This window comes from Oncorhynchus mykiss, chromosome 17 (assembly GCF_013265735.2).
Source record: "Oncorhynchus mykiss isolate Arlee chromosome 17, USDA_OmykA_1.1, whole genome shotgun sequence".
Lineage (NCBI taxonomy): Eukaryota > Metazoa > Chordata > Actinopteri > Salmoniformes > Salmonidae > Oncorhynchus > Oncorhynchus mykiss.
This window is the reverse complement of record NC_048581.1, coordinates 61,352,424-61,496,602: the sequence shown is the minus strand read 5'-3', so window position 1 is coordinate 61,496,602 and position 144,179 is coordinate 61,352,424. Positions and strand designations below refer to the sequence as shown.

At 42.8% G+C, this 144,179-nt stretch overlaps 1 protein-coding gene across 5 annotated transcripts; it reads right to left on the bottom strand.

The window, feature by feature from the left end:
* Window positions 1-38,131: 38,131 nt before the first annotated feature.
* Window positions 38,132-143,118, bottom strand: LOC110493231 (collagen alpha-1(VII) chain). Of its 5 annotated transcripts, none has more exons than XM_036950369.1 (121): window positions 142,736-143,118; window positions 124,068-124,140; window positions 123,731-123,911; window positions 123,399-123,555; window positions 123,161-123,254; window positions 122,596-122,754; window positions 122,302-122,459; window positions 111,244-111,373; window positions 110,616-110,735; window positions 107,378-107,533; window positions 105,041-105,160; window positions 103,923-104,072; window positions 101,952-102,068; window positions 101,580-101,726; window positions 101,319-101,444; window positions 101,076-101,222; window positions 100,521-100,643; window positions 100,064-100,336; window positions 97,945-98,088; window positions 97,590-97,721; window positions 96,528-96,674; window positions 96,018-96,149; window positions 95,750-95,896; window positions 95,379-95,498; window positions 95,066-95,215; window positions 94,813-94,949; window positions 94,593-94,719; window positions 93,928-94,071; window positions 93,554-93,729; window positions 93,315-93,353; window positions 93,144-93,170; window positions 92,961-93,005; window positions 92,711-92,824; window positions 92,268-92,339; window positions 91,811-91,846; window positions 91,656-91,709; window positions 91,476-91,550; window positions 91,225-91,338; window positions 88,119-88,145; window positions 87,927-87,980; window positions 87,716-87,787; window positions 87,573-87,632; window positions 86,541-86,576; window positions 86,376-86,420; window positions 86,245-86,280; window positions 85,919-85,963; window positions 85,679-85,714; window positions 85,492-85,527; window positions 85,288-85,320; window positions 85,083-85,154; window positions 84,806-84,865; window positions 83,062-83,097; window positions 82,823-82,903; window positions 77,517-77,552; window positions 76,904-76,948; window positions 75,138-75,209; window positions 74,783-74,827; window positions 74,656-74,691; window positions 74,424-74,465; window positions 74,223-74,303; window positions 72,996-73,031; window positions 72,787-72,822; window positions 72,261-72,341; window positions 72,102-72,137; window positions 67,507-67,578; window positions 67,313-67,357; window positions 66,808-66,843; window positions 66,596-66,631; window positions 65,964-66,068; window positions 65,797-65,862; window positions 65,627-65,662; window positions 65,464-65,499; window positions 65,299-65,346; window positions 65,149-65,184; window positions 64,787-64,912; window positions 64,334-64,543; window positions 64,166-64,201; window positions 64,021-64,065; window positions 63,795-63,911; window positions 63,610-63,681; window positions 63,281-63,325; window positions 62,608-62,643; window positions 60,517-60,552; window positions 60,380-60,424; window positions 60,160-60,192; window positions 59,431-59,493; window positions 59,184-59,219; window positions 58,952-59,032; window positions 58,750-58,818; window positions 57,475-57,510; window positions 53,724-53,783; window positions 53,517-53,561; window positions 53,389-53,424; window positions 53,258-53,293; window positions 53,112-53,171; window positions 52,803-52,928; window positions 52,626-52,697; window positions 52,161-52,196; window positions 52,013-52,072; window positions 51,845-51,889; window positions 49,236-49,271; window positions 49,061-49,096; window positions 48,813-48,869; window positions 48,522-48,593; window positions 48,330-48,401; window positions 48,013-48,048; window positions 47,717-47,797; window positions 46,270-46,323; window positions 45,956-46,009; window positions 45,732-45,794; window positions 45,566-45,628; window positions 44,424-44,540; window positions 44,262-44,339; window positions 43,792-43,845; window positions 43,551-43,599; window positions 43,294-43,302; window positions 42,692-42,781; window positions 42,117-42,248; window positions 41,656-41,718; window positions 39,355-39,537; window positions 38,132-38,862 (listed from the first exon to the last, which is right to left on the bottom strand). In XM_036950369.1, exons 2-121 carry the CDS (start codon window positions 124,135-124,137, stop codon window positions 38,834-38,836), a joined length of 9,441 nt encoding a protein of 3,146 aa, XP_036806264.1. In that variant the 5' UTR covers window positions 124,138-124,140; window positions 142,736-143,118; the 3' UTR covers window positions 38,132-38,833. The 5 variants fall into 5 exon arrangements, with proteins under 5 accessions (XP_036806264.1, XP_036806263.1, XP_036806265.1 ...); XM_036950368.1 differs by lacking the exon at window positions 62,608-62,643 and adding an exon at window positions 62,221-62,256; XM_036950370.1 differs by lacking the exons at window positions 41,656-41,718; window positions 62,608-62,643 and adding an exon at window positions 62,221-62,256.
* Window positions 143,119-144,179: the final 1,061 nt, after the last annotated feature.

Sequence of the window (144,179 nt, the reverse complement as noted above, 5' to 3'; positions counted from 1 at the left end):
TGAGGGATGAATAAAGTGAAGGGTAAAATAGGTGACATATAAAGGGGAGGATGCATGGGGATTAGGTTGGTATGGGAATATGTCAAGAAGACGTTGAGCGAACATATGCATTTATAGTGCATTTGAAAGTATTCAGACCCCTTGAATTTTCCACATTTTGTTAAATTACAGCCTTATTCTAAAATTGATTAAATTGTTTTTTCTCCTCATCAATCTACACACAATACCCCAGAATGACAAAGCAAAAACAGTTTGTAGACATTTTTAAACATTTATAAAAATAAAAAAACAATAACTGAAATATCACATCTACAAAAGTATTCAGACCATTTACTCAGTACTTTGTTGAAGTAACTTAGGCAGCAACTATAGCATTGAGTCCTCTTGGGTAAGACACTACAAGCTTGGCACATCTGTTTGGGGAGTTTCTCCCATTCTTCTCTGCAGATCCTCTCAAGCTCTGTCAGGTTGGATTGGGAGCGTCGCTGCACAGCTATTTTCAGGTTTCTCCAGAGATGTTCGGTCAGGTTCAAGTCCGAGCTCTGGCTGGGCCACTCAAGGACATTCAAAGACTTGTCCTGATGCCACTCCTGCGTTGTCTTGACTGTGTGCTTAGGGTCGGTGTCCTGTTGGAAGGTGAACCTTCGCCCCAGTCTGAGGTCCTGAGTGCTCTGGAGCAGCTTTTCATCAAGGATCAATCTGTACTTTGCTCTGTTCATCTTTCCCTCGATCCTGACTAGTTTCCCAGTGTCTGCTGCTGAAAAACATCCCCACAGTATGATACTGCCACCACCATGCTTCATCATAGGGATGGTGCCAGGTTTCCTCCAGACATGCCACTTGGCATTAAAGCCAAAGAGTTCAATCTTGGTTTCATTAGACCAGTGAATATTGTTTCTTATGGTCTGAGAGTCCTTTAGGTGACTTTTGACAAACTCCAAGCGGGCTATCATGTTCCTTTTACTGAGGAGTGGCTTCTGTCTGGCCTCTATATCATAAAGGCCTGATTGGTGGAATACTGCAGAGATGGTTTTCCTTCTGGTAGGTTCTCCCATCTCCACAAAGGAACTCTGGAGCTCTGTCAATTGATTGGACATGATTTGGAAAGGCACACACCTGTCTATATAAGGCCCCACAGTTGACAGTTCATGTCAGAGCAAAAACCAAGCCATGAGGTTGAAGGAATTGTCCATAGAGCTCCGAGACAGGATTGTGTCGGGGCACAGATCAGGGGAAGGGTATGAAAAAATGTCTGCAGCATTGAAGTTCCCCAAGAGCACAGTAGCCGCCATCATTCTTAAATGGAAGAAGTTTGAAACCACCAAGACTCTTCCTAGAGCTGGCTGCCCAGCCAAATTGAGCCATCGGGGGAGAAATGGCTTGGACTTGGCAGGGAGGTGACCAAGAACCTGATGGTGAATGACAGAGCTGTAGAGTTCCTCTGTGGAGATGAGAGAAGCTTCCAGAAGGACAACCATCTCTGCAGCACTCAGTGGCCAGACGGAAGCCACCCCTCCGTAAAAGGCACATGACAGCTCACTTGGAGTTTGCCAAAAGGCACCTAAAGACTCTCACCATGAGAAACAAGATTCTCTTGTCTGATGAAACCAAGATTGAACTCTTTGGCCTGAATGCCAAGCATCGCGTCTGGAGGAAACCTGGCACCATCCCTAAGGTGAAGCATGGTGGCAGCATCATGCTGTGGGGATGTTTTTCAGCGGCAGGGACTGGGAGACTAGACAGGATTCAGGCAAAGATGAACGGAGCAGTACAGCGAAATCCTTGATGAAAAGCTGCTCCAGAGTGCTCAGGACCTCAGATTGGGTGAAGGTTCACCTTCCAACAGGGCAATGACCTTAAGCACACAGCAAAGACAATGCAGGAGTGGCTTCGGGACAAGTCTCTGAATGTCTTGAGTGGCCCAACCAGATCAAACATCTCTGGAGAGACCTGAAAATAGCTGTGCAGCAACATTCCCCATCCAACCTGAGTGCGCTTGTGAGGCTCTGCAGAGAGGAATGGTTGTCATCAGACTTACACCAATGCAGGATGAAAGGGGCCCACAAAATTGTGAACCGCAATAAAAAATAAAATATAGAAAAGTATTTTGCATTTTGAAAATACAAATCTACAGCTCTCAAAAGTATCTTGTTACAAAATACATTGGAGTATAGTTCAACGCAGTGTAATACAAATGACAAAATACTCAGAAGTAATTGAAATACATATTTCAAATACATGTAGCAGAAGTACTTCCCATCGCTGCGGCTGACCCCACTTTCAGAACCCCTTCTCTAGTCTGTATCCTGCACTCTTATAAGTAAAGGAGTCTGGAAGAACCTTTCGGGGTTCTAAAAATGGCCATACATAGGGAACCTTTTCCAGTTCAAAAAGTTCCTTGAACCCCTCTGAACACAGCTGCGGGAAGTAGTTGGGTGTTGGTGCGACTTTTTTTTGCAGAGGGGGGAGGTGGATGCAGAAGTTTTTTGTTGTTGCCTGCACTGAAGATATCTTTATCAGCCCACTAAAACAGGACTAGTAAAGGCCCAGTGCACTACTTTTGTGATTTAAAAAAAAACTAAATGTATTTGAGGGTTTACTAGCATTTGTAACTTGAGTCTCATCTGTACAAAAAAGTTAATCTGATAATATCTGTGGAATATAAAATACTTGCTTGATATATGTTTTCCAGTTTCTTGAAATACTTTGCAAATGCAACTTATTTAAGTGTGAAAACTGAAATGATCTTTTAATACATTTTCATATTGGTCCTCCGTGGGCATCGAACCTACAACCCTAGCATTGCAAACACCATGCTCTAGCAACTGAGCCACAACATCATAAACCACTTGATGTCTCAATCTACCAATTACTGTATTGTGTGTTGTTTTTCTTCATGGTGATGGAAAGTCTACAGGTATAAACCTAGATGACCAGCCTATGTACAATACAGTAATGTACATTTACATGAAGTGGTTTGTAAGGATGAAGCAGAGAAAATTAATACTGCACAAAAAGTGATTGTTTTCCATGTTATTTGATCAAGAAAAATATGTAATTTGATGTGGATGTTTTGTGTCTTTGCCCATAACTCTGCACCTTTTGATGTAAATGTTTGAGGACAGGGTTTTGCTCTTTCTGAATACTGTACATGAGAATGACAATCACGGAGAAAGGGAGAGGGCAACAACTCTTACAATTCCAACTATTGAATCTTGCAAGATACTGCTGTTAATAATACAACTACCTTTTTGCCAAAGCTGAGATGCCACAAAAAAAATGTGTGCATGCTACTGAAGTCTACCCCTTGGGTCGTGCCGTGGCGGAGATCTTTGTGGGCTATACTCGGCCTTGTCTCAGGATGGTAAGTTGGTGGTTGAAGATATCCCTCTAGTGGTGTGGGGGCTGTGGCAAAGTGGGTGGGGTTATATCCTGCCTGTTTGGCCCTGTCCGCCTGTATCATCGGATGGGGCCACAGTGTCTCCTGACCCCTCCTGTCTCAGCCTCCAGTATTTATGCTGCAGTAGTTTATGTGTCGGGGGGCTAGGGTCAGTCTGTTATATCTGGAGTATTTCTCCTGTCTTATCCGGTGTCCTGTGTGAATTTAAGTATGCTCTCTCTAATGTTCTCTTTCTCTCTTTCTTTCTTTCTCTCTCTCGGAGGACCTGAGCCCTAGGACCATGCCACAGGACTACCTGGCATGATGACTCCTTGCTGTCCCCAGTCCACCTGGCCGTGCTGCTGCTCCAGTTTCAGTTGTTCTGCCTGCGGCTATGGAACCCTGACCTGTTCACTGTGATTACTATTATTTGACCATGCTGGTCATTTATGAACATTTGAACATCTTGGCCATGTTCTGTTATAATCTGCACCCGGTACAGCCAGAAGAGGACTGGCCACACCTCATAGCCTGGTTCCTCTCTAGGTTTCTTCCTAGGTTTTGGACTTTGTAGGGAGTTTTTCCAAGCCACCGTGCTTCTACACCTGCATTGCTTGCTTTTTGGGGTTTTAGGCTGGGTTTCTGTACAAAACTTTGGTATATCAGCTGATGTAAGAAGGCCTATAGAAATACATTTGATTTGATTTACATTGATTCACTAATACAAGTAAAAGCCCAGTGCACTACCTTTGTGATTTTATTTATTTATTAATATTCCGATTTTTCAGGGGTGCAGCACCCCTACTTCTTGCACCTATGCTTCTGAAAAGGCTATTTGAGGAACCCATGTGTAATGAATCCTACTCATTACTCCTTGTGCTTAATTACGTCACATTTGTTTTGAGCCAAGTTCTCTATGGGCTTTGAACGGGGCACCTGGCTCACACCCGGGAAGCAGCCCAGTTCCAAAAGGAATGCAATGAACTTTCACCCTATGCAAAACACACCTACCCTGGCACCTGGGCCAGATTAATCAAATCCACTCACTGGAAATAAAAAGATGAAGGCAGGCGGGAGGAGAATAGATCAGGTGGGACCATTCTAGCCAATGCGAGGGCAGATATGCATGTGAACAACAGGCCATAGAGTTTACTTGTCTTTGTATCTGTGCCATTATCGCGCCTGTGACAGCATGGGCAGTGCCATTGAGTCTATCTCCATTTTAAAGTAGTCAATTTTCTTATTCTTCCCCACTGATTGCTCCCAACTATTAGGAATATCCACCCAGTTGACTACTTTAAACTGGTGGAAGCCTTCAATGGCAATGCCCATGCTAAAACTGGTTATATCCAAGATGAGTCCTCTATCTCTATTTTATTTTTTTAATTTTTTATTTAACCTTTATTTAACTAGGCAAGTCAGTTAAGAACAAATTCTTATTTACAATGACGGCCTACACCGGCCAAATCCTATGACAACAGCCACAACTCCGATATAAAGTTGTTTTTTCAAAGTTGCAGAAATTCCACGTGCGTCCACCTCTATCCGTGCATTCGTAACAACCTAACCATTACAAAACTTCTAATTTGATCAAATAAGCCACACGTAGCAACTGAGCAATTAAATTTTTTGTTGACCAAATTAGACATTTTCTCATTGAGTTCCATACAAAACTTCCTAACTTTGTGGCCTTTCTTTTTGTGTACAGATTTTGGGTGGTGTAAAACCTCTTGCTTCGCGTCTTCCTCTGGCTACATTGAACCATTAAAGGTGTCTCCAAGAACCCATCATCCAATCGAAGGTGCAAATTCAAACCATTGACTAGCAATGGTTCCTTGACGAACTCCAGGGTTTCCTTAAGGCTCTCCAGGGTTTCCTTAAGGCTCTCCAGGGTTTCCTTAAGGCTCTCCAGGGTTTCCTTAAGGCTCTCCAGGGTTTCCTTAAGGCTCTCCAGGGTTTCCTTAAGGCTCTCCAGGGTTTCTGCACTAGCCACTACTTATTCTAAGAGTGTATCGTGCTCTCTCTCTTTGTCACACACACACGTAGTACTCAAATACACGAGTAATCAAAGACGTTCTCTAGCGTCTACCTGTCTGACTATCAAACCCTCGCCATACGTGCACTAAACTTCACAAAGCAAGGAATGATGGGAAAACACAGTAGTGTATTCAGAAAAAAGCGAGAAGTACATACTAAGGGAAAATGAGGGGAGAGAAACAGAGAGCGAATGCAAATCTGCAGAAGCCGGAGGGTGCTGCTGGGGGAAATTATGGTGAGGTCGGAGACTCTGAGTCATTTAATTGGATTTTAGATTAGAACACAGTGGTTTGACTGACATCTCTCTGCAGCTCTCTCGCTCTCTCTCTCGCCCTGTACATGCCTAGATCTTTGTCGCTACGGAAGGTTTTTCAAGGCCATTTCCCGGTGTGCCACACACGTGACTTGACAAATAAAAGGAGCTTGAAAAATAAATGGATAATTGGACATTTTATCAAAGTCTAATGGGGGACAATTTGTTCTTAAATAAGGCAAAATCATTTATAACGGAATGTTCCAGTACAATATACAGTAGGTTCCACCAATCCCTTTATTGTTTGAGATACTTTTAAATGTACCTTCAGAGGTCATTCAATTCAATATTCATCAGTAAAGAAAAAACTGTTTCTGTCTAAAGAGACAAGACTAACAAGTGAAATACAGGAACTAACAGTACAGGTAGATGGCAATAAAACAGAGGTACAAAACAAGTTAGAGGAAAAACAAAAAGAACTGGAGGAATTTATTCAAGAACAATCTAACGTATTTGGACAATTTCACGCCATATGTATTGAATCAAAATAAAATAAATCGTAAACATGAAAAATTAAGTTGAGAATGTAGAGGAGGCACAGGATGAACCAGGCTGGGGAGACCTACTGGAGGCCTGGTCCTTGGAGGAGGCACTGGATGGACCGAGCTGTGGGGGAGCACTGGAGATCTGGTGCTGGCACCACTCTTCCCTGAATGCTCACTTCAGCCCGGCAGGGGCGGAGCGCAGGCATAGGACGAACCGGGCTGTCACAGCGCACTGGAGACAATGCGCAGAGCCGGCGCAGGATAACCTGGGCCGAAACGGTGCACTGGAGACCAAGCCTGCTGAGCTGCCACAATCTGCCCTGGCTGGATGCCCACTCTAGCGTGGCACTTGCGGAGAGCTGGCATATAGCGCACCGGGCTATGAGAGCGAACTGGAGACACCGTGCCATAACATGGTGCCCCACCAGTACCACACTCCTTACGGTAAGCATGGGGAGTTGGATCAGGTCTATACCCTGAGTCAGCCACTCTTTCCGTTTGGGGAGGCTGCCTCTCGTGCTTACTCCGCTGTTCCAACTCCTCGTAGCATCGCCACTCTGCTTTAGCTGCCTCCAGTTCCTCCTTAGGACGGCGATATTCACCAGCCTGTGCCCAGGGTCCATTGCCTCCCAATATCTCCTCCCATGTCCATTCCTCCAGATAGTGCTGCTCCTCCCGGCCACGATGCTTGGTATGTTTGTGGTGGGTAGTTCTGTAACGCTCGTCTGAAGAAGAGGACAAAGGTGCAGCGTGGTACGTGTTCATTATATATTTTTTTTAAAGCAGAACACTAGAACAGAAAATAACAAAGAGAAAACCAAACAGTTCTGTAAGGTAACTAAAACTATACAGAAAACAACTACCCACAAACACAGGTGGGAAAAGGCTGCCTAAATATGATTCCCAATCAGAGCCAACGATAGACAGCTGCCTCTGATTGAGAACCACACCCTGCCAAACACAAAGAAATAGAAAACATAGAAATACAGAAACTAGAATGCCCACCCTAGTCACACCCTGGCCTAACCAAAATAGAGAATAAAAGCCTCTCTATGGCCAGGGCGGGACTACGCTCTTGCCTGCATGTACTACCGTTTGGTTATGCTACTCGTATCTTTGCGCTCGATGTCTGTTTCTTTGCGATTTTTGGCATTATCTTTCCATGAAGGGCAGGGTTTAGAGGGAGGCGTAGACTTAGAGTCTCCATTGATCTGCTAGTTTTGGAGTAACGGTTCGTCTTAACCCAATCAATGAACATGATAGACAGCCTTTTTTTTCTATTGCCTACTTAAGGAGACGGTCTGACATACCACTACGCATCAAATCTTCCCTCTGTGCCCGCATGTTCTGAACATGGAGAATCAGTTAACACCTGCATTGAATGTTGTGCAACAGGTAATTCATATGTTTACCTAGGTAGTTAGAAGGGTTAGAGGCAGTGACACATCAAATCATTGATTGGGTTAAGCCGAACTTTCACTCCAAAACTAGCGGACCAATGGAGACTCAATGTCTATGCTTCCCTCTAAACCCCGCCCTTCACGGAAAAATAATGCCTAAACTCACAATGGAAAAGAATGGCAGTGAAAGCAAAGAAACAGACATCGAAAGCAAAGATACGAGTAGCGTAACCAAAAGGTTGTACATGCAGGCAAGAGCGTAGGCAAAATCTATTCAATAGGATTGGTTGCTGGGAAAGTTTAACCAAAAAGGATTTTTGCATTCCTTTTCAAATATTATTTTTAATAATTTGTCATAGAGCTTTGCTCTCGCTTTAAAATAATTTTCTTATACGTTTTTGGGTTTTGCTTTTGATGTCTTATTTTTGTTTACAATTCTATGCATTTTGCTTTCAATTGTTTGGGTTTTGATTTCAACATTCATTATTTCACCTGTCCTCAAAAATATCATGTTTACTTTCTCAACGTTATTTTTCATGTTGACGATTTATTTTATTTTGAATTCAATATGGCGTGAAATTGACCCCATACTAATGTGATATATTACCAAAATAAAGCAAACTGGATGGAATATGGAGAAAAATTCACCAAATTCTTTCTGAATCCTCCACACAGGAACGCTACCAAAAATAATTTGCAGAAACTCCTTACTAAAGACGGTGTCATCCATGATTCTCAAATTATATTTTAAAAGAAGGAAGCTAAATATTTTAAGCAGATGTTTTCTTTTCATTTTTTATTTTTCTTTTCTTTTTTTATTAACAACACATCAATACAGGAAGTACATGTAGGAACACAGGTATATATAAAAAATATACAAAGGACAATTGGGCTAGGGGGTACAATATCACATTACACAAGGACCATACATCAGGGACATACATAAGGGACATACATACACTTATTACTCTAATCAGCATTTCTTTTAGTTAGTAGAGTATTTCATTGTCTTAAAATACAGTTCAATTTCTTTTTGTAAGGTAAGAAAATGTGGTGTTTAGTCTGTAAATTTACATTTGTGAATATGACATTTGGCCAAAAGAATAATGAAATTAATGTTTCAGCTTATTTCTATCATAGGTAAATAATCAAAGCAGTACATTGCTCCAAAGTAGTGTAAGATCTTCATAAATCTGTTCAATTATACATCTACTTGCCACAGTTTTCTTACATGAATACAATGCCAAAAAAGATGCAACACTGTTTCTGGGTGGTCATTACAAAAGGAACAATTTGAGTTGATGTTTTCCTTAAACTTCTTTATATAGTGGTTGGCAGGATAATATTTATGAATCATTTTAAAGGAAACTTCCTTAATTTTGTTAACAAGTAGGTATGTATGTGATCCAATAAGGCATGACATACAACATCCTGCTGAAACAAGGTTCGTATCGCTCTGTTGTTGAATGGACCAAAAGAGAAACAAATCTTTCCTACTGATGAGTCAACAGGGTCAACAGAAGGTAGGCTCTGAGGGTCAGGTCTTGACAGGTTCCTGAATAACATAGCAACACCTGAGGGAATGGCATCTAAAACCATTGCAAAATCTTTAGGTGTTACAGGGACCTTGTAAAGTGATAATAATTCCTTATTACTAAGTAAAAGGCCCTCTGTTTTTACCAGTTGGCTCCAGATGTTTTCTTTTCTGTCTCCTCTTCACCCTTTGAATGACGCCGATTACTGTAAGGAAGTCTTTCCAAATTATACAAAATATGAAACATTTACAAATGCACAACAAGATCAGTGCGAAGGCCGAATGACATAGGAAGCACTCTTTGAGGTTATTAAATCCTTTCAGACGGGAAAAACCCCAGGGCTTGATTGCATACCAGTAGAGGGACAGTATATCAAGCCTTTTTTACATACTCAAAGCTCCATTGTTTTACCGACTCCTAAAACCGTAGTCTGTCAGGTACTCAGCAGGAAGGTCTGATTTCACTACTATTAAAACAAGCTCAAATGGCAAATATAAAGATCCAGTATGCCTCTTCCACTTCAATGTTGTGATGTAAAAATACTAGCGAAATGCATAGCACTCAGAATGAAAAAGGTTTTTACCAGGAATAGTTCATCCTGATCAGATACATGGATGATACATTAGAGAAGATATACGACAACCACTAGAAATAATAGAACAGCATGAAACATCTAAGAAGCCAGGCCTGGTATTCACAGCGGACTTTATATATACAGTACCAGTGAAAGTTTGGACACACCTACTCATTCAAGGGATTTTCTGTATTTTTATTATTTTCTACATTGTAGAATAATATTGAAGAAATCAAAACTATGAAATAACACATACGGAAACATGCAGTAACCAAAAAAGTGTTAAACAAATCAAAATATATTATATGTTTCAGATTCTTCAAAGTAGCCACCCTTTGCCTTGATGACAGCTTTGCATACTCTTGGATTTTCTTCTCGCTTTATCTGGGATGCTAAACCAGACAAGATAAAGCGGGACTGTCTATATAAGGAATATGAATATGAAAGCAACAAACTTCTTTCTAAAAGCTTCACTTACTTGAACCCCAAATGGTTCTCAAGTACAGTTGAAGTGGGAAGTTTACATACACTTAGGTTGGAGTCATTAAAACTTGTTTCAACCACTCCACAAATTTCTTGTTAACAAACTATAGTTTTGGCAAGTCGGTTAGGACATCTACTTTGTGCATGATACAAGTAATTTTTTCAATAATTGTTTGCAGACAGATTATTTCACTTATTATTCACTGTATCATAATTCCAGTGGGTCAGAAGTTTACATACACTAAGTTGACTGTGCCTTTAAACAGCTTGGAAAATTCCAGAAAATGATGTCATGGCTTTAGAAGCTTCTGATAGGCTAATTGACATAATTTGAGTCAATTGGCGGTGTACCTGTGGATGTATTTCAAGGCCTACCTTCAAACTCGGTGCCTCTTTGCTTGACATCATGGGAAAATCAAAAGAAATCAGCCAATACCTCAGAAAAAAAAATTGGAGACCTCCACAAGTCTGGTTCATCCTTGGGAGCAATTTCCAAATGCCTGAAGGTACCATGTTCATCTGTATAAACAATAGTACGCAAGTATAAACACCATGGTACCACGCAGCCGTCATACCGCTCAGGAAGGAGACGTGTTCTGTCTCCTAAAGATTAACGTACTTTGGTGCGAAAAGTGCACATCAATCCCAGAACAACAGCAAAGGACCTTGTGAAAATGGTGGAAGAAACAGGTACAAAAGTATCTATATCCACAGTAAAATGAGTCCTATAATGACATAACCTGAAAGGCCACTCAGCAAGGAAGAAGCCACTGCTCCAAAACCGCCATAAAACCGCCAGACTACAGTTTGCATCTGCACATGGGGACAAAGATCGTACTTTTTGGAGAAATGTCCTCTGGTCTGAAACAATGAAACAAAAATAGAAATGTTTGGCCATAATGAGCATCGTTATGTTTGGAGGATAAAGGGTGAGGCTTGCTAGCTGAAGAAAACCATCCCAACCTTGAAGCACGGGGGTGGCAGCATCATGTTGTGGGGGTGCTTTGCCGCAGTAGGGACTGGTGCACGTCACAAAATAGATGGCATCATGAGGTAGGAAAATTATGTGGAATATTGAAGCAACATCTCAAGACCAAGTTAAAGCTTGGTCACAAATGGGTCTTCTAAATGGACAATGACCCCAAGTATACTTCCAAAGTTGTGGCAAAATGGCTTAAGGACAACAAAGTCAAGGTTCTGGAGTGGCCATCACAAAGCCCTGTCCTCAATCCTATAGAAAATGTGTTGGCAGAACTGAAAAGTGTGTGCGAGCAAGGAGGCCTACAAACCTGCTTCAGTTACACCAGCTCTGTCAGGAGGAATGGGTCAAAATTCACCCAACTTTTTGTGGGAAACTTGTGAAAGGCTACCTGAAATGTTTGACCCAAGCTAAACAATTTAAAGGCAATGCTACCAAATACTAATTGAGTGTATGTAAACTTCTGACCCACTGGGAATGTGATGAATGAAATAAATGCAGAAATAAATCATTCTCTCTACTATTATTCTGAAATTTCACATTCTTAAAATAAGTGGTGATCCTAACTGACCTAAAACAGGGAATTGTTACCAGGATTAAATGTCAGGAATTGTGAAAAACTGAGTTTAAATATATTTGGCTAAGTATGTAAACTTCCGACTTCAACTGTAGAATACTAAGAAAAGCTCACCCTTTGTTTAAAAATGCCCATTTTGCAACCCTTTCTCATTTTCGATTAATTGAAAAAGAAACGTTGTTCTAAGTACTCATCGTTTTCAAACAAGCAATGCGTAGCTGTTTACAATTTCAATTTCACCCCCTGAAAAGAGAACAAATATTGTGGTTGAACTCAAATGTGCTGCTTAATAAAATACCTGTATTTATGGAAAATATGTTTGAGAAGGGTATTCTGTTTTGAAATTATATTGGAATGGTAGAATTCTGTCTTTAATGGAGCTAGTATGGGAAGGTCTGCTCAATCTAAGATTACAACCAATAGATTACAGCACTACATCAAAAATGGAGAGGGGGGAAGAAGGGAACTGGTCTGTCTGCCCAATATAAAGGATCAAAACTGTCGGAGGAACAATAATAGCATGAACAGAAAAATATACCAGTTACATTTGAGGACCAGAATGTTGACAGCTGTGCCATACAGATTTTTGATGTTCCTATTCCATGGCACAGGTTGTATGAGATACAGTAAAAAAAATGACGCACGATTCATAATTTCATGCTTTTCAGCTAAAATTATTGTAGAGAATTCTTGCCACCAACAACATTTTGAATATTTGGGGCACACAACCATCGCAACTCTGCAGAGTTTGGTGTGAAGGTGAAGGTACAGAATCGATAGACCATTTGTTCTGGTATTGCCCTCAGGTAGCCTGATTCTGGTCTCCCCCAAAAGCATAACATTAATCTAAAATTGACCCTAGAAATAACATTTTGGGGGGGCGGGGACTTGTGTGGGGGTCTTGGATGGTTGTGGGGCAGCTTTCGAGGGGAACTGTGGGGGAGATCATGGATGGTTAGTGGCCTGGCGGTTGGGAGCTTGGGCCGATGGCCTAGAGCTTGCTGGTGTGCATCCCAGATTCGACTGGATGGGGAATCTGTCCTTGTGTCCTTTGGCAGGACGCTTGACCCTGGTTGATCCTGTCATGACGTTGTATTAGTTAATATGACGACTGTTGCTCATAGAATGATTAAACGTTTCTAATTGCGTGATTAACTGAATCAAGCAATTATTAACTCATTAACGTGGGGCACCATGGGAAAATACGTTTTTATTGAGTTTCTATTTCCCAAATTAACTCAAAGAATATCAGAATATCGATTTTACAACAGCCGCTGATTAATCAGTTACCTCTACAATCTCGTTCTGAACGTCGTATAACGTCTGCACGGACCCGAGTCTCACCAATGAGTTCGTACCACATCAATCTTAGTTGCATATTTATTTACTAGAAAGCTAAAATTATGATAAAATTAACATATATAGTACAAGAAGAGAGATTCCACAGAGACCTACCCCACGTAATTACATCATTATATTCTGACCCATAAGAGCGGCAGTTTGGGGCAAGGCTAGGGTTAGACTAAGCATAGCTGACAGATTCACCCAAATGTACATTTCTCTCGTGTAATTTCTCTTTTTCTCTCTCTTTTAAATCCCCATTTTGGGTAACACGCGCCCGTTATACTAAGTTCTAATCAATAGCCTAGAATGTGTTTTTTTGTATATGTGTATCTTTTATCATAATTTTAGCTTTCTAGTAAATAAATATTCAACTAAGATTGGTGTGGTACATACTCATTGGTGAGACCCGGGTCCGTGCAGATTCACAGATTATACGACGTTCAGAACGAGATTGTAGAGGTAACTGATTAATCAGCGGCTGTTGTAAAATCGATATTCTGATATTCTTTTAGTTAATTTGGGAAATAGAAACTCAATAAAAACATATTTTCCCATGGTGCCCCAGGTTAATGAGTTAATAATTGCTTGATTCAGTTAATCACGCAATTAGAAACGTTTAATCATTCGATGAGCAACAGTCGTCATATTAACTAATACAACATCACAACAATCCTGTTGGGCGCTCTGTATGGGAGTTTCTGCTAGTTGACTGAATGTAATGTAAATGTTGAGCGGCTTCACTGCAGGTAGATTGTATGTTTTCAAATAAAATGAAAAAAAAATGATAAATAAAATGAGCTAGATGAATTATCCCACAAAGACAATAGAAAATTATTATTGAATTGATACTAATAAAACAGTCTACTCAAAGAAATGACATTCAGGAGGAGTGGATGAGTTTTTCTGAAGATGACTGATCTTTTTCCCCCGAGGTTTAATTTACTTTTTCACAAACGACTAAAATATGAATCCCAGGCACCTAGTCAATAAAGCCATTGAGAATTAAATGAGGATGTGCTTAAGCTCTGATTTACCGTACATTCTCTGATTTACCGTACAGCCCCAGCTTGCATCGCCCTTGAAGACTGAAATGCAGCGTGAGTCTGACCTTATTAGTGCAGCAGAAAGATCAGCTGGAGTGGACATCAAAACTGAGATTCTGACATTTAAAATGCAACAACACTGCTACATGTCACCCAGTGACTCAGACACACAGTACCAGTCAAAACTGAGACTCTGACATTTAAAATGCAACAACACTGCTACATGTCACCCAGTGACTCAGACACACAGTACCAGTCAAAACTGAGATTCTGTCATTTAAAATGCAACAACACTGCTACATGTCACCCAGCGACTCAGACACACAGTACCAGTCAAAACTGAGATTCTGACATTTAAAATGCAACAACACTGCTACATGTCACCCAGTGACTCAGACACACAGTACCAGTCAAAACTGAGATTCTGACATTTAAAATGCAACAACACTGCTACATGTCACCCAGTGACTCAGACACACAGTACCAGTCAAAACTGAGATTCTGACATTTAAAATGCAACAACACTGCTACATGTCACCCAGTGACTCAGACACACAGTACCAGTCAAAACTGAGATTCTGCCATTTAAAATGCAACAACACTGCTACATGTCACCCAGCGACTCAGACACACAGTACCAGTCAAAACTGAGATTCTGCCATTTAAAATGCAACAACACTGCTACATGTCACCCAGCGACTCAGACACACAGTACCAGTCAAAACTGAGACTCTGACATTTAAAATACAACAACACTGCTACATGTCACCCAGCGACTCAGACACACAGTACCAGTCAAAACTGAGATTCTGCCATTTAAAATGCAACAACACTGCTACATGTCACCCAGCGACTCAGACACACAGTACCAGTCAAAACTGAGACTCTGACATTTAAAATACAACAACACTGCTACATGTCACCCAGCGACTCAGACACACAGTACCAGTCAAAACTGAGATTCTGCCATTTAAAATGCAACAACACTGCTACATGTCACCCAGCGACTCAGACACACAGTACCAGTCAAAACTGAGACTCTGACATTTAAAATACAACAACACTGCTACATGTCACCCAGTGACTCAGACACACAGTACCAGTCAAAACTGAGATTCTGCCATTTAAAATGCAACAACACTGCTACATGTCACCCAGCGACTCAGACACACAGTACCAGTCAAAACTGAGACTCTGACATTTAAAATGCAACAACACTGCTACATGTCACCCAGCGACTCAGACACACAGTACCAGTCAAACGTTTGGACACACCAACTCATTCAATGGTTTTTCATTATTTTCTACTATTTTCTACATTGTAGAATAATAGTGAAGACATCAAAACCATGAAATAACACATATGGAATCATGTAGTAACCAAAACAGTGTTAAACAAATCTAAACATATTATGTATTTTAGATTATTCAAAGTAGCCACCCTTTGCCTTGATAACAGCTTTGCATACTCTTAACTGGCTTCACCTGGAATGCGTTTCCAACAGTCTTGAAGGAGTTTCCACATATGCTGCGCACTTGTTGGCTGCATTTCCTTCACTCTGCGCTCCAACTCATCCCAAACCATCTCAATTGAGTTGAGGTCGGGTCATTGTGGAGGCCAGGTCATCTGATGCAACACTCATCACGCTCCTTCTTGATCAAATAGCCCTTACACAGCCTGGAGGTGTGTTGGGTCATTGTCCTGTTAAAAAACAAATGATAGTCCTACTAAGCGCAAACCAGATGGGATGGTGTATCGCTGCAGAATGCTGTGGTAGCCATGCTGGTTAAGTGTGCCTTGAATTCTAAATAAATCCCGATAGTGTCACCAGCAAAGCACCCCCACATCATCACACCTCCTCCATGTTTCACAGTGGGAAAAACACATGCAGAGATCATCCGTTCACCTACTCTGTGTCCTCACAAAGACACGGCAGTTGGAACCAAAAATATCAAATTTGAACTCATCAGACCAAAAGGACAGATTTCCACCAGTCTAATGTCCATTGCTCGTTTCTTGGCTTAAGCAAGTCTCTTCTTCTTATTGGTGTCCTTTGTAATGGTTTCTTTGCAGTAATTCAACCATGAAGGCCTGATTCATGCAGTCTCCTCTGAACAGTTGATGTTGAGATGTGTCTGTTACTTGAACTCTGTGAAGCATTTATTTGGGCTGCAATCTGATGCTGGCAACTCTAATGAACTTATCCTCTGCAGCAAAGTTAACTCTGGGCCTTTCCTGTGGTGGTCCTCATGAGAGCCAGTTTCATCATAGCGCTTGATGGTTTTTGCGACTTCACTTGAAGTAACTTTCCGGATTGACTGACCTTCATGTCTTAAAGCAATGATGGACTGTCATTTATCTTTGCTTATTTGAGCTGTTCTTGCCATAATATGGACTTGGTATTTTATCAAACATGGATATCTTCTGTATACCACCCCTACCTTGTCACAACACAACTGCATTAATAATAATAACTCAAATGCATTAATAAGGAATGAACGTCCACAAATTAACTTTTAACAAGGCACACCTGTCAATTGAAAGGTGACTACCTCATGAAGCTGGTTGAGAGAATGCCAAGAGTGTGCAAAGCTGTCATCAAGGTGAAGGGTGGCACTTTGAAGAATCTAAAATCAAAAATATATTTAGATTTTTTAACACTTTCTTTGGTTACTACACGATTCCATGTGTTACTTCATAGTTTTGATGTCTTCACTATTATTCTACATTGTAGAAAATAGTAAAAAGAAATACAGAAAATCCCTTGAATGAGTTGGTGTGTCCAAATGTTTGACTGGTACTGTACATACTCCCTAAATAAAATGCACTAACACGGAAGGAGTGGGGACAAAATTGAAAAAATGACAGAGAGGGAGATAGTACGGAGAGTAAGAAGAAACAGAGAAGGAGCGAGGGATATATTTCCATGGGTAGGCCCCATTAGCTTCAACAAACACACTTCAGGGGTGGCATTTAAAGAGCTTCCTCTCTTCCTCTCTGTCCCTAATTTCCTCTCCTTTAAATGTGCAAAAGGTCCATTTAGATCTCCTCATCAATGATTCTATGTCAGAGATCGTAGTGCTCCATGGCATCAGAGATAGACACTGACCTCAAACTGTCCTTTTATTCAACAGTGGGTTGAGTGAAAAAGCACATAAATCGCCCCATCAAACTTTGTGACCCTGAAGAGCGATAGAGAGAAAGTAAGAGAAAAGACAGACATTTGTGTGAAAGGGGCAAAGAGTACAGAAGAGGAGAATGAAACACATGTCAGTGAGCCCTTTGACCCATTGTGTACCTTGAGTTACAGTCTGGGCTAGTCAAGAGAGGGACACGACAGACAGAGAGGATTATAGGACAAGTAGATTAGTGGAGTGGATAAGACAGACAATAAAAGAGAGGGAGAAAGAGAGAGAAAAAGAGAGAGAAACATTTGTGATGTGAGTGATGGAAGGTAAGGGAAGACAAGACAAGATGCTGTTTGATCAGTGCTAGAGCCAATTAGGACATAGAATCATTGATGAGAAGATCTAAATTGACCTTTGCACATTTAAAGGAGAGAAAATTAGGGACAGAGAGGAAGAGAGGAAGCTCTTTAAATGCCACCCCTGAAGTGTGTTTGTAGAAGCTAATGGGGCCTCTGGCACAGAGGGGGATAGTGACAGCCTACTTCATATTATCTCATTACCCCACTGTACACCAGTAATACATGAAGATTTGGGCTGGAATTTAATCAAACATGCAATTGCATATTTACATAGTGGCTTTGTCTGAGAACTTACTATTGGCAATGCACACAGAGTTGTTATTCTGAAAACTGGAAGCATCTACAGGTATCAAATCAAGTGTTACTAGTCACATGCGCCGAGTACAACAGGTGTAGACCTTACAGTCAAATGCTGACTTACAAGCCCTTAACCAACAATGCATTTAAAAAATATATGAATAAGAAATAAAAGTAACAAGTAATTAAAGAGCAGCCGTAAAATAACAATAGCAAGACTATATACATGGGGGGTACCAGTACAGAGTCAATGTGCGGGGGCTTCCGTTAGTTGAGGTAATATGTACATGTAGGTAGAATTATTAAAGAGACTATGCATAGATGAAAATAACAGAGAGTAGCAGCGGTGTAAAGGGGGGGGGGGGGGGGGGGGGGGGTTAGCAATGCAAATAGTCTGGGTAGCCATTTGATTAGATGTTCAGGAGTCTTATGGCTTGGGGGTATCTGTTTAGAAGCCTCTTGGACCTAGACTTGGCACTCCGGTATCACTTACCGTGTGGTAGCACAAAGAACAGTCTATGACTGGGGTGGCTGGACTCTTTGACAATTTTTAGGGCCTTCCTCTGACACCGCCTGGTATAGAGGTCCTGGATGGCAGGGAGCTTGGCCCCAGTGATGTACTGGGCCGTACGCACTACCCTCTGTTGTGCCTTGCGGTCGGAGGATGAGCAGTTGCCATACAAGGCAGTGATGCCCCTCTGTGAGGGGAGTCTGTCTGGCAGTAGGGGAGTTTGTCTGGCAATAGTAGGTGTTTAGTAGACCTAAAAAGCATTCTATAATTGTATTTAACCATAAGAAAAATAGATACTGTGTAGGAAATACTGCCCAAATCGAGATCTCAACCTATACACTTGAGGAAACAAGGTCCATCTCACAAAGTTTGAGCATACGGGTTTATAAATCAGTGTTTTGTTGGTTATCATGCACCAGGCAGCTATTCTCTCTGTTTGTTTACTTGCCATTGTGGTTTTCACATGTCTAATGGGCTGTGAAATGAGTTTCTTCTGTGAACACAATGAAGCTTAGAGACCAACTCTGGCCCTAAGGCAGCTCTCAATATAACATTTAGGAGGGGCATCATGTCAAATGATGGAAGCATCAACTGAAAGATATAACCACTGGCCAAGCCATTTCACAGAGGGCCGATAGTCCATCCTGTTATGTTGGCCTAAATACATAATCAGTTCAAATGTGTGTGTCAGTGTATGTAAGTGTGTGTGTGTCAGTGTATGTAAGCGTGTGTGTGCATGATCTATACCAGTGTTCCCCAACTGTAGTCCTTGAGTACTCCCATTGTTGTTGTGGATCCGGACAAGCAGGGGAGTTTGTCTGGGGCTCCAACAAAAAGGTGTGCTGTCTGAGGTACTGGAGGACGGGAGTTGGGAAACGCTGGTCTATACAATGGTTCCTACATGTACACTTGTGTACATGTGGCTGTGTGTGTACATGTGGCTGTGTGTGTACATGTGGCTGTGTGTGTACATGTGGCTGTGTGTGTACATGTGGCTGTGTGTGTACATGTGGCTGTGTGTGTACATGTGGCTGTGTGTGTACATGCCTGTGTGAGGCAGGCTATCTGTGCAGTTTAGACACCTTTTCCTCCGCTCCCTCATCCCCTGCCCTCTGTTCTCTCTCACCGCCTCATCCCCTTCCTGTCAACCCCTCCCACCTTTTCCTCCCCTCCCTCATCCCCTGCCCTCTGTTCTCTCTCACCGCCTCATCCCATTTTTTATAAATCTCCACCATATTCGACCTGAATGACTGATGGCGTCACAACGGTTCACGATGGTATAAACCTCCACTCTAGAGATATGACCAATGGTGACTGGCTCCGAAAATGGCGTAGCACATTTTCTCTGGACCCCCCAGTAAAGGCAGAGCTTGCCAATAAACATTCAGTCGAGGAGATGTGGGATGCCACCAAAGGTTTTATAAAAAATTATGCAACTTCATTTGCATCTGGGTTGAATAAATCACAATTAAAGAAGATGTAAGAATTGTAAATGTTAACTGCCTTCTCAACCAACACTATTTTCAGACTAGGTAGCTATTACTCTTTCCAAAGTCAAGACAGAACCTAAAGGAAAGTTTCACCCATTTTGAATGTTATATTGTTTTTGTTCATCTCTGAGTGATATTCTATCGATTCCCAGGGTCATTTCATGTTTTCATGCATATCAAGCAGGCAGAAATCTGGCACAGCAGAGCTTTGTATGACCCCCCTTTCTCCCATGCTGGCTGAAGACCTAGATAACACCAGACACAGATAAAAGGGGAAGTGCTGGTTAAGTGTTATTTTATTATTATCATTGTTTTATTTTATTTTGGGAGGGAGGGTCGAGGTGAGTAAAATTTATGCGAGTAAAATCATACCGTATATTTAAAAAATCACAATGAAGTTTCGGTACAATTTTCTAAATGCAGACAGATGATTTGTTTGTTCGACATGGTGGGATCATTCTGTGTCGGTAAAATGTTCGACATGGTGGGATCATTCTGTGTCGGTAAAATGTTCGACATGGTGGGATCATTCTGTGTCTGTAAAATGTTCAACATGGTGGGATCATTCTGTGTCGGTAAAATGTTCGACATGGTGGGATCATTCTGTGTCCGTAAAATGTTCGACATGGTGGGATCATTCTGTGTCGGTAAAATGTTCGACATGGTGGGATCATTCTGTGTCGGTAAAATGTTCGACATGGTGGGATCATTCTGTGTCGGTAAAATGTTCGACATGGTGGGATCATTCTGTGTCCGTAAAATGTTCGACATGGTGGGATCATTCTGTGTCGGTAAAATGTTCGACATGGTGGGATCATTCTGTGTCCGTAAAATGTTCGACATGGTGGGATCATTCTGTGTCGGTAAAATGTTCGACATGGTGGGATCATTCTATGTCGGTAAAATGTTCGACATGGTGGGATCATTCTGTGTCTGTAAAATGTTCGACATGGTGGGATCATTCTGTGTCGGTAAAATGTTCGACATGGTGGGATCATTCTGTGTCCGTAAAATGTTCGACATGGTGGGATCATTCTGTGTCGGTAAAATGTTCGACATGGTGGGATCATTCTATGTCGGTAAAATGTTCGACATGGTGGGATCATTCTGTGTCTGTAAAATGTTCGACATGGTGGGATCATTCTGTGTCGGTAAAATGTTCGACATGGTGGGATCATTCTGTGTCTGTAAAATGTTCGACATGGTGGGATCATTCTGTGTCGGTAAAATGTTCAACATGGTGGGATCATTCTGTGTCTGTAAAATGTTCGACATGGTGGGATCATTCTGTGTCGGTAAGATGTTAGACATGGTGGGATCATTCTGTGTCGGTAAAATGTTAGACATGGTGGGATCATTCTGTGTCGGTAAAATGTTAGACATGGTGGGATCATTCTGTGTCGGTAAAATGTTCGACATGGTGGGATCATTCTATGTCGGTAAAATGTTCGACATGGTGGGATCATTCTGTGTCTGTAAAATGTTCGACATGGTGGGATCATTCTGTGTCGGTAAAATGTTCGACATGGTGGGATCATTCTGTGTCTGTAAAATGTTCGACATGGTGGGATCATTCTGTGTCGGTAAAATGTTCAACATGGTGGGATCATTCTGTGTCTGTAAAATGTTCGACATGGTGGGATCATTCTGTGTCGGTAAGATGTTAGACATGGTGGGATCATTCTGTGTCGGTAAAATGTTAGACATGGTGGGATCATTCTGTGTCGGTAAAATGTTAGACATGGTGGGATCATTCTGTGTCTGTAAAATGTTCGACATGGTGGGATCATTCTGTGTCGGTAAAATGTTCGACATGGTGGGATCATTCTATGTCGGTAAAATGTTCGACATGGTGGGATCATTCTATGTCGGTAAAATGTTCGACATGGTGGGATCATTCTATGTCGGTAAAATGTATAATGCAACAAATGGAGGTGGAAATGCCTTTATGCGCAAATGTTGATATTTTAACCATCAAATCGAAGTGAACTTGGAGTCACGCAATGATATGGTGTGTGCTCCTCCCACTACAACTTGGAAAACCATGCAGTTTATTAGGGAACAGATTAAATAAGTTAAGATGAACTTCACAGGGGTGTGGAAGTGCACAGTATGATCTTGACGCTCCTTTCCAATAAATGTTGAGGGTCTTATTCTGGTGACATGATGATCGATGCTTGACTGACGTTTGACAACAAAAAAAGATTATTGCCCTTATCCATAATAATCTCATCATGTTCAGGTGGTTAAAAGGAGCATCACCTGATTCAACTACTCAAGTGCTTGATGATTTGTTGAATCAGGTGTGTTAATGTTGACTTGGAAGAAAAGCAATGTGCCATCTGAGAGGGACCGAGGACTGGAATAGAACCACCTGGATTAAATCCTATAGAGCTCAAGATGGTCAATTGACTTGATAGAGAAGGCAGTGTGACATTGTCCCAGGGTTGGGGCGGAGGTAATAGCAGGGTAGGGTTGAGGGACTCAACTTACCTCAAGCGTCCAAATAGCCCCTCAGTCCTCTCAATTAAATTCAATTCAATTTAAGGGCTTTATTGGCATGGGAAACATATGTTAACATTGAAATAAACAATGAAAATGAACAGTAAACATTACACTCACAGAATTTCCAAAACAATAAAGACATTTCAAATGTCATATTATGTATATATACAGTGTTGTAAAGATGTGCAAATACTAAAAGTACAATAGGGAAAATAAAAAACATAAATATGGGTTGTATTTACAATGGTGTTTGTTCTTCACTGGTTGCCCTTTTTTTGTGGCAACAGGTCACAAATCTTGCTGCTGTGATGTCACACTGGTATTTCACCCAGTAGATATGGGAGTCTCTTTTTCTTCCCCCCCCCCTTCTTTCTCTCCCTAAATGACAGCTCCACTTCCTGCTCAGCTGCAAAATTATCCTCCATTTAGCTGAGAGAGGGAAGAAGATAGGAGGAGAGAGGAGAGAGGGAGGATGGAGAGAGACAGAGGGAGAGATGCTCTATCCTCTCATATTGTCATTTTGTCTTGTGGTACATGTTAGTCATCATCTCTTTGTGTGGTGTCCCATATAAGACAATTCCTTGACATCTTTGAAGAATATACAGGATCTCCCCTTACCATTCAATTCAATAACAACAAAAGATGATGAAAAGTAATAGATGTGTCTTGCATGGTTTTAATGCTGCGTGCAAGGTCTCTCCCGGTTCAGACATCAGTATCAACCTGTCTTTTAGTCAGAATTAGAGCAAACCCGGTTACAGAGATTTACCGGCATTTACCGCCCAAAAATGCTCCCCTTTCCCGGGATAAATAGCTGCAAAAAATAAATAAATCATTTATATGAATAGCATGGCGTGAAATGGAACTGTTAAATTATATGCAGTGTCTAAATCTGGCTTCTCTAGGGCCTCTGCATGATGAATCAACGCTCAGGGTGAGGACAGACAGCACATCTCGGTACGGAGAGCAGTTCACAATGCATGTAGACCTATCATCTCATTATGGTAAAAGTTTTTCTTGTAGGCCTACATTTGCTGCAGCACAGCCTGTGCTACAGTAATATAAAGACCGAATGCGTGTCCAATTTACCTTGTGTCCAAAATAATACCCTCATTCCTCTCTCTCTTTCCCACCCTCTCTCTAAATGACGGCTCTTTCCACCACTCTCCACTTCCTGTTCAGCAGCAAAACGATCCTTCTGTTAGCCTAGAGAGGGTAGAAGATAGGAGAGAGAGAGAGAGAGGGTAGAAGATAGGAGAGAGAGAGTGTTAGAAGATAAGAGAGAGAGAGGGTAGAATATAATATAGGAGAGAGAGGGTAAAAGATAGGAGAGAGAGAGGATGGAGAGAGGATAGAATATAGGAGAGAGGATGGAGAGAGACAAAGAGGGAGAGATGCTCTATCCTCTTGTGTTGGTAAAGCCAAAGAACAGTTGAGAGCAGTCCAGCAAAGCACTAGCCTGGGGAGAAAGGTAAGATGAGCCACCTCTCAAAGTCAATGGCAGTTGTCTGTCCAGAGAGAGAGAGAGTGTGTGTGTGTGTGTGTGTGTGTGTGTGTGTGTGTGTGTGTGTGTGTGTGTGTGTGTGTGTGTGTGTGTGTGTGTAAGTGCACTGTGTAAGTGTGCTTTGTATGTGCCTTTTGTGTTACATGCACACTTCATGTAAGGGGAGAGCAGTGCAACAAAAACAACCTAATAAAACTGGGGCTGTTAATAGTTTTAACATAAATTGGAATGGAGAATAAAACAGTGAATGACAGCTGTCGGGGATGAGGAATTGAGCATGTTAGTGTAGGCTTATGAGCTGGAGACGGTCCCCAGAGAGACTTTGAATAACGCTCAGCCATTCTGGCACAGGCATTCAGGTGGCCCATAATCTGGGGGCCGTCTTAATTAAGAGAATATGCTGATAAAATAAAACAACTTTTTGTGCATGTTCGTGTGTGAGAGAGAAAAAGAGAGAGTTCACAAACAGAAACAGACTCCACAGAGCCCCAGGACAAGCAACACAATTTGACCCAACCAAATTATGAGAAAACAAAAGGATAATTATATGACACAGTGGAAAAAATTAACAAAAAAACTGAGCAAACTAGAATGCTGTTTGGTTCTAAACAGAGAGTACACAGTGGCAGAAAAACTGACCAATGTGACTGACCCAAAATGAAGGAAAGCTTTGTACCGACTCAGTGAACATAGCCTTGCTATTGAGAAAGGCTGAAGTAGGCAGATATTGACTGCATTAACATTTTACTGGCAGGGACAAATAATGAATTCAGTTCAAGGATTTTGGTGGGAGTTCATAGAATGCAGTCATATATACATTTTCTAACGGTATCAGGTATTTTTTTAGATGTTGTGTAAAATGAATAATAATGTGCCGTATTTGCATAAATACACGGGGAGAATTTGCATATACAAAAACATTAACATAAATAGTGGGCCGGGGCTGGAACCACCAAAAAGTGGCACTGTCTAGGCCTACCTGCACTCACCTGCTCTGTCTAGACTGCCTCATTAAAGGTGAACTGCACTCACTGATTCCGCATGAATCAGAGGGGTGCGGGGGGCTGCCAAAATTGACATCCACGTCTTCGGCGCCCGGGGAACAACTGCCTTTGCTCAGGGGCAGAACAACAGATTTTTACCTTGTCAGCTCAGGGATTCCATCCAGCAACCTTTCGGTTATTGGCCCAACGCTCTAATGCCCAGTCTTCAGTCAGCTCAGCTGTCAACACAATATTCTACAACTGGCAAGTTTTGTCTCGTCTCCCCTTCTGTCTGCTGTTCTAGCTTTAGATCTCAAATCCCAGAACTAGTATCCCTACAGGTGTAGGCTACATGTGGACATTGCACAAACATGGCCAGCTTGAATGTAGATAAGTTTATCAACAAAAACATTGATGGGAGTGTTTGTGTTTCGAAGGCAAAACATTTTCTGCTGTAAGTAGGCTCTCATATTGATTTGCTTATGAAGACAGAAGCCTAAACTTGAACTAGCAAATGAAAATAAGTTGTGTGTAGAGTACAACCACAGATAGAACAAGGAGCATAAAGATATTTGGTACAACTTCAGCTGTCCCAGAACTAACACGTCATTCTGTTCTATTTCTATGGTCTATTCTAAGGATGTGTCTGTCTAACCACACTGACATGTACAGCTCTCTGTCTTCAAGTCTCCAGTGGGTGGATAAGTCCCTTCCATCTATGTCATATATGACAGGTTATGGACAGGTGCATTCAGGCGACAGGGGGGGGCGGGGTGAAGTGCATGGTACTCCATCCTGGATATGACAGAGTTTACCTCAACCCATGGGTCCAGCAGGCAGAGATCAATAAATACAGGCAGTTGTGAGATGCAGGAAGATGGCACTCTTCTCATACCACTCTACTGACCAAGAGGAAGCTTTGAATCGGTCAGTAGCCTAGAGAGTAATATCAGAAGAGAGCAATTGCTGAACTTATGTACATATTCTTATCAAAGTGTTTCGATAACTTTCAAGTGTAACACTTCCATGTACACCGAACAAAATTATAAACGCAACATGTAACAATTTCAAAGATTTTTACTGAGTTACAGTTAATTTAAGAAAATCAGTCAATTGAAATAAATTAATTAGGCCCTCACGTTGGTCACAGATACAGTACCTTACAAAAAAAGGTACTGGCGTGGATCAGAAAACCAGTCAGTATTTGGTGTGACCACCATTTGCCTCATGCAGCGCGACACATCTCCTTCGCATAGACTTGATGAGGCTGTTGATTGTTGCCTGTAGAATGTTGTCCTACTCCTCTTCAATGGCTGTGAGTAGTGGCTAGATATTGGCTGGAACTGGAACACCCTGTTGTACATGTCGATCCAGACAATTCCAGACATGCTCAATGGGTGACATGTCTGGTGAGTTGGCAGGCCATGGAAGAACTGGGACATTTTCAACTTCCAGGAATTGTGTACAGATCCTTGCAATATGGGGCTGTGCATTATCATGCTGAAACATGAGGTGATGGTGGCGGATGAATGACTCGACAATGGATCTCGCCACGGCATCTCTGTGCATTGAAATTGCCATTGATAAAATGCAATTGTGTTTGTTGTCCGTAGCTTAGCCTGGTTCACCAACTACCTCGCAGATAGAGTTCAGTGTGTCAAATCGGAGGGACTGTTGTCCGGACCTCTGGTAGTCTCTATGGGGGTGCAACAGGGATCAATTCTCAGCCGACTCTTTTCTCTGTATACATCAATGATGTCGCTCTTGCGGCTCTTCAACCGATCGCTGCTCGCACATACCCGCCCGTCCAGCATCACTACTCTGGATGGTTCTGATTTAGAATATGTGGACAACTACAAATACCTAGGTGTCTGGTTAGACTGTAAACTCTCCTTCCAGACTCACATTAAGCATCTCCAATCCAAAATTAAATCTAGAATCGGATTCCTATTTCGCAACAAAGCATCCTTCACTCATGCTGCCAAACATACCCTTGTAAAACTGACTATCCTACCAATCCTTGACTTCGGCGATGTCATTTACAAAATAGCCTACAACACTCTACTCAGCAAATTGGATGCAGTATATCACAGTGCCATCCGTTTTGTCACCAAAGCCTCATATACTACCCACCACTGCGACCTGTATGCTCTCATTGGCTGCCCCTAACCACATATTCATAGCCAAACCCATTGGCTCAAAGTCATCTATAAGTCTTTGTTAGGTAAAGCCCCGCCTTATCTCAGCTCACTGGTCATGGTAGCAGCACCCACCCACAGCACGTGCTCCAGCAGGTATATTTCACTGGTCACCCACAAAACCAATTAATCTTTGGCTGCCTTTCCTTCCAGTTCTCTGCTGCCAATGACTGGAACAAATTGCAAAAATCACTGAAGATGGAAACCCAACTACCTCATCCCCATATTGTTATTTTTTTGTTCTTGCTCCTTTGCACCCAAGTATCTCTACTTGCACATTCATCTCCTGCACATCTACCACTCCAGTGTTTTGATTGCTAAATTGTAGTTATTTCGCCACTATGGCCTATTTATTTCCGTACCTCCCTAATCTTACCTCATTTGCACACACTTTTCTATTGTGTTATTGACTGTACGTTTGTTTATCCCATGTGTAACTCTGTGTTGTTGTTTGTGTCGCACTGCTTTGCTTTATCTTGGCTGCAGTTGTAAATGAGAACTTGTTCTCAACTAGCCTACCTGGTTAAATAAAGGCGGAAAATGCCTGCCCATACCTTAAACCATAACCCCACCGCCACCATGGGGCACTCTGTTCACAACGTTGACATCAGCAAACCACTCACCCACACGATGCAATACACGCCATGCATGCCCAGTAGAGTTGAAACCAGTATTCATATGTGAAGAGCACACTTCCACAGCCTGCCAGTGGCCATCGAAGGTGAGCATTTGCCCACTCAAGTTGGTTACAACCCCGAACTGCAGTCAGGTCAAGACCCTGGTGAGGACAACGAGCACGCGCAGATGAGCTTCCCTGAGACGGTTTCTGACAGTTTGCACAGAAATTCTTTGGTTGTACAAACCTATAGTTTCATCAGCTGTCAGGGTGGCTGGTTTCAGATGATTCTGAAGAAGCAGCAGGTGAATGGGCTGGCATTGTTACACGTGGTCTGCGGTTGGGAGGCCGGTTGGACGTACTGCCATATCCTCTAAATTTTAAAAAATATATATTTTATTTATTTAACTAGGCAAGTCAGTTAAGAACAAATTCTTTTTTTCAATGACAGCCTAGGAACAGTGGGTTAACTGCCTTGTTCATGGGCAGAATGACAGATTTGTACCTTGTCAGCTCGGGGATTTGATCTTGCAACCTTTCAGTTACTAGTCCAAAGCTCTAATCACTAGGCTACGCTGCCGCCCCCAAATGACATTGAAGGTGGCTTATGGTAAAGAAATGAACATTAAATTCTCTGGAAACACCTCTGGTGGACATTTCTGCAGTCAGCATGCCAACCGCACGCTTCCTCAAAACTTGAGGCATCTGTGGTATTGTGTGACAAAACTACTCATTTTAGAGCGTTTGATAGTTCATTACAAATATTTCCATGGTCATAACGTCAATGGGAAAAAACAACAGGCACAAGCAAGAGTATGAAAGAGTTGTATGAGTGAAATGAAAGCAATCAATTCAGCGATATTTAAGTGACAAGTGGATTTTGCACCCCTTATACACAGGAAATATAGATGGCTGAAAAAGACAGATCCTCAGGTAGGTGGGGCACCCACATTGCTACTAATGGTAATTGAGAAAGGCAGATAGGGTATGTATAAAGAGGCAGAGAGTAAGGTGTGTAATATCCATTTCTAATTCTAATAAGTTTGTAGTGAAACTGCTTACTGGCAGGGGAGAGACAGCCAAAAGCACAGCAGGGCGCAACTAAGGTTCGGATCAATAGGCCAAATAAATGCTTACAGTGGCACTACTCTGAGTTAAATTCTTAGAGGACAGAGGGAACTTTGAATACCCGCACTCACACACTCCTGCAGACACGCACAGGCACGCGCACGCACATGCACACACACACACACACACACACACACACACACACACACGATAGATAAAGGGAAAGGGGGATACCTAGTCAGTTGTACAACTGAATGCATTCAACTGAAATGTGTCTTCCGTATTTAACCCAACCTTTCTGAATCAGATAAGACATGAGTTCGAAGCCTGAAAGGAGCTGACGGGTAAAATAGGACACATGACATGTGCTCTCACACATGACATGTGCTCTCACACATTCACACCAAACACACACACACATACACACACACGGTTATCTGAGGATTAAACAAAAGTATCATAGTTACATATATCACATGACAGAGGAGGGTAAAAAGCAATGGAAGCAAAAAATACATGCCAGTAAATGTTCATTGCCATGGCAATAGCCCTTGGGGTACTTGGATAGGGAAGTTGGCAGGAGAAGGAGTGAGCGGAGGAGAGAAGGAGGGAGGGAGAAAGAGTGACTTCTTGGCATGCGCTGTCCTCCTGTTGGCTTGTTCCTACCACTCTAGCGCTCTGCCAACCACAGATCCTGCGGCTTTAAGCAGACAAGGTCACTCAAGAGGAAAAATGAACAGCTTCAGAATGTGCCTCTGCTTCATGCTGATAGGTGTTAGGGTGCAGTACTGGCACATGGAGACAGGGGGAGCCACCTCTGTCTAATACAGTGCTAATTTTGGCAGCTATTTTAGATGTAGTCTTTATGATTAAAATACTTTTTAGTCTTAGCCTTATTTTAGTAATTTCATCCTTCTTTAGTTGCTATTAGTAGACTAAAACTTTTTTACAATTTTAGTCTAGTTTTAGTCACAGTTGTTTAGTCACATGTAGTCAGTGTATTGTTTTCCATTAAATCATTAATATTTACCTTTAACTTCGATCATGTGCACATTAATATAGCCATGTCCAATTAGGCCCACTATCCCCTCATATACAGGTAACTAACAAAGTAAAGGAAACACGTGTGTAAATGACAGATATAAAGTATGTTGAAAGTAGGTGCTTCCACACAGGTATGGTTCCTGAGTTAATTAAGCAATTAAAATCCCATCATGCTTATTGTCATGTATACAAATGCCCAGTTTCATATTATTTTGTCTACCATGGCTAGAAGAAGAGATCATATCCTGGTTACGCATTTGGACTAACAGCAGACATATCTATGAACGTGTCCTGTCTTGTTACCTGAAGGTATAAAGAAGAGATCTCAGTGACTTGAAAAAGAGGGGTCACAAAGGAGCATAGGGGGTTTAAAGTCTGTCTGTCTGTCTGTCTGTCTGTCTGTCTGTCTGTCTGTCTGTCTGTCTCTGTTTCTGTCTCTGTGCGTGTGTGTGTGTGTGTGTGTGTGTGTGTGTGTGTGTGTGTGTGTCATTAGATCTCATCCCAAATGAACACCTATTGGAGATTCTGGAGGGGTGCCGAAGACAGAGTTTTCCACCACCATCAACAAAACACCAAATGATGGAATTTCTCATGGAAGGTTGATGTCGCATCCCTCCAATAAAGTTCCAGACACTTTTAGAATCTATGCCAAGGCACATTGAAACTGTTCTGGTGGCTTGTGTTAGCCCAACGCCCTATTAAGACACTTTATGTTGATGTTTCCTTTATTTTGGCAGTTACCTGTAGCTGGCACATTGCTATTATGGTAGATTTGAACCAAAAACACCCAGAACAAAAATACTTTTTGTATGGGTTGATACATTTTTCAAATCAAGTCTGACATTTTAAAGTGGAAATGACAAACTTTAGAAGCATTTTTAAACCACAAATACAATTCAAGCTTTAATTTCCTGCGGAGAAGGAACATTTCTCTTGCAAAGGGGTGGTCAAATTAAGATCCTGTATACTGTAGGTCTAACAACCAATTATATGTATTGACAACAACAAACAGCCCAGCAAACTGGGAACATTCCCAGAACATTAGCTAACATTCCCATTAAGTTCTAGTTAGGGTTTGAGCTAACATGAGGAGGAAAACATCCCACAAACTTTCAAACAATGTTTTTGATCACCAAATATTATTTTAAAGAAAATGTTAGAAATTAAATATAATTGGAACGTTCTTTTAACATTCACTAAAATGTTCACAACATCAGTAAAAACTACTACAGAACATTCCATTAAGGTTATCATTGTGTTGCCAGGGAATGTAATAACAGTGTTCTGATAATGTACATAGAACATACTGGCAACAAAATGTGGGAGCAATAGAAGTGGTTCTGAGGAAACATTACAGGAGCATCCTGTAATCCATAACAACAAGCAGGGGATATTCCTACAATAATCTCATCAAATTATACTGTGACATTATGACATGATGGCTATAATAAAGTTCACGGAACATTCAATACTTCAGCAATAAAATGTTGGAGATTCCTGGAACATTCAGTTAATCTTGATGGAGATATTACCACTAACACCTATAACAACAAACATTTGTGCTAGACCTTTATACAGTTATTCTATAAGGTAAGGAGTTGATGATCCAGGGGCCTCATTTATCAACTGTACATACACTTCTTACTAAATTCTGGCGTACATGGAGATTCTAGGATTTGCGTGCACACACACAGCATACAGTATTGGCATGTTTTCATTGATAAATCAGAGCCATATTATATTTGTGCACTCGTGAGCGAGCTCTTACAACCCTCTTGGAAAACACCCTCTATTCACCTTTTGGTAACACTTTACTTGACACTCAGTGCCATAACACATTAAGACACGGTCATAACCATGTCATAACATCTCACATAACCTGTTATAATATGGTCATAACACTGTCATGACACATTTAGACCTGTTGGGACATATATTGCGTTATTTTATGGCTATAATGGAAGTAGTGATGAAAACATTGCTGCAATGTTCTGCTAATATTGATGTGAAATGTAACATTAATATATCAAGTTGACAAACTTCGAATGGCATTTACATTTTCTTACAACATATTTTCTTAGATTATTGTCCAAACATATAGTTTTTTAAAAGAATGACAATGAAGTACATAGATTTTAACCTGCGATTTGCCATCGTCGAGCCTTGTAGGTTGTTTAGTCTGCTGCACCACCAGGATCATAATGTTTCTAGTGAATTTCCCTTTGCACTGAAATGGCTATATGTCTTAGTACATACAGTGTGTTGGGAAAGTATTCAGACCCCTTGACTTTTTCCCCAAAATGTTCACATTACAGCCTTATTCTAAAATTGATTCAATTGTTTTTCCCCTAATACCCCATAATGACAAAGCAAAGGCAGGTTTTTAGAAATAGTTGGTAATTTATGAGAAATTCCCCCCTGGAAATATCACATTTATATACAGTTGAAGTCGGAAGTTAACATACACTTAGGTTGGAGTCATTAAAACTCGTTTTTTAACCACTCCACAAATTTCTTCTTAACAAACTATAGTTTTGGCAAGTCGGTTAGGACATCTACTTTGTGCATGATACAAGTAATTTTTCCAACAATAGTTTTTTTCACTTATAATTCCCTGAATCACAATTCCAGTGGGTCACAGGTTTACATACAGTACGTTGCCTGTGCCTTTAAACAGCTTGGAAAATTCCAGAAAATTAAGTTATGGCTTTAGAAGCTTCTGATAGGCTAATTGACATGATTTGAGTCAATTGGTGGTGTACCTGTGGATGTATTTCAAGGCCTACCTTCAAACTCAGTGCCTCTTTGCTTGACATCATGGGAAAATCAAAAGAAATCAGCCAAGTCTGGTTCATCCTTGGAGCAATTTACAAATGCCTGAAGGTACCACGTTCATCTGAACAAACAATAGTACACAAGTATAAACACCATGGGACCACACAGCCGTCATACCGCTCAGGAAGGAGATGTGCTCAGTCTCCTAGAGATGAACGTACTTTGGTGCGAAAAGTGCAAATCATTCCCAGAACAACAGCAAAGGACCGTGTGAAGATGCTGGAGGAAACAGGTACAAAAGTATCTATATCCACAGTAAAACGAGTCCTATATTGACATTACCTGAAAGGCCGCTCAGCAAGGAAGAAGCCACTGCTCCAAAACCGCCATAAAAAAAGCCAGAATATGGTTTGCAACTGCACATGGGGACAAAGATCATACTTTTTGGAGAAATGTCCTCTGGTCTGATGAAACAAAAATAGAACTCTTTGGCCATAATGACCATTGTTATGTTTGGAGGAAAAAGGGGGAGGCTTGCTAGCTGAAGAACACCATCCCAACCGTGATGCACGTGGGTGGCAGCATCATGTTGTGGGGGTGCTTTGCTGCAGGAGGCACTGGTGCACTCCACAAAATAGATGGCATCAAATCAAATCAAATCAAATGTTATTTGTCACATACACATGGTTAGCAGATGTTAATGCGAGTGTAGCGAAATGCTTGTGCTTCTAGTTCCGACAATGCAGTAATAACCAACAAGTAATCTAACTAACAATTCCAAAACTACTGTCTTGTACACAGTGTAAGGGGATAAAGAATATGTACATAAGGATATATGAATGAGTGATGGTATAGAGCAGCATAGGCAAGATACAGTAGATGGTATCGAGTACAATATATACATATGAGATGAGTATGTAAACAAAGTGGCATAGTTAAAGTGGCTAGTGATACATGTATTACATAAGGATACAGTCGATGGTATAGAGTACAGTATATACGTATGAGATGAATAATGTAGGGTAAGTAACATTATATAAGGTAGCATTGTTTAAAGTGGCTAGTGATATATTTACATCATTTCCCATCAATTCCCATTATTAAAGTGGCTGGAGTTGAGTCAGTGTCAGTGTGTTGGCAGCAGCCACTCAATGTTAGTGGTGGCTGTTTAACAGTCTGATGGCCTTGAGATAGAAGCTGTTTTTTAGTCTCTCGGTCCCAGCTTTGATGCACCTGTACTGACCTCGCCTTCTGGATGATAGCGGGGTGAACAGGCAGTGGCTCGGGTGGTTGATGTCCTTGATGATCTTTATGGCCTTCCTGTGACATCGGGTGGTGTAGGTGTCCTGGAGGGCAGGTAGTTTGCCCCCGGTGATGCGTTGTGCAGACCTCACTACCCTCTGGAGAGCCTTACGGTTGAGGGCGGAGCAGTTTCCGTACCAGGCGGTGATACAGCCCGACAGGATGCTCTCGATTGTGCATCTGTAGAAGTTTGTGAGTGCTTTTGGTGACAAGCTGAATTTCTTCAGCCTCCTGAGGTTGAAGAGGCGCTGCTGCGCCTACTTCACAATGCTGTCTGTGTGAGTGGACCAATTCAGTTTGTCTGTGATGTGTATGCCGAGGAACTTAAAACTTGCTACCCTCTCCACTACTGTTCCATCGATGTGGATAGGGGGGTGTTCCCTCTGCTGTTTCCTGAAGTCCACAATCATCTCCTTAGTTTTGTTGACGTTGAGTGTGAGGTTATTTTCCTGACACCACACTCCGAGGGCCCTCACCTCCTCCCTGTAGGCCGTCTCGTCGTTGTTGGTAATCAAGCCTACCACTGTTGTGTCGTCCGCAAACTTGATGATTGAGTTGGAGGCGTGCGTGGCCACGTAGTCGTGGGTGAACAGGGAGTACAGGAGAGGGCTCAGAACGCACCCTTGTGGGGCCCCAGTGTTGAGGATCAGCGGGGAGGAGATGTTGTTGCCTACCCTCACCACCTGGGGGCGGCCCGTCAGGAAGTCCAGTACCCAGTTGCACAGGGCGGGGTCGAGACCCAGGGTCTCGAGCTTGATGACGAGCTTGGAGGGTACTATGGTGTTGAATGCCGAGCTGTAGTCAATGAACAGCATTCTCACATAGGTATTCCTCTTGTCCAGATGGGTTAGGGCAGTGTGCAGTGTGGTTGAGATTGCATCGTCTGTGGACCTATTTGGGCGGTAAGCAAATTGGAGTGGGTCTAGGGTGTCAGGTAGGGTGGAGGTGATATGGTCCTTGACTAGTCTCTCAAAGCACTTCATGATGACGGAAGTGAGTGCTACGGGGCGGTAGTCGTTTAGCTCAGTTACCTTAGCTTTCTTGGGAACAGGAACAATGGTGGCCATCATGAGGTAGGAAAGTGATGTAGCTATATTAAAGCAACATCTCAAGACATCAGTCAGGAAGTTAAAGCTTGATCGCAAATGGGTCTCCCAAATGGACAATGACCCCAAGCATACTTCCAAAGTTGTGGCAAAATGGCTTAAGGACAACAAAGTCAAGGTATTGGAGTCGCCATCACAAAGCCCTGACCTAAATCCTATAGAACATTTGTGGGCAGAACTGAAAAAGCACGTGCGAGCAAGGAGGCCTAGAAAACCTGACTCAGTTACACCAGCTCTGTCAGGAAGAATGGGCCAAAATTCACCCAACGTATTGTGGGAAGCTTGTGGAAAGCTACCCGAAACATTTGACCCAAGTTAAACAATTTAAAGGCAATGCTACCAAATACTAATTGAGTGTATGAAAAATTCTAACCAACTTTCAATGTGACGAAAGAAATGAAAGCTGGAAAAAAATAATTCTCTCTACTATTATTCTGACATTTCACATTCTTAAAATAAGTGGTGATCCTAACTGACCTAAGACAGGGAATTTGTACGAGGATTAAATGTCAGGAAATGCGAAAAACTGAGTTTAAATATATTTGGCTAAGGTGTATGTAAACTTCCGACTTCAACTGTAAATATTCAGACCCTTTCTTTACTCAGTACTTTGTTGAAGCACCTTTGGCAATGATTACAGCCTAGAGTTTTCTTGGGTATGATGCTACAAGCGTGGCACACCTATATTTGGTACCTCTGAGGACAGCCCTCTGTCCTCAGAGGTACCACAGCCCCCAAGCCCCCCTATCCTCAGAGGTACCACAGCCCCCAAGCCCCCCTCTCCTCAGAAGTACCACAGCCCCCCTCTCCTCAGAGGTACCACAGCCCCCAAGCCCCCCTCTCCTCAGAGGTACCACAGCCCCCAAGCCCCCCTCTCCTCAGAAGTACCACAGCCCCCCAGCCCCTCTCCTCTGAGGTACAACAGTCCCCCAGCCCCCTTCTCCTCAGAAGTACAACATCCTCCCAGCCCCGTCCTTAGAGGTACCACAGCTCCCCTCTCCTCTGAGGTACCACAGCCTCCCAGCCCCCCTCTCCTCAGAAGTACAACATCCTCCCAGCCCCGTCCTTAGAGGTACCACAGCCCCCCTCTCCTCAGAGGTACCACAATCCCCCAGCCCCTCTCTCATCAGAAGTACCACATCTCCCCTCTCCTCAGAGGTACCACAACCTCCCAGCACCCCTCTCCTCACAGGTACCCCATCCCCCCAGCCCCTCTATCATCAGAAGTACCACATCCCCCCTCTCATCAAAGGTACTACAGCCCCCAGCCACCCTATCCTCTATCAGAGATACCACAGCCACCCTCTCATTTCTCAGAGGTACCACAGCCCCCCTCTCCTCTCTAAGTTGGTACCACAGAGGAAAGCAGGAAAGAAGCCCCCCAGGCAGATGCTCATGGGAAGGGTAACCCCCTCTCCTCTCTAAGTTGGTACCACAGAGGAAAGCAGGAAAGAAGCCCCCTAGGCAGATGCTCATGGGAAGGGTAACCCCCTCTCCTCCCTTGATCAGGCAGGGTGAGAAGACGTAACTGTATGCACCACCGGCTGCTAAAATCTGTATCATTCAATGACAGTTGCTGTTGATCAGATATAAGGAGAGGAAAATATTTACTCTACCCAGCAAATTGGCAAGTGTTACCTAGTGTTCATTTTTCAGTGAAACATTTCTAGTAAAAGAACCCCAGTGTTGGTGTTAATTACCAGTGTTGAGTATGAGAGTAAAACATTTCCATCAAAACCACACACATCATTATCAGAATTCCCAGCGTGCCCTACTGCATTTTTTTGGGGCAATGTTTTAAATATTTTTTTGCATGTACATTGATTAATTAATCTTATGCTAGACAAAGATTTGGGAACATAGATTTTCCCAAACTAATCCAATCAGTCCTAACTCTGGCTGGATTCAAATAAAAATGACATATCACTTTGCAAGCCAGCATAATGTTATTTGCAGAGCCGGCCTGATGTACTTGAAGTGCCTGATGTGAGTGACCTGTAAACCAGGAGTTTAGGGTAAAACTTGTCCATCAAAGTAAGGCCTTGATATACAGTATGTAATGTATTGTCAACTAAGGAACTCACTTTTTGACGGCCACAGGACTTTAAAAGGAACAAATTTAACAACCATGTCGCTATCACTAACAAATAAAGTAATGGGTGGTAACGCTACAATTCACTTGAAAAGGCAAGGCACCCTGGGAAATATGCAAATTAGGCTTTACACCAGACAGTGTTAAAACATCAAAAAAATGAGTTACTGTAACACTATAGGTGTTACTTTCTTAGAGAAAGATTAACAGTATCAGCACTAAGCAAAGCGATAATTGTACACTGACATTTGTGAACCCATATAGACACTGGAATAGTGTTAAACTTAACACTCTTAGTGTTGATTCAACACTGGAGAATTTGCTGTGTACCATAGACAATGCACACACACACACCCACCCTGAGTAACAGTAATATACAGAGGAACTGAGCAGATTGAGGGCCAGGCTGGGTGCAGAGAAGTGTGATGAATGCTTAAACACATCCAGATCTTAAGCCCCCCCACACACAACTGTAATAGACATGATTAAACCTGTAATACCATGTAATAAAATCTATTTAAAAACTATGCAAATCAGTGACCAACTGTGTGTGTGTAGGGCTTGTCCTGAAGTGTCTCCCCAGGGGAAATCAGAGGAGAGAGAGAGAGAGCAAAAAACAGGGGAGGATGAGTCACACCCAACTGTCAGAACATCCTTAGAACATTCAACGCACAACACACAGTAAAGATGTGTGAAGGAGGGAAGTGTGAACAGATCGTAGCATCAGCCTCAACATGGTCATCATCAATATCCTCATCTTCTCTATGCTCAAGGTGGTGCCATCAATAATGCATCCTTACTCAGGTACAGGAACTGCACATGACATAGCTAAAACTAAGGCCAGGAATCTTTCCTGACCATGTGACCTGACCAGGAAAAACTATTTTGTCTTCTCAGTACATTATCATATTTTCCAGTGTGCTGACCCAGGGCCCAAACAAACTACCACTTCAAAAAGTCTCTTTCATTAAAAAACATTGTACAAATACTCTTCTTCAAATTCTCTGGTTAATTTATATATTTAATAAAACAATGATATATGTAGTCAAGCCAACATGAGTGTGTTCCTTTGCAATTTGAACATTAAACTTGATGAAAAAAAACGAACTTTAGTTTTTCTTTGAAAACAACAAATGAAAAGTGCAATACAAATATACATTTTAAAATAGCACCTTACCTCTGTCAGGTAAAAACATGCAGAGTTTAACATGAATCATTAGGACACACAAAACACTTTTTCCCAGGTAATACAAATATACATTTATATGTACATCACATTGGCAAAATATTATAACATACTGTATAACGTATTGTGCGTGCCTCTTCATACATACAGAACAGCTCTGTTCTTTAGTGGACAGATTTGGAACTCATGAGCTGTACATCCACCAAAGGCAGATCCTGCTTTCTGTGGTAAGGTTGCGTCAATGTTTGGACAACATTGTCTTCCAGTAATACAGTACTGCTGTAATCGCTAGATGTCATTCTGAGAGGGATTTAAACGTTTGGCTGCAGTTAATGTAATATAAATGTACTTGAAATAAATAAGCAAATCAACAATGTGACCTGTGGCAATGAGACAAGATCCATCAAAGCTTTATATATATATATATTCAAAACCTTGCCAATGTTTATAGTTTTAAATATGAAACAACCATTTGTTGACATTCTTTAGGGTGGAGAGGTGGTCATGACATGCCGTTCATCATCGCCCCTTCTTCAAAGGAATAGCACCTGCAACAAAAGAAAATGTGCCGTTTTTTAACATATATTTGCTTGTGTGTACGTGTGTATGTGCAGCATGAATGTATCTGTATTCAGCATAATGTACAGGTAACTGCCTAAATATAGGAAACACTTGAGTAAATGAGGAATACAAAGTATATGGAAAGCAGGCACTTCCACACAGGTGTGGTCCTTGAGTTAATTAAGCAATCAACATCCCATCATGCTTAGGGTCATGTATAAAAATGGCCAGTTTAAGCATAGGGGAGTGTATCTGTGGGTGTGCGCGCGTGTGTGTGTGTGTGTGCCTGTGTGTCACCAGCTCTCAACCCAATTGAACACTTATGGGAGATTCTGTAGAGATTCGTGGTGGCCCAACAACCTATTAAGACACTGCGTTGGTGTTTCCTTTATTTTGCCAGTTAATTGTATGCACGTGTGTGTGTGTGTGTGTGTGTGCACAGTAGGTTACTATGTATGCTTGCTTGTGTGTGTGTGTACCTCTGTCCTCCCCGAGGCAGCGCTCCTCACAGGTCTCCTGCTGGAGGAACCGGTTGGCATTGCCCTCACAGCCGCTGTAGATGAAGGGTCGGCAGGCCTGGACCTGGCTGTTAAAGTACCAGCGCAGAGTAAATCTCCCACAGTTGCCCTCCTCTATGGGCAACACACAAGGATCCACTGGAGCTGGAATACATCACACACACAATGAGGCAGATGGAGAGAGAGAGAGGGAGAGAGAGAGAGAGGCAGAGAGAGAGAGAGAGAGAGAGGCAGAGAGAGAGAGAGAGAGAGAGAGAGAGAGAGAGAGAGAGAGAGAGAGAGGCAGAGAGAGAGAGAGAGAGAGAGGCAGAGAGAGAGAGAGAGGCAGAGAGAGAGGCAGAGAGAGAGAGAGAGAGAGGCAGAGAGAGAGAGAGAGAGGCAGAGAGAGAGAGAGGCAGAGAGAGAGAGAGGCAGAGAGAGAGAGAGAGAGGCAGAGAGAGAGAGAGAGGCAGAGAGAGAGGCAGAGAGAGAGAGAGAGGCAGAGAGAGAGAGAGAGAGAGAGAGGCAGAGAGAGAGAGAGAGAGAGGCAGAGAGAGAGGGGCAGAGAGAGGCAGAGAGAGAGAGAGAAAGAGGGAGAGAGAGAGAGACAAGCGAGGGAAAAATCAAGCTTCAAAAGCTATAGAAAGCTATAGGTGAATGTTAGATGAATGTGATATTAGTATTAATGTTACTGTACAGTTGCTTAACATTCCATCATTATCATGAAATAAGTGATCATACAATTTAAGAGTTTATTTACAAAATGCTATGTCCACAAATGTTTCACATGTATGTTTTTTCATCAGAAATGAATGCTTATGGGTACCTTTATGTGTTCGTAAAATACTTCTGTCCTCAGATTTTGAATTCATTTTTTAAAAATGTGTATTGCAATAGATTTAGTTGCAAAACACTATATATCCAATGTTTAGCTTGAATGGAATGCTTGTTTCCCACATAACAAGGTTATTATATTTTTGCGTATTTATATTTGGTTTTATTTATATTAATTTTTATATTTTTATTTCAAATTTAGTTTAGGTTCAGTTAGTTTTCAGACCTGATATGCTAGTTTTTATTTAGTTTTGATTGTATAGTTGATTGTATAGTATTCAATTTTTATATTATTTAGTTTCAGTTTTAGTGACTAAAAGCATGAGTATGAGGCTAGGGGGAGGGGGGGGGGCGTAGTACACAGGGGATGGGTCAGGTCATAGGTTTAAAAGTCCTGAACAGTCATTCTGATAAGTACTTTTTCGCTCATGGCTAACTACCTGGAAGTTTGAAAAGACAGGCTCAGTGGGCGGTGTGCTTAGATTCATGAGCTCACCTTGACTGACAGTTCTTTGAAACACTTATGTCACGCAAATTGGATGTCAAATCATCTCAAGCAAATTTGGTGACACACAAAGCAACTCAAACAACATTCAAATTGCATCAATGATGTAATTTCTTTTTATACATTTTCCGCTTGGCATGTCTCTTGTGATGCAGTTCACAGCGGAACTGACGGATGTGTTGACATGACAACTGCGTCAGAGTTTTGAGTTTCCCCCCTTTTGTTCCATGCTGGCTGGAGACCTAGCTAGCCAGTAACAAGCTAACACCAAACACAGATGAAAAGGGAAACATATCTTTGCGATAGATGAATAGATGAACAGGGTAAAAATATTAAGTTTGTGTGTCTGTCCTATATCTGAGAGATATAAGAAAGACTAATATATATTTTTTTACCCATATTTAACACCTTTTTTTGGCACTAAACTACTTCCATATATACTGTACTTCCATAAAATATTTGAACTTGTACCGGGCTACCGTCACACGAGTCTTATGGGTGTTATAGCGCAAAACAATGTACATGTTCATGAGAGTGTTCACATTAGTTTTGATGCCAAACCACTCAGACACTACAGTCGTTTTTCTGAGAAGATTTTCTGGATGCCTCCTGGTCTGACAAACATCGCTGTAGCTCGGTCACCTTCTACCGCAGACGCAGAAGGCCGACATTGGTGGATGCAGTGGATTGAGACGCAGCCCACACAAAATAAACTGCTCTCTCTTTGGTGTTTTGATTTGTTATCGACAGCAATCAAAGAAAAAAATATATTCTCAATTGGTTATTTGGGATATTTTTTCTGCGAGTGTGTATGTGTGTGTTTGCGTGTTCTTCAGAACATCAATAACCATCATGCTGGAGAGGCCCATAACATACAAAGATGGCTGGTGGAGTAAGCCCTTGAAACACCCCAGTAGTGGAGAGGAGGAAGTGGGCGGGTTTACCTTCCCCTTTGACCTCTCTCCTGGGCCTCTTTGTTTTCAGAGGGTCAACAGTGACTCTCTCACCTGCCGACACGTAATCATACAACCAACATCAACATTTATCAACAGACATACTGTAATAAGCACCCTAACAACACAAAACAGAAACACTTCAGACACATTAACACAAACAAATACAATCCTAACTTGAGAAACATGCACATAATTGAACAATTCATGTAAATCCCCCATTGTTGGAAATGAGAGATTTGCAGACACCCAGGAACCTGCATGTTGACGGCAAGAGTGTGAAGGGGAAACAGGGTTGGTCTTAGTGTGGGACTGGGTTTAGTACTTGAAGGTTAGTTAAGTGGAGGGTTGGGCTGGGTATGTGAGAGGGATACAAGGTTGAGTTTGTGTGTTAGACTGACCTCAGTGTGTGAGGTTGGATCCAAGGTTAAGGGTGTGCGTGTGTGACGTACCATGGCTCTGATTGGCAGTGGGAGTCAGGTGGATGCTCTGCTCCATGGCCATGGGTTCGTCGTAACTCTCTATAGAGTAGAAGTGTTCGTAGTCGGGGTCGTTGGTGTTCACCACTACACGCAGCTCACGCCCTACAACATATCACAGGGCAGGGGCCGCCACAACGGTCACAAACCTAACCCCCGACCCCTCATTGACCATCGCAACTCCTACAGCACAACGCTGGACTTTCACCAAGGGCTCAGTCCACCAAGGAACGGCGATGGCCTTTATTCAGCTGGAATACCCTCACTTACAAACCCCCTAACTTTAAAAATCTGACAAAACACAGAGTTAAAAAATTTGCAAAACTGTCATAGACAGACATATTATTCCTAATGTTCAGAGACTATTGATGAGAAAACAGTGTTCACAGCATCCCCCTGGGCTGTTTGTTAAGACAGACCAACAGATACAGACAGAGACAGACGGACAGACCAACAGACACAGACAGACATACAAACAAACAGGCAGACAGACAAGAGGAGTGATGAGGGATAGAAGGACAGTTGGACGGATGGATGGACACACTCACCGTCCTTGCCCTGCTTGCCCTTCCGGGCCAGCTGTTGCTCTGGAGCAGGACGTACCCTGGGGCTGGGCAGGGTTTCTGTCACAACAATACCTGAGAGCCGGGCCGGAACAGGGGACAGGGGGGGAGGAAGAGGGTCCAGGAACATAAAAACAACAGGACATCCAGGTTGGTCAGTAAAACACAAACATAACAACCAGACACCACCGAAACCCACAGGCAGCCACACACTAACATATGCACACACATGAGAACATACACTACAGCCAGTGCTTGAAGTGGACTGAAATAGGTACCGGTACTCATTTTGGGTGCCGGTACTATTTATATTTAGTTGCCGATACTCATCATATTTTAGAGCCAATATTCTGTACAGGTCAGTTCTGTACTGGCCCACTTCAAGCACTGAGTAGAACACCTACATGGACCACACCACATGACAACAGAACCAAGACTACATATAATACGAACACGTCAGAACCAAAAACACACTGAGTACATACAACTAATAATAAAGCGAATCTAATTGAATAGTTAATGTCAAAGCGAACTACTGCTACTGCACTTAAACCACCTAGTCCACGTGTCAGACTGAGCCCACTCACCTCCACAAGCTGAAAGACAAAGAGAGAAGGGAAGAGAAAATAGAATGTTACTCTCTCTTTCAGTCAACAGCACTGAGAGGTTCTAGATGGACAGAGGATCTGCATAACACTCTGTGGCGCATTACGTTCAATAGACGTGTTAGCACCATTACTTGTTTCACTTGATGATGATGATGATGATGAACTGAAGTTCAACTGAGAACACCAGCATGTTAGATTGGGACATTGTGTTTTTGGCAGGTGACTTTAAGACTTACCACAGTGTTGGCTCATCTCTGTGCGGACGTATGCACGAATCTCATCCTCCTGCCACAGAGAGCCAGAGGGGAAGAGGAGGAGAGTAAAGGACAGGCAGAGAGACATGACTACATTATAATGTGTGTGTGTGTGTGTTTGTGCATGTGTGTGTGTGGTTGTGTGTGCGTGTGCATGTGTGTGTGGGCAGGTTGGTGGTAGAACCTGCAGATTTGCGCCCTGAGGCCAAGGTGAAGCACTGACCGTCAAGCCTGGCTCTCCTCTGTCTCCCTTGGCTCCATCTAGACCCAACTCCCCCTGCAGCAGAGACATGTATTAGAACACAGCACACAACTGACATAAAGACACTGTTCTCAGAGCAGTTGGGAAAACTAATAGCTATACAACCCCAAGGTCAGATGTACTACACACTGGGTACCTATCTGGCTCAAACGACCAGAAATAAGCACTGGAAAGGAACAACAGCTGTTTTCTTCAGGGGTTAAATGTATAATTTCTTTACAAAACCTTTTCACAAAAACTTGTATTTGACCCTTTTCTACATTTTATGTTGAAGTCCCCAAATGTTCCATATAGTGCATAATGTTTAGTGATAGGCCCCCAGTGTCAGAGCTGTGTCTGTGCTGTGGCCAGTTTGAGGGAGTTATTGGGGGACAGTTGCAGTCTGATACTCTATGAGCAGAAATACCACACAGTAAAGTGGTGACACTCACCTGCCCGCCTCTTTCTCCTGGTATACCTGGGATACCACGTGGACCAATCTTGGCAGGACCAATAGGCCCCCTCTCCCCCTGAAAACAACAACAATCACATTGACCATGTTAAATTTACAACATCATAACTAGGTGGCATCAACAAACAAAGCAAGTGAGTACCTTCTGTCCTTGGAGCCCTTCTGGGCCCTTAGCTCCAGCGGGCCCCTGAGGCCCTGTCAGTCCAGAGGCCCCATCCACTCCTGTGGGGCCCGGAGGGCCAGGGATACCCGAGGGGCCCTGTAGAGAGGAAGAGGGAGAGGAAGGGAGCCACAGTCAGATACCATTTACAACCAGTTGTTTTCATCAGACTTTATATACAGCAGGGGAGAGTGGGGTAAGTTGAGACTAGTTTTTATATTCAGCATCACTCCGTCAAGGATAATATAGTATTCTTTCTAACAAAGATATCCACATATATTTCAAGATGTTGTGTATCCCTGGAAATAATCAGAATTAATGTAAACATTACAGTTTTGAAAACATTGCTAGCACTTGGCACAACTTGTCTCGAGTAAGGTTTTAGTTGATCCGCGGAACAGTTAAGCAGCCCACAAATTTCTGTACTAAATTAAATATGACCACTACCTTTTTAAAACCATGTCTGTCTTTATTTCCCAAACACAATTGAAAACAATCACAATCACTTTTTTGTCTTTTAATCATTTTAAGCATATTTTAACACAGGCTTAACACCTAAGAAAAACTTTGTACTTTAATTAATTTTTTTAACATAGGCCAGGCCCTGTTGTTACCTCATATCCCAGTGATAATGCCTTGCATTACACCTATGAAGAACTTGCCATTGACTCAACTTACCCCAAGGCAAAAAAAATTACGATATTCGCCCACACAGCCACAAATATACACTTTCATGCTAGGTTTAGAACCTCATATAGAAGCTTATAGAGACCCTAACTGATTTTACTGAATTTACTTTGGTTTACATGCAAGCATCATGAAACCTCTAACACAATTAATTCATTTGACTTGGTCAAATCTGTTTACCACTTTTTCCATGTGGTTTATTCCTTCACAGACCCCATGAAATTATGACCTCTTCCTAAATATTTGGTCAAATTAATCATTTTGTGTATGGTTTCCTAGAAACAAGGGTGGCTCAACTTACCCCATTGGCTCAACTTACCCAACTCTCCCCTACATCTACAGTCAGTGGTCAGCTTGCGGTTTGGCTGTGGTCACATTCAGAGTATTTGTGCCGATCTGCACTTCATGAGTGGATTCAATTGTGGTTAAAGACTCACCCTTTCGCCCTTCTCTCCCTGCGTTCCTTTGGGTCCTAGTACTCCATCAATGCCTCGGTCACCCTACAAACACACAGAGATTAAGTAACACATCAACACACAGTTCTCTTGATACACACACAATTAAGTACACACGCACACACAGACACCATACAAAGACAAATACCTTGGGGCCGATCAGTCCCTCCTTGCCAGGAGTTCCAATGGCCCCTGGAGGCCCCAAGTCTCCCTGAAACACACAGGTACAACACCTGGTAACATGTCTATCCTTTGATGATAAGGCTGAAAATACAGTTGTAATACCAAATTCCATATATCAGACTCAATGGTGTACTGTTCAGAGCATCTTTAAACATTATGTTATAGTGTACTTCATGGGATAATTCTTACCTGTTCGCCTTTCCTTCCAGGCAACCCTGACCTCCCATGGATCCCCGAATCTCCCTGAACACACACAGAGCCAGGTCATTAGAAAGACACAGCATGGTGCATCCCCTACTGTTAATCTTATATAATGTCCTCATTAACAACTAAAGTGAGAGAGGTCATAGTTACAGTGGTTATGAAAGACTTTCATTATAAAACTTACCATGCAACTACAATAATGGCTCCTCTGGATAAATAAAGTTGATTCAATTTAACGTCCTGTCACACATTTCTTCCCCTCTAACCTCCTCATCCCTCCTCTTTCTCTCCCACTGTACCTTTTCTCCTTTCGGTCCGTCTGATCCACAAGCCCCCTTTGATCCTCGGTCGCCCTGGAAACAATCAGTTAGTTAGTTAGTCAGAGAGCAAGATGAGGGACCCTGTCAGTCAAAGTGGCACAAACTGCTCCAAACTGCCAATTCAGAATGAAAGAAAACTTATAGATAGATTTTACAATCTTTTCAGCTGCCAAGAAAACCCAGCCTAATGCACACAACCCCTCATTCACCAAGTGACTCATCAATAACAACTTTCAATCAGATGGTTGCCAATAACAACCAGCTGGTCAGAACCGGTCTGTGTTGGGTGGGGGTCAACATGGGCTTGTCACAGTGACCAGCAGAACTGAGTTGGACCATGTTTGATCATGAACAGACCACTGTTTCAGTCTTAAAAGACTTAAAGCAGTCCATCCAGGATTTCACAGAATTTTTTTGTGATATTTGCAGGAAAAAATACTTGACAATGTTTGCAGGAAAAAAATATAACAATGTTATGATTTTGACAAATGTATTGCAAAAATGAGCTGACGAGGGAAATAGTTTGTTGAAGTGTGGCTTGATTGAACCATATCATGCAGTAAATGTGTGTGATTGGTTGAAAACACAAGCCCTGTTTTTGCACTGTGGTGATGGGTCATTTTTTTGCAAAAATATTGCAATGATTTGACTGCTTTATGCACAAATAGTGCAATGACTGGTCAAATTCGCAAGCCTTCGCATAATATGCAGGATATTGTTGATTTTGCAAAAAAAATTGTGATCGCTGAATCCAGGATGGATTAAAGGATGAATAACTGGGTGATTTGTGGAGAATAATAGCAAGTGACAGATAAGAGGAAATTGTGGGGGTTTGATAGCATGGTGAGACTGAGTGGGCTGGCAGATATTGTGCTGTCTGGATTAGTCATTTCTAAACCTAGATTATCATGCTGTGATTATATTGCCGTTAGTGTGGCAAGGTCATGTGAAGAAAACACACAAACACATCTCAAAGTTTTCCTCAGACACACTTTGCCTTTAGGACAGTGATTCACACAGTAGGAAGGTTAGAGGGTTCTGCAATAAGTCTGTCAGAATGCCACAGAAACACACAAATTATATTTCCAACAGTCATTTAAGGTATTTATAGAATATATGAGGATGAAAATCAATTTACAGCTGAATTTCAACTAATCCTCTACAACGTGACGTCAATTTGGAACCATTGAAGCGTTATGGCCCGGTGGCATCATCTGTGAGGCTGGCAGTCGCTTAGAGGACATCTCAAGGTTGGCACTAAACTTCTTCAAGTGGGGATGCACTCAAAGACAGTTGAAATATGATGACAGGCTGTACACACACACAAACACACGCATGCACACACGCACCAACACAAGCACCAGACACATACACACACAGATACATTGTGCTGCATACACACACACAAACACACGTGCGTACAAACCTTAATTCCACGCATTCCAGTTATTCCCACGTCTCCCTTATCCCCTCTAAAGCCTGGCATTCCATCCTTTCCTGGGGTACCCTGGAAGAACACACACAATCAACCAGAGGCTTTAATCCACCAACAGGAGAGTAAATGGGGAGTTAGTCATTGGGACAGGAGTTTTTCCTGACCATGTGACCAGACCAGGAAGAACTTTGGATCCTAGTTATAGGCTATAATAGAGTTTTTCAGATCATGTGGTCAGGAAAAAATACACATTGTTTTCATAACTGAAGGTGAAATGGGAGACTCACTGATTCTCCAGGTACACCAGGCTGTCCCGCCTCTCCCTTCAGACACAAAGACAAACCCATTAAAGCACTGCATTTTTAATGGGTCACCTACAGTATCCAGTCTGAGAAATACACTGCTCATTTTCACAGGGTACACTGTTGTGTGATGATATATTCTCATACGATGGGTGGGAAAACTGTGTGCAAAGTAATCCATAATACACAGAGGACTTTATGACATTGATGAATATTGATTGACTATTGATGCTATTGGTTCTGACATAGATGACACAGCAGTTTTGATGAAAGCATTGACACAGATCAGGTCATGAATTCACCTTCTGTCCTCCTGGACCTCTGGCTCCCTGGAACCCTGTAGAGCCCCTGTCTCCTGGCTCACCCCTCAGACCCTGTGGAGACACACATATGCACACACACACACAGTTATTCACCTGTTATTAATAGCCTGCTCCCAGATCTGTTTATGCTCTTGAAAACTCCAATGGTGTCATTGTCAAGGCCAACCTCACCTGCTCCCCAGCTGGGCCGTCATTGCCTTTCAAGCCTTTCTCCCCCTGCACCCCTTTGGGCCCTCGGTCACCCTGATAAAGAAGAGAACAACAGTTGTAAATGACCATTCTGCACACGCACGCACACACACAGACACACACACACATACATAGACGCAGACACACACACAGACGCACAGAGAGATTAGTAGTGTCATAGTCAATACTTGGTGCTCTGCGGTATTTTTGTGATCAATTGTTTATTAGATGAGTCAATAATAAGTGTTGTGGGGTATATCGAGGGTCATTCACCGTCTCTCCTTTATTTCCTTTCTCTCCTGGAGGTCCTCCCACCAGGAGTGTATCACCCTGAAAGGGGACAACATCACTGTTAGGCAGAGCAGTATATGTCGTTTTTTGTAATTATTTTCACAGCTTTTTGATTTTAATGTTTTTTTTTCTCATTGTCTCTCCTTAGCTCTTTTTCTGCGCTTCTCCACATTATTCTACCACGCACGCGCACACAAACAATATTACTCATCACACATTAAAATTCATACCTTTTCTCCTTTGCCACCTTGCAGCCCCAATTCACCCTGAAATATATTGAGAGTAGGACTCACTAGTCAGGCATGTCAATTTGATTCACTATTTTACATGAGCAGAATGCTCAGTGGACAGAGAGATAGAGAGAGAGCATGATGCAAAATACAATAATCTAATAATAATATTCACCTTATCTCCCCTGCCTCCTTTGCCACCTGGAGAGCCCTGGTGAACACACACAGACACACGCGAGCGCAACACACACACACCACACACACAGAGGAATACATTTATCAAGTACAGAACACACACACCACACACACAGAGGAATACATTTATCAAGTACAGAACACACACACCACACACACACAGAGGAATAACTTTATCAAGTACAGAACACACACACCACACACACACACAGAGGAATACATTTATCAAGTACAGAACACACACACCACACACACAGAGGAATACATTTATCAAGTACAGAACACACACACCACACACACAGAGGAATACATTTATCAAGTACAGAACACACACACCACACACACACAGAGGAATACATTTATCAAGTACAGAACACAGAAATCCCAACATTTGTACTCCAACATGCACATCCTCACCAGCAATCATCACCATTATGGTTTTAATCATCCAGAACTGCAATAAACAGCTCTCTATATCCACACTGACTAGCACTCTCCTGTATGAGGAAGGACTGTACTTTAATAGAAGAGTTGCTGTCTGTTTCTCACCTGAGTTTTAAATGGCACTCTACAATATCCAACCCCCTTTCTAGAGGTTACCAGGCAACTAATGTGAGAGAGGCTGAGTATGTTCTAGATGAGAGCTAGAACATACTCAGCATCTGCCTTTTAGCAGATGCTTTTATACAAAGTGACTTACAATCATAAATGTATACATTTTTTCGTATGGGTGGTCCCGGGAATCGAACCCTCTACGCTGGCGTTAGCGCCATGCTCTACCAACTGATCTACAAAGGACCAGGTTTAGTTGTCTCAGCCTAGAACAAAAGCCTTACTCTCAGTAGGACTAATGTACCGGAAGTGAAGAGGGTCAGAGCCTGGCTGACAGCTTTTAAAAGAGCTATGTAGTACAAGGTCAATATCACTAAATGAAAGTGGAGGATAAAACATATCGTAAGGACAGATGAACTGCATTACTAGTGATATGTTCAGAAAAACAGGATATACCTATGTTCTATGTTTGGAGCGGTAATGGGCATGACAATAATGGATTGCATTGATTCCTACAATCAAGATATACAAGGGATGGAGAGTGAAACGATTGAACTGTATACGCATGATGCTGACGATGATGTTGACGTCTTTTGCTTTCATTAGTTTTCCTTTCGTTTGAGTTATTTGTGCACTGCTTAAGCCACATCGTTTTTACAGTTCTTTTGAGCTCTATCTATGTCCACTTCAGCCTTCGCACATCCTTTCTCTCATTTTCACTCTCTCTATTAAGTCGGATCAATATTGAGGAATGGGCCAATGACCTCTAATAATAAACAAACACAAACAAATAAACACCATGTAGGCGGTAGAATCAAAATTGGTCAGGATGAATTGCCATTTGTGACCCGATTCAGGAAACTAGGCGTGTCGTAAGTCACGACTTCACAGGAGAGCGGTTTGAAAGTAAAAATATTTCTTTATCAAAATGCGTTTTTTGCCAGAAATGCCTTCTCGAACATGTGAACGTTCCTGTGCCTTAATAACAAACTTGTATGCCATCTGTAAATATGAATAAAATTGTTCAATTACGAGCCTTGTTGGTTAAGCCACAGAAAAAGTGAGCAAACCTTCCCACTAGCCATAATTGGCTGAGAAAATGAGCGGGCTGGACATACCGAGAGAGGAGTTCGGATTGGTCTGCCATATACAAGGCTTCTGTCTATTTGAGCCGGCCAGTCTGTGTTGGTGATCCTGTTGAACACAGCTTTTTTTTTTTTATGTATCGTGTAGTGGAGCTGCATAGCTAACTGTTGCTTTCCACTCTCTGGAGGATCAAGTTTTGAAATCAGTGGAATTAGAGTATGATAGCTAAAGAGATGGAGAAAACATCTGTACCCGGATTACATCCTCAAACTAAGAGCAAATGTGGCATGGCATCCATGACAGGGAGACGCATCCATCATGCATCATTATGTATACAGGTAAGATAATCTAGAGTTAGCTAGCTACATTTTCATATATTACACATTTCTAATTTTGACAGAAAGTGGTTTCATTTCAAGCTGGTTGGCTCCCTAGCTGACGTTATTATTCATATCCCAGGGCTGTTTGCTTTGCTAGTTAAAGCCTAATGTTAGCTAGTGACATTGAACCTGGTTGGTTAGCTCTCAGGATATTCATTGTATTCTTTACACATTGTTTCCCTAGCTAGGTTCATTGTTTACCTAGCTAGCTACGTGTCTTAAGCTAAAGTGTACATCACACATTGAATATGGCCGGTGTCAGTAAACGTCTGCAAAGAAGCGTAATGAAATTGTTGCCAGCAGATCTGGTTAGGCTGTTTTCATGTTATCCATAGGTAAACAAATCATCGGCCAGAGCGCCAAGTGCTCTGATCGCTCTGAGGGCGAAACAAGATGGGTGGGGCTAAAGCTTAAGATGCTGAATGTGTGAAGACAAAGAAGAGCTCCACTAGATACCAACACATTCAAAGGCCAATTTCTCAAAAGTGAGTTTACAAGCTGATCAACTTTCATAGCAGAATTACTTTCCCAGTAAAAAGACAGTGATGTTAACAGTAGGTAAGAGATTTACCGCTAGTCCTCTCTCCCCGTTCTGACCACCTCGACCCTCCTCCCCCTGCAAACATAAGACATATAGATCTGTAAATCCCCCAACACACACACAAATCTTCAATACAACATGTAACTGTCAAAATTAGATACAATTGAAATTAAAACTCAAATGGTGATGTGATTTTACCCTGGGTCCTGGGTCTCCTCTCTCGCCTCTCAATCCAGGTACTCCCGCTCCAATCGCTCCCTAAAGAGGGGGATTTATGAGCATCAACATCATATTTGATAATATATTATACAGTATAGAAGACGTGTTTATCTCGTTGTTAACTCACCTTATCCCCTTTGCCTCCAACAGTGCCTGGTGAACCCTGGTGAGGAAAAAAACGATATACTGATCATGAACACTTACATCACAAAAACGCAAACACACATAGTCTTTCCCACTGGGCAAAGACGTCAGTTCAATGTCTAGCTTTGATTTACATTTGGTTGAGTTGTCAACTAACGTGAATTCAACAAAACATTTCATTATGTCATTGGATTTAGTTTAAAAGTTGGGTGAACAAAAATATGAAATGCTGTTACATTAATTAATGACTTTTTGCAAATCCAATTCCCACATTGTTTCAAAGTCATCGCATTGATTTCTTTGGTGGAAATGACGTGGAAACAATTAAGATTTAACCAGTTTCTTCCTAGTGGGTTCTCTCTCCCTCTCTCTCTCTCTCTCTCTCTCTCTCTCTCTCTCACACACACACTCAATTAAGTCATCATGATGCAATCCAAAGTCCACTCACAGCTAAGCCAGGGGGTCCGGGTGGCCCAGGAGCTCCAGGAGTCCCTGTCTGACCAGTAAAGCCTTGGATACCCTGGAGATGAGACATCATAAACATTCCACACAGGGCAGGGCTAAAAAGACCACACCAGTCACCCATGTAATAACTATAGTATAGTGGCGATATAGGCCCTCTCACCCTGGGTCCTAGAGGTCCTGGGGGTCCTGGAGTTCCGTTCTCTCCTCTCAGGCCGGCCAGACCAGGGGTCCCTGCTACGCCCTGGGCTCCTGGAGGGCCTGCTGGGCCCGGGAGACCTGTGTCCCCCTAAAACACAAACATACAGGGGTTCACATTCACTGTGGCAATGGTGTAGTTATGGAGATGTTTAGCTCAGGGAAGATGAGATTGAGAAGAGTGCATATGTTAAAATGAACATAGCTACACCATTTATGTGATTTACATCTTTATGAGAACATTTAGATGTATTGTCAAGTTCATGATACTAACATTTAACCCTTGAGGTCCCAGCTGACCAGGAGGCCCTGCCAGTCCGATGCCTCTCTCTCCCTGCAACACATTTCCAGTCAGTACTGTCACATGGTTAGCAGCCAGGGAAACACAGACACAGGGAATCATCTGGTGATGTGTATTACCCTGTCTCCTTTAGGCCCTGCTGGTCCTCTGCCCCCCTGAGAGAGAGAAAGTGGATGGAGAAGTTATTAAGAGGGACATCTGTTAGATATGTGAAATATTTTATGTTACAAAATGTCAAAAGGTGACTCACATCTTCTCCAGGCTCCCCATTTTCACCAGCAGCTCCCTATTTCAACGAGACAGACACACACAATAACTTCCCTGATCACCGTGTCTGTGAATGTTGAGTAACATTGTGTGTTAAGTGACTTTACTCACCCGGTCCCCTTTGATGCCTGCAGGACCCTTGTCTCCCCTCTCACCCTAAAGGACAACCATTTTAGAAAATTTTTATTTTAAAAATGTATAATTAAGCCATCACTAAACATGTTCTTGTTATAATAATCTGTATAGTATAATGTGTGTAATAAATGCCTGAATAATAGCTGAAATATGTTGATAATTGGTTCAACCAATGAGACTCACCCGTAGCCCTGGCAGCCCGCTCTCTCCCACTGTCCCAGGTAAGGTCACACCAGGAGGTCCCTGAACCAATTTCAACCAATACACTTCAAATACATACATTAAACTCTGTTCCATCCTATTCTATTGCACCTAGTTCCTCACCTTAGTATTGCCATTCTGCTTTATTCTCTTATTATTAAAGGGATAACGCAAGATTTTGGCAATTAAGCCCCATGTTCCAGTAGACTTCACATCATTGCGCTAACAATAGTTAGCAATGGCTTGCGAAACTACCTTCAACTTTCTTCAAATTGCATGCAGGGACATAAAAATAGTATCCATGAGTTCATCTGACTCTGGCATTATGGCACTATTCCTTTAAAGCAGGAGTGGGCACACTTTTTGGTTTGAGTGCCACACCGGGATTTCGAAATTCAAAGGAGGGCCACACAGATTTCAAATCAAATTCTATTTGTCACATGCGCCGAATACAATAGGTAGACCTTACAGTGAAATGCTTACAAGCCCTTAACCAACAACGCAGTTTTAATAAATAAATAAGTGTTAAGAATGTATTTACTAAATAAACTGAAGTAAACAATAAATAAAATAAATAAATAATTAAAAGAGCAGCAATAAAATAACAGTAACGAGGATATATATATATATATATACAGGGTGTACCGGTACAGAGTCAATATGCAGAGACATAGGTTAGTCGAGGTAATATGTACAAGTAGGTAGAGGTAAAGTGACTATGCACAGATAATAAACAGAGAGTAGCAGCAGCTTAAAAATGGGGTGGTCAATGCAAATAGTCTGGGTAGCCATTTGGTTACCTATTCAGGAGTCTTATGGCTTGGGGGTAAAAACTGTTGAGAAGCCTTTTTGTCCTAGACTTGGCACTCTGGTACCGCTTGCCATGCAGTAGTAGAGAGAACAGTCTATGACTGGAGTGGCTGGGGTCTTTGACAATTTATAGGGCCTTCCTCTGACACCGCCTGGTGTAGAGGTCCTGTATGGCAGGCAGCTTAGCCCCAGTGAGGTACTGGGCTGTACGCACTACCCTCTGTAGTGCCTTGTGGTCGGAGGGCGAGCAATTTCCGTACCAGTGATGCTACCATGTTCTCGATGTTGCAGCTGTAGAACCTTTTGAGGATCTGAGGACCCATGCCAAATCTTTTTAGTTTCCTGAGGGGGAATAGGCTTTGTCGTGCCCTCTTCACGACTGTCTTGGTGTGTTAGGACCATTCTAGTTTGTTGTTGATGTGGACACCAAGGAACTTGAAGCTCTCAACCTGCTTCACTACAGCCCCGTCGATGAGAATGAGGGCGTGCTCGGTCCTCCTTTTCCTGTAGTCCACAATCATCTCCTTAGTCTTGGTTACGTTGAGGGATAGGTTGTTATTCTGGAACCACCCGGCCAGGTCTGACCTTCTCCCTATAGGCTGTCTCGTCATTGTCTGTGATCAGGCCTACCACTGTTGTGTCGTCAACAAACCTAATGTTGGTGTTGGAGTCGTGCTTGGCCATGCCGTCATGGGTGAACAGGGAGTACAGGAGGGGACTGAGCATGCACCCCTGAGGGGCTCCTGTATTGAGGATCAGCATGGCAGATGTGTTGCTACCTACCCTCACCACCTGGGGGCAGCCCATCATGAAGTCCAAGATCCAGTTGCAGAGGGAGGTGTTTAGTCCCAGGATCCTTAGCTTAGTGATGAGCTTTGATGGTACTATGGTGTTGAATGCTGAGCTGTAGTCAATGAATAGCATTCTCACGTAGGTGTTCCTTTTGTCTAGGTGGGAAAGGGCAGTGTGGAGCGCAATAGAGATTGCATCATCTGTGGATCTGTTTGGGCGGTATGCAAATTGGAGTGGGTCTTGGGTTTCAGGGATAATGGTGTTGATGTGAGCCATTACCAGCCTTTCAAAGCACTTCATGGCTACGGACGTATCTGTAGTCATTTAGGCAAGTTGCCTTCGTGTTCTTGGGCACAGGGACTATGGTGGTCTGCTTGAAACATGTTGGCATTACAGACTCAATCAGGGACATGTTGAAAATGTCAGTGAAGACACCTGCCAGTTGGTCAGCACATGCCTGGAGCCCACGTCCTGGTAATCCGTCTGGCTCCACAGCCTTGTGAATGTTGACCTGTTTAAAGATCTTATTCACGTCGGCTACGGAGAGCGTGATCACACAGCTGATGCTCTCATGCATGCCTCAGTGTTGCTTGCCTCGAAGTGAGCATAGAAGTGATTTAGCTCGTCTGGTATGCTCGTGTCACTGGGCAGCTTGCGGCTGTGCCTCCCTTTGTAGTCTGTAATAGTTTGCAAGCCCTGCCACATAGAGTCCCGTTAGAGTCCTGCACCTTGAAAGCGGCAGCTCTACCCTTTAGCTCTACCCTTTAGCTCAGTGCGAATGTTGCCTGTAATCCATGGCTTCTGGTTGGGGTATGTACGTACAGTGACTGTGGGGACGACGTCCTCGATGCACTTACTGATAAAGCCAGTGACTGATGTGGTGTACTCCTGAACGCCATCGGAAGAATCCCGGAACATGTTCCAGTCTGTGATAGCAAAACAGTCCTGTGCTTCAGCATCTGCTTCACCTGACCACTTTTTATAGACTGAGTCACTGGTGCTTCCTGCTTTAATTTTTGCTTGTAAGCAGGAATCAGGCGGATAGAATTGTGGCTAGATTTACCAAATGGAGGGTGAGGGAGAGCTTTGTGTTGCACATGTAACATGTTGATTGAAATTAGGTAGAAATAATTTAAGTTTCCCTGCATTAAAGTCTCCGGGCACTAGGAGCACCGCCTCTGGGTGAGCGGTTTCCTGTTTGCTTATTTCCTTTTACAGCTGACTGAGTGCGGTCTTAGTGCCAGCATCCGTCTGTGGTGGTAAATAAGCTGCCACGAAAAGTATAGCTGAAGGCAAATAGTGTGGTCTGCATTTTATCACAAGATACTCTACTTCAGACGAGCAAAATCTAGAGACTTCCTTAGATTTCGTGCACCCAACTGTTGTTTACAAATGTGCACAGACCACTCCCCCTCGTCTTACCGGAGTGTGCTGTTCTATCTTGCCGGTGCAGCGTATATCCCGCTAGCTGAATATCCATGTCATCCTTCAGCCACGATTCCGTGAAACATAAGATTTGACTGTTTTTGATGTCCCGTTGGTAGGATATTTGTGATCGTACCTCGTCTAATTTATTGTCCAATGATTGCAGGTTGGTGAGTAATATTGACAGTAACGGCAGCTTTCCCACTCTCCATCTGCAGATCCTCACGAGGCATCCCGCTCTGTGTCCTCTGTACCTGCATCTCTTCCTCTTGCAAATAACTGGGATGTTGGCCTTGTCGGGGGTTCGGAGAATGTCCTGTGCTTCCTGCTTGTTGAAGAAAAAATCTTTGTCTAATCCGAGGTGAGTGATTGCTGTCCTGATATCCAGAAGCTCTTTTTTGCCGTAAGATACGGTTTCAGAAACATTATGTACAAAATAAGTTGCAAATATTGCGGAAAAACCCCACACAATAGCAGAATTGGTTGGGCGCCCGTAAAACTGCTGCCATTTCTTCCAGCGCCATTTTCTCAGAAATGTTTACAATACATCTGTTTGTTGGCCTATGATGCAGTTTAATTCAGTATTGTGATTCACTGCTTCCGAGTTGTATCTATTCTGTCTCCATACACCAGTTAGACATGGTCAGGTTAGTCACGATGACTGGATGTTACCACGACTAGAAGAGTAAACATGACAATCACTCACCTGTGCTCCTTTCAAACCAGGGGGTCCTGCTACAGCCTGTGATTGGGATATGTAGGGAGAACATGACGTGAAACTCACATATCTGGATTAGGTTGTTTGCAAATGTACTGAAGATGGACAGCAATAGTAAACGATCGAGGAAACTCCTACCCACTATGTTATGCAAAGTATCACTTTTTTATTTTGCTACTGCTTTGGCCTTTTGACCCTCATTAGAGCATCAGACCATGAATGGGAGTTTTAATTTGGTTTTCACACAAACTAGAGGAAGAGTTTAACAGATGTGCTGTCTATAAGTACAGTACATCTCGTCCCTTCAAAAGCTCTTATTTCTCAAGAACCGTAGTACATCCTGCTAAAGCTTCCGGGGGAATGATGTGAATGTATGTGTGTGTGTATATATGTGTGTGTGTGTCTATATGAGTGCATCCGTGCTCATATGCTTGAGCATTGGCGTGTCCTTGTTTGTGTATTTGTACATGTGCCTCTGCCCTTCTATTCATGCCAATGATTTCCTCGTCTTTGAAATGGAGAGACGTTGGATAAAGAGGATGTGAGTCATGGCCATTTACAGTAAATACAAGAGGGAATCATGTGCAGATAGAGCTTTTGATTAAAGCACTCAAGAGTCCAAAACATATTCTAGAATATTGGACTGTTGGCTTTCATAGTTTTCGATATCGCAGAGCAGCTCAAGCTATTTCTCCAACTGTCACCACAATCAAATGAATAGGCGCTGAGTACCTGGAGCCGCGTTGGTTGGGAATTTAGGGGAGGTGCTAGGTCAGGCTGTGCGTCCCCCGCGGACGGTAGTCTCACAATGGGCCGCCGGACTATCTAGGCTCTGCGGCTGTGGACTCCGAAAGTCCGAAAGCTGCAATATGTAACTTTTTGGGCGATCAGACCAAATTCACATAGAAATATGTGTTATAGATTTGTCACTCTCATTGAAAGCAAGTCTAAGAAGCGGTAGATCTGTTCCATGTGCTCTATGTCTATTCTTCCCGTTCTTCAGTTTAGTTTCTGTGCCTTTTACTTTCAGCTTCAAACAACTGAAAATATTATATTTTGGGTTATGGAAAATATATTTCACAGCCGTTTAGATGGTACAATGACTCTCTACACTATACTTGTTTGTTTGGCCACATAAACTGACATTACGTGAATTTTAGCAACCAGGAAGTGGCGGAGCAATTTCTGCATTGTGCATCTTTTGGTACAGCTCAATTCAACCTCACGTCACTTCCTTGATCCCCTCTCACCCCGCTGACTCACCTTTCCTGGGGGGCCACTGTCCCCCTGCTCCCCCTTCAACCCCGCGGACCCCATTGGTCCAGCGATACCCTGTAATAAAGATCCAACACAGCACTCTAAAAAAACTTTTCAAAGAAAAATCCACACTAAACCTGATGCCATCTTAACACATCCTAGACACACAGTAGGATGTAGCGAGACAGATACCATACACAGTACACACCTGTTTCCCTGGCAACCCTGGTGTTCCCTCTTTTCCAGGTATCCCATCTCTTCCTGGGACCCCTGGCTTGCCCCCCTCCCCCTGTGGAGAGACACACTTAATGTCACCACCAGAACTGATGTTTGTGTGAATGGCTTGCTGTGTGTTAACCATGGCGATGATAGAGGTGTGTGTTTGTTGGCTCTACAGTACAGTATGTGAACTGTGAGTCCCACGGAGCTGCTGTACTCACTGTCTGCCCTGGTAGACCTGGAGGCCCAGATGGACCCTGGGAAGAGACGGTATCATTACAATACATTAAACAACATTAAACACACATTATTGTGTCAATGGCCTTTTTAATGACAGTAAGCTTAAAGGTAAAGGTGTGAGCATACGAGGAATCCCCAGTCCAATGGGAATGTACTACAACACCAGTTTAGTCAGTAAAACTATACAGTATGAGAGTTGGTTTATAGATGATTGATGCTGTGCCCTACCACAGCTCCAGGAGGCCCTGCTGGTCCACGCACTCCCATGTTGCCTTCGGGACCAGGAAGTCCCTGTGGAACAGGAGGGTCAATTCAAATAGATTATTATGAAGCTCTGTGACTTTCACTGTGAAAAGTGGGTGAATAGTTCTAAAAACACTGAGGCAATAAACATCTAATAGGAAAACATATAAGGCCAGTTTCTCAGACACAGATTAAGCCAAGTCCTGGACTAAAAAGCTCTCTCAATGGACAATCTATATTGATAACACTTTCTAGACTTGGACTAGCCTAAATCTCTGCCTGTGCCATGGATCCCTCGGAACTGTCATTATGCACACCTGGTCCCTATTCCCTGATGAGTAATTGTATAAGTGTGCCCTTGGTTCCCCATTGTCTTGTCGATTATTGTTCCGATGTCCTTTGGTCGTGTGAGTACCTGTGCTATGTTGTTTTGTGCAGATGATTACGGGTCTCATCCCGTGTGATAATCATTGTGTGCTTGTGTTATTTATTCAAGGTACTCCTCGCTCTTTTGTTTGGGTTTCAACCTTGTGTTTTGTATAGTGTTTGTTTGGTCTTCGTCCCCTTGCCTTTACACAGCACGCTGTGATTTGGGTAAATAAAAACCCCTATTAGACATTCCTGCGCCTGTCTCCCGACCATTTATGCCATCATGACAGCCTGGGAAACTGGCCCATAATATACAACACAATATGTATCATATAAAGTTCTCACCTGAACGCCAACCCCAGGCACTCCTTGATTACCCTGTCAGAGATCAAAACACATTCTCAGAACAACAAATACAACACTTAAATGGATCATTCCAGTGCTGTAATACTAAGCTACTGTAGGCCAAAAAATATCAACACTACTAAATGCATCAGCAATACCCCCACAGAGCTAGACCTAAGAATGAATGATACTGTAGGTCTATGGCGGAAGAAGTTCTCACCTTTACCCCTGACGGACCTGGAGGTCCATTGGTACCGATCGGACCCTACAATTACAAAAGAGATAGCATCAGTATAAGTGCAGCTCTGTGTGTGTGTGTGCACACGCGCATGTCGGATATTAAAATATCATACTTACAGTTGGCCCTATAATTCCAGGTTCTCCAGAGTTTCCCTGCAAACAAGAGATAAGAGCATGCTGGATTAACATGCCCAAGACATAACACACACAGAGAACACATGCATGATACGACACACAAACACATACACAGCAAATTCTCCAGTGATAAATCAACACTGAAAGTGTTAAATTAACACACTGCTTAGTGTAAAGCCTTAAAGTGCCTTGCCTTTCTGGTGAATTGTAGAGTTATCACTCATGACTGCATTTGTTAGTGACAGAGACATGGTTGTTGCAGAATTATTATTGTGTCCTGTTGCCTTCACCAAGTGAGATCCTAAGCAAATATGTCATCATTAAAATTAAATTACTCAACATAATACAAGTGCTCAATAAGGCCTTATTTTGAGGGCTTTGTTTACCCTAATATAGTGGCCTGAAACCCATGGTTTTCAGGCATGCAAGTCACTTTATGCTGGCTTGCAAAGTGAAGTGTAATTCCTATTGGAATCCAGCCAGAGTGGGGATATCCAACAATTTGAATTTTTATTCACCCCGCCCTAACCTGCATTCAGAAAGAATGCCTGTCGGGAAGTCTAACATATTGGACTACCTAAACCATCTAAACTGGAACAACCATTTCAGTAACGGGTGCAATAAGTCCAAGTAACTGATTGGATTACTTTAGATGTTTTTATATTTCAGTAGCATAAGATTAATTCATCGATGCAAAAACATAGATATTGAAACAAACCATTCTAAAAAGCAACCTGCAATAGAGCATGCTAGGAAATATGATAATGATGGGTGTGGTTTATTTTACACCAATGAGTGTTAATTTAACAATTGAGTCAACACTAGAAATGTTACACTGAAAAATCAACACTAGGTAACACTGGCCAATTTGCTGTGCATACACACAGCATACTGTACATACATGTAGGCTTTGTACAGACATACTTGCCTAGAAAAAATAAAGGTTAAAAATAACAAATAAATAAGAAAAGACATACATTTCATACGTGAACATCAAAGAAAAAGTGTTCACACACAAACAAATACACAACTGCATACACACACAATACACGAAGAGACACACATGGTATACAATGTACAAACAGTGCTTTGGGAGGACTGAGAAGCAGACAACAGAGCAGGTGAAGCCACAAGCACAGAAAGCTAGCACACAATGCAGAGAGCTATGACACTAAGCAAAATGCATCTGTTACAATTCTGACAGGGCAGGTAATCCATCTCAGTATTCACAACCCTATTGTATCCAATTGATCTTGGTTAGTGTATGTGGCATATGTGTTACAAATGTGTGGTGTTTAATACATAAAACATTCCAGCCATCAGTGGTACTCTGGGAACAGGTGGTCCAGATTAATATTTCATGAGTTTCCTATCAAAGCCAAACTCTAGTCTCAGACCCCTGGGAGATGGGCCCTAATTCAAATGAAAGAAAATTAAAGTGGAGACATGAATGCAGAGGATGGCGCGGTGGAGGACTCTGTGACTGTGTGTGCATGTTGATACTGATGATACTAGCGTCCCCTGACAATATTCCCCTCTCTCCAAACCCCTCTGCTGCAGTGCGGTGGAAACTGGTACCGTCACAGCATCCTTGGGTCGTGCTTGTACCCCTCCACCTGACTCATGTACCCCCCCAGCCCCCATTTCCCTGGTCACAAGCATGCCAGCCAGCAGCACAGAACCTACCGGTCTGCCCAGCACTCCAGGGAACCCAGGCAGGCCCTAGAGTCAGAGAGGGAGGAGAGGAAGGAGAGGGGGAGAAGAAGAAGGGAAAGAGTAGGATAGTAGGACACAAGGGTAATTGGAAGTGTTGAAAAGAGAGGGAGGGACAGAAAGGGTGTAAAATAGATCAAAATTAGACAGATTGATGGGGGGAGGTAAGAAGAAAGAGGGAGGAGTTGTTAGAAGCAGAGTTGCAAAAGGTTACAGTCTAAAGGTTCTACGTAGCCTCAGCCCAAAGGAAAACAGATACATCAGCTCCATCCGCGGCCTAGCACTGGCAGCCAATCCATAGGCTTTCCTACGCAGGGCCAGCCCTAAAGGAGGCTGCATGGCTGGGTTACTGTTACTCACTGAGCGGCCTTGAGGACCAGCTGGCCCTTGTGGACCCTGCTTCGAAACATTGTGGGATGAAACAAGAAGCGTGAGTTATCTTATCATCTCTCCACCTCCACACCTTCAAATCTATTTCTCTTTCTCCTTCTACCCATCTCTATCCTCCTCATGTTATGACTACTAGGGCTCTGAGTTCTTACAGACCAGGAGAAACTCTGGGCCCTAGTTAGTCATGGTTGATTACACAACATCAGCATCAATCCTTCAGTTACTCACCTACTGTATGGTTGGACATGTTATGATCACTGGAACTCAAACACAACATTATCTGCTTAACTATATACTGTAGTGCAGCCATTCTACTGAAGACCTGAAAACTGTGTAACTCCAGTTTGTCCTTTGATGTCTGGGATCTGTCTCCTGGAAGCTGTCTCTTTGAAAACAGATGAGTGCACAGTATGCATAATGCATCCATGCAGTCACATCTAAATGGCATAATATATCAACAAAGAAGCACCACAGTATATCACTGTATAATTGTATGGTTATTGATATCAATCAAAATAAAAGCCTGACAGACCGACTTTATCTGAAAATGTATTAGGTAGCCTAGCTGCAGTAACCTTATCATATGATTACAATATTATCATCATTTTAATCTTTCCTTCAACCCCACCCCTCCTCCTCTCACCGGCTTCCCATCCTGTCCCGGTTTGCCAGGTTCTCCTGCTGTCCCCTGAAATGATCAAAACACAACCTGGTTACTACTAGCTACCACTACAACACTGTCTTCACAACCTCCTCCGCACCATAATCACACAATGATGAGGCTAATACAACCTGGTATCAGTTAGTGCCAACTGTTAACCCATATGGTTAGAGCCAGTCACATCTCATCTCACAGCGTATCATGGAGGTGTCAAAGTCCTTTTCACCAAGGGGTGCACAATGAATGCATGTTTGACACCTCAGTTGTAGATGAGAGGAGGGATAGCCACTTATTGTAAAGCACACAGTCACCTGAAAACCATCGCGTCCCTGTTCTCCAGATGGACCCCGATCACCTTTATCTCCACGGAGCCCTGCAATACCCTGTAACACACACAAACACACACACACACACACACACACAGCTTATTAAACACAGGGACTCACATCAGGCTGCAAGATGAAGTACTGCAATATTAAGAGTGAGGTGTTCTGACCCTGTCGCCTTTGGATCCCTGTGGCCCTGAGGCGCCAGGCTCTCCCTTCGGCCCTGTGACCCCAGGGAGGCCCCTTGCTCCGGGGAGTCCAGCTTCACCCGCTACTGCAGCAGCACCCTTAAACACACACACCCCAATAAACACACTGCACCCAGTAACCTCTGGGTGAACTATAATATGTTTACTGTAATGACGACTTATTAGAAAAGTAGTCTGTGCGGGTCACCTTTGGTCCAGGAGGGCCCACTGAGCCACCTAGCCCGTTTTTCCCCTGGAGATGAGAACAGTCATGTTCTGGTCAACATCCATACAGTATACATCCTCCATACAGTACATTAAATGATGATTATTGTGGTGATGAATATACTCACAGCCTCTCCTTTGTCACCCTTCTCTCCTCTCTCCCCCTGGAAGTCAAAGTGGTATCACATGACACATCTCTAATCCACATGATCTTCCTCTCTTTTTTATTTTTTTATTTCCTCCTTTCATTTCCTCTCCCTCTCTCTCTCCTTAAACCACTCCTTCCTCCTCCTCACCTTATCTCCAGGTCGTCCAGCCTCTCCCAGTTCTCCGGCTCTCCCTGGTACTCCAGGTATTCCAGGTTTTCCTGGCTCTCCAGCCTGTCCCGTGGGTCCTACTGGGCCCTTCTCTCCAATGGCCCTCCCTGTGGGTCCTGTGGCCCCTACAGGCCCCCGTTCCCCCTGCTCTCCCTTCACACCCCTCTCCCCAGACAGCCCGCGGGCACCCTGACATGGAAATGAGTAAAGACATTACTTACACATACTGTCCTAGAAATCATTGTTTTCAAAATCCATGCAGTCATACAGAGAATCACTTTTAGAGTAAGCAGAGAGTTATGCATTACATAATGGGTCAAATAAACACACTAACACCATGTTTTAGTTCACTCTAATACAACATTTGCGTGGGGTCTTGATATAGTCTCTTTGTTCCCCACACTGCCCCCAAATTGGAGACCGCTCACTCACATCTATCCCTGCTGGTCCTCTCTGCCCGGCCTCTCCCTTGTCTCCTCTCTGGCCCTTCTCAGCCTTCTCCTGCACACTCTTGCCTGGCACATTCCCGTTATCCACAAGCACCTTCAGGTCCTGCATCTACAGACAGGACAGTACAGGGACAGTCGTATTCATCAGGCACCAAACTAAAGGAAGAAAACTGAAACAGGAGGGGCCTACTTGGACTTCGTTTCAAGTTGAAGTAAAGGTTTCAACACTTTGATACAGTGTGTCCGAATGAATAGAACCCAGGCTTGGTAAAAGGGAAGGAGACTCATATACAGCACAGCTATGCCTTAATGTCACATCATTGCAAACATTTAATATCCACTTACCTCAATGCCAAGGTTAGAGAGGGCCTTCTGCACATCCTGATGGGAGAGAGGCACAAAGAGTGTCAAGGAGGAGTGAATACAGTACATGGTCATGCCTTTATCAGTCACATGCTGGGGTTATTCTCCTTTCTTGAATGCGTATTTTCTTACCACTGCTGTTCCAGGCCTGCCCGGTTGCCCGTCCTCTCCTGGGTCACCCTGTCAATAACATCTCACATAAGTAATACTAAAGATGCACTAACACATACACCCATACACACACTCAGGAAACAGCATGTGTGCACATTCATATGTCAGACACACACACACACTTACCCTTTCACCTTTACTGCCCACTGCTCCTCTCTCCCCCTGAAATACAAGAGTGAATGGATCAGAGATCAGACTGAAGGACAGATGGATGGATGGACAGAGCTAGAGCAGACTGACTGACCATAGAAATAAATATTAGTAAATGATCTCTATGGAAATGCCTTACTCTAGCTCCTGCGGTCCCTGGGATTCCAGGCACACCCTGAGAGACAGAGAGAGATGGGCATCAGAAACAGAGTGCATTAGAAATGTACTTAAGACAAGCACACAGTACTGCTACATCAGGCTATGCTATACTGCTATACTGCACGGCTCATATCCAACATAGTAACTTACTGGGCTTCCTGGAGGCCCCTGAGGGCCAGGGATAGATGGTGTTGGAGCTCCCTTCGCATAGACCACCTGAGAGAGAAGAGAGGGGAGAGAGAGATAACTGTATAATCAGAGCACCAAGTGACACACACACACATTCTAGGAAGCAGAGTCATATGACTGTTCTGTACCTGTCCTGGAGGTCCGATGGTGCCAGGGACCCCTTGGGGCCCAGATAGACCAGTTGGCCCTGCAGGCCCGCCAAGGCCCCGGTCCCCCTTCAGCCCATCACGGCCCTGAAACACACACACACACTTGACAACTTCAGACCAGCACGGACACTCTATTCTATTCCTAAGGGGTCTGGCTTGAACTAGAAAGGAGGCAGATGTCCTAGATAATTTCTATGAATTTGGACATGAAACCAAAGCCTTGACATTCTATGCCCGTGCGGATCCCCTCTCAGAAGCGGCTGGCCCTCAAAGGCAGAGCTTGATCATTACCCACCGTTGCATTTATACAGCTGCTGCTTAGAGCGCTATTGATTCCCCTGTGAAGGTAGGGTGTGATAGAAATATCAATGTCACAGGAGAGTATGCTTAATAAACACACACTAGGAGGAGGATTGATGGCGAGAAAGAAACGGAACAGGGATAATCGAGAGATGCTCAGGAGCCCGAGGAGAGCAGGATCGATAAAGACGGAGGCAAAGAGGGAGCGAGAGGAAGAGAGAGACAGCAGGGGAGGAAAGAAAGGACATTGTACAAACATAGAAAGAGAGCGAGAGGGGAGAGATAAAGATACAGGGTAACAAGTTACTAACGTCTCTTCCAGAAACCCCAGCCTCTCCTTTGTCACCCTGTGAGGTAGAGAAACATGATTTTCATTACACAACTAAAGACAACAGTGACACTGCAAAGACACTCACATTAACTCCAAATTATCATAAACAGCACAGCAATGGGAGGAAACCGTGATGTTTACAGGTCAGTGGACCATAGACCATGAATGAATGTTGCCATAACCAACACAAACCTTTCTGCCATCTTCCCCTGGTACTCCATCCTCACCCTGCGAAAAACAACACAATACCAAACTTACAACACTGAAATGCACATTTATAAAAGCTCACTGTGCTGTTGTATCAAGCAAAGCCTCTCAGTTAGATAGATAATGTATTGCAGAGGCTTTGGTTGATCATCCTATTTCCTCCTCACTTAACATTACAACAGATGGGTAGCTCTCCAAATGGCTCCCTAACCCTACATAATGCATTCATTTTGACCAGAGCCCTATAGGCATGTTTAAAAGCCACTCAGGTAGAATAAAAGCATCAGAGTCACATTTGATCAGTGCACTTTAACCTGAGGATGTGACAAACATGTTTAATGGTAATTACACAGACAGAGACACATAGGACTAACTCATAATGAATAGCACTGAATCGCATGCAATTGTTTTCATTCAATTTGTTATTAATCAGAGGTTTGATGTAGTGTGGTAATGCCCTGCAGGATGTCAGGTCTGACTGATCCCTCACCATTTTCCCAGCAGTCCCTGGTTTTCCATCTTCTCCTGCTTTGCCCTGAAACACAACAATTAGGCTTATGAGACATCAATGAGACACGCGCTTTGGAAAGTGGAGCTTTGTGTGTGTGTGTGTGTGTGTGTGTGTGTGTGCATCGTGCATGTATGTGTTTTTGTTTGTGTGGTTGACAGTGTTGGCAAACTCACAGGTGTGCCTGGATTTCCAGCGGGCCCAATAGGACCTGGGAGGCCCTGTACACCTCTTAGTCCTGGCAGCCCCTGGTGAGACAGACAGACAAGAGTGGAGGGGTGAGGGCTGAAACCACACAGCAACATAGTGCCCTCTAGTGTTCAAACACAGTAAGTGACGGCTAGAATAAAACATATATATTTTGGACAAACCCACATCACGACAAGAGAGACAACACAACGTAAAGAGAGACCTAAGACAACAACACATGACAAAAACACAGTAGCAACACAACATAGCAGCAGAAAATGTTAGCAGCTCAAAACATGGTACAAACATTATTGGGCACAGACAATAGCACAAAGGGAAAGAAGTCTGAGACAACAATACAACACGTGAACAACTGTCAGTAAGTGTCCGTGATTGAGTCTTTGAATGAAGAGATGGAGATAAATAACGATCAACCAGTGAATCTTGCGACGGGTATACAGAGATGACCAGTCAACAGAGGAGTATAGAGTGCAATGATGTGACCTATATGGAGCATTGGTGGCAAATCTGATGGCCGAATGGTAAAGAACATCTAGCCGCTCAAGAGCACCCTTACCTGCTGATCTATAAATTATGTCTCCGTAATCTAGCGTGGGTAGGATGGTCATCTGAATCAGGGTTAGTTTGGCAGCTGGGGTGAAAGACGAGCAATTGTGATAGAGGAAACCAAGTCTAGATTTAACGTTAGCCTGCAGCTTTGATATGTGCTGAGACAAAGAGTGTACCGTCTAGCCATACTCCCAAGTACTTGTATGAAGTGACTACCTCAAGCTCTAAACCTTCAGAGGTAGTAATCACACTGGTGGGGAGGGGCATTCTTCTTACCAAACCACATGACCTTTGTTTTGGAGGTGTTCAGAAAAAGGTTAAGGGCAGAGAAAGCTTGTTGGGCACTAACAAAGCTTTGTTGTAGTGCATTTAAGAACAAAATCTGTGAAGGGGCCAGCTGAGTATAAGAATGCATATAAATGGATGAGAGAGCTTCCTACTGCCTGAGCTATGTTGTTGATGTAAATTGAGAAGAGCGTATAGCCTAGGATCGAGTCTTGGGGTACTCCCTTGGTGACATACTCCTTAGCCGGCCCACAAGAATGGAATGGTCTACCGTATCAAAGGCTTTGGCCAAGTCAATAAAAACATGAATTAGAATCAAGGACAATGGTGACATCATTTAGGACCTTTAAGGTTGCATTGAACCAGATGTTTTTAGGGGTTCTTTAACACCTCAGACTCAGTGACTGCCTGCAGGGAGAAACTTTGTAGTGGGACAGGGGAAAAATAGTGAGGAGCATTAGGGATAGTTCCGTATTAGAAGGGGTGGGAGATGAGGAAATGTTAGACGGGCAAGGAGGCATGGCTGAGTCAAATAGGAATCCAGACATAATGAAGTGGCGATTAAAGAGCTCAGCCATGTGCTCCTTGTCAGTAACAACCACATCATCAACATTAAGGGACATGGGCAGATGTGAGGAGGAGGGTTAATTCTCCAGGTCTTTAACTGTTTTCCAGAACGTCTTGGGGTGAGGCCCACAGAGAGAGAACTGCTCCTTAAAGTAACTAACTTTGGCCTTCTGGATAGCCTGAGTGCATTTATTTATCATTTGCCTGAACAAGAGCCAGTCTGCCAAATGAAATTCTTGAGGTGGAGTTACTCTGCCAGATCACGGTCGAACCTGAGCCTGAACCTGTTTTTAATTATAATTTTCTTTATGGGGCATGTTTGTTAACAATACCGCTGAAAATACCAAAAAAGAAAGACTAAGCCTCTTCGACAGAGGGGATTCTATACCAATTTACAGAGGTCATGAAGGCTTGCTCTTTAAAGTTTTTTTTAGCAAGCGTCAATGACAAGTCAGGACAGGTTGTTTCATTGAGCAGCCATTACGAACACAGGCTGTAAAACAGTGATCACTAAGGTCAATACAGAAAACAGCAGGCTGATACCTATCAGGATTATTTGTGTAGCTGTTTCTAGGTGTTTGGAGTCATACCTTGTGGGATTGGTAATAATCCGAGAAAGATTTAGGGAGTCCCATTGCTTTAGGACTTGGTCAGGTGCTTTAAGCATATCCCAGTTTAGGTCACCTAGCAGGACACATTCAGACTTAGTGTAAGGGGCCAGGAGAGATCTTAGGGCAGGTAGGGTACAGGCCGCTGCTGATGGTTAATGCTTAAAAACAGCAAATCAAATTGATTGTAGACAGACTTGGTGGAGACAACCGAGCACTGAAGGTGATCCTTGGTAAAGATTGCCACTCCACCTCCTTTGAAGATCTGTCTTGTCAAAAAAGGTTATAACCAGAAAAGTTCACATCAGTGTTGAAAACACTCTTTCTTAACCACGTTTCAGTAATGACCAACACATCTGGATTGGTGCTGTGAACCCACACTTTAAATGTATCCATTTTAGGTAATAGGCTTGAAGTGTCAATTTGCAGAAAACCCAGACTTTTACGAGAGCAGAAATCAGTGAAACAGATATCAGAGAACAAGTCTGAATTGGGGCTAGCAACAGTAGATGGGCTAGGGTGTATATGCACATTTCCAGATATCATCAGCAGTAATACAATCAGGGCATGGCAGAGGACTGGGAGAACTCTGCAGTGTTGATTGTTTATGACATTTGGATGTGCATCAGATGGCAACAAGATAATATTGTACAGCAATTTCATCAGATAACATGAATACAAAGCCGGCGAGAGGTAGTTAGAATACGATGGGAGGCCAAGAGTCTGTGTAACCAATAGAGTCAGAGTCCAGAGCTTGGGAACAAACATAGTCTGTCACACCATTGGATAAATAAGCAAGTTCACAGTCAATAAAGCACTGTTGATTGTAGCCTATAGAATGTTGTCGCACTCCTTTTCAATGGCTGTTCGAAGTTGCTGGTTATTGGCGGGAACTGGAACATGCTGTCGTACACGTCGATCCAGAGCATCCCAAACATGTGCAGCCATGGAAGAACTGGGATATTTTCAGTTTCCAGGAATTGTGTACAGATCCTTGCGCCACTGGGGTATGCATTATCATGCTGAAACATGAGGTGATGGTGGCGGATGAATGGCCCGACAATGGGCCTCAGGATCTTGTCAAGGAGCATTCAAATTGCCATCGATAAAATGCAATTGTGTTCGTTGTCTGTAGTTTATGCCTGCCCATACCATAACCTCACCACCACGGGGCACTCTGTTCACAACACTGACATCAGCAAACAGCTCACCCACACAACGCCATACTATCTGCTCGGTACAGTTGAAAGCGGGATTCATCCATTCCTACAGGGTGCCAGTGGCCATCGAAGGTGAGCATTGGCCCACTGAATTTGGGTTACGACGCCGAACTGCAGTCAGGTCAAGACCCTGGTGAGGACGACGGGCACGCAGATGAGTTTCCCTGAAATGGTTTCTGACAGTTTGTGCAGAAATTATTTGTTTGTGCAAACTCACAGTTTCATCTGCTGTCTGGGTGGCTGGTCTCAGACGGTCCTGCAGGTGAAGAAGCCGGATGTGGAGGTCCTGGGCTGGCATGGTTACACATAGTCTGCGGTTGTGAGGCCGGCTGGAAGTACTGCCAAATTCTCTAAAATGATGTTGGAGGCGGCTTATAGTAGAGAAATTAACATCAACTTATCTGGCAACAGCTCTGGTGGACATTCCAGAGGTCAGCATGCCAATTGCATGCTTCTTCAAAACTTGAGACATCAGTAGCATTGTGTTGTGTGACAAAACTGCACATTTTAGGGTGGCCTTTTATTTTCTCCAGCACAAGGTGCACCTGTGCAATGATCATGCTGTTTAATCAGCTTCTTGATATGCCACACCAGTCAGGTAGATGGATTACTTTGGCAATGGAGAAATGCTCACTAACAGGGATGTAAACAAATTTGTGCACAACATTTAAGAGAAATACGCTTTTTCAGCTCATGAAACATGGGACCAACACTTTACATGTTGCGTTTATATTTTTGTTCCACGTACATTGACATTTTAGTAATTTGGCAGATGCGATACTATCCTGAAGCTGAAAGCAAGAGGCAAAGGGTCGCCCAAAATTCTATCCGCGCAGATTAAGCAGATTTGTTCTGCTTAACGCTATAAGCAAGTGAGGTGTTTTTGTCTGGAGGGCAATGTGAAAGTGACAATTTGTTTAAGATGAAAGTGAATTGCTATTTTGATAGCTGAGGCTTATTTGATTTCATAATGCTTTGGTTGTTACGAGTGTATTGATACGTTTTCTACAAAAGATCATCAGAATGTTCCCACCTGATCTCGCCTCCTCCCACCTGCCTTTCACCTTTGCAGACATGTATTTCCATTGTTAAAGCGGCCAGTGGACCATCAATATAATAGATCATCTTTGCATGAAGTCCGTTCTCATTTCTTAATGGGACCTCTCCAAGGTTCAGATAAGACAAATGGTAACAGCTCCACTCACTGACTTTAACAGACTAATGAATGTACCAGAGAGCCACACAAGCCAGCAGAAGCGCAGCCCTCTGGGACTGGGGTTGTGCACCCCGAGTCTAGGGGTTGATTCTGGCCTGGAGAACATTGGTACTCACATCTCTTCCTGGATCCCCTAGTTTCCCTGGGTCTCCCTGTAACACCAAGGGAAAATAATTGAGATACAACTAAAGACAGTAATGTGTATGTCATGTTCACAGTACCCTGAGAATCTACAGCTGTTGTAATGTCTGTATGACAGAGACAGAGGTACTGACCCTCAGGCCGGCCGTTCCTGGTGCCCCTGGTTTGCCATCCAGACCATTGCGTCCATCCAGCCCAGACGCACCTCTCTCTCCCTACAGAGAGGAGCACACATGATGCATAGAGTATGATCAGATTAAGGGCTGCACAGTGGTTGTATTGGACCTGGGAACATTTTGCACAAGAGGATAAAACTCTACTACTACTGTGAAAAGGCAATTCAGTGCTCCAGCGTCATTACTCAGAGTTAGTTCAATGTTTGAAAATTACTACGGTGAGGTATTTTTTAGGACGCAGAGCATGTGTGTATACAGTAGTAAGTTGTATGTCTCAGGCTATGGTGATGTTATGAGCAGGCCCCACTGAGCTTCATCCCACTGGGAATCTGCAGACTGGTAAACAGGATCCGGTGGAATGAAGGACAGCGCAACCTGCCAATCACCAGCCAGTTTGGAGAACCATATCCTATCAGGATTTGTCAATTAGAAAATCTGCCTGTGTGAGAATGTGAGAAGTCACTGTAGCATGTGTTGTTCAGACCTTCTCTCCTGGGCCTCCTCTCTCTCCTGTGTCACCCTGGATAAAAATAAAAAAAGAGCCATGAGTGAAATAGAGAGAGGGGAGGAGAGAAGCATAGAGTGATTAGACAGACAGACAAACATTAGAGATAGACATACAGGCAGACAGAAAGACAGACACACTTGACAGAAAAACAGACAGACACACATGACAGACAGACAGTGACTTACTCTCGACCCTGGAGGTCCACGCTGTCCCTCGAGACCCTACACAGACAAACAACAGAGCAGGTGAGACAGAGAAGACACAGGGTAAGAATTACACACACTACAGCACACAGACAGACAGACAGCCATCACAGGTCAGTATACTCAGTAACCGCCGAAGCTTAGGTTTCTCAAGAAACTAGATTTGGAAGGATAGCCCCGTAAGACTCTGCTTAAAGTTTAGAGGTAGTTTAGAGGCAGTGACCCATCAAGGGTACTTATCCATTGAAAACGTGTCATCCTACAAATACCTAGGTATATGGTTGGATGACAAGGTTTCTTTAAACCCAATTAGAAATTGTGTTTTTATTTTCGTAATAAGGCTTGCTTCCCCCTTATAGCTAGAAAGGAGCCGAGTGGCGCAGCGGTCTAAGGCACTGTATCTCAGCGCTACAGACCCTGGTTTGATTCAAGGCTGTACCACAACCGACCGTGGTTGGGAGTCCCATAGGGCGGCGTAAAATTGGCCCAACGTCGCCTGGGTTTGGCCGGGGTAGGCCGTCATTGTAAATAATAATTTGTTCTTATCTGACTTACCTAGTTAAATAAAAGGTCAAAATAAATAAAAAAGCTTGTTCAGGCCACTTTTCTCTCTGTAATTGATTATGGTGACTTGTTGTATATGCATGCAGCCTCAACAGTCTTACAGAGACGGGACTCTGTTTATCATGCATCCTTGCGCTTTATTACAAATGCCAAGTCACTCACCCACCATTGCACCTTTTACCAAATGGTGAGTTGGACCTCACTTTATATGGCACTAAGCTAAATTTGTATGTGTTCATCTACAGAATGTGTTCATCTACAAAGCCCTTTTGAGTAAACTTCCTCTTCACCTCTGTAGTCTGGTCACCATACCCGGTCTGCTAGGTGGTTGCTACTTAAAGTCCTCAGGACATTTACAGTATTAGGCAAGACTGCCTTCTCGTCTTGTGCATGGAATAGTCTACAATCTATGCTTCATCTAGATACGTTAGCGCCACTGAATTCATTTAAAATGTTGATGAGAGACTGTTACAGAATAGTTTTTTTTAGGCTGGATCATGTTGTTGTATGTTTTAATTCTGTAATGTATTGATTGTTGCTGCCTTCTTGGCCAGGTCTCCCTTGAAAAAGAGACTCTGGGTCTCAATGGGCTTTTCCTGGTTAAATAAAGGTTAGATAAGAGACAGAGACAGCAGTCTTACTCACCCGGAGCCCCGCAGCCCCTGAGGACCCTGCCTCGCCCTTCTGACCTTTGCCCCCATGCTCTCCCGGGTCACCAGCATCTCCCTAGACACAGGAAGTGATGTCAGACACTGGGAGGTTAGGTGTACTGAGAGAGAGCTGTGCTGTATACATACAAAGATGTGTTCGTACAATGTTAGAAGTAAGTAAAGGACATCTACATACCTTTTCTCCTCTTTCTCCTTTAAGCTTTTGCTCTGTATCGCCCTGTAGAAGTTAGAGACAGAGAGATGTAGGTAGCTATGTGGTTCTGATTGCTCATTCAGTTAGTACGGTGCTTGTAATACTATTTCTTTGGTATGATTCTCACAAGGGCCATATTTGTTGACTGAAAGTCACATTTAGCCTCTGCTAAATGAACATATTGTTAAAGAGTTATAATCTTATCAGGACTCACCACCTTCCCTGGAGGTCCTGGGCGGCCTTGAGCTCCCTATTGTGTCATAAACAACATACAGTTTTGTTACTTTGAGCAGATTGGAACTATTCTATCAGATTAGATAACAAACAGCATAACCTCTGACCTCAACTCCTTTCTCTCCTCTTGGTCCAATAGGTCCTGGGCTGCCCTGTGGATGACACACCATACACATCACACCACACACACACAAACTGTCACTAAAGACAGACACCAACTGCTACTGTATTACTCACAGTAACCAACACAAATACTGACACATATAGAGTATCAGATGAATCTGGCAGAAGAGTGTCACATTAATTATTGACTGATTCATGGGTGTACAGAAGTGTCACGTCACAAACATGTGTCTCACATGTCTTCCATGCTCTCAATAATTTTTACACAGAAGACACAGACAGTATATCAGCTCAATCTGTCAGAGGAGTGTCACATTGTCACATAAACATGTGTCTCACATTACGTCCATGCTCTCCAGGGTCTCCCAGGTCTCCCTTCTCTCCTGCTCGTCCAGGCTGACCCGCAAGGCCCTGAGGACGGGGGATAAAACCCACACAGATTATGTTTAGTTACCATGGTAGTCCTAAAAACATCTTAGAAAAGAAAGGAAAAGCTGCACACTGATGGCTCAGATGCAAAACTGCATTTAATCAACAACAGCTAAGCGGTCTTCATCAGGATTTCATCTGTCCTGACAACATCCACTTCATATCATGTTGGTCATGGTTCATCAAATCAAATTTTATTTGTCACATACACATGGTTAGCAGATGTTATTGCGAGTGTGGCGAAATGCTTGTGCTTCTTGTTCCGACAGTGCAGCAATATCTAACAAGTAATAAGTAACAATTTCACAACAAATACCTAATACACACAAATCTAAGTAAAGGAATGGAATTTATAAATATATGGATAAGCAATTTCACTGATTGATCACTAATGTAGGTAATGATCTATCACCATATACAGTACAGCAAGACGATTCTGAAAAGAGGGCATAAAGAGAGTTTTTTTATGTTTTATAGTGCCCCCTCTCATTGAAGCCATGGAAATTCAAGGCCGACTGCGGTAATGCAGGCATTGTAAGCAGAAAACAGGATCCCCCATTATAGTGAATGGAAAAATGGCAATCTTCATGGTCAATCTTTGTGTAAATCTACACTGAACAAAAATATAAACCAACATGTGAAGTGTTGGTCCCATGTTTCATGAGCTGAAATAAAATATCCCAGACATTTTTCATACGCACAAAAAGCTAATTTCTTCTTTGCCAAGATAACCCATCCACCTGGCATGTCAAGAAGCTGATTAAACAGCATGATAATTACACAGGTTCACCTTGTGCTGGGGACAATAAAAGGCCACTCTTAAAAGTGCAGTCTAGTCACACAACACAATGCCACAGATGTCTCAGGTTTTAAGAGAACGTGCAATTGGCATGCTGACTGCAGGAATGTCCACCAGAGCTGTTGCCAGAGAATTGAATGTTAATTTCTCTACCAGAAGCCAACTCCAACATCATTTTAGAGAATTTGGCAGTATGTCCAAATGGCCTCAACCGGAGACCACGTGTATGGCATTGTGTGGGCGAGCGGTTTGCTGATGTCGACATTGTGAACAGAGTGCCCCATGGTGGTGGCGAGGTTATGGTATGGGCAGGCATAAACTATGGACAATAAACACAATTGCATTTTATCAATGGCAATTTGAATGCATAGAGATACCATGACGAGATCCTTTTAATGGTCTCTATGACCAAAAAATCATACCTGTATTCCCAGTCATGTGAAATCCATAGATTAGGGCCAAATTCATTTATTTCAATTGACTGATTTCCTTATATGAACTGTAACTCAGTAAAATCTTTGAAATTGTTGCATGTTGCATTTATATATATTTTTTAAATTATGCATGGTACAAAAAATGATATGTCCTTGAACCAAATCTTTTAAAATCACACACAGAAAAAGATATAAGGATAATTTAGTTGCCAATGGCAGCCTGCAGTACACAGGTCGGCCTTCAACAATGAGAGGAGGCAGCACTGAGCTAGCCTGCAACGTCCATTCCAGGAGTAGCTCAAACGGTGCATGTCTCCTTGAGACACCATCTTAACCGACTTCATTTGGCTTCAATATGCTATTGGAATGAATGGTGTCATGTGATCAATGGCTTTGTCCATTAATTTACACCATGTATGTGACACAGACATGTGACTACTCACCCTTAGTCCTCTCTCCCCTGCCTTCCCTGGGAGTCCAGACTCCCCCTGGTGGAGAGAGCGAGAACAGATGGAAAATTAGAGAGACCGATGGAGGAGAGGAAGATGGGAAGGAGGAAGTGAGGAGACATAGAAACAGATACATGCTATTGTCTACTATTGTCTCTAGTCTCCACCAATCCCCTGTCAGATGAGCAGAGGGTCTGAGGCGTGACTAAATCATGTTACAATAATACACATCTCTCACTCACCAATATTAATAAAGAGAATGGTTGCCAGAGAGAGAGAAGTGGCATTCAAACATGGAACACTTTGAATGGAACTGATAGAACCAGATAAGGCAATAAGGGAGTGACAGAGAGAGACAGAGAGATAGAGACAGAAACAGATCGCGAGAACTTTGGAACTTTTATGAGTAAAATGTTTACAGTAAATGTATTAATTGTTTATTTCACATTTGTTTATTACCTATTTCACTTAAAAAAATATGTTTCCAATGCCAATAAAGACCTTAAATTGAATTGAATTGAAAGAGAGAGAGAGAGAAAAAGAGATATCATGGTTTGTCACAGGACAAATGATATATAGAGAGCTGGAAGGAGAGATTGTTTCTTACGGGAGTGCCTTCGTCACCCTTGTCTCCTTTGGCTCCCTGCAAAACACAGTGATCCATAATTTAGTCCCATCATAGGGGGAGAACACCACACTGACACAGTCAAAATACATCAAACTTTTAAAACTGAACCCCACAACATCACATAGGGCAATGGTAAGAATTCAGACCCCTTCCCCTTTTCCACATTTTGTTGCGTTACAGCCGTATTATAAAATTGATTAAATACAATTTTTCCTCATCAATCTACACACAATACCCCATAATGACAACGCGAAAACAAGTTTAGAACACTCCTTAGCACATTACTTAAAAAAAAAAAACTGAAATACTTTATTTACATAAGTATTCAGACCCTTTGATATGACACTCGAAATTGAGCTCAGGCGCATCCTGTTTTCAATTGATCATCCTTGAGATGTTTCTCCAACTTGATTTGAGTCCAGCTGTGGTAAATTCAATTGATTGGACATGATTTGGAAAGGCACATACCTGTCTATATAAGGTCCTACAGTTGACAATGCATGTCAGAGCAAAAACCAAGTCATGAGGTTGAAGGAATTGTCCGTAGAGCTCCAAGACAGGATTGTGACGAGACACAGATCTGGCGAAGGGTACCAAAAAATGTCTGCAACCTTGAAGGTCCCCAAGAACACAGTCATTCTTAAACGGAATAAGTTTTGAACCACCAAGACTCTTCCTAGAACTGGACACCCAGCTAAACTGAGCAATTGGGAGAGCAGGGCCTTGGTCAGGGAGGTGATCAAGAACCTGATGGTCTCTCTGACAGAGCTCCTGAGTTCCTCGGTGGAGATGGGATAACCTCCCAGAAGGACAACCATCTCTGCAGCACTCCACCAATCAGGCCTTTATGGTAGAGTGATCTAGAAGAGCTCCCTTCGGTCTCAACGTAGACTTTGATCTGAAGCCATTCTTGTGATTATTGTGACTTTGCCATTGTAATTGTTTGTAAGCTTGTGTAGTCAAATTAATTTATGATCGTATGCTATCCATTTGTTGTTTGTATGCCGTTCTTTGTATGCCATTTTAATATTTGATAATTAACCAATGATATTAGGCCAAATCAAATCAAAATCAAATCAAATCAATTTATATAGCCCTTCGTACATCAGCTGATATCTCAAAGTGCTGTACAGAAACCCAGCCTAAAACCCCAAACAGCAAGCAATGCAGGTGTAGAAGCACGGTGGCTAGGAAAAACTACCTAGAAAGACTCTCTTGGCCATGATTACAGACACCTGTGTCTTTTGCCACTACATAAACGAGTCATCCCGCAGTGTTTGTGATTATACCCTGATGAAGACAGCTTGGCTGTCGAAACGTTGGTAATTAAATTATTGCATCTGAGCTCCAAGAGTGTGCGGCTCTCTTTTATCTTTATGGTAAAGTGGCCCGACAGAAGCCACCCCTCAGTAAAAGGCACATGACAGCTTGGAGTTTTCCAAAAGGGACCTGAAGGACTCTTAGACCATGAGAAACAAGATTCTCTGGTCTGATGAAACCAAGATTGAACTAATCGGCCTGAATGCCAAGCGTCACATCTGGATGAAACCTGGCACCATCTCTAAGGTGAAGCATGGTGGTGGCAGCATCATGCTGTGGGGATGTTTTTCAGCGGTAGGGACTGGGAGACTAGTCTGGATTGAGGGAAAGATGAACTTAGCAAATCCTTGATGAAGAGCGCTCAGGACCTCAGACTAAGAAAAAAAGGTTCACCTACCAACAGGACAACGACCCTAAACACACAGCCAAGACAACGCAGGAGTGGCTTTGGGACAACTATTAGAATGTCCTTGAGTGGCCCAGCCAGAGCCCAGACTTGAAGCCGATTGAACATCTCTGGAGAGACCTGAAAATACCTGTCCAGCGACGCTCCCCATCCAACCTGACAGAGCTTGAGAGCATCTGCAGAGAAGAATGGGAGAAACTCCCCAAATACAGGTGTGCCAAGCTTGTAGTGTCATACCCAAGAAGACTAGAGGCTGTAATCGCTGCCAAAGGTGCTTCAACAAAGTACTGAGTTAAGGGTCTGAATACTTAGGTAAATGTGATATTTCCGTTTTTTATTTGTCAAATTTCTAAAAAACAGTTTTTGCTTTGACATTATGGGGTATTGTGTGTAGATTGATGAGGGGAAAACAATTTAATACAATACTTTAGAATAAGGTTGTAACGTAACAAAATGTGGGGAAAAAGTAAAGTGGGTTTGAATAATTCCTGAATGCACTGTATACAGAAAAGAGATTGCGGTAGACATGAAATAGACTTAGTAGTAGTAGTAGTATTGAGTAGTTGTAGTAACAGTCATTAGTGGTGATGTACCTCTAGTGTCATCAGGGTATGAGGGGGAGAGAGATAGAAAGAAAGCCTTATATGATTGGTTAGGTTATCGTTATATCATAACAACACTTACACAACAAAGAGGTCAGAATTAGACACACTGTATTAGTACAGTTATTAGTTGCACTGGAATGGCAGTATGACATTCATTCCCTTTGTGGTAGTCTTGAATAACATACTAATAGTTTAATTGTCACCAACCCATTCCTAGTCAATCACCAAACATTTCTGTGAAAAACCCAACGATAAAGCCTTGCGTTCCTATTTATTTTATTTGTTTCACGCTGTTGGTGGTAGATGCACTTGATTCCGCAGCCCTAGCATCAGGAAGGCAAATGTTCCCATTTTGAACAATTTCATGTAGAACTTCGCCTACCCTTGTCAGGCCTAGAGGGAAAATCAAGTGCACTTATAGGCCTACCACTGGCCAATCAGATAGATCACCGTGTCTGCACAGTTTCCTTGCACTATAGACTGTAAAAAGGACCCTCGAACAGATTTGAAAACTTTTAAAACCATGACTAGAGAGAGACTCAATGAATACAGCAAAGAGCTGCTGAGTTTATGAGTAAGTTCATGTTTCATTTGTTATTCAGCACTGCCAACACACAAAAAATGTTGCCTGCATTACAGTCAGCTATATCGGTCTGTTAATACAGGACTAGTAAAGGCCCAGTGCACCACTTTGTTTGCCCGCACTCCAGTCAGCTATATCGGTCCGTTAATACAGGACTAGTAAAGGCCCAGTGCACCACTTTGTTTGCCCGCACTACAGTCAGCTATATCGGTCCGTTAATACAGGACTAGTAAAGGCCCAGTGCACCACTTTGTTTGCCCGCACTACAGTCAGCTATATCGGTCTGTTAATACAGGACTAGTAAAGGCCCAGTGCAACACTTTGTTTGCCCGCACTCCAGTCAGCTATATCGGTCTGTTAATACAGGACTAGTAAAGGCCCAGTGCACCACTTTGTTTGCCCGCACTACAGTCAGCTATATCGGTCTGTTAATACAGGACTAGTAAAGGCCCAGTGCACCACTTTGTTTGCCCGCACTACAGTCAGCTATATCGGTCTGTTAATACAGGACTAGTAAAGGCCCAGTGCACCACTTTGTTTTCCTGCACTACAGTCAGCTATATCGGTCCGTTAATACAGGACTAGTAAAGGCCCAGTGCACTACTTTTGTAAGAATAAATAAATAAATAAATAATAAATAAAAAAAAATATATATATATATATATACAAAAATGTACATTCTTACTTTTCAGGGCCTGCTGCAGCAACCTCAGCATCCCTACTTCCTGTGGCTATGTTTAAATTGTTATTATTGGCAGCTTGTGTCTTTTTTTATATCAAGAAATATTTCACTTTCTCTGGCCATAGAAGTAACAACATTAATTGGTGCATGAAGCAGAAATAATGCAGTGTGACTTAAGTTTTGCCATCAGCTAAAAGTCTGGCCCTTTTCTCATGGAGGAAGGGAGAGAGCCGGGACGGTGAGTCGGGTGAGAGGCAGCCTCACCGCTGTTCCCTCCCTCCCCTCAGACTGACCATCAGATGCAGGGCATCAGTCCAGCAAAAAGCTATTTATTATGCTCACTCAGCTGTGCCTCACAAGTAATACAACAAACGATCTATTACCAGTGTGATCATATACCTACAATTTTTAAATATAATGTCAAAATGGTCTGAAAAGAACAACATTGGCAGTGCAATTCAAGTGTAGCCAAAATGCAGTGATAATATACAGTCGTGGCCAAAAGTTTTGAGAATGGCACAAATATTAATTTTCACAAAGTTTTCTGCTTCAGTGTCTTTAGATATTTTTGTCAGATGTTACTATGGAATACTGAAGTATAATTACAAGAATTTCATAAGTGTCAAGGGCTTTTATTGACAATTACATGAATTTGATGCAAAGAGTCAATATTTGCAGTGTTGACCCTTCTTTTTCAAGACCTCTGCAATCTGCCCTGGCATGCTGTCAATTAACTTCTGGGCCACATACTGACTGATGGCAGCCCATTCTTGCATAATCAATGCTTGGAGTTTGTCAGAATTTGTGGATTTTTGTTTGTCCACCCTCCTCTTGAGGATTGACCAAAAGTTCTCAATGGGATTATGGTTCTTGGGAGTTTCCTGGCCATGGACCCAAAATATCAATGTTTTGTTCCCCGAGCCACTTAGTTATCACTTTTGCCTTATGGCAAGGTGCTCCATCATGCTGGAAAAGGCATTGTTCGTCACCAAACTGTTCCTGGATGGTTGGGAGAAGTCAGCTGGTCCTTTTGTGGCAGGGCTGAAATGCAGTGCAAATGTTTTTTTGCAATTCAGTTCATTTGCATGGCAACGAGGGACTTTGCAATTCATTGCAATTCATCTGATCACTCTTCATAACATTCTGGAGTATATGCAAATTGCCACCATACAAACTGAGGCAGCAGACTTTGTGAAAATTTATATTTGTGTCATTCTCAAAACTTTTGGCCACGACTGTATTGGTCCTGTAGCCTACTGCACAAACCTCATCACTGCAGAACTGTTTTTAATTGGTTAATGTTGCATAGGCTTACATTTTTGAAGTCATGTTTTTAAAGAAATCTGAGCGGTAGATCTCGGGTTGCATTTCGGCTCAGAAAGTGATTTTGGCTCAGAAAAGGTTGGTGACTACTGCTCTAGGTTGATTGAACTGGAGAAATAAAAGTGTAGATGTAAAAAGGTAATGGGCCCAGTAGTGAAGAAGCAGAGTTTGAGAAAATACAATAGGTATAACATAATAGTAGTATAGTTATAACAGAGTAGTAGTATTAGAGTGATAACAGGTCGTTAGCGCAGTAAGTGACTACTATTGAAACAGGGATGATTTGCATTGGGTGCGTGATAGTATAACATGCAGGGGTTTGGCAGAGGGGAAAAGCTCCAGGGTGGAATGGGTAGTGTCTCAGACCTCTTTCCCAGGGATGCCATTCTTTCCTGCGGGTCCGGCTCGTCCTGTCTCCCCTCTCTCTCCTGGTTCACCTGAATCCCCCTACAAAACCAATAAGAACACATCAGCTGGACACGACACAGTAGTTTTACTATGAGAAAGCTAAGAATGACTTACAAGAATGTACAAGTTACTTTATGAGAAAGCAACACTGATGCAACAGAAATACTAAATAGAAGTTCAAATAAAAAGTGTCTCACCTTGATCCCCAGTCTTCCAGCTAAGCCAGAGAGTCCCTAAAGGGGAAAGAACATGTTTAGGTGTTTACAGACTGTCAGTCTGAGTATGTAGGACATGACCTACATGCTGAGCATCTTTCAGCAGCTACACAGGGAAGCTCAATGAATGATACATACGTTTTACAATATACCTTTGGGGGCTTTCTGCAGAGACAGTACCAGTCAAAAGTTGGGACACACCTACTCATTCAAGGGTTTTTCTTTATTTTGACTATTTTCTACATTGTAGAATAACAGTGAAGACATCAAAACTATGTTAAACAAATCAGAACGACAGATTTTTACCTCTGGGATTCGATCTAGCAAACTTTCGGTTAATGGCCCAACACCACTAGGCTACCTACCACCCCTTCATAAGGTAGTCACAGGGAATGCATTTAAATTAACAGGTGTGCCTTGTTAAAAATGTATTTGTGGAATTTCTTTCTTTCTTAATGATTTTAAGCCAATCAGTTGTGTTGTGACAAGGTAGGGGTGGTATACAGAAGATAGCCCTATTTGGTAAAAGACCAAGTCCATATTATGACAAGAACAGCTCAAATAAGCAAAGAGAAACGGCAGTCCATTATTACTTCAAGACATGAAGGTCAGTCAATCCAGAAAATGTAAAGAACTTTGAAAGTTTCTACAAGTGCAGTAAAAACCATCAAGCGCTGTGATGAAACTGGCATTCAGGAGGACTGCCACAGGAAAGGAAGACCTAGAGATACCTCTGCTGCAAAGGATATGTTCATTAGAGTTACCAGCCTCAGAAATTACAGCCCAAAAAAATGCTTCACAGAGTTCAAGTAACAGACACATCTCAATGTCAACTGTTCAGAGGAGACTGGGTGAATCAGGCCTTCATGGTCAAATTGCTGAAAAGAAACCACTACTAAAGGACACCAATAAGAATACAAGACTTGCTTGGGCCAAGAAACACGAGCAATGGACATTAGACTGGTGGAAATCTGTCCTTTGGTCTGAGTCCAAATCTGAGATTTTTGGTTACAACCGCCATGTCTTTGTGAGACAGAGTAGGTGAACGGATGATCTTCGCATGTGTGGTTCCCACCGTGAAGCATGGAGGAGGAGGTGTGATGGTGTGCGGGTGCTTTGCTGGTGACACTGTCTGTGATTTATTTAGAATTCAAGGCACACTTAACCAGCATGGCTACCACAACATTCTGCAGCGATGCACCATCCCATCTGGTTGCGCTTAGTGGGACTATCATTTGTTTTTTAACAGGACAATGACGCAATACACCTCCAGGCTGTGTAAGGGCTATTTGACCAAGGACAGTGATGAAGTGCTGCATCAGATGACCTGGCATCCACAATCATCTGACCTCAACCCAATTGAGATAGTTTGGGTTGAGCTGGACCACAGAGTGACAGAAAAGCAGCCAACAAGTGTTCAGCATATGTGGGAACTCCTTCAAGAATGTTGGAAACGCATTCCAGGTGAAGCTGGTTGAGAATGCCAAGAGTGTGCAAAGCTTTCATCAAGGCAACGGGTGGCTACTTTGAAGAATCTCAAATATAAAATATATTTGATTTGTTTAACACTTTTTTGGTTACTACATGATTCCATATCTTATTTCATAGTTTGATGTCTTCACTATTATTCTACAATATAGAAAACAATAAAGAAAAAAATGTATATCAAGGAGATTTGTAGCTTAGATAAAGACTGATAAATGATCACAGCTTCCTCTGAACTCACCCGATCCCCCTGCTCTCCTTTAGATCCAGCCTGGCCAGGAGAGCCAGTACCTGGGGAACCCTGGAAGAATGAAAGAGGAGAGAAATTAGAGAATGAGAGACAGTGAGTAACCGAAAGACAGATGAACAGCATAAATCACTGATACCCGCTTGCATAGCGAACATAATTAAATCCCCTGTACACACACACATGCCGAGCACAAACACACACCACCGAAGGGCATGGAGTGCCTGTTTCATGCAGCGCACCATCATGTAACCTGTGGGTACCAACTCACTTTTTCACCTTTCTGGGCTGGATCGCCCTTCTGGCCCCTGGGCCCCTCTGGACCTGGCAGACCCGGCTCACCCTGAGGAAAGAGAGGAGAGGGGGAAGAGAGAATGAGTCTATGGAGAAAGTGTTGTAACTGTGTCCAGTACATCAACATATCAACCAATAATATGGAGATGGGAAGTATGAGGAAGTAAAAGTGAGAAACTTGCCTGTTCACCTTTCTTCCCACCTAATCCTGGCCCCTGGATGTGTAGAAATATACAAAAGGAGGAAATATCATTACATTGACCAATACTGATCTTTGCCTTTTCAATTACTGTAGAGAAGTACTTCCATAAAAATCCATAAAAATAAAACATATCGGTCCATCTAATTATGAGGCATCAAAATAAACCATGTATGAGGTGACTCACACTCCGGCCAGGTTCTCCTTTAGCGCCCTCACTGCCCTGGAGACAGACAGGTTAGGGTGTTTTTATCTGATGTTCATCTATGTTTAGTTGATGTCATTGTTCTGATTACATTACATAGTTCACTCATGTTTATTTTGTGGAGATTCAATTTAAATGATCAGAGTCAGTTAGACTGTATTAGCCTCACCTTCTCTCCTGGTAATCCACTGGTGCCAGGCAAACCCTGTGAGCAAGTCAACACACACTTACTCACATACACACACACATGACTCACACACTCACGCATTGTAATAAAATATCACAAATATCTAAAGACTCTGCATGCATCATCAAATCCTATAACTGAACAACATCAATCAATAGTGGTGGGTCACGATGTGAAGATGACTCAAATCATGTAGAGGTACAGTAAGACATGGTTACTCACCCTCAGGCCTGGAGCCCCTGTAGAGCCTGGCTGTCCAGTCTCCCCCTGAAACACACAGCGCCACACTGTGGTCAGAACAACACACTGCATGACAACCCTCAGCAGGCATTTCCGATACCTGTGACCTTCATGCTAATACAAATGGATTCGGTTCAGTGTAGGAGTAAAAGTGAGCGAGCAAGGATAAGGATAAATACTAGTGAACACATGAAAACGGAAAACAAATGTGAAACTCCTATACTGTAGCTGTACAATATCTAGCGTCATGGTCATGAACAAGGTCACAGTGAAAAGAGGCATAACCAAATGCATGGTACTGTACTCACCCTCTCCGCTGCCAAGCCAGCAAGTCCTCTCTCCCCCTGGAAAGACAACACAGTCAGTTACAACCCACAGCAGACAAACCAGTTTAACAGCCGCAGTCTAACTGGGTTAGAGGGGCTGTATCCATACTCACCCTGTCACCTTGTGATCCAGGCTCACCTGGCTGGCCCCGGTCCCCCTGAGAAGATAGAGAGAGCAGGGTCATCCATCCACCCAAACCCACCCAACCACCCAAATATACATTCTATCATACATTCCCAAACATGGAGATTTGATTCAATGTTTTGCATTGTCTAACCTTGAGTCCAATGCTCCCAGCAGGCCCACGGGGACCCTAAAACACACAAACGTGTTGGAATATGTTGTACATGACTTGAGTATGTCCTTCGTTTTACAGTAAAAATATATCTATGTACGCATGTATGTACTGTACAAAAGTATGTGGACACCCTTTCAAATTAGTGGATTTGGTTATTTCAGTCACACCCGTTGCTGACAGGTGTATAAAATGGAGCACACAGCCATATGATCTCCATAGACAAGCAGTGGCAGTAGAATGGCCTTACTGAAGAAAGAGCTCAGTGACTCTCAACGTGGCACCGTCATAGCATGCCACCTTTCCAACAAGTCAGTTAGTCAAATGTCTGCCCTGCTAGAGCTGCCCCAGTCAACTGTAAGTGCTGTTATTGTGAAGTGGAAACGTCTAGAAGCAACAACGTCTCAGCCGCAAAGTGGTAGGACACACAAGCTCACAGAACGGGACCGGCGAGTGCTGAAGCACGTAGAGCGTAAAAATTGTCTGTCCTCGGTTGCAACACTCACTACCGAGTTCCAAACTGCCTCTGGAAGCAACATCAGCACAATAAATGTTAGTTGGGAGCTTCATGAAATGTGTTCTCATGGCCGAGCAGCTGCACACAAGCCTAAGATCACCATGTGAAATGCTAAGGGTCGGCTGGAGTGGCTCACTGCCATTGGACTCTGGAGCACTTAAAAAGCATTCTCTGGAGTGATGAATCACACTTCACCATCTGGCAGTCCGTTTGGGTTTTGGCGGATGCCAGGAGAACGCTACCTGCATAGTGCCAACTGTACAGTTTGGTGGAGTCGGAATAATGGTCTGGCGCTGTTTTTCAGGGTTTGGGCAAGGCCCCTTAGCTCCAGTGAAGGGAAATCTTAACGCTACAGCATACAGTGACATTCTAGTTGAGTCTGTGCTTCCAACATTGTGGCAACAGTTTGGGAAAGGACCTTTCCAGTAACAAAATGTGGAAAAAGTCAAGGGGTCTGAATACTTCCCGAATGCACTGTATGTAAATGTGTATCCTACCCGATCACCAGGCTCTCCTGCCTTCCCAGCCAGTCCTGGCAACCCCTCTGCACTCTCCCCCTGAAACATACAAAACACTCAGTACACACGCATATACTGTACATACACAGGCGCACACACACAGGCACACACACAGTACCAACCTTGTCTCCTTTGGCTCCTTGTTGTCCTGTAGATCCTCTGAGACCCTGAGCTCCTGGGTTTCCATTAGACCCCTGAACACAACAAGATATGGTAAATAAGTCAGTTATGGTAACACATCAAACCATAGATGTGTACAGTATAATTATCACCCCAGAGATCTGCAGGATACAAATGTAGGCACATATACAAAAAGACACACGTCGAGCTTACCGGTGATCCCTTCTCCCCCTTCACAGCCAAGCCACTGCCCACTCCTGGAGGTCCCTGTCAGCAGGACAAACAGACACACAGACAGAGAGAGACAGATAACAGAGAGGTCACAATCAGTATGCCCCATCATTCCTCCAGAGATGTATGCAATGAATCTACAAGACAAGCTAGGGATAGCCCTGTACGACTCACCCTCTCTCCGGTGCTGCCCTTGTCTCCCTGAAAGGAGAGAGGGAGAGGAAGAGAGTGAGAGAGAGAGAGAGGGATAGAGAGAGAGAGATAGAGAGAGAGGGGGATAGAGAGAGAGAGAGAGAGAGAGAGAGAGAGAGAGAGAGAGAGAGAGATTGAAATGATTAGTGATTGAGCTTTGTAGTTTCGCAGACTCTACATCCCAGTATAGGAATACATTTGAATTCTAGACACGCACACGTGCGCCAACACACACCCACAGAAACACGCACACAATGCCAGTCTACTGCACTATGACAAAACATCAAGGCCTCTCTAAGTCTAAAGATGCTGGTTGTCAAGGAAACTGATGGAAGGGCATGATCAGGTGGAAGATGAAAACATAAAGAGGATGGTGACAGATATACTCAAAGGCAGAGAATGAAAAGAACCTAGAAATCTAAAATGTAATCCCACATTATCATATCACAACCATACTGTTACTCTTAGGGTGAAGATATATTTTACATGAGGAAGTAAAAGATATATGAACATCCCTCCCAGCACTTCAACCATTCCAAGTTAGAACCATCTGAGAACTTTTGAAAAGGGGGCATGTTTTTGGGAGAAACTTGAATTGAACTTGAACTGATAAGGTGCCTGTTAGTGGTGCGCAGGTCAGCTGTTTGTTCTAATACCATATCAGCAACCGCCCGACTATATGTGATCAAGTGAAATCTGAGGCCCTATAATTAGATACATGTAGCTTCTCTTCTGTCATTACGTTGCCCTAGAAGACGCAAAATGTCCAATTACATCAGTTTGACCAGTTGTAAGGGAAAAGAAAGCTGTGAAAACGACCCAACATGTTTCTGATAAGATTTCAGTTTGGCATACTTTATGTGGTTGAAATACTATCAGCTTTTATGATAAAGACAGCACCTCTACAGATGCTATCTAACTGAGCATTGCATGTTCTCAAGATGCAGAAGAAAAAATATATATATTTCTCCTCTCCTGTTCCCAAGTACAAAACACAATATTTAATGACCCTAAACCCATCCGCCTTGCAGATATAACTGCGGGCACTGCGGGTTATGAGTCAACCCCCGCATCACTAGTGCCTGTGAAACGAGTAACAACTCTTTCACCTCAATGTGGCCATGTCAAATCAAATCAAATGTTATTTGTCACATGCTTTGTAAACAACAGGTGTACACTAACAGTGCAATGCTTAATTATGCCTAATTATGCCTAATAATTATCCAACAATGCAGAGTTAAATATAAAGAATAAAATAAAAATGTGACATGAGGAATAAATATATGGATAGCTGACAACATCAGGGAACCGATGCAAGCGCTTTAATGGGGCAGAAGTCTGTACGTGTTGTGTTTCTGGATGGCCAGCTAGCAACCGACAATGACAAGAAACTGCCATGTGGGGAATCGTAAGTGACTCGTTCCATCTAGTTTCATTTTGATCTTGATACCATGTCTTGTTTTGAGGTGTTTTGACTGATTTCATGTCAATGTTATAATGTCAAAAATTCACGAGCGAGCTAACCAACAACTGTAGTGATGTATTTGAGAGACAACAAGTGCTTATTGTGCAAATGTTTTCAAAAAACATTGTAGACAAAATATAGTTTACACGTTGTCAACCATCTAAGCCAGGGGTAGGCAACCCTGGTCCTGGAGTGCTGCAGGTACTTCATGTTTTTGATTTAACTGACCTAGAAGACCAGGTGTGTTGAATTTAGGCAATCACTGAACTGATAAATTAGCTCAGTTGTTCATGTGTGGTGCATAGTTGGAACAACATCCTACAGTACCAGAGGCACTCCAGAAACAGGGTTGCCTACCCCTTGACCCAGTTTGTTCTGCCCCATAGTTGTACAAACGTCAGTTTTGTTGCTGAACAACCAACCCATCTATACACAATAATATGCCTATATACAGGGAGTACCTGTCAATGTGCATGGTGCGTGGTAACTACATTCATATTTTTAGTTTTTAACTAGGCAAGTCAGTTAAGAACAAATTCTTATTTACAACAATAGCCTAGGAACAGTGGGTTGACTGCTTTGTTCAGTGGAAGAACAACAGATTTTTACCTTGTCAGCTCAGGGATTCGATCTAGCAACCTTCCAGTTACTAGTCCAACGCGCTAACCACTTGGCTACCTGCCACCCCACATATAGGTAGGGTTAAAGTTACTAGGCAAGAGGATAGATAATAAAGAGTAGCAGCAGCGTATGTGGTGAGTGTGAAAGTGTGTGTGTGTGTGTGTATATGAGTGTTTGGCATCAGTATGCATGTGTGCACATGTTATGCGTGTGTGAGCGTATGTAGTGTGTGTGTGTTGGGCTGTCAGTGTAAACATGTGTGAGTGTGTGGGTAGAGTCCAGTGTGTGTCAGTGTCAGTGCAAGAGAGCAAAAAAGGGTCCATACAGGTAGTCTGGTTATTTAGCGGTCTTGTTCAGCAGCCTTAATATGGCTTGGGGGTAACCACTGTTCAGGGTCCTGTTGATTCCAGACTTGGTGCACTGGTACCGCTTGCCGTGCGGTAGCAGAGAGAAATGTTGGGTGGGTAAAGAAATGTTTTTGGGCCTTCCACCACCTGGTATAGACGTCCTGGATGGCAGGGAGCTCGGACCCAGTGATGTACTGAGCCGTACTCACCAGCCTCTGTAGCGCCTTGCGGTTGGGTGCCTTGCAGATGACTTACTAAGCAGTGATGCAGCCAGTCAAGATGCTCTCAATGGTGCAGCTGTAGAACTTTTTGAGGATCTGACAGCCCATGCCAAATCTTTTCAGCCTCCTGAAGGAGAAGAGGTGCTGTCGTGCCCTCTTCACAATTGTGTGGGTGTGTGTGGACCATGTTAATTCCTTAGTGATGTGAATACTGAGGAACCTGAAGCTCTCGACCCGCTCCACTACAGCAGCCCCATTGATGTGGATGGGGGCGTGCTCGCTCCTCCATTTCCTGTAGTCCACGAAAGGCCCTTACAGGTTATACAGGTTACAGGCTGCTGGTACCCCTCTGCTGGTACTCATCTCTTTCTCCCCCCCATGTGTTCTGTTACTAGTTACTGTGTCAAGGGCCAGACCTGACCAGGGTAACTGACCTTAATGGAGAGGCCGGGGGTGCCTGGTATCCCTGGGCGACCATCCTGTCCAGGGGTCCCTGCAGGTCCCACAAAGCCCTTGGCCCCGTCATTCCCTGGACGCCCTAGGGTACCCTAGGTAACAGAGAGAACGTCATTCATCGTCATTCAGAATTAATTAAACTGAAGAGAATATGACTTACCATCACACGTGTCTGACTGTGTGTGTGTGTGTGTGTGTGTGTGTGTGTGTGTGTGTGTGTGTCTCTCACTGGTATTCCTGGGATCCCTGGTTCCCCTTTCCTCCCGGGCAGACCTCCTCCTGAAACAGCTGACCCTGGCTCACCCTGGAACAACACCAGAGAAACAGCTTTGTGAACATCCAACACACACACAGCAGATGGGATTACCTACAATAGTTCACAGAGGATAAAGAGATGTGCTGTACTCACCCTGTCGCCCCTGTCACCCTTTGTCCCTGGTGTTCCTGTAACCCCAGGATCACCCTGCCACAGAGAAAACATCAAACTTCATAATACAACAACACACACATAAAGACAAGATACAGTATAAACAGATCCCATTGGCGTTGCTGAGGAATACTCACAGGATCTCCTCTGACACCCGGTAGCCCCTGTGAACCCTGAAAAAGACAAAAGAGCAAAACTAAATAGCAAAACATAAAACAATATTTTGTTAAACCACATCTACAGCAGGTTGGACCAATTCAGTGGCAATGTGGTTAGAGTGCCACCCTGAGATTGAAAGGTTGGGGGTTTGATAACTCCAAAAATGGAACCAGATGCCTCTCTGCTTGGCACTCAGCATTAAGGAGATGGATTGGGGCTAAGGACCTGCAGCCTAGTGTCCTCTCCAGGGGATATACCTGTACATCAAGCTGCCTGCCCGTATGGGCCACTCAGAAAAGGCTTACATACTTACAGCAGGTTGACCATCAACTACTTACAGTATAAGAACATCAGGATAAAAATCCTATGTTATTGGCAAGTTGATTTACACATTGTGATTGCCCCTGGCAGTAACTGTGGCCCCTGACTACTCACCGGCACACCTCCAGGGCCTGGGGTCCCTGGTCGCCCTGGCAACCCTGGATTCCCATCCAGACCAGGAAACCCCTGGAGAATAAACAACAGTAAATACAGCAGTACAGATGTAGGATCTTAATTTGAGCCAGTTTGCTACAGCAGGAAAATAATCCTACAGCAGGAAAATAATCCTACAGGAAATGTGGATTATAATGAACATACATGTTTGAAGAGGTTGATGCATTTTTAGTTGGGGTAAATCAAATCTGACATTTTAAAGTGGAAATTACAAACTTTAGAAGCCTTTTTAAACCTCAGATACACTACAAGTTTGCGTATCCTCAGCAACCTTCTTAGCAATAAGAGTGATCAAATTAAGATCCTACATCTGTTCACTACATCACTACAGCAGTACACTACAACAGTACAAGTGTTGAGTATAAGTGTTAATGTGTACTCACCCTCTCCCCCTTCTCCCCTCTGACCCCCACTGAGGGGTCCTCACTTCGGCCAGGCTGACCCTGTCGCCCCTCAGGCCCTCTGGGGCCCTCCCTGCCAGGCAAACCATCACGACCCTGGAAATCACACACACACACACACACACACACACACACACACACACACACACACACACAATCTCAGTGGATGATACGTGCATGCTAATGTTTGAGCTATCAGTATTAGATCAGTAATCAGTGGTGAAAGACTCACAGGCTCTCCTTTGCGTCCGTCAGCACCGTCTCTTCCACTCTCTCCCTGTAACAGTAACAGTGATCAGGACAGTGATCAGTGATCAGTAACAGTGATCAGGACATCTGACACAACTACTAACCATAGAGCTTCCAAGACAACATACAGTAACAGAAAATGGTATTAAAACAATTCAATTGTTACCTTTCCTCCTCGCTCCCCCCGGTCACCCTAGAGAGTAAAATGGACAGATATGAGAGATAGCAGGGCAAAGAGGGATGAAAAAGAGAGCACACAGATGTTGAAAGGTGTGGTGAGAGTGTAATGATGGCTATGTGTGTGTGTGGATGGATGAGGTAAAGTACAGTAACTCACCCGAGGACACTGTACGGTACACTGCTCTGTCACTGGCCCCTGATATAGAAAACAGTAACATACACACTGAGACACAGAGCACTCCACCATATTGTTGTCACTGAGTCCCTGGAAATGATTCACTGACTGACCGGGAGAGGTTACATTGACAGCAAAATCATGGGATCTACAGCATGGTCTGATTTCTAATCTCTCTCTCTCACCTCCCCTCCCCACCAACTTTTCCCCTCTTATCTCACCACTCCCTCTGGTATCCTGGCGACGCCACACAGCAGGTCAGCCAGGTCGGCGTGCAGGGTGCCCAGCTGGGTGGCATCACGGGCATATAGAAGGTTCTGGGTGCTGCCATCTGTCACGGCCTGGCGCAGCTCCTCAGAGTCCGCCCTACCTATACCCACCGCCAGCACCGTCACTCCTGATGCACACACACACACACAAACACAAAATATTGGGCATGTTTCTATTTATTGTTCAAAATGTTAGTTTTAAAACAGTGTGTGACAAGGGACTGTAGGTTAAAATTTACTGTAGAAAATTCCATTAGTAGAGATGTGCAGTTGCTGTATATGTGCTTGTGTGTTTAACGCTCTCAACACAGTCTGTGTGAGGCTACCTGAGGCTTTGACAACACTGGCTGGGACAGTGATGTTGTCGGAGGATTTTTCATCTGCAATGATCACCACCGCACCAGGGACTCTGGGTCTACGACCAGCTGTGGGGCTGAGAAGGAACTGTCTGGTGAACGTCATTGCCTGGCCTGCAGGGGGAGATATACATTTAAATATCACCATAGAGATGTATAGAGATCTCAACTTTGTATCTGTGCCATTATGGTATCTGTGACAGCATTGGAATCACCACTGAGGTTATCGCTATTTTAAAGTAGTACGTTTTCTTCTTCTTTTGATGTTTGAAAAAAGTGTATAGCTAATATTGGTGATTTACTGCCACCTGCAGTGCTGGAGTTTTGAACCAAATGTTATGTGTCATTCATTTATTGTGGCCACTAGATGGCGGTGATATAGCTTAAAACCATTTACAAACTAGGCAAACTAATTTGAAGAAGGCAATGCTCTGAGCATTGGCTGATCGCTCCCAACCTATAGAAATCCCCACCAAGTTAACACTAAAATGGCAGAAGCCCTTTAATGGCAATGTCCATGCAAAAATGGGTTATTTGAAGTAAGGATCTCTATACCTCTCAATGTTACATATACACATGCACAGGCATCCACACTCACACACAAACTTACACAAGTACGTACAAAACACACACACCTATAGCATTCCCTGGGCCATCCTCAAAAGGCGTAGACAGGATCTCCTGAAGCAGCGTCTCACTGTTGCTATGGCGATTTAGCAGGAACCAGACCTTGGGTCGGGCGCTGTACACTACAATCCCCAGCTAGAGGATACAGAAAGAACATGCCACAGAATCACACAGAAGAAACTAGCAGCCAACACACACATATCACAGACGTCTGTAGGTGTACAGTACCTGTGAGTCCCGTTCTCCAATGGTGGTGAGGGAGCCAGCAGCGCTGGTCAGGAGGGAGAGCAGAGAATCAGCCAGGCTGGCCCGGTCCCTGGAAGCTGGAACCAGGAATACCACGTCGAGACGACCACCCACACACACTGAGGACAGAGACACAGTGAGAGAGGAGGGGTTGGAACATAATGGGCCAGTATGAGGACTAAGGAGAAGGGATGGAATGGAGTGACTGGTTAAAAAGGAGTGATATCAGTCTTACCAGTGCGTTCGTCCACTGAGGTCTCAGGGCCCACCTCCCTCTGGAAGTTGGGCTGCAGGGTGAAGCGGTATCTCAGACCCAGACGTAGCCCTGTCACCCTGTAGGAGCTGGATGACCCAGGCAGCGTGGTGGATTGACCCGGACCAGTATCTGGTTAGAGACCAAACACACACAGGCACCCACACAGACAAGTACGTACAAGTACATACACACACAATCACACACAAACAACGATTAGCGATCAACCTTTCATTGTGGAACATAGTCAATAAACTACCAAATGTGACCCCATTATGCAGTGTTTTTGTCTCACCTCTCTCCTCTTTCCAGCGCAGGATATATCCTGTGGCACCAGTCAGTGGAACCCAGCCTAACAACACAGAATTCTGGGTAACCTCTGCCACACGCAGACCTGTTACAGGCTGTAGGGGAGCTAAAGGGAGGAGAGGAGGAGTGAGTGATCAGTTAAGAGAGAGACAACCGTATGTGAGTGACTTCAGTAATCGTGTGATAGAGAACATTAAGAGGTTGTGACTATACAACAGTTAGAACCTATAGCCATAACCACAAAAACCTTGGGCTTTTATAAGGTTTGATCTTAGTCTGGTCACATGGCCAGGAAAATTCCAGTCAATAACTATAGTGAATGAAAGGAGAGGAGATGGTGTGGGCAGAGAAGTGTACCTGTGGAGGCTGTGATAGTGACAGCTTGACTCTCTCTGTCCCTGAAGATGGCAGCCAGCCTCATTGTGTAGCTCACCCCAGGCCGCAGACCATCCAGGTCAAACGAGGTCGCATCTCGACCTATCAGACGGCTCGATTCAGCCTCACCTGCATGGAACCAGTAGAGAATATTAGAAAACGTAAATAGATATTAAATTGCAAACATTTGTTTGGATGAGCATTTTATGTACGTATCTGTGTGTGTGTGTGTGTGTGTGTGTGTGTTTACCCAGGGCTGATCTCCAGTAGATACGGTACCCTGTGACCCCAGCCATTCCTCTCCAGACCAGACGCAGCACCCTTGGGGTAGCCTCCAGCACCCTGACCCCCTCCACACGGTCCACAGCAACAGGTTCCCCAGCTACACACACACACACACACACACACACACACACACACACACACACACACACACACACACACACACACACACACACACACACACACACACACACACACACACACACACACACACACACAGAATACAGTACAGAGCAGTACGCTTTCCAGTGAATTCAGGAAGTACACTGACATTCCAATTATCTTCAGTGCTTTTCAATGAGGACCATTTGGAATAGGAATTTAGTTTACTTTCTGATTTGACTGTAATTTACCCCAACCTTGCTACATAGTAATTCTGTAAAGTTGTACCTTCCAATGTTTTCATATCCATTCTAATCAAACAGAGGTACAATGTAACTGCACAGTCTCTTTTCTTTAAGACTGTAGTGTAACTCACGTGTTGTGACTCTGACAGAGACTGGGGATCCCTCTCTGTTCTGAACCAGGGCCATGACCTGCACCTCATACTGAGCCCCTGGGTCCAGCTGCTCCAGGTCCACCGCTGTGCGGTCACCACCTACCAGCTGGCTCCTCTCCTCCCCACCTATACCAAGACAGAAGGGGTGGTGGTGAGTGGTCTGGCACAAAATGGCTGCCATGTTTTATTAATACACAGCAAATTCTCCACTGTTAAATCAACAGTGACAGTGTGACATTTAACACTGGTCCAGTGTCTATACGGAGTGTTAAATTAACAAACTGCTTAGGTTCAAGCCTTATTTACATATTTCCCAGAGTGCCTTGCCTTTCGAGTGAAGTGTAAAATTACCACCTACGACTGTATTTGTTAGTGACAAAGACATATATCCATCCATTTTCATATATCCATCCATTTTCAGGCAATCCTAGTGAGATCCTAAGTGAATATGTTATCATTAAAATGTAATTATTTAACACAATACAAAGCATATGTCATAAAGCCTTAGACTCTTATGGGTTAACTAGAACAACCTTTCAGTAACGGATGCAACGTCTAAGTAACAGAAAAATGTATACTATTTATATTTGAGTAACACAAGGTGAATAAGTCAATCAATGCACATACAAAAACATAGAAATTGAAAACAGCAATTCTAAAAATTCACCTGCATTAGAGGATGCTGGTAAATATGATAATGAAAGGGTGTGGTTTTGGTTTAACACTGGTTATTAACACCAACAGTGGGGTTATTTTACAACAATGAGTGTTAATTTAACATCTGAATCAACACTAGAAATGTTACACAGAAAACTCAACACGAGGTAACACTGGCCAATTTTCTGTGTGTGAGTATATATATATATATATATATATATATATATATATATATATATATATATATTTATGTTAAGTGTGGCTGGTGTGAATAGAGGTAATTCCTATATTATAATGAGCTATGGATAGTACACTATTTAATAATGAAACATCATGGGAATATCATTCACATTTCAAAAGAGTAAAGCTAATCAAATCTCTCACCGTCAATTCGCTTCCAAGCCACACGATAGGCTGTCGCTCCCTGCACGCCCACCCATGTTACTCTGACGACCTCACCGCGGGACTCTTGGGCTTTGAGTGAAGTCACTGTTCCCACCACCAACTGGTCTGACTCTTGAGGACAGAGAAGTGGAAGAGATCAGTCACCAATTTACAAGCACTGTTCTATAGGATAGCACTCATTTAATTAATTCAATACATTTTTTAATTTACTAAGTGAGGGCTAAGTGAAGCTGTTACCATATTGTTGACAGTTAACCAACTCATTCAAATATACTATGGGTTATCAAGAAGAGAAGGGGTTAGGGGTCAATTTGGTAATGGAGTGATAGAGTACCTGTTCTGGTGTTCAGGGAGGTGGGGTATCCTTCCCGAGACCCAATCAGTGAGGAGACTGAGACTCGGTAGGAGGAGTCTTCCTGAAGGCTGTCGATGGTGAAGGAAGTGACATCAGCGGCCACCGTGCGGGAGGACTCCACTCCTGTAGACAGATGGGGTCAGGCCATAAAGAATGATAGAGAAAGCATCCCTCAGCAAAAAAAGAAATGTCCTCTCACTGCCAACTGAGTTTATTTTCAGCAAACTTAACATGTGTAAATATTTGTATGAACATAACAACATTCAATAACTGAGACAAACTGAACAAGTTCCACAGACATGTGACTAACAGAAATGGAATAATGTGTCCCTGAAAAAAGGGGGGTGGGGAGGGTCAAAAGTAACAGTCAGTATTTGGTGTGGCCACTAGCTAAATTAAGTACTGCAGTGCATCTCCTCCTCATGGACTGCACCAGATTTGCCAGTTCTTCCTGTGAGATGTTACCCCATTCTTCTACCAAGGCACCTGCAAGTTCCAAGACATTTCTGAGGAGAATGGCCCTAGCCCTCACCCTCCAATCCAACAGGTCCCAGAAGTGCTCAATGGGATTGAGATCTGGGATCTTTGCTGGCCATGGCAGAACACTGACATTCCTGTCTTCCAGGAAATCACGCACAGAACGAGCAGTATGGCTGGTGGCATTGTCATGCTGGAGGGTCATGTCAGGATGAGCCTGCATGAAGGGTACCACATGAGGGAGGAGGATGTCTTCCCTGTAACGCACAGCGTTGAGATTGCCTGCAATGACAACAAGCTCGGTCCGATGATACTGTGACACACCGCCCCAGACCATGACGGACCCTCTACCTCCAAATCGATCTCGCTCCAGAGTATAGGCCTCAGTGTAACGCTCATTCTTTCAACGATAAACGCCAATCCGACCATCAAACCTGGTGAGACAAAACCGTGACTCGTCAGTGAAGAGCACTTTTTGCCAGTCCTGTCTGGTCCAGCGACGGTGGGTTTGTGCCCATAGGCGACGTTGTTGCTGGTGATGTCTGGTGAGGACCTGCCTTACAACAGGCCTACAAGCCCTCAGTCCAGCCCCTCTCAGCCTATTGCGGACAGTTTGAGCACTGATGTAGGGATTGTGCGTTCCTGGTGTAACTCGAGCAGTTGTTGTTGCCATCCTGTACCTGTCCCGGAGGTGTGATGTTCGGATGTACCGATCCTGTGCAGGTGTTGTTACACGTGGTCTGCCACTGCGAGGACGATCAGCTGTCCATCCTGTCTCCCTGTAGCGCTGTCTTAGGCATCTCACAGTACGGACATTGCAATTTATTGCTCTGGCCACATCTGCAGTCCTCATGTCTCCTTGCAGCATGCCTAAGGCACGTTCACGCAGATGAGCAGGGACCCTGGGAATCTTTCTTTTGGTGTTTTTCAGAGTCAGTAGAAAGGCCTCTTTAGTGTCCTAAGTTTTCATAACTGTGACCTTAATTGCCTACTGTCTGTAATCTGTTAGTGTCTTAACGACCGTTCCACAGGTGCATGTTCATTAATTGTTTATGGTTCATTGAACAAGCATGGGAAACAGTATTTAAATCCTTTACAATGAAGATTTGGATTTTTATGAATTATCATTAAAAGACAGGGTCCTGAAAAGGGGACTTTTCTTTTTTTGCTGAGTTTAGTTCCAATTATGCGGTCTGGGAGCGCACAGGTAGCGCCATTGAGGCAATCTCCATTTTGAAGTAGTAAATGTTTTTTTTTACAATTGGCTGATCCCTCCTGATGACCTGCTTGAACATGACTCCAACAGGGATATCAGCCAATAAAGTTGTAAGCCACACACAGTTGACTACATTAAAATGGTGTAAGCCCTCAATGGCTCTGGCCATGCTAAAACAGCCTTTTGGCCACTAGAGGCCTCTATCATTCTCTATGGGTCAGGCAACGAGGTGAACGTTACTGGGGATTGCTATTACTGTATTACTAGACTAGAGCAACTACTAGACAATCCCAATACAATGTGTTCTTTGAGTCTTAATGCGCTTTGAGACCTAAGGTAAGGATCCTTAGGAATGTAATTTATACGTCAGATAACACCCATCTCACTTATCCTAACCACGCCTACCATTTCCACTGCGCCAGGTAATCTTGTAGCCAGTTGCCCTGGAGACTGGTGACCATGTGATGCGTATCCTCTGAGAGGTGACATCAATGATACGCAGGCCGCTAACCGTGCTTGAGCCGTTGTTGCCATTGGTCCTGGCCGAGAGGGTGACCACCTCCCCGATACGTTGACCAATCACAGCCGCCACGCCCAGGACCACAGCTGTGTCTGGCTGCAGCCCCTCCACCGTGTAGGACGAGGCCTCTGGCCCCAGAACACGGGACTGCTCCGCATCTAGGAGAGATACACAATGTTAAAGACACACACTGGGACACTGCTCTATATAAAATAAGGTGAGAGAAAGTAACACATACATATAAAATAGGGACTGCTGCTATAATTATGTTATCACAACATTGTATTTCTGAGGACTAGTTTATCACAAAATCATTCCAAGCATAATTCAGGTGACACTTACTGTTGCCTTGTCTCCAAGTGACCCTGTACCCTGTCGCCCCGGAAACCCCTGTCCAGGCGATTCGGAGTCGCCGACCATTGGTGTTTGTCACACGCAGGTTTGTCACTCTCTCCAATGCTTGTTCTGAAATCACACATCAATAAGAACATTGTGGTTCAGTGCACCACCAAACTTTTTCCCATGCTCAATATCAAACTTACATTTCCCATATCAAAACATTTTGCCATTTCGTGCCTACTAAACACAGCCCTCTTCTTTTATCTCTGTCTGTGCTTGCCTCAGCTCACCTCCCCTCAGTATCACTATTCACCACCTATTCACATTGACAATCAGCTGGCAGCCATTCATCACACAGCCACAGCAAAGCACTGTTTACCAAACTGGCAAACACCCTGCAGCCCTGAGCCAAGATCTGCACGCATTCAATCCATCCACATCCTCTCTCTCACAGGCTGGAGCATGCACTAGCATACAATCAGTGTGTGTGTGTGTGTGTGTGTGTGTGTGTGTGTGTGTGTGTGTGTGTGTGTGTGTGTGTGTGTGTGTGTGTCTCACCTGATTTGATGTAGACAGTGACTGGGTCCCCCTCGCTGTCTCCCACCACAGCTGTCACGCTGACCCCATAAGACACGCCCTCTGTCAGACCCCTAAGGTCAAGGGTCGTCTGGCTTCCAGGGATACTGCGGGTTTCCTCTGTTTGCGCTGTAAGTACAGAGTGTTAAAACATATGTGAGATCCGGTCTAAAGTAGTGCACTATATAGGGAGAGAATAGAGCGTCATTTGAGATGTGCCCTTACCTTCAGTGTTGACCATGAGGATACGGTACTGTGTTGCCCCGGCTACCCCTGTCCATCCCAGTCGCACAGTGCTGCCCAGGTACTCTACCACTCGCAGGTTGGACACCCTCCCCACCGGCTGTTCCACTGTACACATGAGGGGGGGGGAAGTCAGTAAAATGGTGAAACAAATAAGATACAAATAATAAGTGAAATATAGAAGTAAATATAAAATACAAAGGGGCTAAAACAAAGCGGGTCGCGCCTGCCCCTATCTCTGACCTGTGGGAGAGGTGGAGACGGGGGTGGCCTCTTCTCGTCCCTCATACAGGGTGAACAAGGTGATGACATACTCAGTGCTGGGCTGCAGCCCTGACAGATCATAAATAGTGGTGTTCCTGGAGAATGACTGACTCTGCATTCTGCCACCTGAGGAGAGAGAGACTACAGTAAGGTAGTTTGACGTTGACAGTCAGTCAGCGAGGGTACATCTATGTTTGTGTGCATGGATCGGTGTACTCAATGTTTAGGGGTTCGAAAGTACATGAAACTTTCGCTTGTATGTGTGAGAGTACGCGTGTGTGTGTCCTTACGTGTGTATGCAAGCATGAGTGAGTGTGTGAGTGTGAGTGTGTGTGTGTGTGTATGTCTGACCTTCCCCCTGCCTCCACTCCAGGCGGTATCCCCTGGCAGACTGGATTAGGTTCCAGGTGAGGCGGATGGAGGAGGGCCCGGTGGTGGCTGCCCTCAGCACCTGCTGCTCCAGACTCTCTGCATGGGGGGAACAGAGACACAACCCAACCATGGGTCTTATCAACTGATATATCATGGTATGCCAGAACCTCTTAAAAACCCATTCAGGGTGATGGGGTCAAATTGGGGTCATGATAGGGGCTGCACCAAATGTTTGATGTAATATAATAATTGACTATGCTTATGTTGTATTAATAGAAGGGGGGGGGGTATGGGACCCCTCCTCCTCCACATTTATAGGGTCCTAGACTACTGATTAACATTATACAGTATATATTAATTTTTTATTTTTTATTAATTGTTCCACAGTCTTTACTAAGTCTCTGCATATTATAAAGAAATGGTCTGAGAAATGTGTTAATTATTGCATGGGGTCTGTGAGAAAGCACTTCAAAGATAAACATAGAGCCCTGCAGGGGAGTAAAATAGATAAGAGGCTAGTCAGACATACTTCTATAAATCAACTTGGGGGAGTGGACATTTACTGCTGAGGCTTTAGAAAACACTGGAACTATTGTTTCTCTCTTGTAAGTTTGTATAGCTGTGTATGCATGGGCTTGGTCGGATGAGTAGCAGGTAATGACGTATGCAGTAACATCACTAGGGCTGGACTTCGGGCTTAATAAAATAACTTGGGACTTTTCCCTATGGGGCAGAACTCAGGAGAGACATCAGTTGTATGTGTGATGTTTGATCTTTGACTTCTGTCTACAGCTGTATTTTGATTAAAATTGTTATGATTTATTAAGTGCACATTTTGAGTGTTCCTTATTTGATAAGTAAATAAAACGGAGCACAGAAAAACGGAACCAACAAGATATTTAAGCAATAAGGCAATAAGGCACAAGGGGGTGTGGTATATGGCCAATATACCACAGCTAAGGGCTGTTCTTACCGCAAACGCCCAAGGTGCCTTGCTATTATAAACTGGTTACCAACGTATTTAGAACAGTAAAAATAAATGTTTCGTAATACCCGTGCTATAGCTGATATACCACGGCTTTCAGCCAATCAGCATTCAGGGCTCGAACCACCCAGTTTATAATCAGCTATTAGAGGGGATTTCAATTCATAATGCATCTTAGTTGGACTGCCGGTACACTTATTTAGAACAACTCTTAGCTACACAAACATTGTGTGTTTCCCCTTCCATTTGAGATCAAAGATCCCAGAGAGGAGCATAAGGAGGCATTCTGTATTAAATAACTACAGTATGCTACCCCCTCCCTGATTATAATCCAGACCAATAAACATGATGATGACTCAGCTTTAACTCAAACAACACAAATCCCTGTTAAGTGAAGACATCCCCTCAAAAATGTGTACACAGGAAGCTGTATGTGTGTGTGTTTGTGTGTGTGTTTTCTGCATAGTATGCATGTGCGCAACAGATTTAACTTCCAAAAAAGGATAAACTGTAAATATTTAGTAAGCAGAATAATATCATTATCTCTCTTCCTCTATTTCCTCTATTTTCTACTGCCTCTATTATCCTCCTTTACACTATGGTCTGTTGGACGCAGCAGAAATAGTCTTTCATAAAGGCATTCTTTCATTGGCTAAAATGAACCACAAGTGGAAGTTACTGGGACAAAGACAGAGGAAAATAGAACGAGAGGAAAATAGAGTGAGAGGAAAATAGAACGAGAGGAAAATAGAACGAGAGGAAAATAGAACGAGAGGAAAATAGAACGAGAGCGAGAGAGGAGAGGGAAATCTGTTTGTGTTTCAGTGATCTCTCCAAATTTGCTTAACCTTGTAAAGTGCTTAGGAAATTACTGAATTGTGTGTGTGTGTGTGTTGTGTATGCGTGTTGTGTGTGTGTGTATGCGTGTCTGCCATGCATACATGGGTGTGTGTGTAGCTCTATACCTATCTTGAACCTGGTGGTAGCACCAGGACCCTCTGTGTTGCCTTCGTAGAGAGCGATGACAGTGACAATGTACTCAGTGTCTGGCTGCAGGTTCAACAGGGTGTGAGTCTCACTGTCACCAGCCACTTCCACAGATTCCACATCACGACCTGGGAGAGACACAGAGGCAGGGGGAGAGGAGAGAGGGATGGGGGGAGAGGAGACAGGAGAGATGGGTGGCGGGAGAGGAGAGGAGGGTGGGGGGAAAGGAGAAGAGAGAGGGGTGGGGGGAAAGGAGAAGAGAGAGGGGTGGGGGGAAGGAGAGAGGGGTGGGGGGAAGGAGAGAGGGGAGTGGGGAGGGGGTGGGGTGAGAGGAGAGAGGAGAGATGGGTGGGTGGGTGAGTGGGGAGGGGGTGGGGTGAGAGGAGAGGAGAGAGGGGGGAGAGAGGAGAGAGGGATGGGGAGAAGGAGAGAGGGGAGAGGGGAGAGGGGGGAGAGAGGAGAGGAGGGTGGGGGGAAAGGAGAGGAGAGAGGGGTGGGGGGAAGGAGGGAGGGGTGGGGGGAAGGAGAGAGGGGAGTGGGGAGGGGGTGAGGTGAGAGGAGAGGAGAGATGGGTGGGTGGGTGGGGTGGGGTGAGAGGAGAGGAGAGATGGGTGGGTGGGTGGGGGAGAGGAGAGAGGGGGGAGAGAGGGGTGGGGAGAAGGAGAGAGGGGAGAGGAGAGGGGGTGGGGGGAGGGGAGAGGGGAGAGGGGGGAGAGAGGAGAGACGGGGGAGAGGAGAGGAGAGAGGGCGGAGAGGAGAGATGGGGAGAGAGGAGAGATGGGGGAAAGGAGAGAGGGGGAGATGAGAGATGGGTGGGGGAGAGGAGAGCAGAGGAGAGAAGATAGAGGAAGGTATGGAGGGGTGAAAGAAAAGGACAGTTGTTGTGCACATATAAATTGTGTCACTGACTGCTCACTATTCAAAGTATTAACAGCCTTGCTGATTCTCTCATAAATTCCATTCTGTGTCACTATACATTTCTGAAGAACAACCTCTCTGTGTAAATATACATGTTAATAAGGTAAGTCTATACTGATTGGTGCATGGGTATACTGGCACATAATCTGCTGTCAAATGTCACTGTCTCTCTCCTTACCGGTGAATGGTCCCCAGACCAGTCTGTAGGCCCTGGCTCCACCCACTCCTCTCCACAACACCCGGACACTACGCTCTGACACAGTATCCACTGACAGCTGCTGGGCCGCTTCTAGACGCACTGCAAGACAGACATAACACACACACGCAAACACACACAAAAATTGAGGTGTTTCTGCAAGACAGACATAACACACACACGCAAACACACACAAAAATTGAGGTGAAACACAGTGCACATACTGAAATAGGGCACAGAAGAAAAATAGATGAGAGCTTCAGACTTTTTATGTTTACTGCAGCGCAAATAGTCACCACCAGATGGAAGTATGACTTTCTAATAATTTGAAAGAATAGTGTCAGAGAAAGACGTGCAAAGCTCCCTATCTGGCGATGACAACCTTTCTGATCACTGTTACCTTTCCACCTATGGTTCAAATAAAGTCATGAGACCATGAGGCCAATCGGTATGGTTTACATGGCATGAAATCCATCCATCCAAAAACAGTTCCAAATGATTTCCTCTTAATGTAGCCTTCACATGACTGCCACAAGGCACTGTGCTTGCTGTGAGGTCAGGCTCAGGAGCATGACAACTGTAGAACTTCTGTTCTCCTCTTCCATTCACAAACAATGGCTCACAACAATGGCTCAAACTGTGTTTGACCAGATACAATGCTATTTCACAGGAAACAAATTGACAACAGAATTTCAGCATGCTTATAGGGAAGGACACTCAACAAGCACAGCACACAGCACACACAAATGACTGATGATTGGCTGAGAGAAATTGATCATAAAATGATTGTGGGGACTGTCTTGTTAGACAGTGCAGCTTTTGACATTATCGATCATAGTCTGCTGCTGGAAAAACATATGTGTTATGGCTTTACACCCCCTGCTATTATGTGGATAAAGAGTTACCTGTCTAACAGAACACAGAGGGTGTTCTTTAATGGAAACCTCTCAAATATAATCCAGTTAGAATCAGGAATTCCCCAGGGCAGCTGTTTAGGCCACTTGTTATTTTCAATGTTTACTAATGACATGACACTGACTTTAAATAAAGCTAGTGTGTCTAAGTATGCGGACGACTCAACACTATACACATCAGCTACCACAGCGACTGAAATGACTGCAACACTCAACAAAGAGCTACTGTTAGTTTCAGAGTGGGTGGCAAGGAATAAGTCAGCCCTATATATTTCTAAAACTAAAAGCATTGTATTTGGAACAAAACACTCACTAAACCCTAAACCTCAACTAAATCTATAATGTGGAAACTGAGAAAGTTGAGATGACCAAACTGCTTGGAGTAACCATAGATTGTAAACTGTCATGGTCAAAACATATTGATACAACAGTAGCTAAGATGGGGAGAAGTTTGTCTATAATAAAGCGATGCTCTGCCTTCTTAACAACACTAACAACAAGGCAGGTCCTACAGGCCCTAGTTTTGTCGCACCTTGACTACTGTTCAGTCGTGGGAAAAAAAGGGCTTAGGAAAATTGCAATTGGCTCAGAACAGGGCAGCATGGCTGGCTGGCCCTTGGATGTACACAGAGAGCTAATATTAATAATATGCATGTCAATCTCTCCTGGCTGAAAGTGGAGGAGAGACTGACTTCATCACTACTTTTATTTATGAGAGGTATTGACATGTTGAATGCACCGAGATGTCTGTCTAAACTACTGGCACACGGCTCGGACACCCATGCATACCCCACAAGACATGCCACAAGAGGTCTCTTCACAGTCCCCAAGTCCAGAACAGACTATGGGAGGTGCACAGTACTACATAGAGCCATGACTACATGGAACGTTATTCCACATCAAGTAACTGATGCGAGCCGTAAAATTATATTTACAAAATAAGATTAAAAAAACACCTTATGGAACAGCGGGGACTGTGAAGCAACACAAACATTGGCACAGACACACACACACACGATAACATACGCACTATACATACACATGGATTTAGTACTGTAGATATGTGGTAGTGGTGGAATAGGGGCCTGAGGGCACACAGTGTGTTGTGAAATCTGTGAATCTGTGAATGTATTGTAATGTTTTAAAAATGGTATAAACTGCCTTACTTTTGCTGGACCCCCAAAAGAGTAGGGATCCATAACAATGGGGATCCATAACAATGGGGATCCATAACAATGGGGATCCATAACAATGGTGATCCATAACAATGGGGATCCATAACAATGGGGATCCATAACAAATACAAATACACCAATAATGTGAAGTTCATGTTAAACAGAAGATGATATGATGCATCATGCAGTACTGACTGAGGGTAATGGGAAAGAGGGTGTGGTGTACTTACATGTCCGTGAGGTGAGGGTGGCGGGGGAGGCAGAGTTTCGGGGGAACAGCGGGTAGAGGGTGAGGACGTATTCTGTGTCAGGCAGTAGCCTCTCCAGGGTGACAGAAGTAGAGTCTGCAGCCAGAGACTGCTCCAATAGCTGGGCCTTGGGCTGACCTGTCAATTATTCACAGCCAGCCATTCACAAGGGTTAGAGCAGGCAACAGGCAAGTACATACACAGCTGACTATACACATCTTTAAATGCACATGCTTGTACTTGTAGTGTATGTGTATAATATGAGGAAGATCAAGAGCAGTCTGGAGAACTGTGTGTGTGTGTGTGTGTGTGTGTGTGTGTGTGTGTGTGTGTGTGTGTGTGTGTGTGTGTGTGTGTGTGTGTGTGTGTGTGTGTGTGTGTGTGTGTGTGTGTGTGTGCCTGCCTGCCTGCCTGCCTGCCTGCCTGCCTCTCTGTATGTCTGTCTGTCTGACCTGCAGTCTGAGGCAACCCCAGCCCCACCCAGCTCCACACGCACTTTCAGGCTGTTGCCAAGGCAATGCGCCAGCCTGAGAGGAATGTGTAGCCTGGCGAAATGGGCACAGATCTTCATCCTACCACAGACAAGGCATACACGGGGGGTGTGTGTGTGTGTGTGTGTGTGTGTGTGTGTGCGTGCGTGCGTGCGTGCGTGTCGTGCAGAGATTGGCAGTATTTCTGTTAGTGAGAGGAAAATACGTATTTCGATCACTTTTGAGTATTTTGTCATATGTATGTCATTGGCCTAAACTACAATCCATATATTTTGTAACAAGATACTTTCAAGACCTATCATTTATATTTTTGAAATACAAAATACTTATTCTATATCATTTTTTATAACAGTGACCCCCTTTCACCCTGCATTAGTATCAGAAGTCTGATGACACTATGGTGTGACAAAATGTAAATATGAACACTTGCAAAGCATGCTTGGTCATTTAGCAGACACTCTTATCCAGAGCGACTTACAGTCAGTGCATACTGCATTCAACTAAAGTAGATAAACAACCACATATCACAGTCATAGCAAGTGGAATGTTTTTTGTTACCATTACTGAGAATGTTGTTGTAGTCCTTGCAAATGTATTTTGTATTTAGAAAATAGAAAATACCTGTATTTTAGTTTGATACATTGGTCTTTAGAGTATCTTGTATTTGTAACAAGACACATCAAAATGTATCTTTTGCCCATCTCTGTGGGTGTGGGTGTACTGGGTGCATGAATTAGGGCCTGCAGTTGCTTGCTCCTACTCAAAGAATGGCTCCCCCATGTGAAAACTAGGTGAATTACAACAGTACTAGGCTGCATTCAAAACAAATCTCCCGCCTTATCGCATCCCATTTCCCGTAACGGTGAGTTTTGATGGGGTTAAGAATTAACATAAAATCAGGAGAGAGGACCAGACTTGAATGCAACAATTTGACTAGTTGCCCTCAACGCAGCTACTTACTAACTCAACAAACACCAACTGCTACTAACTGCCAATCAGCTTCCACGCCTGTTGCAACGTTTTAACTAGTCCTCACTCTCCGTAATCACCACTGCCACCCTACTTAAACCTCACCAAACTAAGATTCCTCCTCTGTGTTGTGCAGTGCATGTCGCTTTCTACGTCACTGTGTGGTACTAGACTTATCAAGTGTCTCTTAGGTTCTTCCTGGGGCGGGTTGCCATCACCACAGCAGCCTAACTACCATGGCGGGATGATGTCTACCTGCCTTAGGCTTCATCCAGCCCATTCTCATCCCCTCCTGAATCCTTCTTGCATCCATTCAAATTTTTCCATAAATATTCTAAACCCATTTCAATGTCTGCTCCTTTAACTCGTAAAACCAGAGTCGGTGCCTCCTCTTCACAACGCTTTGCTTGAAATGTTCATAAACTAGTGAAGAGCTCAACTTTTTCTGGCGCCAGCATGGTTCTCGCCACTCACAATCCCCCAAACATTTCTCTGCATGCCCTTGTTGAAAATGAATGAGGGCAGAAATTCTCCTGCTGAATTCCTTGTTGGTAAATACCCTACGTAACATGGTGGAGACTCGCGCTTGAGCCGTTTAGCACACCGGCTTCAAACGGCTATAAAAACTGTAAAAACATGTTTTTTATATTGAAAATATATTTCACAGCGATTTACATGGAACAAAGGAATGATTTCCTACACTATTCAGTGATTGTTTTCTGAAATTAAGCGAACAGTGTAGAATTTTAGCAACCAGGAAATGACAGAGCGATGTTTACACTGTGTAATTTAGTGGAAACGGCCAGTCACAAATTCGAAACAGATTTCCCTTTTTGACAACAGAAGCCCTTTGTTGTAAAATAGAAATTCTGCATTTTAGAATGCAATTTTGCATGTGTCCAAATATTTTTTTGGGGGGGGAAATATTATGAAACACTATCATTCCACTATTACTGCAGATATATTATGGAAATTGTGTGTAGCACCCTTAAAGAATACACACTGACCTAATTTAAAACAAACACACAAGAGTGCCAATCTGTCCTCCTAAACGTTCTCCACGTGAGACTGGTACTCCTGCCACACCCTGACTCAGGGATGGAGCTGCCACGCTGAGTTATGTTGTGGCGTATGGTGGTAGTTCCTCTGGGGCACGTCACACCACGCACCTCAACACACCCCATAAATAGATCTATCTGACATAACACACCCTTTACCTGTATAGAATTGCAGCCACATTCAATCCCTACTACACACCTGAAGTTTCCCTATGTCTCTCCTGCATAGTTTTTAACGTCTCTGTAAAAGTGTATGTGATATTTGTGGTAATGATTGGGTAATACAACTCTTCGTTGCCAGGCAGGGAGCGACGGAGGGCGGTATAAGGTGAGACGTCGTATCTCCACCATAGTACTGCATACTACCCTGCTGTCCTTAAAACTACACACAGATTTACATTTCTCAACTTGCCACATGTAGGTTTTTATCCCCATCCCTCCCTCTCTCCCCATTTCTGTGTCTGTTACACTCTCACCTGCAAAGAAAAGATGTAAGGAGTTTAGTGTTTTGTAACATGAAAGAATGTATTTCTCCTTCATCTGTGAACAATCAATCAAATGTATGTTATAAAGCCATGTTTACATCAGCAGTTGTCACAAAGAATGAGAGTATGCTTGACTGAGCAGTAGTCGGAGTATAGGTGTGTCTGTGTGAGTGTGAGCATGAGTGTGTGTGTTTGTACATGCGAGCACGTGTCTCACCTCGGGGACCATAGGTGAGTCGGTAGCCCTGGAACTGTGAGGTGGGAGCGTCCCAGGTCAGAGAGAGAGAGAAGAAACCAGCCTGGACCAGACGAAGACCGGACACCCCCGGTAGCGAGTCTGAGAAACAAGGGGTGGAGAGGGAGGGATGAGAGGCAGATGAGACATACTTGTGTTCTACGAGGATGGTCTGGCTTCACATTGGAGAGTGACACATTGAGGAGAAACGGGAGAGAACTTGTTAGTGCCTAAAGAAAGACAGATGTGGAGAGAGGAGATGATATGACATGTCATTGAGAGGTAAGAAAGACTGTGTTGGTATGGTATCCAGAACTCATCTAAAATATACATAGGTTGAAAGTAAAGATAAAGCTCCATTCATAAAGTGGTCCTGCTTTTTTCCTGTCATCTCCATATCCTCCCCTTCCACACCCGTCTGTCAAATGGAATTGAAATGCATTGACATTTTACTCTCTCCTTCTCTCCTCCAGGCTTCCACCCCCCCTCTTCCTCTGCATCTTTCCATGTGTACTCACTGATTCATGCATTGGTTTCTAATTATCTCAGCTTCTCCCCTCCCTCCCTCCCTCCCTCTGCTGCCTCTGTCCCACCCTCTCTGTGAACTCACTGGTTCTTGCCTTGGCGGACACAGGCTCTCCCACACTGTTGGGATACTGGGCGATGACCGTCACCAGGTAGTCTGTCCCTGACTTCAGCTCTCTAGCCACGAAGCTCCTCTGATTTGCAAACACCGTCTCCTGCAGGGGGGAGAAGGAGGGCTTAGAACCTGAGACAGAGGTGCTCTGTTCTGCTCCCCTGAGGGGCTGCAGCGTCATCTGAATTGAAGAGACTGGTTTCTACCTGAAAAACTAGGCGTGTGTGCACTTTCTAGCCAAACAGGATCACAAAGAAAAGAAAAGCAGCATGATTGCAGAACTTGAGGATTGCACTTGTGCACCCCTGACATATACATATATGTAAGCTGACATACAAAGCTACTGCTGTAAATGGGTCTTCAATGTAATAACATAGCAACAGGTTTTGTCAAAGCCTTTGACTGGGGTAAATGTTTCCTTTAATCTATGTCATTCCTCATTATGGTCATGAGTAGGGTTTCAAAGGGAGGGTATACTACTGGAAACATTCTAAGTTTACCAGTAAACTACCAGAATTTTGGTAACTTTAAAGGATTTGATGTATTTATCACAAGACATCTAGTGGCCCTTTTGGGTTCTTCAGATTATCAAATGTGTAATTACCTCTGGCTCTCTGTGTGGCCTCATCACATCAAATATATCAAATATTAAAATAAGATGATTTAAAAAAGAAAAGAATGACAAAGCTGTAAAACATTATACTAAATATAAACCATCAACTTAGTGAATACCATTGGTGTTCAATCTGAGGGATTCAGTATGAAATCTATTTATTTATTATACTACTGTATGTCAATATCTCTTTGTTGTTGTAAATGTTTTGGCACCAAACTGGTGGCAGTTGTGAAAAAAGTCAAAGTTGAAAGAGTTGCAGAGTTAATTACAAATAATGCCATTGTTGATTAGATGCTTTTTTAAATTAATTAGGCAATTTTCTCTTGAACCATAAATAAAGGTGAAATAAATAAAAAAAATAAAAAATGGTCTATCCTCTAGAAACTCATGAACCATATGGTCTATCCACTAGAAACTCATGAACCATATGGTCTATCCACTAGAAACTCATGAACCATATGGTCTATCCACTAGAAACTCATGAACCATATGGTCTATCCACTAGAAACACATGAACCATATGGTCTATCCACTAGAAACTCATGAACCATATGGTCTATCCACTAGAAACTCATGAACCATATGGTCTATCCACTAGAAACTCATGAACCATATGGTCTATCCACTAGAAACTCATGAACCATATGGTCTATGCTCTAGAAACTCATGAACCATATGGTCTATCCACTAGAAACTCATGAACCATATGGTCTATCCACTAGAAACTCATGAACCATATAGTCTATCCACTAGAAACTCATGAACCATATGGTCTATCCACTAGAAACTCATGAACCATATGGTCTATCCTCTAGAAACTAATTGACCATATGGTCTATCCTCTAGAAACTCATGAACCATATGGTCTATCCACTAGAAACTCATGAACCATATGGTCTATCCACTAGAAACTCATGAACCATATGGTCTATCCACTAGAAACTCATGAACCATATGGTCTATCCACTAGAAACTCATGAACCAACCATATGGTCTATCCACTAGAAACTCATGAACCATATGGTCTATCCACTAGAAACTCATGAACCATATGGTCTATCCTCTAGAAACTCATTGACCATATGGTCTATCCACTAGAAACTCATGAACCATATGGTCTATCCACTAGAAACTCATTGACCATATGGTCTATCCACTAGAAACTCATGAACCATATGGTCTATCCACTAGAAACTCATGAACCATATGGTCTATCCACTAAAAACTCATGAACCATATGGTCTATCCACTAGAAACCCATGAACCATATGGTCTATCCTCTAGAAACTCATTGACCATATGGTCTATCCACTAGAAACTCATGAACCATATGGTCTATCCACTAGAAACTCATGAACCATATGGTCTATCCTCTAGAAACTCATTGACCATATGGTCTATCCACTAGAAACTCATGAACCATATGTTCTATCCACTATAAACTCATGAACCATATGGTCTATCCACTAGAAACTCATGAACCATATGGTCTATCCACTAGAAACTCATGAACCATATGGTCTATCCTCTAGAAACTCATTGACCATATGGTCTATCCACTAGAAACTCATGAACCATATGGTCTATCCACTAGAAACTCATGAACCATATGGTCTATCCTCTAGAAACTCATGAACCATATGGTCTATCTACTAGAAACTCATGAACCATATGGTCTATCCTCTAGAAACTCATTGACCATATGGTCTATCCTCTAGAAACTCATGAACCATATGGTCTATCCTCTAGAAACTCATTGACCATATGGTCTATCCACTAGAAACTCATGAACCATATGGTCTATCCACTAGAAACTCATGAACCATATGGTCTATCCACTAGAAACTCATGAACCATATGGTCTATCCACTAGAAACTCATTGACCATATGGTCTATCCACTAGAAACTCATGAACCATATGGTCTATCCACTAGAAACTCATGAACCATATGGTCTATCCACTAGAAACTCATGAACCATATGGTCTAACCACTAGAAACTCATGAACCATATGGTCTATCCACTAGAAACTCATGAACCATATGGTCTATCCACTAGAAACTCATGAACCGTATGGTCTATCCTCTAGAAACTCATGAACCATATGGTCTATCCACTAGAAACTCATGAACCATATGGTCTATCCACTAGAAACTCATGAACCATATGGTCTATCCTCTAGAAACTCATTGACCATATGGTCTATCCACTAGAAACTCATGAACCATATGGTCTATCCACTAGAAACTCATGAACCATATGGTCTATCCTCTAGAAACTCATTGACCATATGGTCTATCCACTAGAAACTCATGAACCATATGGTCTATCCACTAGAAACTCATGAACCATATGGTCTATCCACTAGAAACTCATGAACCATATGGTCTATCCACTAGAAACTCATGAACCATATGGTCTATCCACTAGAAACTCATGAACCATATGGTCTATCCACTAGAAACTCATGAACCATATGGTCTATCCACTAGAAACTCATGAACCATATGGTCTATACACTAGAAACTCATGAACCATATGGTCTATCCACTAGAAACTCATGAACCATATGGTCTATCCACTAGAAACTCATGAACCATATGGTCTATCCACTAGAAACTCATGAACCATATGGTCTATCCTCTAGAAACTCATTGACCATATGGTCTATCCACTAGAAACTCATGAACCATATGGTCTATCCACTAGAAACTCATGAAACATATGGTCTATCCACTAGAAACTCATGAACCATATGGTCTATCCTCTAGAAACTCATGAACCATATGGTCTATCTACTAGAAACTCATGAACCATATGGTCTATCCTCTAGAAACTCATGAAACATATGGTCTATCCACTAGAAACTCATGAACCATATGGTCTATCCTCTAGAAACTCATGAACCATATGGTCTATCTACTAGAAACTCATGAACCATATGGTCTATCCTCTAGAAACTCATTGACCATATGGTCTATCCACTAGAAACTCATGAACCATATGGTCTATCCACTAGAAACTCATGAACCATATGGTCTATCCACTAGAAACTCATGAACCATATGGTCTATCCTCTAGAAACTCATGAACCATATGGTCTATCCACTAGAAACTCATGAACCATATGGTCTATCCACTAGAAACTCATGAACCATATGGTCTATCCACTAGAAACTCATGAACCATATGGTCTATCCACTAGAAACTCATGAACCATATGGTCTATCCACTAGAAACTCATGAACCATATGGTCTATCCACTAGAAACTCATGAACCATATGGTCTATACACTAGAAACTCATGAACCATATGGTCTATCCACTAGAAACTCATGAACCATATGGTCTATCCACTAGAAACTCATGAACCATATGGTCTATCCACTAGAAACTCATGAACCATATGGTCTATCCACTAGAAACTCATTGACCATATGGTCTATCCACTAGAAACTCATGAACCATATGGTCTATCCACTAGAAACTCATGAACCATATGGTCTATCCACTAGAAACTCATGAACCATATGGTCTAACCACTAGAAACTCATGAACCATATGGTCTATCCACTAGAAACTCATGAACCATATGGTCTATCCACTAGAAACTCATGAACCGTATGGTCTATCCTCTAGAAACTCATGAACCATATGGTCTATCCACTAGAAACTCATGAACCATATGGTCTATCCACTAGAAACTCATGAACCATATGGTCTATCCTCTAGAAACTCATTGACCATATGGTCTATCGACTAGAAACTCATGAACCATATGGTCTATCCACTAGAAACTCATGAACCATATGGTCTATCCTCTAGAAACTCATTGACCATATGGTCTATCCACTAGAAACTCATGAACCATATGGTCTATCCACTAGAAACTCATGAACCATATGGTCTATCCACTAGAAACTCATGAACCATATGGTCTATCCACTAGAAACTCATGAACCATATGGTCTATCCACTAGAAACTCATGAACCATATGGTCTATCCACTAGAAACTCATGAACCATATGGTCTATCCACTAGAAACTCATGAACCATATGGTCTATACACTAGAAACTCATGAACCATATGGTCTATCCACTAGAAACTCATGAACCATATGGTCTATCCACTAGAAACTCATGAACCATATGGTCTATCCACTAGAAACTCATGAACCATATGGTCTATCCTCTAGAAACTCATTGACCATATGGTCTATCCACTAGAAACTCATGAACCATATGGTCTATCCACTAGAAACTCATGAAACATATGGTCTATCCACTAGAAACTCATGAACCATATGGTCTATCCTCTAGAAACTCATGAACCATATGGTCTATCCACTAGAAACTCATGAACCATATGGTCTATCCACTAGAAACTCATGAACCATATGGTCTATCCTCTAGAAACTCATGAACCATATGGTCTATCCACTAGAAACTCATGAACTATATGGTCTATCCTCTAGAAACTCATTGACCATATGGTCTATCCTCTAGAAACTCATTGACCATATGGTCTATCCTCTAGAAACTCATTGACCATATGGTCTATCCACTAGAAACTCATTGAACATATGGTCTATCCACTAGAAACTCATGAACCACAAGGTCTATCCACTAGAAACTCAAGAACCATATGGTCTATCCTCTAGAAACTCATTGACCATATGGTCTATCCACTAGAAACTCATGAACCATATGGTCTATCCACTAGAAACTCATGAACCATATGGTCTATCCACTAGAAACTCATGAACCATATGGTCTATCCACTAGAAACTCATGAACCATATGGTCTATCCACTAGAAACTCATGAACCATATGGTCTATCCACTAGAAACTCATGAACCATATGGTCTATCCACTAGAAACTCATGAACCATATGGTCTATCCTCTAGAAACTCATTGACCATATGGTCTATCCACTAGAAACTCATGAACCATATGGTCTATCCACTAGAAACTCATGAACCATATGGTCTATCCACTAGAAACTCATGAACCATATGGTCTATCCTCTAGAAACTCATGAACCATATGGTCTATCTACTAGAAACTCATGAACCATATGGTCTATCCTCTAGAAACTCATTGACCATATGGTCTATCCACTAGAAACTCATGAACCATATGGTCTATCCACTAGAAACTCATGAACCATATGGTCTATACACTAGAAACTCATGAACCATATGGTCTATCCTCTAGAAACTCATTGACCATATGGTCTATCCACTAGAAACTCATGAACCATATGGTCTATCCACTAGAAACTCATGAACCATATGGTCTATCCACTAGAAACTCATGAACCATATGGTCTATCCACTAGAAACTCATGAACCATATGGTCTATCCACTAGAAACTCATGAACCATATGGTCTATCCTCTAGAAACTCATGAACCATATGGTCTATCTACTAGAAACTCATGAACCATATGGTCTATCCTCTAGAAACTCATTGACCATATGGTCTATCCTCTAGAAACTCATGAACCATATGGTCTATCCTCTAGAAACTCATTGACCATATGGTCTATCCACTAGAAACTCATGAACCATATGGTCTATCCACTAGAAACTCATGAACCATATGGTCTATCCACTAGAAACTCATGAACCATATGGTCTATCCACTAGAAACTCATTGACCATATGGTCTATCCACTAGAAACTCATGAACCATATGGTCTATCCACTAGAAACTCATGAACCATATGGTCTATCCACTAGAAACTCATGAACCATATGGTCTAACCACTAGAAACTCATGAACCATATGGTCTATCCACTAGAAACTCATGAACCATATGGTCTATCCACTAGAAACTCATGAACCGTATGGTCTATCCTCTAGAAACTCATGAACCATATGGTCTATCCACTAGAAACTCATGAACCATATGGTCTATCCACTAGAAACTCATGAACCATATGGTCTATCCTCTAGAAACTCATTGACCATATGGTCTATCCACTAGAAACTCATGAACCATATGGTCTATCCACTAGAAACTCATGAACCATATGGTCTATCCTCTAGAAACTCATTGACCATATGGTCTATCCACTAGAAACTCATGAACCATATGGTCTATCCACTAGAAACTCATGAACCATATGGTCTATCCACTAGAAACTCATGAACCATATGGTCTATCCACTAGAAACTCATGAACCATATGGTCTATCCACTAGAAACTCATGAACCATATGGTCTATCCACTAGAAACTCATGAACCATATGGTCTATACACTAGAAACTCATGAACCATATGGTCTATCCACTAGAAACTCATGAACCATATGGTCTATCCACTAGAAACTCATGAACCATATGGTCTATCCACTAGAAACTCATGAACCATATGGTCTATCCTCTAGAAACTCATTGACCATATGGTCTATCCACTAGAAACTCATGAACCATATGGTCTATCCACTAGAAACTCATGAAACATATGGTCTATCCACTAGAAACTCATGAACCATATGGTCTATCCTCTAGAAACTCATGAACCATATGGTCTATCTACTAGAAACTCATGAACCATATGGTCTATCCTCTAGAAACTCATTGACCATATGGTCTATCCACTAGAAACTCATGAACCATATGGTCTATCCACTAGAAACTCATGAACCATATGGTCTATCCACTAGAAACTCATGAACCATATGGTCTATCCTCTAGAAACTCATGAACCATATGGTCTATCCACTAGAAACTCATGAACCATATGGTCTATCCACTAGAAACTCATGAACCATATGGTCTATCCACTAGAAACTCATGAACCATATGGTCTATCCTCTAGAAACTCATGAACCATATGGTCTATCCACTAGAAACTCATGAACTATATGGTCTATCCTCTAGAAACTCATTGACCATATGGTCTATCCTCTAGAAACTCATTGACCATATGGTCTATCCTCTAGAAACTCATTGACCATATGGTCTATCCACTAGAAACTCATTGAACATATGGTCTATCCACTAGAAACTCATGAACCACAAGGTCTATCCACTAGAAACTCAAGAACCATATGGTCTATCCTCTAGAAACTCATTGACCATATGGTCTATCCACTAGAAACTCATGAACCATATGGTCTATCCACTAGAAACTCATGAACCATATGGTCTATCCACTAGAAACTCATGAACCATATGGTCTATCCACTAGAAACTCATGAACCATATGGTCTATCCACTAGAAACTCATGAACCATATGGTCTATCCACTAGAAACTCATGAACCATATGGTCTATCCACTAGAAACTCATGAACCATATGGTCTATCCACTAGAAACTCATGAACCATATGGTCTATCCTCTAGAAACTCATTGACCATATGGTCTATCCACTAGAAACTCATGAACCATATGGTCTATCCACTAGAAACTCATGAACCATATGGTCTATCCACTAGAAACTCATGAACCATATGGTCTATCCTCTAGAAACTCATGAACCATATGGTCTATCTACTAGAAACTCATGAACCATATGGTCTATCCTCTAGAAACTCATTGACCATATGGTCTATCCACTAGAAACTCATGAACCATATGGTCTATCCACTAGAAACTCATGAACCATATGGTCTATACACTAGAAACTCATGAACCATATGGTCTATCCTCTAGAAACTCATTGACCATATGGTCTATCCACTAGAAACTCATGAACCATATGGTCTATCCACTAGAAACTCATGAACCATATGGTCTATCCACTAGAAACTCATGAACCATATGGTCTATCCACTAGAAACTCATGAACCATATGGTCTATCCACTAGAAACTCATGAACCATATGGTCTATCCTCTAGAAACTCATGAACCATATGGTCTATCCACTAGAAACTCATGAACCATATGGTCTATCCACTAGAAACTCATGAACCATATGGTCTATCCACTAGAAACTCATGAACCATATGGTCTATCCTCTAGAAACTCATGAACCATATGGTCTATCCACTAGAAACTCATGAACTATATGGTCTATCCTCTAGAAACTCATTGACCATATGGTCTATCCTCTAGAAACTCATTGACCATATGGTCTATCCTCTAGAAACTCATTGACCATATGGTCTATCCACTAGAAACTCATTGAACATATGGTCTATCCACTAGAAACTCATGAACCACAAGGTCTATCCACTAGAAACTCAAGAACCATATGGTCTATCCTCTAGAAACTCATTGACCATATGGTCTATCCACTAGAAACTCATGAACCATATGGTCTATCCACTAGAAACTCATGAACCATATGGTCTATCCACTAGAAACTCATGAACCATATGGTCTATCCACTAGAAACTCATGAACCATATGGTCTATCCACTAGAAACTCATGAACCATATGGTCTATCCACTAGAAACTCATGAACCATATGGTCTATCCACTAGAAACTCATGAACCATATGGTCTATCCACTAGAAACTCATGAACCATATGGTCTATCCACTAGAAACTCATGAACCATATGGTCTATCCACTAGAAACTCATGAACCATATGGTCTATCCACTAGAAACTCATGAACCATATGGTCTATCCACTAGAAACTCATGAACCATATGGTCTATCCACTAGAAACTCATGAACCATATGGTCTATCCACTAGAAACTCATGAACCATATGGTCTATCCACTAGAAACTCATGAACCATATGGTCTATCCTCTAGAAACTCATTGACCATATGGTCTATCCACTAGAAACTCATGAACCATATGGTCTATCCACTAGAAACTCATGAACCATATGGTCTATCCACTAGAAACTCATGAACCATATGGTCTATCCTCTAGAAACTCATGAACCATATGGTCTATCTACTAGAAACTCATGAACCATATGGTCTATCCTCTAGAAACTCATTGACCATATGGTCTATCCACTAGAAACTCATGAACCATATGGTCTATCCACTAGAAACTCATGAACCATATGGTCTATACACTAGAAACTCATGAACCATATGGTCTATCCTCTAGAAACTCATTGACCATATGGTCTATCCACTAGAAACTCATGAACCATATGGTCTATCCACTAGAAACTCATGAACCATATGGTCTATCCACTAGAAACTCATGAACCATATGGTCTATCCACTAGAAACTCATGAACCATATGGTCTATCCACTAGAAACTCATGAACCATATGGTCTATCCACTAGAAACTCATGAACCATATGGTCTATCCTCTAGAAACTCATTGACCATATGGTATATCCTCTAGAAACTCATGAACCATATGGTCTATCCACTAGAAACTCATGAACCATATGGTCTATCCACTAGAAACTCATGAACCATATGGTCTATCCACTAGAAACTCATGAACCATATGGTCTATCCACTAGAAACTCATGAACCATATGGTCTATCCTCTAGAAACTCATGAACCATATGGTCTATCCACTAGAAACTCATGAACCATATGGTCTATCCACTAGAAACTCATTGACCATATGGTCTATCCACTAGAAACTCATGAACCACAAGGTCTATCCACTAGAAACTCATGAACCATATGGTCTATCCTCTAGAAACTCATTGACCATATGGTCTATCCACTAGAAACTCATGAACCATATGGTCTATCCTCTAGAAACTCATTGACCATATGGTCTATCCACTAGAAACTCATTGACCATATGGTCTATCCACTAGAAACTCATGAACCACAAAGTCTATCCACTAGAAACTCATGAACCATATGGTCTATCCTCTAGAAACTCATGAACCATATGGTCTATCCACTAGAAACTCATGAACCATATGGTCTATCCACTAGAAACTCATGAACCATATGGTCTATCCACTAGAAACTCATGAACCATATGGTCTATCCACTAGAAACTCATGAACCACAAGGTCTATCCTCTAGAAACTCATGAACCATATGGAAACAGATACAGTATAACAAATTAATGCTATATATGAATAAAAAACAAGGTAATTATTGTATAAATGACCAACATTACCAGAGATGACCTGTTAATTACCAGAATTACAGAGGATTCTGGTAACTTTGGTAAATTACCAGTAGCTTTGCAACCCTAGTCATGATTGCCAAAACACACACCCAGTCACAGAGGTGGAATTTCACTCTTTTCCTGCCAATGTTTAATCTGCACAGACACAGAAATTCAATTAAACTCCAGATCCACCCATTGAAACATGTTCCTACTCAACCCAATACCTCTCTCTCTGTCTGTCTGCCATGTAATCAGGCTCCCTGGCTGCACCCACTCCCAGAACTGCAATGAGCCATTAGAATCTGGGTCACATCTACAGTATGAGCTGCTGCCCATCCCCTGAGTCAGGAATGAACACCACACCCCCCACCACCCAACCAGCAATGCCCACCTGACGCAGCTCCGCTGTGATTGGCTGGCCAAGGCCAGAGAGGGGCGTGTACTGCACCACATAGCCAGTCACAGGCCCCCCTGCGGGAGTCCACCGGAACCTGAGCGAATCAGAGGTCTGGCTTGAGAACTGGAGGTTAGAGGGACCGGAGAAGGCATCTGCAAAAAAAAGAGAGAAAGAGAGAGGTAGAGTGGAGGAGAGGTAAGACAATGAAAGGGAGATAAATATAGAGAGGGGATGTTTATAGTGTAATAGACTGTAATGTATTGTACTGAGCTGTGGGTGTGTGTTTACCATCGCTAGCGTACACTCCACCAGAGCTGGAACAAACACGCGGGCCCACCAGGGAGAGCAGTGTGTTAAGCAACTTAAAGTCCCCCACAAAGAATGTGTAGTCTCTCTGAGGAGGAGTGGCTATCAGAGCCAACTCAGTCTGGTCTGCACTCTTTATACCTGACAGAGACAAAAACAACCAGTTAAATACTGTACACACCCAAACTATCAAGATATACAGCCTGAGGCTTGTGGTCGGGTTTAATGAGTCAATTTGGCATTTGGCAGACGGTGTCGGAACATCAGGTCTTGGACCAACAGGTTCTACCTCCAGGCCATAAGACTGCGGAACAGTTAAACCTAACTATATACCTGCACAGACCTTCTATTCGCCTACTTCTAGTGCTTTTCTATATTTCTTGTTAATATTTCGATTTTGTCATCTGACTTTGATATTTTCATATTGATATTTCTACTAGACTGTTGAGGAGCGCTTGCTAGTAAGCATTTCACTGTACTGTTTACACCTGCTGTATCCTGTGCATGTGACAAATAAACTTTGATTTGAATGTCTTCCCAAACCTACCCACTGCAAACATCTCCACTCCCAGACTCCGTAGCTTCTGAGCTGGGTCGCTTACACTGTCTTGAGACTTCCCATCTGTGATCAGTATACAGACCTGCATATATATATGAGAGAGAGAGAGAGAGAGAGAGAGAGAGAGAGAGAGAGAGAGAGAGAGAGAGAGAGAGAGAAATATGTCATGGTCTGTCACAGGATAAACTATAGTCAGTCTTTCAGCCCACTCTATCCCCCCTCAAACCTTTGAGACGTTCCGGATGGAGGTGGGGTTGAAGAAGTTGTCAGCGACAAATTTGAGGCCAGCACCGGTGCGAGTGTTGCCTCCCTTATAGTTGAGGTTCTCCACAGCGCTGACCAGCTCTGTGCCATTCAGGTATGTGGTGAAGGTGAACTCCACTCTGAACGGGACAAAACACACAACAATAAACAACTGAATTACCTGGGAAAAACCATACACTATTATTATGGCAGTAAGAAAGAAAGAGAGGAAGAGACAAAAATGGAGAGTCAAGTGTTATAGATAGATATTGTCACTAGAAACAAACATAACAGACAAAACTCTCAGTGTCTGACCTTGAGGTGTCGCTGTACTGCACAGCGCCGAAGCGGATCCCTGATTGGCCCACGGAGCTGGTGAAGGGCTTGACGATACCGGCCATGAAGCCCTTGACCTGCAGGAAGTTGGCCCTGCCGATACTGGACGAGCCATCTATCAGGAACACTATGTCTGCTGGTCCAACATTATTACACCTGCCTGAGGAGAGGTGCATTAGTGAGTCTCTGTATCTTAGCTCTGGGAGTCGTGGGCTAGAGTAGGCTAGTATGATGATGCAAGTAGAGAGAATTAGTGCAGAGGCATAGTATGACAGAATAGATAGCTGTTTTACTGTAGGCAGAGGGGTCAATTTACCTTGGGCTTCAGCCTGGTGCACTGAGGACAGCAGGAACGCCAGGGGGAAAACCCAGCACCACATCTTCATAACCTGCACACAGGCGCACACAACCGTTACAAAATACACATTCACATGCACATCTACACTGTAGACACACATCTACACTGAGTTGTAAAATATACACATAAACACAGCCTGAGTGTGGTCTGCCTCACAGCTGTCCCACAGTGTATCCTCAATAAGTCAGTGAGGCCTCTCTGAGGGTCACAGAGTTGAGGGACACATCACTCTACAGCCTGCCTGGCATCCCCCTCACTTCCCTACAAGGACCTCACCATATCACAGGTCAATGGCGCTAACTAACTAACACTCTCAGTGAAGAAAGACTACTCACATTGAACACCAATATCACAACAACAAAAAACTCCTGGCCTTAGTCTGAGGCCTTAGTCAGGAGGATTTTTTTTATTTATTTTTTTAACCAAGCTATTAAGCACAGGCCTCAGACGATTTGCTAGTGATCCATGGTTTAGGATCTGGCAATAGGGTCTGTTTCTTTCCGCGACATGGCTGTTCAAAAACAGGCAAGGTGATGCACAACAGAAGTAGGGGTGGGCATTTGAAATTATTTCACTAATCAAATAATATAATGATTAGTCTAAAAATAAATAACTACAATTCTCTACTCTATTGCCCAATCAGAATAATGCAAAATGCCACAACAGGGTGCTATTCCAGTAGTATTTGGCTAACAGGAGCTTAGGCTAACATCAACAGTGAAAGAGTCTGATATTCACCATCATAGAACTAATTCTGGGTTTTTTAAAAATAGTTTTCCGTTGAGTGTTTAGCATTGATCTGTGTCAGGTCTTCTGGACCCTCTGTTGGTGTGCGCCTATAGGTTAATTCCTATTTGAAGAGGTGAAAATAGCATATCGCTGTTAGGTCTGCCCGGAGGGCTAAATGCTCTATGATAGTAAAATGCCTTTTCATGTAAAACCCATCCCATAACCCATGATAGAAAATGAGCTTCAACATTAAAACAATCAGTTATCAACATCCTCAGAACTGTAGGTTACACTTACAGTGCACAATGGACGGTCAAAGACACGTGACATCTGAAGCAGAGTAGCTTAATGTGCCGTATAAACACTACATTCTAAAGTTTGCTGTTTTATTCAATTAAGCATTTAAAATGTCATGGTATATCGTTCTGTGTAACAAAATAACATGGACAATTTCATTTAAACAAAGCTTTTTCGTTATTAAAAATGTGCCTTAAAAAATATATCCACAAATGGATAGCCTACTCTCATAAGTGTTTAAACACTAACGTCTGTTCGGAAATCCGGATTTTCGATTAACCATGACCATCCCCAGAGATCTACCATAGTGACATCTGCTGGTCAATAAATAGCGCGTGTGAAAACCAGACGGGAGCTTTTTATTTGTTGATTAAAACTCCATGGAGCAGCGGTAAGCCATTATCTGAAGTAGCCTAGAAACAGTTGGAATGCCAGGTTCGCATCTTACATCATGCATCCCTTTTTCACCTTCTAGTCTAATATTTTTCAAAAAACAGAATCTATGGCATTATTTAGGATGCTTATTAAGACAGAAGCTTATACTATACTAAATACAACTAATTATTTGAACAACAGTGCAGAAAGTGTGGTTTCACATTAAAAAAAATCTAAATAGTGTGTATTTTTAATGGGATTCACCCTCACGTCCCTGAATATTCTATAGTTCCCTACTCTGCTAAACTACCGGTCAGGTGAAACAGTTTGTACAAAATCCTAACTAGATTTGTAAGTACAGTGTCCAGTAGGGGTCGGTGTTTGAAAGTGGCTTGGAATCGAAAGAAAGCACCGGAACCACGGCAAAATCATTGGGATCTCGCATTTTCGCATGTGACCAAACTAAGCTTCAGAAGTCATTACTTCTGATAAAGTGATACACACATCGGTGCACTGCTTCGAAGGTAGTTGCTTAGCGATTTCGAGACATGCCTCGGTGCTCCGGTATCAAATGTAACATCACTAGAATCCAGCCAGAGTGAGGATATCCAACATGTTTTTTTTTTTTTATATATAACCCACAAACTGCATTCAGAATGACTGCCAGACTGGGACAACTACGAAATGAAACAACCTAAACTGGAACAACGATTTCAGTAACAGGTGCAAAAGTCCAAGTAACAGATTGGATTAGTTTAGAAAGATGTATGTTATTAATATTTGAATAGCATGAGATTAATTCTAAAAATCAATAGATTAGGCTAGGAAATATGACAATGATGGGCGTGGTTTTGGTTTAACACTGGTAATTAACACCAGCACTGGGGTTATTTTACACCAACAAATGTTAATTTAACACTTACATAGTTAATTTAACACCTGAATCTACACTAGAAATGTTACACTGAAAACTCAACACTAGGTAATACTGGCCAATTTGCAGTGCAGATTTTGGCGAGAGTGAAACCTCTCACTTCGCAATCCTTCAACAGAAGAGCGACTACAAATAACAACCAGACGCTACTTTGGTACAAGTCTTAGCAACAGGGACCACTTCAAACCTGCCATGGGTTAAGAGAGGGAAAAAGCCATGTTCTGTTCAGATACCATAACAAACGTTATAATCATACCTTCATAATCATAACTACTGTAGGCTATACAGATTCCAAACCTTTGAATTAAATACAGTTGAAGTCGGAAGTTTACATACAGGTTGTAGTCAGTAAAACTCGTTTTTCAACCACTCCAACTTCACTTCAACTTTCTTGTTAACAAACAATAGTTATGGCAAGTCGGTTAGGACATCTACTTTGTGCATGACACAAGTAATTTTCCTACAATTGTTTATAGAGAGATTATTTCACTTATTATTCACTGTATCACAATTCCAGTGGGTCAGAAGTTTACATACAGTAAGTTGACTGTGCCTTTAAACAGCATGGAAAATTCCAGAACATGATGTCATGGCTTTAGAAGCATCATTTGAGTCAATTGGAGGTGTACCTGTAGATGTATTTCAAGGCCTACCTTCAAACTCAGTGGCTCTTTGCTTGACATCATGGGAAAATCAAGAGGCCTACAAACCTGACTCAGTTACACCAGCTCTGTCAGGAGGAATGGGCTAAAATTCACCCAATTTATTGTGGGAAGCTTGTGGAAGGCTAACCGAAGTGTTTGACCCAAGTTAAACAATTTAAAGGCAATGCTACCAAATACGAATTAAGTGTATGTAAACTTCTGACCCACTGGGAATGTGATGAAAGAAATAAAAGCTGAAAGAAATAATTCTCTCTACTATTATTCTGACATTTCACATTCTTAAAATAAAGTGGTGATCCTAACTGACCTATGACAGGGAATTTTTACGAGGATTAAATGTCAGGATTTTTGAAAAACTGAGTTTAAATGTATTTGGCTAAGGTGTACGTAAAATTCCGACTTCGACTGTATGTTTATATGTAGGTATGACAGAGTAACAGAGGCAGAGAGGACAGAGTATATGTATTGGTCTGTAAAGTGAATCAAAATCCCAGCATCTGTAAGCATTTACAGTAGCATAGCATGTCACACTAATGAACTAACCCTAGCCCATAGAGCAGACAATGTCAAGCTGTTCTCACACATGAAAGAGGTCATGTTGGGACTCACCAATTAACACGCAAATAAACTGCCAGACTCACTAACAACTACATTAGACTGGAGACCTTTAGAAGCTGACACTGCATTACTTTGTGTAGTCTACAATATGTCCATAAAGACACACACACACGCATGCACATACACAACACACATACACACATGCACGCACACATACATATTGGGTACACACACACATATACAGCCCGCGGCTTGTGGTTGGGATGAATGAGTCAATGTCCGACTCATGCTATCAGTCACTAAACACAGACAAGCACACCTGCCTTCAGCAAGGGTCGAATTTATTTAGAGTTGCGATTTGAGGATCTAACACAAAGCTCACTCTGTTTGTGAAGGGGTAAATGTTTGTCCTGGTACTGGTATGCAGAACTCGTGCTGAACTTCTTGTATCTCAACAATCGACAGCAGGACAAATTTAGAAACATACACAATCTTAGATCCTTTAGGTAACTAAGTCGCTTTGGATAAAAGCATCTGCTAAATGGCACATATTATATAATTATTATTATTATTATTGTTACGTGTCAGTGCACAGTTCATTAAAAAGTCCATAATATATTTATTTTTCATAGGATAGGGGAGCAGATTAAAAAAACAACCCTTTTAGATAATTGTCTGAAGGCAGAAACTCATGAGTCTGAAATGTTTGTTTCCCTTGAATAATTTAAAAACCACATAACCGCCATTTCCTGAACTTTTCTCGTAAGCAACCGACATACATATTTAATTCCAAATGTAGTGTCCCTTTCCCCTCTAAAACCCTAGACAAATCGAGATCCTCTATATAGGTTCCTCACCTATAAAATGGAATTACTCACAATTGCGCAATAACAGAAACCAAATCCACCCTCTTACATTTCATGTTATTTTTTACATTTTATGTGGAATCCATAAAGTTACAGTTATTTTATGGTCAAATTAAATCAAATCAAATTGTATTTGTCACATGCGCCAAATACAACAGTGAAATGCTTACTTACAAGCCCTTAACCAACAATGCTTTAAGAAGTTAAGAAGAAAAAAAGTGTTAAGTAAAAAATAGATAAGTAAAAATAGAAAATAAAAGGTTACAAAAAATTAAACAGCAGCAGTAAAATAAAAATAGCGAGGCTATATACAGGGGGTACCGGTACATAGTCAATGTGAAGGGAGCACCAGTTAGTCAAGGTAATTGAGGTAATATGTACATGTAGGTAGAGTTAAGGAAACCAGATTGTGAGAGTCGGACCACATGTTTTTAAGATCTTAAATTTACAACTGAAACAGTATATGTCGATGACAGTTAGATATAAAAACAACACCAGTTGAAAACTATATGATCAGTTGTAGCATGGTAAACATCCTACAAAGTGCATTCACGTGGTCTCTCTTGTCTTCTCTCTCCCCTCTTAGTTTTTTAAAAGTGTTTTATTTTACCTTTATTTAACCAGGTAGGCAAGTTGAGAACAAGTTCTCATTTACAATTGCAACCTGGCCAAGATAAAGCAAAGCAGTTCGACAGGTACAACAACACAGAGGTACACATGGAGTAAAACAAACACAGTCAATAATACAGTAGAAAAATAAGTCTATATACAATGTGAGAAAATGAGGTGAGATAAGGGAGGTAAAGGCAAAAAAGGCCATGGTGGCAAAGTAAATACAATATAACAAGTAAAAAGATAATAATAATAAAAATGTATATGCCAGCTTCTCTCTTCCTTTGGCTCTCCATCCTTTCTGACTCTCTCGCTCACATTTTTTTACCTTCTGAGACAGCACCTGTCCTTCTGGTATTCATCAATGTAACATAGCTATTAAAAGCTTTTTAACACCATCATTTATTACCACATGGTGTGATCCAAGGACACCCCCATAAGAGTCCATACTTATGCTACGTTCACAATGAAGTGGAAAGGTGGTATTTACCACATACAACTGGGAAAAATCCACTTGAACGCCCTTCCAACTTGTAACTACTAGTGGAAAAATCCTCAATCATCTCTGAACTCCGACTTCTCCCACAACTGGCCCCTGACGTCACCTACTAAAGAAATGACCTCGATAACAGCATTTTCTGCAGTTAAATGTAACAAAACATTATTTATAATAAGCTATCAATTAATATGTGTGGCGGCTTAGGAAAACGCTAAACTTTTAATTCTTTATATCTCTGAAAACTACCAACTGTCCCAAATCCAGATTTTTTTTAAATCACTGAGATAGCTTTATCAGAACCCGAGTTATGAGCTTTTAAAGTTGACTTCAGCCAAAATGTTAAAACTGAGAAAATGGCAATGAAAGATTCCTTTAAATTTATTTCTAATTCCATTGAGACGAATGAGAGAAAAACAACAACACTCAGCTTGATTGTTTCAAAAGAGATTGTCACTATACTTATTATTTTTAAAACAGTAACTGCTGGTATTATTTGCATTAAATAATCAAATTATTATACGTAAGAGATAATCAATAATCAATGAGTTCTATGAAAAATAATGAACGACATGGAAGGTGTTTCCAAGACGCCCTAGTGGAGTGGAACTGACCTTCAATGGAGTTACATTATTTTCCAGAGAATGCATAGAGCCCTGAGTTGATTATCCCTTTTATACTGTACCATGGCTATAATTTAACACATTTGCCACTAGAAATGGTTATTTGACAGTAGAACTGTATTCAACAATAACCAATAAATTAGCTAGCAAATTAGTAGTTGCCTTGAAACAGACTTGCTACAGTAGTTTAGCTAACCAAACCATCAGTCGTAGCTTGCTATTATGAAAATCGAATTCAACAATGCCAATAATGTTTTTAATACAACTTTTCATTCAAAAGCAGCTCAAACAGAACATGTAAGAACAGTCAACAACAAATTATTAAAAATAAAAACAGTAAAGAAAGATCTGTTTGATTTGGCTATATAGAACACTGGAAGGCATGAAAGATGGCAAAAATAATGATCATTTAAATTCAGCTTGCAGGAATGGGTACTGGAACGAGTTGCCCATGTTTCTCCTGGTCATGGAGACAATCTCATCTGCTGAGAGATTAGATTCATTTGTCATTTAGGAAAAGTAAAAACAATACAAATACTCACAATCACACAAAACACAAATATAACTGTGGAGAGGCAAGGAAAATAGTATAGTTTTAGTGTGAAAAAGCCAATAAAGTGACTGAGTAGTTTTGTGTGTTGACTGATACCTGGTTTTGTTGAAGGCCCGGATGGCAATGTGAAAGAAGGATTTAATTCATATTGATAATAATGAATTTGACTCTCTATGAGAAACAGACAAACAAAGAGATCTCTAAAACATCCAGACAAAAACTACCAGGTCATAATTCTTACCTTAGCTGAATGCTCAATGGTGACAGCCACCTCAGATCCAGCTCTGGCCACCAGAACCATGAGCCAGTTCCTTCCCTTCACCATCTTACCCTGGGGGGGTATAGTTAAAGTAAATTGTCATGGAGACAGCTGTTTTAAAACAAAGTGGCTCTATTCCTGTTCAAACCTTTGTGTGTCTCTAATCTGTATCTCGCTTTCAATGAATTAATATGAACTTGTTAGCTAGCTAACTTGTTATGTGGGATATAGGGATGAAAAATACCATGGCACTGAAAATAGTGAGTAAAACATTTAGGTTAATGTTAGCTATACCAGCATGTCTTCAAACCTGTCTTCAGTTGTATTCACTCCAACAACATTGGCCATAGCTTACCTTAAACAAATACAAAGTAGATGCAGGTAGCTTACCTTAAACAAATACAAAGTAGATGCCTGATAGTTTATAAAGTCTAGGTAATGCATTGTGTACTTACAGTAACTAACTAGCTAGCTAATTAACTAGCGTAACATACCTTGCTCGTCAGTGAAGATGCTTTCTCATCTCTCCACTCATGAAGAGGTGACAGACGATTGTAAAATAATCCTTGATTACCGGTAATTCAGCGCATACTGGCAGCTTTGCTCAAAGTAATGACAACTAACTATGTAAATCAAACAACAAGCAATGCCGCTATTTTTCGGAAAAGTCAGCTGTCAGCTGATTACAACTAGAAAATGGGAAGATGGCGTACGTGTGCTACGATGACAGGAACCCAATCCCAATTGCACCCCTTCTTACCTGGGCACTCATTCACACCCCCTCAAATATTAAAAGCAGTGGATTGTTGTACCTGTGTTGGTAGATAATTAATCTACACCTATCCAATACTTTTACATCTTGAGGGGAGTAAAGGTGATTGGCCAGGGCTAGCAAGAAATTGAATGCGGCTCAAAATGGCAGCTGAATGCGGCTCAAAATGATAGCAAGATTACAACAAGTTTTAGGATACTGCAATACTGTTAATATATTTGGATCACTTTTCATGTCATTTTGGCCAGCTAATAGCCCTACCCACTGATCAAGCAACACCGGAAGAAAGTACGGACCTCTTTAATGAACATTTGGCTTTTTCTCTGGCTTACGGCTACTTGTAGACAAAATGAAAATCTGACCCACTTGTATTGATAACTACATTACATTGATTGTAAATTACAACTTTATACTACTACATTACTAACTAGCTAGCTAATTATTCTGTGTCTAAATCAGCTGATTCCATTCATCTGTAGCATGTTAGGCTATCTTGAATGGACCAAGTCAGCTGTGACACTCTGGGAAGTTTGAGATAGAGTGTTCACATTGGGCATGCTAGCTAATGTAAAAAAACTTGGAAATGAACCATTTTCCTTAAGTAATCATACAATATTGTTATATTACAATAAAGTAAAGGATTTAAAGTATCCAAAACAACCAAAATCGCAAATTCCACAGAAACGGAATTTCATTGCGTTTGGCTTTTTCCCCAGCAAAAACTCAATGCGACATCCGACGGGTTCTTGTAGGCCGATTCATATGTTTTTTTAAGAACTATAATTTATTTACAAGCATGATAGCTGTACTTTTAGTTTATGTTTGATGCAGATTGTTGGCCATTAGCTAACCTGCATTTCTAAATGAGTTCAAAGCATGTGAATGCATCCAACTGGTATTTATGACTTCACAACTGGTAATTACCACCTTCCCACATGGTTATGAACGCAGCATTAGCACATTCCGGGAGCAGCTTTCACACCTGTGTATGACCACACCCACTGTAACCCACCTGGGGTATGAAGCATAGCACTGAGGTCATAAGGTCATCCCTTTGGTAACAATGACACTGCTGCCCTGGGGTGACCTAATTGACCACTGACTGATTGAGCTGTGTTCCTTACATAGTCATTGATGGAGAGGCGGGGTGTGTGTGTGTGTGTGAGAGAGAGAGAGAGAGAGAGAGAGAGAGAGAGAGAGAGAGAGAGAGAGAGAGAGAGAGAGAGAGAGAGAGAGAGAGAGAGACAGAGAGAGAGACAGAGAGGGGCAGGTGAAAGAGAATGAGAGGGTCTGAGTGAGAGATAGAAAGAAATGAACAAGAAAGGGAAAGAGTAGCTAAGGGAGAAAGGAAGAGATGGAAGGAAAGTAAGGAGACAGTGAACACACACTGTACTTTCTCCCAAGAGAGCAGCTGTGAAATGGCAGTGTTACAGTTGGTGAGAGATGCCATTCGCCTGGAGTGACAGAGAGGACTGTTGTGTAACAGCAAGGTTCCCTTGGCGGGACATCAACACAGGGACAGAGGGGGACAGAGGGGAGGGGGACAGGGGGGGAAAATGTCATAGTCAATTATCACACTATTTTACTCACCGGTAAGATGTCGTGTAGGCCTAAGTGTTCTGTACAGTGTACTGTACACTGGGTAACACAGCATTTGTTCGATTTTATAATGGGAGTCACGTTAAAGAGGAACTCTACTGTATAGTCCTACAGTACATGCCTGAAGTCAAGAAAAGGACAGACAACCCAGTCAGTGACCTCTATGGTAATGCCCCATTAAAGTGCATATCGGAACTCTGAAATGTCCGACTTGCTAACTGGTTGTAGTTAAACACGTGTCGCGTTCAACGAATTACCAAGTCGGAAATGTATCAGTTTCTTAGTTCCGACTATCAGGGAACGCACTACAGCATCAAGCTCGGTCATGTCCACGGTCTCTTATCAGCCAAACTAAACAAAGAGACTCCATTTTGATCAATTGTCTTTGAGAAGTCCATAACCCTGTTTGCACAAGCTCCCAACATGCCCCTGGGGATTACAAGATGTAGCAGATGAAATGTCAGGGACCTCATGAACTTGTCTCCAAACATGAAGAATTTTCACTGTAAGAAATGTTTAGGTTTCTTTAAGCTCTGCAAGTTTCCCTGCCTCTGGTGCATCTTCACCTGGCTCACTTTCGCCACATAGACACAGAGAAAGGAGAGAGAAGCCGAGGCAAACATACAAAGAGACTCTTTCCTGTCTAGATTATAGCCTTTGTCCTGTTCATTTTCCATGAGACATTAATGACCACTTAAGAGTCAGCTATCTAACACTAAACCCACACAAGAGTCAGATCATTTCTATACTACCGTATGTCTAGACCTCCCCAACCTTTATAAATACCTTACACTACCTCAGCTTTACTTCATTTCTATTCTGAAACTCTCTGAAGACAATAGAGAATCAGCTCCCTGACAACACCAACATGGACTAACACAGCAAACAGACAGTAACCAACAGCAGTCTTCCCTTCCACAGATGACACACTTGGTAACCGTCCAGGTCTCTACACAACACAGCCCAGGAAAGTGGCACGCCATGAGCAGCAAACAAACCATGGATGAGGAGTAGCAGAATGAATGGATGAAAAAGAAGGATAGAGGGGTGAAAGTAAAGTCTGAGAGGAAGGGAGAGACAGGAAAGTGATTATTGAGAGAAGGTGAGGAGGAAATAAAGACAATTCAGAGAAGGAGGGACTATGCAGTCTCAGTTGCTGTGGCACTGGGAGGTTAAAAAAAAACAGCAAAAGGCAGAAACCCACAGACAGAAGTTTCCCAGGGAATGGAACATATGATTGAAACCATTGATACAGATGACCGCTTAATTCATAACAGCTCACAGAAAGGGATGGAATGAGACAGACAGACAGACAGACAGACAGACAGACAGACAGACAGACAGACAGACAGACAGACAGGCAGGCAGACAGGCAGACAGACAGACAGACAGACAGACAGACAGACAGACAGACAGACAGACAGACAGACAGACAGACAGACAGACAGACAGACAGACAGAGGAAAATAGAGAACATAGCAGGGAGAAAGAGAGTGAGAAAGAAAGAAAAAGAGATGAGGGGAAAAAACAGAGGGAGAGGAGGGGCTTTGCACAGCAAATTAAAGTTGTCTCATTGGGATCTGGTTGTCATATTTGTCATGGTAGCATGCCAGTGACAGATAATAGCAGGGGAAACAACAGGATGTTGGCAGAGTTGTTCTCAGATGGGCCAGTGTGGCTCAACCCGGGCAGGCAGGTGTGGGGTGGGATGTGGTGGCTGATGCTGAGGCTTCCTCTGACATTGTTAAACCGCTGCCAGGGGCAGGGTGGTGGTGGTAACTAACTGGTGCTTTCTGACTCATCACATTTCCCCCATGCTAGTCTCTTTGATGTGGTGGAATGAAACAGCGTAGGAATCCTAGCTGTTTCTGATATACTCCAAACTTCCAGCAAAATCCTGACAACAATTTCAGTCACGACATACAGTACATGGATATTGCAGATAGTTTGGAGTATAAGCTACAACAGCTAAGATTCCTGCACTGTTCCATTCCAGCACATCAAAGAGAATAGCATGGGGAAAATGAGACCACCTGAGAACAACTAACTGCCAGCATATAGGCTTGGCTGTAGTTTCCCCTACTATTACTTAAATAGGGTGGAGTGGGCCCGCTGCATTGTCCCCAGCCTGATATCAAATGGCTACAATTTATTTCAAAATAACATTTTGATGGACCTTTGGAAATAAACCTCTTGAAATAAACACCAGTGGCACCAGTTCCCAACATGGGTAGACACGTAAGGGGCCCAGCTCTTCAGAGTGTGAAATATCTTCTTTTTAAGACTTTTACACAAAGTGTGAAATATCTAATGTCGCCAAGCAGACAAAGTCAACGCTTATGTCATCACCTGAGTCAAACACCGCACCTACTCTATATTTACAGTAACTGTATGCCACAGAATACGATACAAATGTAGAAAGAACATAGGCTGATACTTGATCAAAGACATCCTGTTCTTTTAAATTAACAGGAGGGTCGTTCCACGAAATTAACTTAATTTTAACATTCAAAGCTGGTTTTATGCAACAGGGATGGGCAATTGAACGCAAACTTCACCCCCAAAAAATGTAATAGTTTAGTAAACATTTCTAGCCTGTCTATACATGGTAACAGGGTTGACGTGTTATGCTCGACCCATTTAGTTTTCCACCAAGAAACACCAGAAAATTGCCAAAAAGAGTAGAACCAGCTCGCTCACCTGCTTTTACACTATGATGATTTGACTATTAGAGATTCAATGTTTCTTCGTTTTGTTATGTTTTTAAAAAGGAACAGTTTCACCAAATTAAAACAATAGTTCAGTTCAAGTAAAAGGGGTGACCCTAAAATGAGAGACAGTTTGAATCACATTAAATAAATAACTTCGAAATGACTTCGTCAAAGCAACAAAATACCTAGGGCTTTACAATGAAACTTGAAGAAATGTTGGGGTTAAGTGGGTTCAAATCTTCAGAGAGTGCACAGAGGGGCAGAAATTCTGAATTTCGGCGCTTTAGCATGTCTTTATTCACATAAAAAACTGATTAATTGAATTGTCCATGTGATCTATATTAAAGGGCAACTGGAAATGGCGCCGGAGGAGATGGCTGCCGTTTATTTGTAAATGATTTTGTACATAATGTTTCTGCAACCATATCTTACGGAAGAAAAGAGCTTCTGGATATCAGGACAGTGATCACTCACCTCGGATTAGTCGAAGGACACCTACACCTACACACACCTACACACCTACACACTAACATTGAGTGGCTGCTGCCAACACACTGACTCAACTCCAGCCACTTTAATAATGGGAATTGATGGGAAATGATGTAAAATACATCACTAGCCACTTTAAACAATGCTACCTAATATAATGTTTACATACCCTACATTATTCATCTCATTTGTATACGTATATACTGTACTCTATATCATCTACTGCATCTTTATGTAATACATGTATCACTAGCCACTTTAACTAGGCCACTTTGTTTACATACTCATCTCATATGTATATACTGTACTCAATACCATCTACTGTATCTTGCCTATGCCGCTCTGTACCATCACTCATTCATATATCTTTATGTACATATTCTTTATCCCCTTACACTTGTGTCTATAAGGTAGTAGTTTTGGAATTGTTAGCTAGATTACTTGCTGGTTATTACTGCATTGTCGGAACTAGAAGCACAAGCATTTCGCTACACTCGCATTAACATCTGCTAACCATGTGTATGTGACAAATAACATTTGATTTGATTTGATTTGATTGATTTGATTTGAGATTTCTTCAACAACAACAACAACAGCAGCAAGCAGGACTTACACGACATTCTCCAAACACCCAACAGGTCAGACATCTTAATTATTCGCAAAAGGAAGCGACGCAGAGCACGAAGAGCCGGATGCCTCGTCCAGACCCGCAGAAGACAACTAGGAATGCTGCAGTTACCGTCAATATTACTCGCCAACGTGCAATCATTAGACAATAAACTAGACGAGGTAAGATCACGAATATCCTACCAACGGGACATCAAAAACGGTAATATACTATGCTTCACGGAATTGTGGCTGAATGACGACATGGATATTCAGCTAGCGGGTGTAGCGACTTCCGTTGGTGGAAGGAGAGGAGGACCAAAGTGCAGCGTGGTACGTATCCATAATACTTTGAATCAAAAATGAATACACAAACAAAAACGATAAACGAACAGTTCTGACAGGTGCAACAAACGCTAACCAGAAAATAACTACCCACAACTCATAGTGGGAAAAAGTATGGTTCTCAATTAGAGACAACGATTGACAGCTGCCTCTGATTGGGAACCATACCAGGCCAAAACCAGAAATACACAACCTAAAACAAAAACTCTGGCTCTGGCAGCTCCCGACTGACGGGCGGCTCTGGCAGCTCCCGACTGACGGGCGGTTCTGGCAGCTCCCGACAGGAGGGCGGCTCTGGCAGCTCCGGACAGGAGGGAGACTCTGGCATCTCCGGACAGGAGGGCGCCTCTGGCAGCTCCGGACAGGAGGGCGGCTCTGGCAGCTCCGGACAGGAGGGAGACTCTGGCATCTCCGGACAGGAGGGAGAACCTGGAGGGAGGAGACGGAGAGACAGCCTGGTGCGTGGGGCTGCCACAGGACCCACCAGGCTGGGGAGACCTACAGGAGGTCTGTTGAGTGGAGGAGGCACCGGATAGACCGGCTGTGGGGGAGCACTGGAGCTCTGGTGCGCAGCCTTGGCACCACTCCTCCAGGCTGGATGACCACTTTAGCCCGAACCCTCCAGAGTGCAGGCACAGGTTGAACCGGGCTGTGGGTGAGCACTGAAGATCTAGTGCATACCACTCGCACCTCTCCCTTGGGCTCAATGCCCACATTCGCCCTATGCCTGCGCACCCTCCCAGCGCCCCGGAGACACAGCACGCAACGCCGGCGCAGGATACCCTGGGCCGAAACGGCGTACCGGAGACCAAACACGCTGAGCCGGCACAATACATCCTGGCTGGATGCCCACTCTCGCATGGCACTTGCGGGGGGCTGGCCTATAGCGCACCAGGCTATGAGCGCATACTGGCGACACCGTGCGCTTGACCGCATAACACAGTGCCTGACCAGTACTGCGCTTCTTCCGGTAAGCACGGGGAGTTGGCTCAGGTCTATCGCCTGACTCCGCCAATCTCCCCGTGTGCCCTCCCACCAAAAAAATTGGGGGCTGCCTCTCGTGCCTGTTGTGCTGCCTTACCTCATATCGCCGCCGCTCAGCTCTCGCTGCCTCCAGATCTTCCTTTGGGGCGACGATATTCCCCAGCCTGTGCCCAGGGTCCCTTGCCTTCCAGTATCTCCTCCCAAGTCCAGGAGTCCAGAACCCTCTGCTCCTGGTTACCACGCTGCTTGGTCCTTTTTTGGTGGTGGTGTAACGATTTTCGTTGGTGGAAGGAAAGGAGGACCAAAGTGCAGTGTGGTACGTATCCATAATACTTTGAATCAAGAATGAATACACAAACAAAAACCACAAAACGATAAATGAACAGTTCTGACAGGTGCAACAAACACTAACCAGAAAATAACTACCCACACCTCATAGTGGGAAAATAGTCTACCTAAGTATGGTTCTCAACCAGAGACAACAATTGACAGCTGCCTCTGATTGGGAACCATACCAGGCCAAAACCAGAAATACAAAACCTAGAACAAAAACATAGAATGCTCACCCCAACTCACGCTCTGACCAAACTAAAATAGAGACATACAAAAGGAACTAAGGTCAGGACGTGACAGCGGGATACACGCTGCACCGTCAGGATAGAGCATATTTTTAAACAACAGCTGGTGCACAAAATCTAAGGAAGTCTCTAGATTTTGCTCGCCTGAAGTAGAGTATATTGCGATAAACTGCAGGCCACACTACTTGCCTAGTGAGTTCTCAGCTATACTTTTCGTGGCTGTTAATTTACCACCACAGACAGATGCTGGCACTAAGACTGCATTCAGTCAGCTGTATAAGGAAATAAGCAAACAGGAAACCATTCACCCAGAGGCGGCGCTCCCAGTGGCCGGAGACTTTAATGCAGGGAAACTTAAATCAGTTCTACCAACCAGAGGGAAAAAACATCTAGATGACCTGTACTCCACACACAGAGACACGTACACGTCCCTCGCCCTCCATTTGGTAAATCCGACCACAACTCTATCCTCCTGATTCCTGCTTACAAGCAAAAACTAAAGCAGGAAGCATCAGTGACTCGGTCTATAAAAAAATGGTCAGATGAAGCAGATGCTAAACTACAGGACTGCTTTGCTATCACAGACTGGAACATGTTCCGGGATTCTTACGATGATATTGAGGAATACACCACTTCAGTCACTGGCTTTATCAATAAGTGCATTGAGGACGTCGTCCCCACAGTGACTGTACGTACATACCCCATACCGCTAAAGGGTAGAGCAGCCGCTTTCAAGTTGCGGGACTCTAACCCGGAAGCTTACAAGAAATCCCGCTATGCCCTGCGACGAACCATCAAACAGGCAAACATGTCCCTGATTGAGTCTGTAATACCAACATGCTTCAAGCAGACCACCATAGTCCCTGTGCCCAAGAACACAAAGGTAACCTGCCTAAATGACTACAGACCCGTAGCACTGACGTCCGTAGCCATGAAGTGCTTTGAAAGGCTGGTAATGGCTCACATCAACACCATTATCCCAGAAACCCTAGACCCACTCCAATTTGCATACCGCCCAAACAGATACACAGATGATGCAATCTCTATTGCACTCCACACTGCCCTTTCCCACCTATACAAAAGGAACACCTATGTGAGAATGCTGTTCATTGACTACAGCTCAGCGTTCTACACCATAGTACCCTCAAAGCTCATCACCAAGCTAAGGATCCTGGGACTAAACACCTCCCTCTGCAACTGGATCCTGGACTTCCTAACAGGCCGCCAACAGGTGATGAGGGTAGGTAGCAACACATCTGCCACGCTGATCCTCAACACTGGAACTCCCCAGGGGTGTGTGCTCAGTCCCCTCATCTACTCCCTGTTCACCCGCGACTGCATGGCAATGCACGACTCCAACACTATCATTAAGTTTGCTGACGACACAACAGTGGTAGGCCTGATCACCGACAACGACAAGACAGCCTATAGGGAGGAGGTCAGAGACCTGACCGGGTGGTGCCAGAATAACAACCTATCCCTCAACGTAACCAAGACATCAACAACAAACTAGATTGGTCCAAACACACCAAGACAGTTGTGAAGAGGGCACGACAAAGCTTATTCCCCCTCAGGAAACTAAATAGATTTGGCATGGGTCCTGAGATCCTCAAAAGGTTCTATAGCTGCAACACTGAGAGCATCCTGACCGGTTGCATCACTGCCTGGTACGGCAATTGCTCGGCCTCTGACCGCAAGGCACTTCAGAGGGTAGTGCATACGGCCCAGTACATCACTGGGGCAAAGCTGCCTGTCATCCAGGACCTCTACACCAGCCGGTGTTAGAGGAAGGCCCTAAATATTGTCAAAGACCCCAGCCACCCCAGTCATAGTCTGTTCTCTCTACTACCGCATGGCAAGCGGTACCGGAGTGCCAAGTCTAGGACAAAAAGGCTTCTCAACAGTTTTTACTCCCAAACCATAATACTCCTGAACAGGTAACCAAATGGTTACCTGGACTATTTGCATTTTTTTTCCACACCATTGGTTAGAGCCTGTAAGTAAGCATTTCACTGTAAGGTCTACCTACACCTGTTGAATTCGGCACACGTGACAAATAAACGTTGATTTGATTTGATTTAATATAACAGGCTTTTAAAATCCAATATTGGTGTACATTTTCTACTCAAAGGTAGACTCTGCGATATGACGTTGATGCAGAAAGTATACAGCATAGTGGGTCAATTTCCGCAACAACTAGTAGCGTTAAAGCGCAAGGCTCAACTTCGCCACTGTTTTGGTTCTCTGGCTACCACACTGTAACAGTGTGAAGCGAACCCGTGCACATACGCAGATACTGTGTGTGAGAGCGAAGTCTTGCATTTCGCTCATCTCAATACCTACAGTGCTGCTCGTGGCAACATAATTTCGCTGAGTCTACATTGAAAATATCAAAGGGACTAATTTTGTGCAATGCCTGCTTTTAGAAGGTTATTCTCTAAGAGTTCAGGCCAGGTGCATAAAACCTATTCACTTACTCTCTCTGTGTTTCAAACTCAGCTTTTTTCTTCTTCGGATTATAAAGTCTAATGAACCAGGTGATTTCAGCATTCTGATGCTGGATGCTGAGGTAATGAGATATGCTTACCCCGAAGGCTACAATTTGAGTGTGTCTGAGACTGTGAAGCAATAGAAGTAGCCTACACTGTAAAACCATGAAACATGTGACACGTTTATAACCTAAACGTCAGTGTTTAAAACTTCAACTTTAGGCACTTAGATTTGCCAATAAGTGTTCTCATCTTAAACACATTCGTTTAGAATGCAAGATTAAACATGATAGTCAGCTTTTTCCAGTCAGTTTCCAACCAGGAAAATACTTTTATCTCCCAAGTGTTCAGATTTTAAACACCAGTGTTTAATTTCCCATCATCCCGTTTAGAGTGCATTTAATCATTAGAAACTTGCCTTTACGGCTTTACACCCTACAGTGTTAAAACAACACCCCCAGTGTTTAGTGTTTAACCTAACCACCTTGTGCTGAATAAATATATGAGTGTGTTTAAAAGTGTTACAGCAATCTAAACACTTATGTGTTTTCATTTACATTCTAAATGCCTTGATGCGTTCAAAAAGTGTTACAGACAGGTTTTTAGTTATGTTTTCAGATCCTCAACACTTGGTTTGACAGTGTAGTCTGACTGTATCAAAAACCTGATTTCAAAACAATTAGCCAGCATTTTGCACACCAGGAAGAATAGTTGCTGCCTCGGCAAAAGCTAATGGGATCCAAATAAATTTGAATTAAAAAATATATATGAAATAAAAAATGTACAATTTCAATCATTTGACAACAGCAAATCAGTTGTCTGGTCTTGTTCAAGTGCTTTTGCCTCAGGGAGACTGGTGATTTGTGGTTGATTGATTGACATAGGCATATATTTCTGTGTTTAAGCACCACCAGGCTAGAGCAGACATGAGTAAACCAAATAAGCATGCACCATAGAAACGGTAGCACTTTTATTAAGTGAGTAAGAACGGTGCGTAATGCATGTCCCGAACCTCTCAGCCGCAGCATCCGAGCTCACAACGGACCTCAACGACCTCACCTGGCAACCTTCCAAGTCCTCACTCACCTTTCCACTTGTTGCATAATAATCCACCCGTCTCCCCGTTCTTCCTCCACGTCTACTGCGAGTTAGTAAATTAATAGGCAAACTGTATATTCACTCTGTCACTCCAGTCCGTTGTCAGATAGCCTCCACTGCTGCACAAAGTTTACGTAGCGTCCCGTGGCGCATGCCAGGTCCCACGAAAAGATAGTCAGTGTCGTGTTTAGTTTAGCTGTAACACAGGCAGATTGGATGGCTCAAACTGGGCAGAAACTGCAGTACTGGGAGGACAGATTTGTTCGGATGCTTGAGAGTCCTGAGCAATTCCCTCGTTTTCCTTTTTTTGTCTCACTTTTCTCGCTCCCTCACAGTCCGGAGCTGGGGTTCGCACGCTCTACCCGCCCTCATCAGCAGCAGCCAATGGCGCGAAGACCTCGTGCGTTGATGAAATATTTGCCTCTATACCAAACCCTTTACATTGGAATAAGAGATACAGTAACAGTCAAAAGTTTGGACACACCTACTCATTCAAGGGTTTTTCTTTATTTTGACTATTTTCTACATTGTAGAATAATAGTGAAGTCATCAAAACTATGAAATAACCAGAGGCGATTTTAGCATGTATATCTTAGTGGGGCATAAAATGCCAGCAAAGCCACTACACAGCACAACACTAAACAATACATTAATTGCACTGTAACGGTAACAAACGGTGCCCACAAACTGTTAGGGTCTACATAAAACTGTCCCAACAGCAGAGTCCCAACAGCAGTCCCAACACTTTACCACTGCTACTGTACACCTGGCTATCAGCAGAGCCTTGTCTGACAGCAAAACAGCTAATTCAGCCTCCTTTACTGCCTTTAAAAAAATTATCTACGGACAATTGAGATTTCTTCAGCACTTTTGAAATGTACAGCGACAGAATTCAGAACATGGGCCATTCTTACAGTGTTCTCCCTGTACACCAAGTCAGAACCGTCGGATAAATGAAGGGGCCATATAAGCAGACAATGAAAGCGCTTACAATATTCAATGATTATATTTATCTAAAACAAGTTATAGGCTACATGTACACCACCAAGTCAGAACAGTAGATGAAATTAAGAGGGGGAAAAAGACAGAATTATTAGGGTGAGGCACATTTGCTGCTAACAGCTTACTACATTTAGTATTACTTTCTTAGCTACAGTATACATACAGTACCAGTCAAAAGTTTGGACACACCTACTCATTCAAGGGTTTTTCTTTATTTTTACTATTTTCTATATTGTAGAATAATAGTGAAGACATCAAAACTATGTTAAACAAATCAAAATATATTTTATATTTGAGATTCTTCTTGACGACAGCTTTGCAAACCCTTGGCATTCTCTCAACCAGCTCCATGAGGTAGTCACCTGGAATCCATTTAAATTAACAGGTGTGCCTTGTTAAAAGTTAATTTGTGGAAATTCTTTCATTCTTG

Bases quoted from the DNA above. Each gene is read 5' to 3' on its own strand.
- LOC110493231 (XM_036950369.1), bottom strand. From the start codon at position 124,137: ATGAAGATGTGGTGCTGGGTTTTCCCCCTGGCGTTCCTGCTGTCCTCA. The intron at 97,722-97,944 runs GTACTCTATCAC...TCTGTCCTCAAG, and splicing joins CTCCCTGAACACCAGAACAG to AGTCAGACCAGTTGGTGGTG. The intron at 45,629-45,731 runs GTATTTGTCTTT...GTGTGTTTGTAG, and splicing joins AGGGACTGATCGGCCCCAAG to GGTGACCGAGGCATTGATGG.